The sequence below is a fragment of the Setaria viridis genome, chromosome 5 (assembly GCF_005286985.2).
Source record: "Setaria viridis chromosome 5, Setaria_viridis_v4.0, whole genome shotgun sequence".
NCBI classification, from domain to species: domain Eukaryota; kingdom Viridiplantae; phylum Streptophyta; class Magnoliopsida; order Poales; family Poaceae; genus Setaria; species Setaria viridis.
The window spans coordinates 32,139,166-32,255,409 of NC_048267.2; the positions used below are offsets into that span (position 1 = coordinate 32,139,166).

The 116,244-nt window shown below is 45.0% G+C and overlaps 11 protein-coding genes, 1 long non-coding RNA gene and 1 pseudogene across 15 annotated transcripts; 5 read left to right on the forward strand and 8 right to left on the reverse strand.

Annotated features, from left to right (window-relative positions):
• Window positions 1-4,291: 4,291 nt before the first annotated feature.
• Window positions 4,292-10,846, forward strand: LOC117855963 (uncharacterized). Its single transcript, XM_034738368.2, has 13 exons — window positions 4,292-4,859; window positions 5,685-5,797; window positions 5,871-5,927; window positions 6,710-6,805; window positions 7,576-7,646; window positions 7,763-7,805; window positions 7,945-8,025; window positions 8,140-8,199; window positions 8,471-8,539; window positions 8,817-8,914; window positions 9,332-9,380; window positions 9,472-9,516; window positions 10,048-10,846. Exons 1-13 carry the CDS (start codon window positions 4,307-4,309, stop codon window positions 10,552-10,554), a joined length of 1,842 nt encoding a protein of 613 aa, XP_034594259.1. The 5' UTR covers window positions 4,292-4,306; the 3' UTR covers window positions 10,555-10,846.
• A 539-nt stretch (window positions 10,847-11,385) lies between these two features.
• Window positions 11,386-14,241, reverse strand: LOC117855962 (uncharacterized). The gene is made up of 3 exons (XM_034738367.2): window positions 13,578-14,241; window positions 13,162-13,485; window positions 11,386-12,886 (listed from the first exon to the last, which is right to left on the reverse strand). The coding sequence occupies exons 1-3, from the start codon at window positions 14,142-14,144 to the stop codon at window positions 11,675-11,677; spliced, it is 2,103 nt and encodes a 700-aa protein (XP_034594258.1). The 5' UTR covers window positions 14,145-14,241; the 3' UTR covers window positions 11,386-11,674.
• A 106-nt stretch (window positions 14,242-14,347) lies between these two features.
• LOC117855964 (uncharacterized) lies at window positions 14,348-15,823 on the forward strand. Its single transcript, XR_004640591.2, has 2 exons — window positions 14,348-15,015; window positions 15,212-15,823. It is a non-coding gene; the product is annotated as an uncharacterized lncRNA (long non-coding RNA).
• Window positions 15,824-28,662: 12,839 nt separating this feature from the next.
• On the forward strand, window positions 28,663-34,834 carry LOC140222883 (gibberellin 2-beta-dioxygenase 3-like; annotated as a pseudogene).
• A 781-nt stretch (window positions 34,835-35,615) lies between these two features.
• On the reverse strand, window positions 35,616-42,334 carry LOC117856890 (uncharacterized). Its single transcript, XM_034739327.2, has 12 exons — window positions 42,116-42,334; window positions 41,821-42,003; window positions 41,667-41,713; window positions 40,896-40,961; window positions 40,687-40,794; window positions 39,761-39,827; window positions 39,199-39,283; window positions 38,153-38,313; window positions 37,191-37,292; window positions 36,442-36,661; window positions 35,953-36,088; window positions 35,616-35,860 (listed from the first exon to the last, which is right to left on the reverse strand). Exons 1-11 carry the CDS (start codon window positions 42,158-42,160, stop codon window positions 35,955-35,957), a joined length of 1,218 nt encoding a protein of 405 aa, XP_034595218.1. The 5' UTR covers window positions 42,161-42,334; the 3' UTR covers window positions 35,616-35,860; window positions 35,953-35,954.
• A 1,029-nt stretch (window positions 42,335-43,363) lies between these two features.
• On the reverse strand, window positions 43,364-46,047 carry LOC117856891 (ubiquitin-conjugating enzyme E2 36). Its single transcript, XM_034739328.2, has 8 exons — window positions 45,831-46,047; window positions 45,684-45,711; window positions 45,476-45,562; window positions 44,562-44,620; window positions 44,171-44,212; window positions 44,020-44,093; window positions 43,744-43,841; window positions 43,364-43,652 (listed from the first exon to the last, which is right to left on the reverse strand). The coding sequence occupies exons 1-8, from the start codon at window positions 45,864-45,866 to the stop codon at window positions 43,615-43,617; spliced, it is 462 nt and encodes a 153-aa protein (XP_034595219.1). The 5' UTR covers window positions 45,867-46,047; the 3' UTR covers window positions 43,364-43,614.
• A 3,561-nt stretch (window positions 46,048-49,608) lies between these two features.
• LOC117857697 (uncharacterized) lies at window positions 49,609-51,360 on the forward strand. Its single transcript, XM_034740516.2, has one exon. The coding sequence runs from the start codon at window positions 50,202-50,204 to the stop codon at window positions 50,706-50,708; it is 507 nt and encodes a 168-aa protein (XP_034596407.1). The 5' UTR covers window positions 49,609-50,201; the 3' UTR covers window positions 50,709-51,360.
• A 615-nt stretch (window positions 51,361-51,975) lies between these two features.
• LOC117857696 (protein CONSERVED ONLY IN THE GREEN LINEAGE 160, chloroplastic) lies at window positions 51,976-55,830 on the reverse strand. Of its 2 annotated transcripts, none has more exons than XM_034740515.2 (10): window positions 55,396-55,809; window positions 55,165-55,220; window positions 54,955-55,054; window positions 54,761-54,859; window positions 54,524-54,610; window positions 54,281-54,372; window positions 54,063-54,155; window positions 53,163-53,231; window positions 52,849-53,063; window positions 51,976-52,305 (listed from the first exon to the last, which is right to left on the reverse strand). In XM_034740515.2, the coding sequence occupies exons 1-9, from the start codon at window positions 55,744-55,746 to the stop codon at window positions 52,928-52,930; spliced, it is 1,083 nt and encodes a 360-aa protein (XP_034596406.1). In that variant the 5' UTR covers window positions 55,747-55,809; the 3' UTR covers window positions 51,976-52,305; window positions 52,849-52,927. The 2 variants fall into 2 exon arrangements, with proteins under 2 accessions (XP_034596406.1, XP_072149749.1); XM_072293648.1 differs by lacking the exon at window positions 51,976-52,305 and adding an exon at window positions 53,763-53,790 and having other exon boundaries at window positions 52,921-53,063; window positions 55,396-55,830.
• A 15,101-nt stretch (window positions 55,831-70,931) lies between these two features.
• Window positions 70,932-75,133, reverse strand: LOC117859265 (uncharacterized). Of its 2 annotated transcripts, none has more exons than XM_034742475.2 (9): window positions 74,843-75,133; window positions 73,753-74,547; window positions 73,505-73,588; window positions 72,632-72,790; window positions 72,504-72,560; window positions 72,090-72,163; window positions 71,642-71,702; window positions 71,452-71,553; window positions 70,932-71,361 (listed from the first exon to the last, which is right to left on the reverse strand). In XM_034742475.2, the coding sequence occupies exons 1-9, from the start codon at window positions 74,873-74,875 to the stop codon at window positions 71,293-71,295; spliced, it is 1,434 nt and encodes a 477-aa protein (XP_034598366.1). In that variant the 5' UTR covers window positions 74,876-75,133; the 3' UTR covers window positions 70,932-71,292. The 2 variants fall into 2 exon arrangements, with proteins under 2 accessions (XP_034598366.1, XP_034598365.1); XM_034742474.2 differs by having other exon boundaries at window positions 71,642-71,738; window positions 74,843-75,125.
• Window positions 75,134-80,197: 5,064 nt separating this feature from the next.
• Window positions 80,198-84,266, reverse strand: LOC117857973 (uncharacterized). Its single transcript, XM_034740917.2, has 2 exons — window positions 83,073-84,266; window positions 80,198-80,524 (listed from the first exon to the last, which is right to left on the reverse strand). Exon 1 carries the CDS (start codon window positions 84,062-84,064, stop codon window positions 83,090-83,092), a length of 975 nt encoding a protein of 324 aa, XP_034596808.1. The 5' UTR covers window positions 84,065-84,266; the 3' UTR covers window positions 80,198-80,524; window positions 83,073-83,089.
• A 3,558-nt stretch (window positions 84,267-87,824) lies between these two features.
• LOC117856982 (uncharacterized) lies at window positions 87,825-97,807 on the reverse strand. Its single transcript, XM_034739442.2, has 17 exons — window positions 97,403-97,807; window positions 95,669-95,968; window positions 94,890-95,093; window positions 94,414-94,602; window positions 94,040-94,299; window positions 93,239-93,322; window positions 92,989-93,081; window positions 91,936-92,043; window positions 90,828-90,923; window positions 90,455-90,572; window positions 90,078-90,348; window positions 89,633-89,756; window positions 89,499-89,518; window positions 89,206-89,362; window positions 88,631-88,919; window positions 88,317-88,389; window positions 87,825-88,173 (listed from the first exon to the last, which is right to left on the reverse strand). Exons 2-17 carry the CDS (start codon window positions 95,888-95,890, stop codon window positions 88,091-88,093), a joined length of 2,391 nt encoding a protein of 796 aa, XP_034595333.1. The 5' UTR covers window positions 95,891-95,968; window positions 97,403-97,807; the 3' UTR covers window positions 87,825-88,090.
• Window positions 97,808-108,893: 11,086 nt separating this feature from the next.
• Window positions 108,894-111,922, reverse strand: LOC117854791 (uncharacterized). 2 transcript variants are annotated; one of them, XM_034737042.2, is made up of 5 exons: window positions 110,556-111,922; window positions 110,398-110,467; window positions 109,688-109,797; window positions 109,473-109,583; window positions 108,894-109,343 (listed from the first exon to the last, which is right to left on the reverse strand). In XM_034737042.2, exons 1-5 carry the CDS (start codon window positions 110,623-110,625, stop codon window positions 109,243-109,245), a joined length of 462 nt encoding a protein of 153 aa, XP_034592933.1. In that variant the 5' UTR covers window positions 110,626-111,922; the 3' UTR covers window positions 108,894-109,242. The 2 variants fall into 2 exon arrangements, with proteins under 2 accessions (XP_034592933.1, XP_034592934.1); XM_034737043.2 differs by having other exon boundaries at window positions 109,469-109,583; window positions 110,556-111,906.
• A 3,310-nt stretch (window positions 111,923-115,232) lies between these two features.
• LOC117858035 (uncharacterized) lies at window positions 115,233-116,000 on the forward strand. The gene is made up of 2 exons (XM_034741010.2): window positions 115,233-115,497; window positions 115,756-116,000. Exons 1-2 carry the CDS (start codon window positions 115,359-115,361, stop codon window positions 115,899-115,901), a joined length of 285 nt encoding a protein of 94 aa, XP_034596901.1. The 5' UTR covers window positions 115,233-115,358; the 3' UTR covers window positions 115,902-116,000.
• The last annotated feature ends 244 nt before the right edge of the window (window positions 116,001-116,244 follow it).

Sequence of the window (116,244 nt, forward strand, 5' to 3'; positions counted from 1 at the left end):
CTCCTTGGAATTTGGATGATCGGAGGCTGGCCGCGCCCTCCCGGAGAATCTTCAATCTTCCTCCGTGACGCTAGCTAAAAATCAACAAAAGCCGGAGGGCTCAGTTGCAAGAGTCCGGTGCGCGGTGCCATGCCCCAGTTCTGCTAGAAAACAAAAGGCAGGCCGGGAACTCGGAAAATGCCGCGTCCAACGTCAGCGGACCGTTGCCCACCGCGGCGCGACGCTGCGCCAGCGGTCCAGCCAGGCGAGAGGCGACCGCCGGTCCGCCACACCGCAGCCCCCGGTGCCCCGCGAGGCCGCGGCACGCCGGCACCGACCCGAAGCCGCTCAGGTTTCTTTATTCAAAACTTCTGACACGTTTGTTTTAGCTTATAAGCAGGTTGAAATTATAAGCAGGTTGAAAAGTTAAAATGACTGATTTATTGTAAGAGAAAAATACTATTTGGTAGTTGATAAAACAGTCCGGAAACGTCGACAACGACGGACGACAGGCTGATCGCATTGGTCTCGCTAATCACCTGAACACGTCCGCGCGGAACGTTCAAACAAAACAGCACCGGATTCACAGACCTGGCTCCAGGGACGAGAAGCATCTCCGGTCAGTCCAGCCGTCCTGAAGGACGGAAGAAAAGAAAAATAGAGAAGAGAAGCATCCCTCCTGTCCAGATCCCGATCTCCGGCACGGCCGCGCTGAGTCGGGGTCCACGCTGCCATGTGAGCCAGCCACGCCTCGGTTTGTCGAGCTGCAACTGCGAGCCCCTCTTTTGTCGCCTCGCCTGCGTGAGTAGCCGGAAAGAGAAAGCGACGGTCGGCGGCAACGGCATTGGCCACCCGTCTGACGCGGGACGGTTTCTTGCTTCTGGTTCTGGGCTCGTGGCCAGTGGCCACGCAACCGTGTGCAGCTGCTATGCCCGGCAAGTCAGTCTTGTGAACAAGAAGAATCTGCTTGCACATTTGGATGTGGTGATATCGTCGTTTTACCGTCCGCAAATTTTGACTGTATCTGCTGATCTGCATGTCTAAACTACTCCGATGACCAATTGCGACAAAGACAGTTCACCGGCAGAGCTTCGTTTCGCCTCATTCTCGTAAGCAAGAAGGCGATCTTACCATCACCCCAGAGTTAGCTGAACAACCCCATCTGCTCGCATAAATTTTGCCCAAACAGGCATTAATGCGCGCACCGGCGATCGGACCCGGATGGTCATTTCAGGACGAGCGCCTTTGCTAAACAAGAACACAAAGTACAGCCACTTTATCTTGATTTCTTGATGTTCTTTTCGGAGAAAGGAGGAGCATGTGGGCTAGAAAGGGACTCATGTGATCGGTCCCGGTCCGGATCTGGTTCCAAAACAAAAACGATGTACAAACACCCTTGCCACTGCAATTTCTGCAAACAAACGAACAAGCTCATAACCAGATTGCAAGACCCTTTCAGATCTGACGAGACGGGGTCTTCACTAGATCGGACAGGTCACAAGATTCCAGATAGGAGGATTGTTAGGACCAAGTCTGCGCCAGAGATTAACGCGTAAGATGATGAACTGGTCTGATGGGCGCGCACACCAACCGTATGAAAATCTTTGTCTGCAATTCCAACCCGTGGCCACTCGGGGAAAGCGACTTCGATTCAAGTGAGGAATTTATGTAAGCTTCCGCGTTAAGATTTGGGGATGTTGACGCGCGCGACTAAATTAAAGGGTTATTTGGATACGATACGCTAAACTTTAGCAGGTCAGGTCGAATGTTTGGATGCTAATTAGAGAATTAAATATAAGCTAATTACAAAACTAATTGCACAGATGGAGTCTAATTCGCAAGATGAATCTATTAAGACTAATTAATCTATCATTAGCAAATGATTACTATAGCACCATATTATCAAATCATGGACTAATTAGTCTTAATAGATTCATCTCGCGAATTAAACTTTATCGGTGCAATTAGTTTTGTAATTAAATTATATTTCATACTTCTAATTAGTATCCAAACATTCGATATGATATATGCTAAAGTTTAGTAGGGGTATCCAAACACCCGAACGAGGATGACAACATAACGCGGCCCTCGTCGTTGTTATAGTTGTTACGACTCCATGGGACTGCGCATGCGTACGGGCATGGTACTCCCCCCGGTTTCCGTTCAATTGACCTGGAGAATATCGCATGATCCCGTCCGCGTATCACTTGGGAATACCTATGATGGTCGCCAAAGACGAGCATATCCAGTGGCCAATGAGGTGGGGGCTAGGGTATCCTCGTGAAAAAAGAACCGTGCAAGTGGCAGCATCATTGGGACAAGGCTGTGCGCCTGTGCACTTGCCGCCACCGCCCTTTTTGATTTGCCGTGCCTGCCGTGCGAGGGAAAACGAGGTGAGGAAAGGAAATTGACCGTGCAACTTCGCTCGCCGCCGGCGTGCGGATATATCATCGTGGCACTGGCACGTCGCTCTCGGGTCTCACTGGCTCGCCAAGCGGACATTGTTTTGTGAGAACGAGATCAAAAGAGCAGACGTGGACAGTACAGTTCATGATCTGTGCCCAACTGCCCAAGTGGGTGAACGCATCATGGATGCCATGCCATCTCAGATGTGTAGGGCCTTGGAGGACGGTTGGGCCTTTCCGTCGAGCGGTCGGTCCCGCTTGACAGTTCATGGAGGCCCATTACATTTATGAAGTCACCTTTTCTGTGACGAAAAAGAGCATGTGCTGTACTGTGCTACATTATGTATGGCAAACTCGGTCGCCTTGTAGTACCAACCCTTCACCTCGGCTGATTTTGATATCATTAAATATGATACCATATAGGCAAAAAGCTGAGGTGGCAAGAGAGTTAATGAAGAGAGATGTAAAAATATGAAGAAATTGGATCTCATGCAAAACATGTTGTTGACACAATCATGTTAAGGGGGAGGGAGGAGAGAAAATTGATTACAACCCCACATCAAGAAATCATAGGTTTGTGGTGTAGTTTCTAAAGCTGATGTCTCGATGATTTGGCAAGATTGACACTATTTATGAACATCGTGGGTTGGGATTGGTCTAACTGCATCTGGAAATCAAAACAAATGTAACAATGTACTATGTTTTGAATTCAATGTAATAATAAAAACCAAAGCATTTTTTTCCTTTTACAGGAATTAATTTGTATTTATACCGTTGGTTTATGAGGAAACAACAAAATCTCTCTGTAATGTAAAATATTAAAAATAAAAAGATAGAGTACACGTTAAAATAAATATCAGATGAAATTGTAGGTTTAGGGGGTGTTTGGCAGCATCACTCCAGAAAAAACACCTCCAATCCACCAACTCCAGGAAAATATGGAGTTGTTGTATGTGTTTGGCTAACTGCAGTGCTCCCGCTCCAGAAACATAAGAATATGTTGTGAATAGTCTATTTTACCCTTTGTGCATGGACTCACATGTCAATCTCATCTCTTTTCTCCCTCTCCCCCTCCCTTCTCTTTTCTCCGCATCCCTTCCTCTGTTCGCGCTGGCCTTGCTGACGATGGTGCATGCAAGCAGGGGCTTGGCCACGGCGGCGCTACCGCAGGGGGCAAAGGGCCAAATGTAGCGGGCAACGGCTTGGCCACGGAGGCGTAGGGGGCCTCGTAGGTGGCGGCGGGCGGGTGCGGCGGGGTCTAGCGGTCGGGGGCGAGCGGGCACAATGGGCAACCGTGGTGGGGGGCGGCAGGGTTCAGCGGTTAGGGACGGGCCAGCGGCGGTGGGCAACGGTGTCGGGGCGACGCGTTCTGGCGGTCGGGGGCGAGCCGGCCATGGCGGGCGACGACGGTTGGGGACGGCGCGGTCCGGCGGTTGGTGGCGACGTGGTCTGGCGGCGGCGATGGGGAGGGGATACAAAAATTAGAAACGAACCGGTATGTTGTGTAATGAGTGACAAATGTGGGTAAATAACTCCAACTTCACGAGGAAGTCTGAAACTCTCTGAGGTACTCGAGGAAAAACGTGGATTTGACTCCTAGCTTCACGCTTTTTCTGGAGTTGAAGTTTATGAAGTTGGACGTGTTTGGTAGGTAATTTTGTGAAGTTGGTGAAGTGAAGCTATTTTTTCTGGAGTGGAGTGCTGCCAACCGCATAGGAGTCTTTCTTGTTTCGGAGATGAAGGAAATTGAAGTCCGCTCTCGGTACGTTTGCTGTTCGCGGGCCGCAGATAAATCTTGCAGACCTACGATTTCATTTCCTCTTCGGGCCACCACACCACCGCCAAAACCCTGCCAGCAAACTTGCGCGGCCCGTCTCCTCCACTCCAACCAAAAAGCCCCCGCATCACCTGAAGCCCAATCCATGGCTTGCGACGCGAAGAACGCGGGGCCTACCCGGAAGCGGAAGAAGGGCAAACGAGCCGTCCCCTCCTCCCCCGCGCCGCCGAGACAACAAGCGGCCGCCACCGTAGCCCCAGCCGCCATGGAGGCCGAAGCGGACGCCACCACTACGACGAACTACGTCTACGACGCCCTCCCGGGGCTGACCCTGGACTTCTCGCCGGAGGAGGACCTCGACAACGATGGCGCCGAGCCCCGCTCGGCCCTCGCCGCCGCGGGGCAGGACGAGGATGATGCGACCGCGACCTACGCCGTCTTCCGCAACGAGATAACTGCGGCTGGGGACGCGCTGCTGGACATTCCCGCTGCGGACTTCTTCTCGCTCGACGTCTCCGCCTCTGTCTCCGTCGAGGCCGAGGCCGAGCCGGCCTCTCCGCGGGCCCCGGTGCCTGCGGCTGCGGCGGCGACGCCCTCGAGCTCCCGCGCTGCGGAGGAGCAGCCTGCGCAGGGGTCGGAGCGCGCGTGGTTCAGGGGAGGGAGGCGGTTCAGGAGCCCCATGCTGCAGCTACACAAGGGTGAGGATTTTTTCTTACTGCTCTGGGTAGTGGATTTCTGTTGCCTCATGTGAAGTGACTTGAAGGTTTTGATGAGCTTATAGAGTAAATTAAGAGAACCTACTTTACAATTTGTACCATGGTTTGGCTATGAATGTTTGATCTCAGTTTCGCATGAGAAGCATATTGCCAGTGGTGTTTTCCTTAGGGTGGTACTTTCGATTCTGGAATCATTTGAATTTTGTGGCTTACTGTGTCAAAATGAATTATGGCTTGATGTAGTTATTGATGGAATGAAGTGATCAGATATACTTACTCTGTAAGAGATGAAAGGTCACATATGTAAGGCATTTAGTGTATTGAATAGCAGAATAGGTGCTTGGGAGTTGTGGTAATGTACATGTCAGGGTTGAAGGCCTGCACATACCATACCAAGGATCATGAACATGGAATGTCTACATGATACCTTCATGAGGTTTTCTGTGGGTGTAATGGCATCCTTAACAGTTATTGAGTATAAATGATGATTAAAATTAGCCTGTAGTGGTATTCTTGTATTAATGATGGAGAAATGTTAAGAAAATATTGCGATGTTGAACAGTGCTTTTGTGGTTTCAGTAGAGTTCATTTTTTTAAGTAGAAATAGTTAAATACCATCTCAAGAATCAGTCATCAGTCTTATACTTGTGGAAAAAGTAGTGAAGCTATGTTATGGAGTTGATCCAGGCCTGCAAATCAAAATTTCTGCTACGACTTGAATTAATAGAACTTGAGATCAGTAAAACCTCATACATGTATTTATTGTTATCTGATGCGGTACTGATAGATATTAACTATCTGCTGCAGAGATTATCGACTTCTGCGATTTTATCTCACCTTCTACTGAAGAGCAATCTTCACGGACAGCTGCTGTGCAAGCTGTCTCCGATGTTGTCAAACATATATGGCCCCAGTGCAAGGCAAGCGGATTCTCTTGTGCTAGGTAGCAGATAGCTTTGAACTATTTGGATGACTCCAAGTTTTGCATGGCAGGTTGAAGTCTTTGGATCTTTCAGAACAGGGCTCTATCTACCAACAAGTGATATCGATGTAAGCATTTTCATTTCCTCCTCTTCTCTAGAACCTTGGCATTTCACTTGCTTTCCCTTGATTTGTATTAGTTGCTGGAGCATAGTGATTACTTTGTTAGAACAAATTGTTCTTCTCTACCCTACTATGGAAAAGAGCTAAAGATTTATGGCATTTCACTTGCTTTCCCTTGTTTTGTATTAGTTGCTGGAGCATAGTGCTTACTTTGTTAGAACAAATTGTTCTTCTCTATCCTACTATGGAAAAGAGCTAAAGATTTATGACATGACTTCTAATTCTGTTTTGTACTATAGCAAGGCCCGTATAGGTTATAGTTAACTATTCATTATCATATATGAAGCAATAGCAAGCACTGGTATCTGATCATAAAGAAGAATATATATGAGATAATGGAAAAAATAACGAGTGGGGAGGAATACTTATTAGAAGAATAGAGTATGCCTTCTGTTGTTCCTTTTGCAGAAAAGCAACATAATTGCCTGATAGGGAGTCTAAAAAAGTGAGATGTGACAGTTAGTACTAGCAATATTAGGTTTTGTTGGACATGTCATGTTTTCGTGGACCTGTATTCACCTTTTAATTGCACTAGCTAATTTGATATCAAGCAAACATACTTTGTTACCTTCATTCATGATAAAGGAAGTTTCTGGGGTACATCATCTATGGCTTATTATAAACTTGCACTTTCCGTCTTTCACCTGGAAACATATTTTCATATAAATTCCTTTTATGAGATGTTTACTCATTTATCTGTTTAAGTTCGCATTGGTTTATTGCTGCAGGTTGTAATATTTGATTCCAGAGTTAAGACTCCTCAAGTTGGCCTATATGCTCTTGCTAAAGCATTGTCTCAGAAAGGTGTTGCTAAAAAGATACAGGTCCCAGTTTTCGCCCTGCTTTGATCTGTTAGCATCTGTGCAAGTTCGTTTTCTGGTTTGTGAACTGCATATTACAAGATTTCTAGCGGATACAATACTCTTTTCTTGCCAACGAAGGACAGCACAATTTTTATCCAGTTGAAATGAGCACCTGAAATGATCAGTTAGCCCTTGTTTACTTCATCCCCAACCCCCAACTTTGGCACTATGCAAAAAGAAGATTCTCCATCACATCAAACTTGCGGTACATGCATGGAGTACTAAATGTAGACGAAATCAAAAACTAATTGCACAGTTTTGTTGTACTTTGCGAGACGAATCTTTTGAGCCTAATTAGTCAATATTTAGACAATAATTCACAAATACAAACGAAACGCTACAGTGTCACATTTATGGCAAAATGCCAATTTTGCCACTCCCAAATTGGCAAGTAAACAAGGCCTTATTTAGAGCCCCTTCAACATGGCTCCTATGGGCTCCGGCTCCACCTGACAAAGTACTGTAGCACAACTGTTCACTGGAGCCTTTTTTTCTATCTCCTTTCCCTCCCCCTCAAAAAACCACAAGGAGCCGCTGGAGCCACAACTCTGGCTCCTGGGGTGCTCCGGAGGCATTTGGTGCCTGGCCAAAGGGGCCCTTAACTTGGTACCCAGTAAACTCCATTTTTTGGAAGCTATCACCATTCTTTTCTACGTTTGCCACTTTTGTCAACTAATTGGATACTAAGTTGCTTATTTTGCTGATGGACCATTGCTTTTCTTATATCGCAGGTAATAGCAAAGGCACGTGTGCCAATCGTGAAGTTTGTGGAAACAAAGAGTGGAATAGCTTTTGATATCAGGTTCAATTTGTTTTCTCATCTAGTCATACGAATAATTCTTGCATTTTTTTTTATTTTTCACTTTTGTGCCAGACTGCCTCTTTGTATAATATATAATCTCCCTTTTTCTGTTCCAGCTTCGATGTGGATGGTGGGCCACAAGCTGCAGACTTCATCAAGGTACCTGTTCAAATGAACAACTAGCTACTCCATTATGAAACAGAGCATGTACTCTGTTGAAGCTAACCTATGGCAGATGATTACGTGCAGTTTGGTTCACCTGATTCTTTTGACCAATCTCTTCCATTTTGTACTGCAGGATGCTGTGAAGAAGTTGCCTGCTTTAAGACCTCTATGTATGATTCTGAAGGTTTTTCTGCATCAAAGAGAGCTTAATGAGGTACAGTTCAACTAAAAAATGGTGACTAGTTGCTCGTTTTCTTATTAAAAGGTCGTTATATAGAACTGTTAGGATGATTCAGATTTCTAATGACCACTGCACTCTTTTTGGTAGGTCTATTCAGGTGGAATTGGGTCATATGCTCTTCTCACGATGCTGATCACGCATCTACAGGTGAAATAAGATCTACTGACTTGAGCTGTCTATATTTGAAAGTTACAAATAAATCCTTAAAAATGGTTGAAAGCACAATAAGTTGTTTTTTTATGATATAGTTAAGTTCTGAACTCTCAAGAAATCTAAGGTATAAACAAATCGAAATGCATTAGATGTAAGCCCTTTTAACACAATTATCTCAACCGCATCGTACTTTTCTTGTAGTGTCATTGTTTATTTACTTGAAATCTGCAACCTGTGGATTCACCAAGTATTTATTCTCTTTTAGTTGATCTGGGGTGGGAAAGATATTCTGGGGTATCGTCAGGCCAAGGAACACAATTTGGGAATTCTTTTGGTAAGTAATACTTTTCTTATTTATTTTTTCTCGAACATGCAGGAGATCTGCGTATCATTGTATTAAGAAGAAAACTTTTCTTATTTATGGACAAGTGATATTTTTCTCTCATAATACTTTCGTATTGGTTCACTGCATACGAGAGCTTTGCAGTGTCCTACTTTTGAAAATCTTGTTTCATTCTGTCTTTGCTACTGCCTTGGAGAAACATGGTACTTCACTTTGTGATGAAGATATGGAAGTGACATCACTTATTATTTGCTCCCTTTTTGTGCAGGTCAAGTTTTTTGATTTTTATGGGCGCAAGTTGAACCATTATGATGTCGGAATATCTTGCAACTCTGCAAAGACATTCTTCTTGAAAATTGATAAAGAGTAAGTCAATGATTTGCTAGATGGTCTAATGCCAGATAGATAAACCTACCTGCTGTGACTGCCATTGGCTCATTTGCTCAATGGGAGCTCAACTGTACCTGCTTTCATGTTACCCTATTTTTAGGAAATGTTGCAGAACTAGCAACATATCTCATTTTTTAAGGAACTGACAATTTTTTAAGGAACAACATATCTCATTTTGTCTGTTACTGTTTAAAAACATTTTGCTGTTGTTTGTAGATTGGTAGCCTGATATGCAAATTTTGTTGATAACTGAAAAATTGTAAGGTGATACCGTGATAGGTTAAAATAATTGAAGTCATAAAGTTCTAACCCTATTGTTCACATCTAAGTTCCATTTGTTTTACTGGTTCATTTCTGCTGTTCACTGATCCTATCTCTAATATGTTTCTGTAGCTTTATGAATCTTGATCGGCCCCATCTTTTATCTATTCAGGATCCCATGGTAAGATCTCTGTCCAATGTCCATTTCACCTAGATTAAATAACTTGTGCATCTTCAGTTGCAAGTTTACATATTCAAATTGTGATTTCCAGGCACCAGATAATGATATTGGAAAGAATTCATTTAACTACTTCAAGGTAATACTCTTATCATGTTGGACCCATTGTTCTGTCTTCCCGTTTTGTCAATGCTATGGATATGTTACCTAGAATTTGTATGATGATTTAACTGATTTGCTCTTTCATAATGCTTACGCTTTCTTATTAGTAACTATTGATAAAAAGCTCTTTTTTTTAAAAAAAATTGGTTGGTTCCTTTGCTGGTTCATCACGGGAATATACTATGGAATAACATTTTCCTGGTGTTATCCATTAAAGAATCAATGCTACTTATCATCAGTTTGGAGCAAGCTTCCTTAACAACTGCTAGGTAGTGTACAGATAATTCACAGCAATCCAGGTCCATATACCCATATGTTGCCCTTTCCCCTTTTCTTATTACCATCCAGCCATCAGGGTTGCTTACATAAAGTCATCTTCCCTGCAATTTTCAATATATATTGATTAACTTGGTATTTGCATTTTTATACTATTTCTCTGGAATCTTTTTCATAAGAAAACTCATATGTACTGGACTTCTGATGAAGAAAATCTTTAATCATGCTTTAGGTGAAGTCAGCATTTTCGAAGGCATACTCTGTGTTAACTGATGCAAACTTGATTACAAACTTGGGACCTAAGAAGAGCATTCTGGGTACCATTGTCAGACCAGATTCGATTCTCCTTGACCGAAAAGGCTGGAACAACGAAGATCAATTGCCTGACATGTTAACGGAACCCTGGGAACCGGTAACCCGGCAGTTTGATAGTGAGAACGATGTAGTGTACAATTGGCATGTGATAGACGAGGATGAACCATTGCCCAGAAATAGTCAATCCACATCGGAGGACACTAGCTCTTCCCCATCTAAAAAAAGGAAGTCCTCCAAATCAAAACAGAAATCACGAAAGAAGTCGAAGGCTGATGTCACAGGCAGTAGTAATGCTGCAAATGGGTTCAGAGAGGATAGAGCATCCAAGCGGGAAGCAGGAAGTAGCAAAAGGAGGAAGGGGCCAAGGGAGTACGACAGATTTACAAATACACTCCCACAATACACGCACGTTAGTAGGTGGTAACTTTTTGGTGGCTGCTAATAGCATTGACAGTATGGTCTCAGAGATCCAGCACAATTTGACACCGAGAAGAGCATTGTGTTACACTTGTGTACACCTAGTGAAGTCTGAAGTTACCGATAACTATTCAGAGAGGTTATCGATGACTATTCAGAGGTCTATGGTTTGTTTGTCTATCTGTTTAACCTCTATCCTTTATGTAACGGATAGCAAACTAAGATTCAGTTATATGCTTATATTATTTGAACATGCAGCAAGTATGTTGGTAATGGTATCAAGTGATGGTGATGATGTATTAGACTTTTCTATTGCGTCAATCGGTGAAGCAAAGTCATATTCAAATATTATTACGAGGCATGCCTTGATTGATGGGTTTGATGGCCTTAATAATTGGATGGTGGTACGAGTAATTCTGTACTAAAGAATGAACATCAAAACTGCCAGCTGGCATTTAGTAGGACAAGTTGTAACGAGAAACAGATATCCAACTAGTAAATCGCACTAACAATTCACAGATTGATATGTGATATTCTCGGTCGCTATGGCAAGCGATATTTTGTTTTCACTAGCAGTGCCCATTATTACTTGTGAGCAAGTGCAGCACTTGCATTCTACGGTGACCTAATGTCCAAACTATTGCTCAAACTTAAAGAGTATAGTACTAAGCAAAGAAGATAAAACAAAGCCAATTCAAGTTTTCGGAGCACAGCTATATGTCGTTTATTCCATACACAAAACAGATTAGATCAACGGTGACTGATTCTGTGAGATGCTGTGAGAAAGCAGCAGCTGTTAAAACCAACGGTAACAGCTACCTAGCTAACATCTGACAACTTATGTAAACCCGTTATATATTCATATAAGGCATAAAAGTTCACCACCGGTTACAAGGAGATATGCCCATTAAAAGTGAGGACATATGCCGAAAATCAAACTCAACTAACCTAGCTTTTTTATTTCAGATTGACCTTCAGCTAAAAAAGACAGAAGGATCTATTTCAATCTGCTGGCTGATGAAAAAAAGGAGCCAGATGAAATACTCGTAGACCTGATGAGCTTCCGACTGCAATATGTATGGTAGTAAGTTCTGGAAGCAGTGGAATATATGATTGCCCATTATCCACTATGCTGACCATTCACGTGGGGATGTTACATTGCTGCCAGCATTAAGCTTATCAACCATGGCAGGTTGGGCTGCTGTCACCACCGGAAGTATCTCGACTTGATCCCGTGGATACCCTACTACACTGGCTGTTTCAACCATATTTCCAAACTGATGATTGTGCACGGCTTGCGGTCCCAAGTGATGAAACGCCATCGGAGCAGTAGCTTGAGGCTGAGGCAGAATAGCAACAACAGTTGCAGGGCAGTTAGAAGGGTTCTTGTACGTGGAGCTATAGGTCTGCCCATTTCCTTGAACAGCATAAGATGCAACACTACAATGGCTGGGCTGGCTTGGTTGAGGACAGGGGCCCTGGCTGTGTGGCTGCAGTGACTGTGGCTGCTGCTGCTGGATATTATGATCAGCCACTGGAAGCAAAATTGTGTTGCCTTGGCCATAAAATGAATGAGCAACTTCATGATGCTTCTGCTGCGGCGAAGAGTATGGAGGCTGCACAGCCACACTTCTTGAAATTGGCTCAGAGTTAGCATTGGCAGGCTTCTGGGAACAGTATGAAGGATACAAGGGTGTGACTTGAGGAGCACTCTGCGACTGAGGAGATGACGATTGTTGTTGAGCCATCTGTCGCGAAACATGCTGGATAATGTATTGCTGCTGTTGCACCATGTGCTGTTGGGAATGCCATGCGTGCGAATCAACCTGCTGGGTAGGCATCTGGGGCCTGTGATTCTGTGGTTGAGGGTACAACTCAGTTGCGTGACTAGATTTTTGAGGTAGCTCAACCGCAACCCTGGCTTCAGGGTTCTGGACAAGTGGCTGCACAACTTGAACCAAAGGTTCCGCCGTCTTGCTCTCGGTGGATTTGGCATGATCCTGGCTTTGCACATAGTACACAGGAGCTTGGTTCAGCTGCTGCTGATCATGCTGTGCGCTCAAAGAGACCGGCACCAAGTGCTGCAGAACAAACCCGTTGCTGCTTTGGACCTGGACAGCAGGTGATTGCATCCCATTAACTTGGTGAATCGGCAAAAGGGCAACCTCATGCTTCGGAACTTGCGTGCTGTGGTCGCTTTCCCTTGGCGCAAGCATGGAAAAACCAGTGGCTTCACTCTTGTGAGAAGGCGCCTCATGCGCTATTTGAAGTTTGCTTAGTTCGTTCGGAGTCTCAGCTAAATCTTGCCTGTCCTGAAGGATCTGCACAGATTTGTGGACCTGGCGACCAAAATGTAGATCTAATTATATATAAAAAAAGATGCTATGTAAATCCCATCTCCAGGGACAGTGGGGTTGACTCCACTGCTGATTGTACAATCTTGCGGGGGGAAAGAAACAACTTTAAGCATCGTACATCAAGCATAAGTGAGAAATCCAAATCTCACTGTTACGTCGGAATGGCATTATGAAATTATTAGTAAATCATTACTCGAGAAACAAATCGGCGCGCCATGCGTACCCGGATCCGAGACGCACGGAGAGCGCGCACGCACCTGTCTGAGATTCTTGTCGATGCACCTGAAGTTGGCGGTGCTCTCGCCGTGGTAGTCCATGACGTCGCTGCGGAGCTCCCCGATGGACCTCTCGAGCTTGTAGCAGTAGAGCTCGAGCTGCGAGAGGCGGCCCCCGATGCCGTCGAGCGAGTGGAGCAGCGCGTCGGCCTGCTTCCGCATGCACTCCTCGACGGCCGCCATGACGGCGTCCTTGGGGTAGAACCCTCCGTCCTGCTGCTGGTTCTGCTGCAGCTGCTGGTGGTGGTGCTGGTGCAGCAGCGGCTGCGCGTAGACGCCAACGAAGGTCCTGTTCGCCCGTTCGTCCTGCGAGCCAACCAAAACAGCCGTCTCTCGCTCTCGGGGACCGGGGGAATCGAAAATCACGGGGGGCGGGGCGGGGCGGGCGCGGGGCGTACCTCGCGGTGGCGCGGGTGGTCGAAGGAGCAGCGCGCGTCGGGGGGCAGGCCGAAGGCGCCGGAGACGGAGGCGGCGGCGGGGCGCGCGGGGGAGGCCATGCGTGGGCGGCGGGGGCTAGGGTTTTGGGATGGTTGGTGCAGCGGGGTGGAGTGGGGTGGGGTGGGGTGAGGGGGAGTTGGGAATCCGAAGCGAGGAGGAAGGGGCGGGGAAAGAGAGGTAGGAGTACAAGCAAAGAAGAAGGGTAATGTAAAAACGGCCAGGTAAACAGGGTGGGTGAGTGAGACTGTTAGAGCCTGAGAGTGAGAGGGGTGAAAGGAAAAAAAAAAGTGGAAACAGAAGGTCTCGGCAAGCAAAGCGGAGGTAGAGAGCCAGAGTGGGGCGTTGGAGCCGAGAGCGGTGGTGGGGCTGTGCCCTGTGGAGTTCGAGGCGCGGGGAGGAATAAAAATGGGAGCGGCGCCGAGCAAGTTGGGGGCATCAAGGGGGGGAGCGCCAGCGGGCGTGGTGGACCTCGGAGAGTGAGAGGCGCGGGCCGATGATGCCCGAGCTCGGCGGAGCCCGGTCCACATGTGGACTGAGATCTGGCGAAATCTGGTGGCGGTGGCGAGAGAGAGAGAGAGAAGCGGAGCGTGGGATTCAGCGGTGGCGGTCACCGGTCAGGTGTGGATAGAGGTGGCCGGGCCGGGAGGTGTGGACCGGGGGTCGAGGGATACCGTGCACGCGCCCGCGCCCGCGCTCTGCTGCTGCGGGTCGATGGGGATTTTGGATTTGGATGCCAGGACGATGTGATCGGTTTCCGATGACGGGTTTGTTCGGGGGGTGCTCCGTCGCGGTCCGCCTCGTGCGCCATGTGCGCGATTAACAACTGAACGGATCAGGCACAGGCACAAGCCGGAGAGGCCTTGGAGAAGGTAAGAGAGAGGATAATAAGGTCCAGTCCGCGGGCTAAATGTTTATCCACGTTATAAAAGTCCTACGTGGAGGAGGGAGAAGAGGAGAGAGAGAACGGAGGGAGGTGAACGAGTCGCCCGGCTGAAGCGGCGTAACCGAGAACGAGCGCCCGCTGCGGGCGACAGAAACCTGTGCTTGTTCCTCCCCAAGATCCCGTGCTCCGCCCCACCTCCCTCGCGCCAATCTCCATTTGCTGCTCCTTCCAAATCAATCTCCCGCGCGTCAAATCGAACTCTAGCGCGCCAAATCAGTTGCAGGCGACTCGAACGCATCTTCCACCTGCAGATCCCGTTCTCCGTCCACGAAATCCCCTCCCCCCTTCCCGCTGCGACGCCACGAAATCAGCTCTAAACCTTAGGCTTGCCAGACTTGTGGTCGGCGCCTCTGCAATGGCTCGGCAGTCCAACGGGGCCTTTGAGCCTCCTCGTCGTTCATCCCTTCCCATGTAAATTCGGGTTCTACTCCTACAGGAACCGACTGTTGCGTTCAGTAAGCCTCACATGTGTTCTTCAGCCGCATTTTAATCCCATCGTTTCTCTTTTGATGCCTGCGGTGTTCATGCATGAATCCAGGAACAATTTCTGATCAGTTATTTTTGCTGAATTAGCTCAATCGATTCACCTGTTGTGCCCTTTTATTGTGGCAAAGTCCTCATAATTCATCCCGTTTTCCCCCTTTGTTGCAGAGGAGTACTTTGTGGTGGTGAATTCTTGTCCTATATGAGCCAATTATTAACCATTAATATCGCACAGAGGAACTGGAGAATCGGAAAGAGGTCCAACATCCGTGTCAATTTGGTTGCCTAGATCAGTGTATCAGTATGATTTATGTTGTTGGATGAATGGGTACAAAGATACTGACCACACCAGATCATACGTACATGGAGGCATCAAGTACTTGTATTCCTAATTCAGCCAACCTCTCAGTCAATCCATCGAGAGGCTGTTTGGTTCCCTTTGCTTATTTTTAGCACGTGTCACATCGAATGTTTAGATACTAATTAGGAATATTAAACGTAGATTATTTACAAAACCCATTACCAGATGGAGGCTAAACGGCCAGACAAATCTATTGAGCCTAATTAATCCATCATTAGCAAATGTTTACTGTAGCAACACATTATCAAATCATGGACTAATTAGGCTTAATAGATTCATCTCACCGTTTAGCCTCCACTTATGTAATGGGTTTTGTAAATAGCCTACGTTTAATACTCCTAATTAGTATCCAAACATTCGATGTGACGGGTGCTAAAAATAAGCAAGAGTAACCAAACCAGACCTATATTTGCTGGCTATGTTATTAGCTCTAGATGACATGGCAAGAGCACACAGCCCACGGCAGGCTAAATTATTAGGCCCGCAGGGCTTCACCACCAGCTTCTTCACCAAAGGAGTAGGAGTAAAATGCTCCAAAATACTCCCAAACACTCCCAAACATGTTCTGGTGAAACTCTACCAAAGGAGTAGGAGTAAAATAGGTGGTAGGAGTAAAATGGCTCAGGTCGAAAAGCTCCACGAAATCTGCTCTCTGGAGCATTTTGGAGGAGAAACTGAAAAAATGGGCTCCCCGCGGCTTCACCCTGGGTCGCAGGGGCATCTGATCCTTTTGCCCACCATGGCCCACTGTGAAGGATGGTAGATGCAGGGGGGAAGCCAGAGGAAGACGGCACAGGGGCCTTAGGGCGCGAGGTGGAGGGAGGCGGCGGGGTGTGGCGGTGGCCTCCGACGACTCGCCGAAGCAGTTCCCGGCCGCGGCCGCCATAGCATTGGCAGCCTCGACCTGCTGCCCGATGGCGTCGACCTCCTGCTCGGTGGCCTCGACCTGCAGCGTGGTGGCGTCGAGCTCCCACGCGAGGCCACTGCAGGGGATGCCTGGGGCCGGACAGGCGCACGAGAGACGGCCGGCGGGCGCGGGGAGGCGGACGGCTGGCAGGGAGCAACGATGGCGCGACCGTAGGGAGGGAGGGCGGCGGGGGAAAAGGATGAGGAGATGGAATGGATAAGGCACACGTGAACGGGAAGAGTGAGAAAAAGAATGGGAGCGAAAAAAGAAAATAGGAATAAAAGAATGGAGAGAAAAAAGAGAAGGGTATAATGGACATTTCACATTTTTACCTATTTTAAATAATTAGGAGAAATTGTTTTGCCAAATATTTTTCCAACCAGACAAACCGGAACAAAAAGGCTGCTCTACCAAAGAAGCCGCAGCTGCAACCGTTTCAGCCACAACCACAGCCCTACCAAACAAACCTTGCTCTTGTTGTGGTTCCAAGTTACCCTTTCCCCACGGCTGGTTGGTGGTGGGTGAATGGTGACTTGGTGCCAAGCCGGCCAAGGTCAGAAACTGGTGTCGAGTTCTCGTTGGCTAAATCCACACTAGTTTTTTGTTACAATGTCGCACATTTCCCTCCCCGTCCCAGATCTGCCCTTGGCCCACTGCATGTAGTGATAGGCATTTTCCATAAGAATTTGAAGCAGTCAATGTTTTGTTGTGGCTGAGTATATAAACAATGTATTGTACGTTTAGTAATGTTATGCGTAGCAGTAGCATGGTATATTGGTATTGGTATAACATGGCAGCTGGGGCGGTAAAGGAATCACTGCAAGAAATCTTCTAATTTGTGGCTAACCAAAAAGTGTTATAAAAGTGTTTTTTCATCATAAACCGTGATTTATGATGTGGGAGTGACAAAAATCCCTCGTCATTAGTCGAGCATCATAAATCGCGACTAGTGATGTTCCTTATTTCGGTGCGTCTCTAAGATAATGATGAATGAAAATTCGTCCCACATGTCGTCATAAAACTATTTCGGAGGTTGCGCCACATTAGACAAGAACCCAACGTGGCTCCGACGTGGTACGAGTGTTATGATGATTTCGGTTCGTCACAAATTGAAGCCCAGTCCATGTAACAACCTTTATGAGCTCAATTTTGTTGAGCCATTTTTAACCTATTTTAGGTTTCCGCGCTATTTTTCGACCCAAAAATGTTTGTTGCACGCCATATTGGACCTTTTTCTGGGCCCTAGCCCATTATTGCAATTTGCAGTGCCATATATTCAATTTTGGCTACTGATCACCATCACAATCACAGACATAAAACAACTCATTTCCAACTTCCATATTGTTCACATCACAATCAATGAATAGTTAACTAGCAAAAATAATGCAACAACAAGTTAAGCATCAACAATGCAACGTACAACAAAAGTTTATCAGCAACAAACAACAAGTTCAGCAGCAACACACTTTAGTTGAGGGAAGGATTCACCTGGCTCTGACTGGTGCTGAAGTTTATCAGGCTAGAAATCAAAGAATGCAACTGCTTGGTGGTGTTCTTCAAAGCTCCAAGCTCTTCTGTCTGACACTTCAATGTTATTTTTTGTTTTTGTGTTTCAGCCCTCAATCTTAGTGCACCCATCTCAGAATCCTGTTGAGCAATCTTTTGCTGAAGTTGTGCCCCCCTTGTTTCTCACTCTCAAGATCAGCTTGTATTTCTTCCACCTGCAGCACAGTACCAACCCTAGTCCTTCTCTTGGAGGGTGGGTGAATGCCAGCAACCTCCCGGAATATCCTAGATTGGACAACTTTAGCCACTGCTTCAACAACAATCTTTGGTTGGTCGTCTCCAGGTTGGGTGACAATTTGTTCCATCCGAGCCTAATAAAAGAAAGAAAATGAAAGGTATCACAAAGTACTCACAAATATTTCTAGTGTTGTTGTTGCAAAGAAGTGCAAAGTAAACAAATACTTACAATGGCTGCATGTATTGGAGCAGTGTAGCCATTTTTGCTGCAATGGAAGTTTTTGAAAAGATCCATTGGAGTTGGGTCTCCTTCAGCATGATTATCCCTCTAATATGATGTGAAAACATGCATAAACTATTAGCCTTGAACAAGGAGCATGAGCAGGTTCATCAAATAAAGTACAAAGTAAAAACATGACTTGTTCAATTGCTTACAACAACATGAGCCTATGAAATGTAGCTTCTAGATCCTCTGCGCTGAGAAAACCTGACCAGTCCACGACTACTATGATAAAAGGTCTACATGCACATATCGGTTCATATCTTATACAACAAATGAGTTCAGATCGGATCGACTAAAGCATTAATTGATTCACTTCCTAGTCCTAGTCACTGTCAGGTGTAGAATTTTCATCTTCATCATGGTATTGCCAGATAGTTTCGTCCTCCTCCTCATTGTCCGAATTGAATCCATCCACATCAGATACAACCTGCTGGCAAATGGAAGTAACTTGATGTTGGAGGTATGCCCTAGAGGCAATCATAGAGATGATGATATTCCATTTGTATCCATGATTTGTATATTGTGTTCATTGAATATCCATTAAAGGCTACTTGAATTGATTTGCAATTATGTGAATTGTATGTGAAACTCTTTACTTGTATGGTTATTCTAAAGTTGTCCCTAGTCGGAGTTCATGTGAGGACACACATGAATATTAGACTAGCACATGTATTAGTTGATGACTATGTTTCACAAGTCATGGACATGGAGATGTTGAACTAATAATGTGGACACATGTGGAGACATGTGCTGGGACTGACCCAACACGAGAAGTAGTTCTCTCTTTAAACAACATATACGCTTTGTCCTTAGACCTGAGATTGTCGCATGTATTCTAGATGTGGATCGACCTACTTAGGGGCTATCAAACGCTACGCCGTAACAGGGTAGTTATAAAGGTAGCTTTCGGGTTTGTCAAGAAGCATGCTATGAGACATGGTGAATCAAGATGGGATTTGCCCCTCTCTGATTGAGAGTGATATCTCTGGGCCCCTCGAGTGATCGGATCCGAAAATGCATGGCCATGCTACGTACGATTAAGAGTTAACCTACAAAGGGATTCCGAATCACAGGATCGAGAAAGAGCGGTCGGCTTGAAGCTAGACCAAATATCGTGAGGCAAAGGGAATAGCATGTATATTATGTTGTGATGGTTCATCTGATATGATCTTCGTGTGCGTATAGGAGTTGGCACGTCTTGCTAGAGGCCGCTACCGACTATTGGGCCGAGTAGGAGTACTCGGGCCATGTCTATACGTATCCGAACCCATAGGGTCAGACACTTAAGGGGCTGGAAGCCCAATTCGGATCAGATCCGAATTGGATTAGGTTTAGAAGTACTAATGGGCCTCGGATCCAGAGGCCCGTCAGGAACCTCTATAAATAGAGGGGTGGGGGCGCCCTAGGATTTACACCTTTTGGCGAAACACACTTGCCGCGCCTCCCACGCCCTCGCCTGTTGCAACTCGCGGATCTAGCAGTCCGGCTTGCGACGCTTCCTCCCTGCACGTGTGGATACCTTGGAGGTGTTGCGCCTGCAACACTTGGACGAGCCGCCGACGAGCCACGACGAGCCGACGACGAGCCGCGGCACCGGAGGCGATCTTGTTGCACGTGGACGAGCTGCTGGACGTGATCGACTACGTACGACTACGTGATCGTCTTCACTGCATCGACGCATATCTACATCTTCCGCACCAGTAGTGCGTCGAGTGGTAATCCCGTGATCCTTATACGGCAGTTCTTCCTGGTTATATGCGGTAGAATTTTGAATTGCGCTAGTGTAGCATACCTCGTATCCCAACACTTGAGCCACTAGAACGATAGTCCACTCCTCCTCATCATCAGTAATAGGCACCGAAGCCTCCGAACCATAACCAATACCATCATTAAAGCTTTCTTCATTTACATCATCTTGATATGCAAGTACCATGCCACTGGGTGTTATGTCCTGCTCATTTTCCTTAAAGCTCCACAAATTCCTGTGCTCAAATTTTGTCACCACTCTCCATGGATCTTGTAGCAGGGTGTCTGGCAAGTAAAACACCTTTATTGCTTGATCCGCAAAAATGTAGGGATCACCTTTGTACCAGTACCTTGCAGTATTGATGCTTGTGAAGTACCCATCCTTTTTAATCCTTGGTTCCCTCTTGATCCCTCCCAAATCATACCAATCATAGTGGAATAGTACAACAGTTCGATTTATGCCATGCCCTAATGAGTTATACCGCAGCTCAATAATTTTTTTAGACAACCATAAAACTCAAATGACTCAATATTATGAAAGCCTGCAGCTATAATCCGACCGGTTTGTGTCTTCCTATTTTCCTCTCGGGCATGTGTGTGGTACCGGACACCGCCAACAAGACATGCTGAATATTTTCTTCCTCGCTTGTCTGGTAAAGTTGATAATGCATATAGGTCCTTGAAGACCTCTCCTTGAGGCATCTTTTCAATCTATACAACAAAACCATAGTTTTATATATAGTTTTATATATAGGTCATCGCTAGCTAATATAATTTTGTATAGAAAAAGTAGAAAACTTATATGTGATTTAAACCATTGGGCAAATTCTGTTTAAATTGTACGGTCCATAACCTGGCCTGACACACCTTCCTCTTCTAACCGATCCCTGTATATCCTTCAAAAACACATCCATCTGAAAATTAGATCAAAATAATTACTGGGATATCTGTTTTCAGTTTGCTCAAAACGTCCAACTTAAGATTTTTGCAACATAGTTGCCGAAAGAAGTTTCCTAATTCCGAAACAGCTGAGTATATCTCTTTATCCATTAAACCTCGAAGGGAAATAGGCAAAATCCTTTGGTGTAGGATATGACAATCATGAGTTTTCAGTCTTTGGAGTTTGCATTCATCAGCGGCAATCCATCTTGATAAGTTTGAAGCATATCCATATGGGAACTTCATCTAACTTATAAAATCACAGAACACCTTTTGTTTCTTTGTACTCATTGTATATGGAGCTTCTAGCATTTTGCATGACTCTCCTTCCGTAGTTGCTGCTGAAGCTTCTAGCATTGTACTCTGACCTTGAGGAGGCTTTCCTAGTTTAACGTCTTTAACCTTCTCCAGTTGTTGTTGAAGCTCCTCAGTATTAAATTGCTCTGGCCTCCTCAATAGTAAACTCTGTTTTCTTTCTTTTCCATGGATGGTCAGTTGGAATGAAACGATGATGGCCAATATAACATATCTTGTTCTTCAATCTCCTTGAACAAGGATCCTTGTCACAATGCACACTGGCATAATAACCTTTCGTGACTCGTCCTGCCAATGTGCTCAGTGTTGGATAATCATGTATGCACCAAATAACTGCAGCATGCAATTTAAAGGATTGATGACTACAAGCATCGTATGCATCGACACCCTTCCAATGGTCCAATAGCTCATCTACGAGAGGTTGCAAGAAGACATCAAAATCCTTTGATGGAGAACTCGGCCCAAGGATCAATAATGCCATCATAAAGTTTGATTCTTCCATGCATACCCATGGTAGCATGTTATACGGCAAAACAAATACTAGCCACATACTATATAAGTTGGTCATGTTGCCAAATAGATTGAAACCAATGGTTGCAAGGCCATGTCTAATGTTCCTAGCATCTTTTGCGGATTGCAACCAATTTTTATTGAAGTCTTTCCATGCCTCACCATCAGCTGGATGGCTAAGCTCATTGTCAGCCGATTTTCGCTTCAACTTGTGCCATTGTGCATCATTTGTGGTTTTTGATGAAAGAAACATCCTCTTCAACCTTAAAACCAGTGGAAAATGCCTCAATACCTTCTGAGGAACGCGCTTCTTGTTGTCTACATCTTTCTATCTTGAATTTGCTTCACAACACACTGGGCACACATCATGTTCGACTAGCGTCTTGCGAAACAATACACAATTATTCTTGCAAACACGGATAGATTTATAGCCGAGTCCCATGGCACGTATTTACTTCATTGCGTCATCGTAAAATGTCGGAACACATGCTCTTGGGAAACCAAGGGATAACACCTTCAGAAGCGCATTGAATACGACATTGCTGGTTCGATAAAAAGACTTGATATGAAGTAACTTCACAACAAATGTAAATTGTGTATATTTAGATCCCGGTGACACCTTATAGTTTATATGTTCCATTATACATTCTAACATTTTCTCTTCAAGCTCTTTTGCGTGGCACATGTCGGCTATCATTTTAGGAAGTCCATCTTTAGTGCCTTCATCCTCCTCCATACCCGATATGTGTTTGTTTTCCTAAACCATTTTCTGATCACCATCTTCCTGCAGAACTGCATTATCCACAACCCCCTCATCTGGCAGAATTGCAATTTCTCAACCCCATCATCCTGCAAAATTGCATTTTCTTGAACCTCATTATCCTGCAGATTTGCATTTTCCTGAACCCTATCCTCAAATGTTTCTCCATGATGGATCCACCTAGTGTAGGTGCTTGCCAACCCATTCGTAAGTAAGTGTAGGTTTACCACATCTACAGTACATCTAGACTGATTCAGGCATCAACGACACGGGCATAGTATTTGTTCATCGTCAGAGTATCTACTTTTAACAAATTCTATGAAATCATTAACCCCTTTCTCATGCTCGGGGTAAATAGTTAACAATCGTGTATCCAACATCTATCCATCTGGGAATTTTGGACGAATTCAACTCAAAATTACTAACTAGATTGAAAGACCTCAATGCGAAATAAAATTTTGACGAATTCAACTCAAAATTACTGACCAGATTGACGCGCCGCAGCAGGAAGCACCAGATTTGTCTTTTTTCCCTATCGCGTGAGTGCGGCAGCGGGTAAACTATTTTTTGGCTGCAGCGCGAGCTTTTCTGCCGCCAACTACCACACTCACCTGAAACTTACCTTACATGTGGGACCCAATCGCGGTAAAGACTTCCCATTCGATAGGTAACAGGTTCGACCCACGGGAGGAGCACGTTTTCCATTTTATTTTACTGTCCTATTTATCAGCTTAAACTTACATGTGGGACCCTCGTTGGTTTATGACGTTTTTGCGGACCTTATATCGTCGCAAAACCACCATGTAACATCGAGTGACGATTTCTTTTTTTTTTCTACAGTGACAACTTTTATGCTGTTCCGTAACTTTGTTACTAAATTTGCTTGGATCTGAAACGTTATGACGTTTTCAACTATAAACGTTGTAGATTTACGATGAGAATAGATATCTCATAAAATTTTTATCATAGATCAAACAATTTCTGGCAGTGAATACCAAAATTCAAAAGCCAACCTACTGCTAGTATAGGTCGTACAGTAGTACTGGGGAATGATGCGACTCAAAAGGTCCATCGGCGAATGTAGTAGGAGGCCACATCTAAAAGCAGCCCAAAAATGCAAGTTGTGTATTTTCACCAGGATGCATCTCCCCTGCCCCGCTTCCGACGTAAAGTGTAAAAGGCTGCTTTCTTTTGCTCTACTTGAAGCACGCCATCTCGAGTTGTGAAGTCGAATGTTAATTCGGTGGGTCAATATACCATGACAGGGACGTGCATCCCCTAAACTAGGGAGTAGTACAAAGGAGGAGGTGGAGGGTGGTAGTAGATCCTCCACACTACGGTCTGGTTTGGTTTCTTTGCTTATTTTTAGCACCCGTGTTTAGATACTAATTAGAAGTATTAAACGTAGACTATTTATAAAATCCATTACATAAGTGGAGGCTAAACGACGAGACGAATCTATTAAGCCTAATTAGTCCATGATTTGATAATGTGTTGCTACAGTAAATATTTGCTAATGATGGATTAATTAGGCTTAATTAGGCTTAATAGATTCGTCTTGCCGTTTAGCCTCCACTTATGTAATGAGTTTTGTAAATAGTCTACGTTTAATACTCCTAATTAGTATCTAAACATTCGATATGACACGTGCTAAAAATAAGCAAAAGTAACCAAACGGGCCCTACATCTCTCTACAATTGAGTCATTAACACGTGGATTCTGAACCTACGCATCAGTGACTTAACTGCAGCAGAAGTACTGTAGAGGAGTCGGTCGAGAAAGAGCACAACTGAATTGTCTTTGTACTAAGAGGGTTTGGTAGGAGGGGGCTAAATTTTAGCCCCCCGTCACATCGAATGTTTGACACCAATTAGGAGTATTAAATCTAGACTAATTACAAAACTAATTACACAACTCCTAGGCTAAATCGCGAGACGAATCTATTAAGCCTAATTAGTCCATGATTTCACAATGTGGTGCTACAGTAACCATTCACTAATGATGGATTAATTAGACTTAATAGATTCGTATCGCGATTTAGCCTAGGGGTTCTGCAATTAGTTTTGTAATTAGCTTATGTTTAATCCTCCTAATTAGTATCCGAACATCCAATATGACAGGGCTAAAGTTTAGCCCCCTCCTCCCAAACACCTCTTAAGTAAGGATCTTGGAATTGCACTTGGGGTTCCTTGGAAGTACTGTTGTACTTGGCTGAATTCGGTACATCATCAATCCAAGCTAAATTTCTTTTTTAAAAAAATCATAAGAAGTTTGCAAACCTACACTCAGTTTTGCGACGCAATTAAAAAAAACAAAACAGAGATAGTACTATAGCAAATTTGTTAAACACATGTTAGGGAGGGCACCCACTCTCTGTATATTGCCCCGATACTACTCCAGTTCTCAGGGAAGTGTAAGATGGCGCTATGCCGGTGTGCCATTGGCCCTCTTCACCTGCCGAAAGTCGAGTCGGTGCCCAGTGGATAATGAACTAACTGCCTATAACCGAAGGCTGAAAACTTTTAAATCGAAGGGATCCGGGACGGCCAACCATATGCTATCTGGGTAGTGCGTTTCAACCTGCCATCCTTCCAAGTGCATGCAAAGTCGGCATCAGACACTGATCGAGCGCCCATGATGGAACACTGCATCAACCAACAAAAACCTTTTTGCATTGGCAGTTGAGGCGGTTGGGAACGAATCGCATCGTATGATATCCCCAGTTGCCTAGTGGCCAGGGAGTCAGCGATCGAGATACTATAGCTCTATAGGTGCCTACACGCATGAGCCGGCGAATGGGTAGATGACGTACAGATCGGACGCCTTTTGGACCGACCGATGCGAGGCGCGCAGCAAACGGTCTTCGCCTTCGGTTGTTGGCTGCGGCAAATGGCCGACAAATTCTTTGCTTTGCCCATACTTGAACACTTCCCGGCAGCCACAACTTGGCGCCTCACGCGGGCGCCGACCCACTGTTCCATCTCGATCCATCCTATGGCTACTTGGCTAGGCAGAGAAAAAGCAAAAGATTCTTGCGCCAGTTTTTTATGTCTCGAGTTCGTGCCCCGGACGGCTGCTTGACGCCTTTAATCAGTTGTTTATATGAAAGATCTGCTATACCGTAGACAATAATTTGGGATGCACATAGGTATCCAATATGTATTCCTCGCAAAAAAAAGTATCGAATATGTAGTTCTGTATTGCTACCTTAAGTTCATTTTCGTTTAGTTCTTCATGCTTCGAAATCCAAATCAGTTTAGTTGGATGATGTTTTGGTTGGATCCATGATCTGAAAAAAAAAACATAACTTGCATATGTAATAACCATAATGATAGCTTCAACACATACTGATCATGTAAGTGTTGATGCCTATTATTGATTAGATGATCTAAAAGGAGCCTCCACATTAATCCTCACGAGACACCTTAAAAAAATTATAGACATTCTCAAAAAAGCATAAATGTGCTGCCACTAATCCAGTAAACTTTAACTATAATATCATATCAATTAGATCTATTATGTTTTCTAAAAATTCACCTACTACTACTATTATTACAAAAGTAGTGTAAAATAAGCCTCATAATCTATATCTAAGTTACCTTGATTTGCCATTAAGAAAATAACATAAAGTAACCCTCTAATTTTTCAATCTAAATTACCCACTTATGCTATTATAAAAAACTAAAGTAACATTAAAATCTGCATATAAATTGTGATATCACTACTATTTAGAATAATCTAAGATAACTCCAAATTTACATCCGAATTACCCCCTCTATCATTACAAAAATATACCCCAAAGTCCATCTACATATGATTCTAAACTACATATTTATTCAAGTGTTAATATAGAAAATATTAACTTAACAAATACATGCATGATATGTGTTAATATGTAGACCGTGCATACATGTATGGAGGAAGTGATGAGATACCGATTTCCATGTTAAACACACTCCCTCTGTCATGAAATACAAGGCATCCTATAAATTTTAGGACATATTAACATGAGTAGCAAAATACGCATGTACCCCTAAGTTATACGTGAGGAGTTGTGTAATTTGACTCTTTTAAAGGCTGTTGTATATAGTAAGGAAAATTTTTTAGTAATAATCCGCAGTCATCCATCCTTGTCAGTTTTGGGATGAATTAAATGAGCAATCATTCGAATGTGTCTACTATGTCTTATAGTTGAGGAAAATTTTTGAATGTTTGGATGCCTTGTATTACAGGACGGAGGGAGTAGTTCAAACTAAGAGTTGAATTAAACACGTATAAACAACATACGGAGGTATGATGCAAAGTAAAAAAAACTATGAATGTCCCGTATGATGCAAAGTAAAAAAAAACTATGAATGTGGGATCGAAAAGAGTACAGAGTAAATTCTAACTAAAGTCTATCATAACCCAATAAACATGTCTCCCATATGAGTACTATGTTAAAATATTTAACAAATAAGATAGAGAGCAAGATATGTAATTTTAATTATTAGTTATGGGCTAAAAAAAATTCATGAATTACTGACACTTTATGCGTTGTGTTAGAGCACGAGTTGATGGACTTATATACACTAATAGAGTTCTCTTGCACAGTATATAAATAAATAAAACGATAACCACACCAGTAGAGAAGAGACCTTCCATCATCCAACATTTTTAAGTCCCAGTCATTTTTGGACCCGAGACTAAAGAGCTTTTAGTCTCGGGTCAAATAGCCACCACTGACAGCCACCAGCGACCGGAGCTTTAGTCCCGATTGTAACAGCTTGTGGACGAGGGAATCTGGTGAGATGTTTAATCCTGGTTGAAAATACCAACCGGGACTAAAGACCCTCCCATAGTCCCGGTTGGGGGGCCTTTAGTCCCCCCTCTCTCCACCTTATTTGAATCGAAGAGGGTTAGTACTTAGTAGTCACCGCCTCACGGACACCAAGTCGCCCATATGGCATGCATTATGGTTTTCAAATGACACAAGCCACTCAAAATGGCACATGATCACGGGACTGGGGCATTACATTTTTCTCAAAAATGAAATTTTATTGATTTTCAAGAACATTACAACTACATCGACTCAAAAAAAAACACTCATATCCGTACAGGACCAAATTAAATAAGCTTTGTAAAAAAACACATACAAGCCAATTACAAATATAAATCCGTAGACTTAACCATATACTCACGTGTTAGTTGGTAAAGAACTCCTTTTGACCACGTGCGATAACCTTTACTATGTTATCAGACGTGTGATCCGATGCAGGACGAAGCAGCAGGGATCAGTGATGCTGAGGGTCCGGCCCTCCGGGGCTCAGCCTCTTGGACGCGGCTACGCTGCCGTCTCCCCCAGCGGCAGCAGCCTCGTCGCCTGGCACCTGCAGTGCCGGCATTTCCACTTGAACCTGCAGAGGGCCCGTCGCCGCCAATGATGCCGCCACGGCCACGGCCGTCTCTCGCCCGGTCCCCAGCAGCTGCCGCGCCGCGCCGGCGCCCGGTGAGCACAGGGACACGACGGCCGCCGCCAGCAGCAATGCGCTCGTGACAACAACGCTGAATTGCTTCGCCATTTGGATCGGTGCAGGGAGCTGGCAAGGTTGAGCTCAATAAAACTTGCTTGGTTTTATTGCGTGAGGTTATGCTTGTGTACGAGTGTGCGTGGTACGGACAATGCAGATCGAGCTCGAGCGGCATTATATAGCTAGGCGCCATGGCCGGTCGCGCCGTCGTCGATCGTTTACATGAGGCCGATCGACGTGGACACGACTCACGAGGACATGTTGCCGTCGCGTCATCGTCGACGTAACGTGGGTCTCAGTGTGGTGCTCGATCGTGCCGCTCGATCGAGTCTGCGTATGATGCACATAACAGATGGCCGATTGGTCGCACGGCGCGGCCGGAGATTGATCGGAGCACACAGAGAAACTATGCCTATATGGAGCAGGAGTAAGGAGTTCATGTCGTGTTTTGCCTGCATGTAGATAATCAAGCTCGCCCTCTGATTGAATGAACTGGAGTGGAGCCTGACTGCCAAGTTGGGTCTGGAAAACGCGGGGATTCGATGATGCCTGATACGATAGTTGAAGATGAATCTCCAGAACGAAGCAGCTTGAATAATGGTATTAGTGCGATCTCCCGTGGTATACCAAACGGGGAGTTAGAGGCTGGACCACTGTTTGGGTCTGTGCGTGTATTCTCCATAGTGGTTGTCATACACGCACACACCGTACCCCAACAGTGCGCTGCTTAGGTTTAAAGTTAACAATGTTCTGTCCCATTTGGAACACACGAATTCATGTCCAACCTGCGTAAAATTGAGCTGTTTCTCTTCCCCATCACCGGCCGTCCCTCACCTTACTCCCCCTCAGTCCCACTTAACTTGCTAAATTTCAGTACTGTCCGTTATTGGATTTATTCACAATTGCTCTAACATATAGCAGCTTAATTTGTCTACGTCGAGTCACACAACACACGATCAAATGACATGAAAGTGAAAGTCCCTTAAATGGTGCTGATGCAGCCATCACTAGCGAGGAAATGCTGAAGCCTATAATTAGTTATGGGTCGAGCCATCCCAAGCCACTTCACCTAGATCAAACAAGTTGTGTATAGAAATTAGCTGGCTGATGGACACTCAAGTTGCCTCGACGGGCCTAGCATTAGGCCCACCGCCTACCACGTCATAGGCTCATAGCAAAAACAAGTGTACATCGGGGAGTCTCCTGCTGCACCCAAGAAGCAGGTTTCTTTAAGCAGTTGTTTTTTAGAAAGGCCCCGTTTGGATACACAATGCTAAATTTTAGCATAGTACTAAACTTTAGCACCCTCAAATGGAGTGCTAAAGTTTAGCACTTGAGGTTGTTTGGATACAGTGCTAAAGTTTAGCACATTGAGTGAGAAATGACTACATTGCCCTCATTTATGATTAGCTTGGAGAAAAGTGGAGAGGAGAGAGAGGAGGGCAGCAAGGGAAAAAATGGACCTGGGACCACTTTTAGCACCCATTAGCACCTTTTAGCACCCCTTGGGTGTACTAAAGAAAATGGGGGTGCTAAACTTTAGCACATCCCTTTTAGCACTTCTGTTTGGGAACCCAAGTGCTAAAATGTGCTTAAAAAGTGAGGTGCTAAAGTTTAGCACCCCCTCTCCAAACGGGGCCAAAGGGCTTTAAGAATTTGTTGATTGTTGATGTAGGCAGTAACGAGATAGAAGAGACGAGGGCAGTAACCAAGTAACCAACCTAGAGTGGTTGATGGTGCCAGAATAACAATACAGTGCGTAATTTCAGTTCCGTACTGATTTACGGTAAAGCAAACTCTTTGAGCTCTTTTGTGGTATTTTACTAACTGGTCGTCAAGGTGCTGTAGAAACAAACTATAAGTAAAATTTCTTGATTCTCTATATATATGACAAAAAATAGAAGTCGATGCTGTGTTTTTAGTACAAAATGGAACATCTTTGGGACTCGAGAACACGTGAGTTATTATAAACTCCATACGTTCAACTATAGATGTTTTTTCTTAAAAAAAGACATACCGATTATCATAAATGTAGGAAGATGATGTACGAGTTGTTATTATGTACTTCTGTTTCTATTTTTAAAATGTTCTGAAGCAGATGATATAAAAAAAATCTAGTAAGTTCACAAATATCTAATAATATATCGACTAGCATGTGCGAATGCGTGGGTTAGCGACTAGTAAGACTAAGTTCTTGTATAGCAAATATAGTTAGTCTCATAGGTTAGTGTTACCATACAACCATCAAAATCACTAATGATCTTGGTGTATCCAAAATCACTAAGAAAGTTGCGCAACCCATGAGATCCTAGGATCGAATAATTTTTTTTTACCACCATTTTATATTTTTTATTCTATGTTTTCATGGCTGTCACCGCAAGTTTGTGGCTCCAACCTGTAATAACGATCGCTATCATTGTCGACTAAAATCCAATGACTCTCCAGACCGATGGTGATGGGGGTTTATTAACAGGGAGTGATAAGGTTTTGTGCGGTACTTGGGCCAGCTGGAGCAACTCCAAGAGTATCCTAAAAAATTCTTCCCCAAAACTATGTATTGGGGGTTCTTCTAAAAAAATTTTTCCCCAAAAACATATCAATCCACAGCAGATCGCTAATAAATTTCCCCCAATATTTCAAAACAGGCCACATCATCGTATTGGGTCCATCAAAAGGGATGCGCGGGCGTGCGGGAATCAGGATTGGGGGAGCAATACCAACGCTAAAATATACGCAGTGGCAGGCTGTTTTTTAGCGTCGCTAAAAAATTGGGGAAGGTTTGGGTGAACTGTTGGAGTTCGTTTTTTCTCCTTTTCTTCCTAAAATAGATATTGGGGGTAAGATTAGCAACCTTTTGAAGTTGCTCAAGGGAGCTTGCTAACTAGCGCGGTAGTGTTGCCAACCATCGACCCCTCACAGCCCACTCACTCCCTCCGAACTTCAGAAAGTTTTGATTCCCGCAACTTTTCTTTTTTAAAATATCATAACTTATACACGTAACTTTGACACATATTTCGTACTAACAATTTCTTATGACTTTGATACGATGTAGAACTTAAGCGTACAATTTTTACGTACAATTTTTAAATGACACCTTCAAAAATTTTATTTATAGAAATTTATAACTTATGCATATGATTTGTACATATAACTCTTTCCTAACAATAACTTATGTGATAAATTTATAGTACATCTTTTATGATATACACAAAATTGTACAACGTTTGCCACAATTTTACGAGAATATTCTTAAATAATTTATACACATAACTTATACGCAAAATAATATTTACTTGAATACAAAATGGTACGGAAAAATAATTAAATAGGAAAAAATTGAAAAGGTAAAAAAAACGGCCGCGCAGCACCGGCGGGGATAAGAGCAGGCGCGCAGCACGGTCAGCGGACCCCACCATGGCCGCTGGGCGCTGGCTGCCTGCCCGCCCCAGCTCGCGCGCCAGGAAGCAAGCTGGCGCGCGAGGGTCGAATCAGCATTGCGCCAAGCCGCCAACAGCCACGGTCCACCTGCCCAACATCATTGTGTCCTATTCATCTTCCTCGCTCGTTCCTTCATGCGCGCAATGCCACCACACGCCACAACGCTAGGTAGTGAAGAGCAGAGAGCGGACGAAGGGAGGAGCGGGTCCTCTGCGCCGTGGGTAATTGGGGCAGCTGTCCTACCCTGCCGTAGGGCGTTCTGCTTCTGAGCTGGCCATGGCTAAGGCCTGTTTGGATCCGGCGTCCTAAACTTAGGACATGTCCCATCGGATATTTAGATACTAATTAGAAGTATTAAATATAATCTAATTACAAAACTAATTGCACAGATGGAGTCTAATTCGCGAGACGAATCTATTAAGCCTAATTAGTCCATGATTTGGTAATGTGGTGCTACAGTAACCATTTGCTAATGATGGATTAATTAGGCTTAATAGATTCGTCTCGCGAATTAGTATAGGGGTTCTGCAGTTAGTTTTATAATTAGCTCATGTTTAGTCCTCCTAATTAGCGTCCGAACATTCGATATGGCCCTCCTAAAGTTTAGTACCTTGTATCCAAACATCCCATAAGGCTAATTCTTAACCATGCTTAGACAGTTAGACTGAACCTAGCAACCAAAGTACACATTCTGACTGCAGTAGCATTTTTCTTTTCTTTTGGGTCCATTCTCCCTTCATAGTTTAAAAAATAAAACTAGCCGGAATATTCGGAGCTATCTCATATTCTAATAGTACTCATATGAGATACAAATTTATCTACATGCCAAATATTCTGTTTATACCCCCTTTGTCTATTTGTCAGCCCATCCCATGGTTAATTGGTTAGCATACAGCAGGCCGCAGCTTGCAGGGGCAAGCCCAACTTGCAATTGCTGCCCAACGACGGCCAACGCACACGTACGTAATCAGGTTAAGCGAAGTGCTAAAGTGCTCGCCCGACGCCCTGACGCTTGCGACGTGACGCCCAGACCTCGCCCGCCGCGCGTGGACTCTGGCTCGGCGAGGGCGCGAGGCCGAGGCCGATGCCTGACGGCGCCATTGCGACATCAACGGGCGATGGGCCGACGGAGGGCAAGCAGGTGACCGTGGCGGCGTGGCCGCGAGCTCCCGATGGAGGGAAACATCAACGACGGCGGGCTGGGAGGCATCACGAGCCGACTCTACTGCTTTTGATGTTCCTTCTCCAACTCAAATCAATATAAACCTTATTGCCCTAATCCATAATGGCATATCCCTAAACTATTTACAATTTTATTTCTTGTCTCGTAATAGCATAGGATGTTTTGATGAAATTAGACCAAATTCTTGTAGGAAACCAAGGCAAAATGTAAAAGAAAAGACACTTTTGCAAACTATTGATCACTTTTGCAAACTATTTGTTTTTTTACTGCCGTTGCATAATTAATTACTATAGTTATGGCTAGCTGCTGGAAAAATTAGGGTACAAATTGCTAAATTATTGAACCGGCAAATGTTTGTCTAACCCCTTTAATTTTCTCTCTAGTTCCGCCACTGTTTATACCAAGCAACATGTACAAGTCGCCATGGCAACTTCACTGCGTGCATGCACGCACGATCAGCCGGCTGGCGATGCTAACGAGTAACGACCAATGCCAAACCACCGAGACAAAAAAAATGGCAATGCCGAACCGTGGCCACGTGTACCTACATAGTATACACGAGCTTTCTTGGTATCTAGGATGAGTTCAGGGACGTGGTTCCTACACGACAGAGCATGCTATACAGGGACAATGCATATGCGAGTATTCTATTGGCTCGCACGGCTTCCACGACATAGCGATTCCTTAATCAGGGACAGACAGCATTGCTGCATAACCAGCTATGGTTTTTCCACACACAATTACATATACGACTACTTGCCACTGGTAGGAAAAACGAAAAGAAAAGGACCTGCCATATTGTCCCCTGCGTGGCTGCGTATAGGACTGACGGTTCACGAGCGACAACCATATGCATCAACGGACGCACGCATATCCACGCTGGTGATGTGTATTTATAGGCTAGCGCCCGATCGTTACTTGACCATCCCATGGTCGCTCACACCTTCACTAAGGTCTCCGTCCTCAGTTGTGAGCGAGCCATGATCGACTGCATTGGCGACAGCCACCACGAGCCCCAACGTTTCCGTCGAGACGGCCATCTCGGCGAAAGCCGCCGTCCCGGTCGTGGACCTGTCCTTGCCGGGCTCCGCGGGTGCCGTGGCCAGCGCCTGCAACAGGCTCGGCTTCTTCAAGGCCGTCAACCACGGCATCCCCGCCGGCCTCGTGGAGAAGCTCGAGGCCGAGGCGCTGGCCTTCTTCTCCCTGCCCCAGAACGACAAGCTGCTCACCTCCTCCTCCGGTGCGCCGCTCGGCTACGGCCACCGGAAGATCGGGCCCAACCGCGACATGGGGCTGCTCGAGTTCCTCATGCTCTCCGTCGGCTCCAACTCCGTCACCACCTTATTGGCGCTGCCCACCGTGCTCTGGTACACATACGCGTGAAATACCCACGAACGTACGGAGGGCGGCGTGCATTCTTTTGGTTGGCTCGCTTAGACTGATCTGTTTGATCGGTTTTCAGCTACATGCTGGCGGAGTACATGAGCCGGGTGCAGAAGGTGGCCCTGAGGGTGCTGGAGCTGATGGCAGAAGGGTTGGGGATGGAGGACACCAACGTGTTCAGCCGCATGGTGCAGCGGGACGGCAGCGACGTGCTCCTGCATGGTTCGGCGAGCACACGGACCCGCAGATCATCTCGGTGCTGCGCTCCAACTCGGCGTCCGGCCTGCAGATCGCGCTGCGCGACGTCAACGTCGGCGACTCCATGCAGGTGCTGACCAACGGGAGGTTTCGGAGCGTCAGGCACAGGGTACGGTGGTGGAGGCGGACGCCGGGGAGCGGGCGCGGCTGTCGATGAGATACTTCGGCGCGCCGGCGCCGTCGGAGAGGATTGTGTCGGTGCCGGAGATGATCGGGGGAAGGGGAGGCCAGCCGCTACCGGAGCTTCATGTGGAGGGAGTACAAGGCGGCCGCATACAAGAGCAGGCTTGCCGACCGCCGGCTGGATGGCTTCCAGCTCGATGCCCAAGGATCGCCCTCGCCCAACGATGAGGCATGATGAGGATGAGCCGAGCCACCAGCAGATGCGATTACCAATACATATACTCCGCGATTGTTTTCCAAGCGACGTCGAGTAGGTTCCATGATCTGTTACATGAACGGGGGATGTGTGCATTCGTAACATGAACCTCGTATTAATTTGCACGACGACAAGTGCAAACCGTTGCTTGCGGATTATGGACTCCGGCGGCAGCGGAGCTCGTCGCCCTGGATTTTTCAGCATACACTGGGGGCGATCCATGCTTTAATTTGCACATGCGTGATGCCGAGAATAAACTGAAGAGCTAACTCGCGTTAAGTTGTGGCCAGCAAGCGCGACCGATTCGGCATAGAGGTTCAGTGGGACGAAAGGTAAAAGGAAGGAGCTCAAAGATTCCTTGAAGGTTGTGAGCCACAGCCACTATATGCATATGCTAATCAGTTGAGATTGATAAAGCAATAACACCAGTATCTACCACGCATTGGCTGGTTGATGCATATATCCTACTCCCACCGTCCCAAATTACTATTCGCTTTGACTTTTCTAGCTAAAAAAATATCTAGGTGCACATCAAAATATCTAGAAAATATCTAGGTGCACATCAAAATATATGTATCTAGAAAAGCCAAAACAAATAGTAATTTAGGACGGAGGGAGTACTATATAATTCATACTACTATATAATTCTACTGTGCTTCTGGTAATTTGAACAGAGCAGTGTATGCATGGAAGTAATATGAATTACAGAAGGCAACCTTGCCCTCGATATTCTGTGTTTCCTCTGGCACCGCTGCTATAAAGGGTCATGAAAGAGATTAATGGATTGACTTTCTCAATAGGAAGGGGTGCAATCTGCCCAGTGGAAGAAACTCAAGAAATGGATCATGAAACAGGAATTAAGAGTAACGCCAGAGAAATAGGTAAATCGAGCCAAATGTAGGCATAGAGTCCTAGTTTCTGCTTATTCCAGGGACTAAATTACCCAAGAGCTTATTACTCATCAAATGAATGATAATGTACAGCATACAAGGATAAGCATAGTGTTTACAAGGATACCTTCATTCCATCGATGGAAATTCCACATTATCTATCAGCCCATGCACGAGTTCCGTACTGAATACAAATATCTTACAACAGTCTCCTGCACAGAAAGGAACGCTACATATGCTTAGGGAGTAGTTCAAAGAACACCTAAGAAATCTTGACACAAATACTTCTGGTCGTACAGCTCACCTTCAGCCATGGACATGACTGCCATAATCTTGGTTGAACTTCTCATATCTATGTGCATGAAGATGAGCAGACGGCCTTGTATTCCTCAAAGCAAGTTCAATATCTTCTGTCGTTACTGGACCAACTTCAGGCAACTCTGCAACATTTCCCCCCAAAGAAGTGCTAAATTCCACTGAGTTTACAATAGAAAGAGTAGCAGTATACTGATAATTTACTTTTTAATTGGTATGCATTAGGGCACTATCACAATACCAATTCATATGTTTGTGATCTTGCCACTGCTTATTTTCCATTCTGCAAGCACTACCCATACAGGTAAAATTTCCCTATAATTTTTTTTGAACAAATTTTCCTAGAAATTGAAGAGAAGTAGGCAACAAAGATCAACAAGTCTTCAGTTGAAGTGGTGAGTAGAGTCATTTGTTCTTGTTAACACACCAAGTTGCTTAAAAGAAGTAAGAAATCACTAGTTACAGACAGGTCACATACCATCTTCAGGAACCTCTTGATTGCGTTCGAGAACTGTCATTAACCGTCTTAGGGGCTGCATTGCTGCCTCCTTGCATACAAGGCGAATATCAGAGCCAGAATATCCTTCAGTTTTCTCCACAAGAACATCGTAGGGAATCTCCATTGTGCCAGTAGTAGATGGCAGGAGCTCTTCAAACATAGCATGTCTAGCATCTGGCTCTGGCAATGGTACAAGAATCTGATTGACAAGTTATGGAAAAAAGTTCCTTCAGATTTGTCATGTAACTTGAACTTTGACATAAGCATTCTGGTGGCAGCTAAGTATTACAGGTTCTACAGATCTCAACCAAACAAACATTGTTTAGAATGTTGCCGAAAAAATTGGTTGCATCAGAAGTTGTAAATATAACTGAATAATTGGAAAGGAGTATAAGCATTCCATTATTCAAGACTGCTGATTTTGGATAGCAATACAATTTAAGAGGGTACTATACAATTACGCCAGTGGTCATTTGTCTATTGTACACTCGTAAAAGTTCATGATGAGCCATGAAGGCCTGTCAGACAAGGCAAAGCTTAAAAAAACGAGAGGCTTGCTAGTGTAGTGCACCTGACCTCCTGCAGTTCAGTGTATATTTATACTCCCAAATAAGAAATCAAATAGCTATCACACATTCAAAAAACTATAGAAAAATAATATGGAAATATGTATGCACATTTGCAAATCAACTAATATCTGAAATACAAGATTATTTAGAAAAGGATACACGCTTCTCCAGCCGACGCAGCATTGCTGCATCCAGCTCCCATGGTAAATTTGTGGCCGCTAGAACAAAAACAAGCTCATCTGTCTTAGTCAACCCGTCCATCTGCAGAAATAAAATCAAAATGTAATGAAACAGCTTGTTCTCAAAATTAAAGACCATTTTATCATCAGTTCAAAGTTAAGAAAGCCAAGGATATTTCAGCATGTAAACTTTAGAAAGTTTATAGATGCTAGCTGATCCTAATGTGTTTAGGTATAATGTCTCTGTTTTCCAGATACTGTAGCTTCCATAAAAGTTATAGGTCTGCCCAGCGTCTACTCCGAATTTGTGTTCTGTGGACTGTGGACACACGATTTTTGTGGCCACTAGATCTTAATCCAATGGTGCACGGCCGTCTTCTACTCCCAGATTTTCTTTTTTCAACTGATTTCTCCATGGTGCTGAGCTGAGCTCACAACCGTGCACATCATGCCCCCATCCTACCCACCACCTCCTGTCTCCAGCAGCTCGCCACTGACAGCACAGCGCTAACATGGCTTGCTGTGATGCCCCCACCCAGGTACTTCCCAACTGGCGTTCCTCCACTGCACACGGCCGGTGGTGGCCGCTGCCCTTGCCTGTGACCACTACCATGGCCTTCCTCTAAGCTCGCATCTACAGTGAAAATCTCACCCCTAAAACCCCAAATCCCTAAGCCCTAACCTTGACGGACAATTGCCAGAGTTGAGGAAGATGACTGCAGCTTCAATGGCAGTGCGAATCAGACGGCCATGGCTTGAATCAAGCACAAATAGGACGGCCCAAAATTCTGGTCTTGAGGAGCCCCAAAACACTCGGTTGTTATTTAGCTTTCCTTTAAAGTTATTGCTTGTAACTAATTCATGGTTGAGAAGATCGCACATTTCTCAATGGAAGATAATTGATTATACTTTAGACCATGTCAAAATATCCAATAAAGCTACCTGTATTAACAGCTCAGTTTTCAATCGTCGGCTAGCTTCATGTTCACTACGAGCTTCACCACGTTGACTAATTATAGCATCAATCTCATCAAGGAAAATGGTAGATGGTGCATGATGCCTTGCAAGCTCAAATAAGACTTTCACTAGTTTCTCCGAGTCACCTGCATCACTATTCGAATGAGCAAAATTTTTCTGGCAGTGAGGTTAGAAAGAATACTAAACGTATATTCTTCCATAATGTGGATGAAAAGCATGGAAGTAATAATATCATAAAGATTAAGGGGTGTGTGCGTGTTGCACTTCTTGCAATAATTTGTAAGCACTTCGCAAACAGCTGTGGAAGAAATTATTAACACCAGAGGCTGGACGGGGCATTAGCACAGTAGGATGCAATGCAAAGAGGATGTCTGTGACAACAATGTCAATAGAAGACCTAAAGTGCCACATAGTGCAACAATTAAGAACCAATAGGTGGCAGAAGATGATGTAAATACATGCCAGGGATTATAAAGTGTTGTTATTGGAAGGCAGAGGGCTACAGGTTAGCAGCTTTGGAGAAAGTTACTGGAACACTATGATAATTAAGAACAGCTCTCAAGTGGGAAGCATACGAGCTCTAAGCATTGCTGCATTGGCATGCAAATACAGGCATATAGCAGCAGGCGAATATACAAACAAGAAAGAAAGGGAAATGTAATAAAGTTATCCGTATCCTGGTCCTCTTGGTTGCATATTGAACTACTGTCGAGGTAAATCGAACCCAGTTACAATTTATGTTCAAGTTTCAGCTCCATAATTATGCACAGAACAAGTATTAAATTTCATGGAAGGATTAAATATGTAACTCTGAGTAGACCTAACTATTTCTGTGAAAGAAATGTCCATAACAGGGAAAAAGGTGACAGCTTATAGTAAATTTGCAGCAGCAGTACGGAGCAATAGCAGAAATACATAAGCTAATGCCGCCAACAAGGAACACATAAATCGATGCATGCTCATGGACCAGTAAAAACATGTCAAGAAATAAACAAAAGACAGTGACATACCACGCCACTTGCTCACAATTGATGAGGCAGAAATATTGAAAAAGGTAGTTTTGCATTCAGTAGCCACAGCTTTTGCTAGCATCGTCTGAAATGGAATAAGTTGAGGAGGTTATAACAATTGGACTTGACAATGATCCGCAATTGGCAGAGCTTGGGTATAGCATCATAGAAAACATACATAATGGCAGAAATAGCACAGAGGATGAGGAAACAACTGAAGCAAACCATGAAATCAGTGTATAGGCAATTGACATTAATAAGTGATATTGTCCTTTTGTTTTCAATAATTCAGTATAACTAAAGACAAAAGCAATACCAAGAAAAAAAGAAACAGATGCTTGATATTTGGATTGTTTACTCAGGTACTACAGTTCCATGGTGAAAAGTTAATTGTGCTATTCATTTTAAAAGGGGAGAGATTAACTTGAGAGCAACACGGGCCGCAAGATATCGCTAAACATAGCAAGTGTAGCAACTTATAAATGTATAAAAAAAACTAAACAGCAATAGGAATATCATATATTTGTGAAAAAAGAGAGAAAATACACAGATAAGTACAAACCTTTCCTGTCCCAGGTGGACCAAATAGTAGTATACCTTTCCAAGGTGATAATAGGCCTGTGAAGTACCTGGGATTGAAATGCAAGTTAGAAGACAAGAAGTGTTTCACTAGTACATCAGGAAATGAGCTAACTTGGATGACATCAATTGAATCTGATTAATAATGGAGAAGAAAATACTCCCTCCGTTCCAAATTGTAGGTCGTTTTGACTTTTCTAGGTTCATAGATATTATTATGCACCTAGACATACACTATATCTAGATGCATAATAATATCTATGAACCTAAAAAAGCTAAAACGACCTACAATTTGGAATGGAGCGAGTATCCGATAGGACAACACATGATTGAAAAAAGTTGGACATACAAAAGAAACCCTCAAGACCATGACTCATACAAATTTTACATCTTTCCTCCAGACCTTCAGGGTGATAAAACACTTCTTTGAAAAGCAAACAGAATGAATATTACTGTTGGATTATTTAAACAGGTTCTCTAATAAAGATGAATACAGCTTATAAATCATCACTTACTTTGTATCCACTAATTAAACTGTTCAAAAAGGAAAATAAATTAACCAATTACCCAATTGTGATACATTGTGTGACAGAGTTGACCTTTTGAATCAGTAGAAATGGAAAGCCAATGTGGAAAGTCATGCATCACAAATTTATTAAATAATCCTTCTGAGACATGAATATCACAAAATATACAAATATAAATACTGTGTAATGAATATGTTAAGAAAGCATCTTTACAAAAGTGATTTGCTTAACTTTGCTGCTAAAGTATAGTCAAACAAATGCTCAAATGAAAAAAAAACATCTACTTGGTACTGCAGGACATATGAGTCTTTCATTCCGTTAAATATCTTCTAGGTTCTACGCTTAGAACGTACAATAGATTTCATTGAGAAAGCAAGCCTACTTGGGATATTTGATGGGCATGACAACTGCTTCTTTGAGAAGCCGCTTTGCATTCTCCAGACCTTTTATGCTTTCCCATTTGACATCTGGGCTCCCACGAATTATATCCCTATAGGCATTGGATAAGGAAGCTATAGTAACAACAGTCTAAAATACATTACAATGCCACATGAATAATGTTCTGTACAGCCTTTTTTGGCTCGATGTTACCTCAACAATGTCTCGGCTAAGTTGCGCGTTTCTGCGGATTCAAATGAAGGAAGCAGAGGTTTCTGCCTGCAACCACCATATATCCCGTTATCACAAGTGTATAACAAAAAAAAGGAAAATACATATGCATGGCAAGAGAAAACAGTCCTGGGAGCTTTATGTTTCCAGACAACAAACACAGCAATGCTTAAAGATTAACAATTGGCTCATGGAAAAAAATTCAGCTCAAATTTTTTTCTGCATGTGGCAAATAAATAAGGTATTGTTTTGAAATAATCAAACAACTACTTTCCAACTAAGCTCTAACCATTTCCAAATAGTTGTTTATCAACTACGTAGTAGCATAACTTAAAGGAACAAATGATTAGTTCTTGTTACAGTTTGAGGTTCAAAATCAGGCACGTGGTTCATCAGAGGCACAGAGCATCCAGAACCATATTATTTTCACCATGTAAGCCACACGGAAAATGCTGGTCAACATGCAAAGCATATAAGTCTACGAGCACCTCTATCTTACTGGAAACCCGTTATTTCTGGAATTCAGTCAACTGAAGTAGAATGCAGAATTTCAACGCCACCTTAGCTGCCTCTAAATCAAGCAAATAATATAATACAGTTTCGAGCGAATTTGGCCACACTAACTGGATATTAATTGCTGAACAGAGTAACAGATGGAAACTAGCTAACTTTAGAACATCATTTCAGTATTTCAGATGAAAAATTGTGTAGAAAAACTCTGTACTGTATTCCCAAGCAAGCAGCAGGACTTACGGCGGCCCGTCCTCTATAGCCCCATTGCGCATCTCCACCTTCCTCTCCTGCGAATCAAAACCAGGGAAGCTAATAATTGCATAATTCTCCAAGAGGACGAACCGAAACCATCATCAGCAAATGCAGCAACGCGTAGGTACAGAAGCCGACGCACCATCCGCTCGAACTGCTCGAAGACAGCGAGGTCCGCGCCCCCGTTGGCGCGTGACACGGCGGGTCGGCCGGACAGTTGGTCGGATCCGCGCAGCGGGGGGCGGCCATCGTCGCGGTCGTCACCGTCGCCCTCCGCGGGCTCGCGGCGGATGCCGAGGCGCACCTCGTAGTAGACCTCGAAGTCCTGCGGGGGTGGAGCCAACCGATCACGCCACGGGATCTCCCAGCTACGCAACCGGGGGGGTAGGGAGTGATACGGGAAGGAAAGGGAGAGCGCGCAGAGGTCAGCGAGTCACCTCGAAGGTCCAGCGCGTGATGGAAGGCTCGCCGTCGTCGGCCATCGAGACGCGCGCGCGCGCGTGACGGCGTGAGGGGGTGGTGCGGTGCTGCGCTGCTTCGCCGGCCGCACGCACGCACGCACCCACCCACCCACGCACGCGCGACGCGAGCTCTCTGGAAGCAGCAAGCGGGGTGGAGGAAGAGCCGAAGAGGGGGTGCGGTTGGGCTGCTGACCGGCTGAGGGGAATAAACAACAGACAAGCGGCCGGGAGCCCGGGACAGCGGGGCGGCGATGGAATCTGCGCTGCCACGCTGGTGGCTGGTCTTTCTTTCCCCCGGACGCACGGGCACGGGACGGGACGACGCGTCCACGGAAAACGGGGGCTCCGTTTCGCTGTTTCCCCGGGCTCTGACTGACAGCGGGTGGCCGGTGTGCGAACTCGCGGTTGTGGCCCATGTGTCAGTGGTAATTAAGCAGGTTTTTGTCTTGTGGTTGGCCGCTTTTCACCGCAGACGCTATACCGAAGCTTTCCCTTTCCATTCCCGTTTTCAACGTGGCGTCCAACATTCGTCTCTGACCTGACCGCTCAGCAACAGTGTTTCCGTCAGCTGTTAACCCCAGCAATCGGAGCGTATCAGCGAGACAATGACAGCGAGGCAACGGAACTGATGCTGTTGGAGTGGTGGTTTTCGAAGCCCCATACTATACTGTTGCTGCCCAGGGCCGCAAGCAATTGCGGAGCCGGGCATCTGATCGGGAGCGTTCATGGCCTGTCAACTGATAAATGATAACCGCGTGCTATATTTTATACTACCGTGCAGTCTCCGTATCATGACTGTGACACTGCTGCAAATGAGCCTTCGAAAAAAATCGACAGGAAACCTGTCATCGGTGACCATTCACTTGAAGCTTCAGAGCGGGCGGCGCCACGAAGAGAAACAAGAACGGTGACATGTCATGGGCAAAGCTGCGCCCCCGTCGCACGACCGGTGACTTCCCGGCGGCGACGTTCGGCACATCCGAGCCGAGAAAGCGTGGCTTTATTAATTGAGCTCCGCTTATCGCTTGCTCCCACAGTCCCACGAGCAAAGTGCCAACCGCAACCGGGTGGGCAAACGGCATAACATGAGCGGCATACACCCGGTTGGACCAACAAAAGTGCAGCCAAGTGCAACTCTAGTTTCACAGATGACCAGCACAAAAACGAGTGGACCAACAAAGGTGCAGCCAAGGTAACAAGCCTCAGTTTCAACAATATGGACAATTGAGAAACTCTCCTACATGAAGTAATAAATATATTGGAGTAGAGAAAGTTCTACCACAGATACTGATTAGTCAAAGGTGCCCAAAGGTAAAGGGAACCGACCACAGGTGTACAACCAAACAATTCGACTGGTAAGTCATTTAGAGACTTCCTTCCATGGCAAATATCTCCAGTCTGTTCTCATCAAGCAAATGGCAATAGATTAGGACTGAAGTATGACGGGTTATTACATCAAGAATAGCACTGGGTTGTCATGCACCGCTCGCATACAGGCGAGTCCATTCCTTCGCTGCAAATCCCACAAAATATCTTGTTATCAAGAAGGCAACCACAGGGCAACAGAAACACTACTATAGGCTGATTTGTCAACTTCAATTTACCTGTTTCAACAGCTTCAGCCTCATTGGCTTTCCAGTGTTTTGCAATGTTATCAGACAGAGGGTCATCTGGATTTGGTGCACTCAAGAGAGCCTGGATACTGAAAGCTAGAAAAATGTCAAGAACTAGCTAGCATGCCAATGAATATGAAAGGTATAGGGACTGAACAAGAACAAATGAGATACAGCTCCACTAGGTAGGCTAAAAGTAAAAACTATGTTTTTTGAGGCAAAAACGTATGCAATTGTACAATGACACACAGTGACAGATATAGAGACCTCAAAAGAACTGTTCGGATCTGAAGTGCTGGGCTCCATTTGTCCTTGAGAATGTCGAGGCATATCCTACCAAGCTGCAACACAGTAAAGCCCTGCTCAATAACCATTCATAGAAAGTAGACTGGCACTGCAAAGCAAACTGCATGCCTACCTTGTCAATGTTGGGATGGTAAATCTTGGTCAGAAACCTAACCTGCAACAGCACACAAGCAAAAATAAGTGCTCACTGAGATTATGAACACTAAAAGTGTTTTGAGTAGTTCTAACACTTCAATGGACACTGAAGAGAAGGGGGCAGAAAATAGCTCGTCCTTCCAAACAGAAAGACATTCTTAATCCAAATACCTACTAAGTCAGAATCAGCTAAGATATGTTTGTCAATGTTCAAACAAGGAAATCAATCTGACTTGTAGTTAAACCTATCACCACATATCATATCAAAGCTTAAGGGTATAAACAAAATAAAGTTATAGACAAGCATGATTAGCTTAAGGGTATAGAACACAATAATTTTATAGGCATTAAGAAAATTGTGTAGTTACCTTTGGGGCAGCCATTGGATATTCCTCAGGTAAAAAGAGCTCAAGCTTAAAAACTCCACCTGACAAATTGATAAGCAAAGAAATGTAATCAGGAAAGTAATTGAATATGAATATAAGGAAACCAATTAAGTACAAATTAATATGCTAACGTAAACAGAAAATGTTGTTCCAGTTACAAATATCACTAGCACAGAAAGGTATTATGGTGATTACTATAAAAGACCATGAGCTAAAGTCAAAGAGTCTGCTAAGGAAGATAAAAAGTTAGTTCCCACTGCCACATTTCAGTCATTCCCTGCAATTTAAGAATGGAGTGGAAACCAACTAGCCCCTTCTCCTTGTTACATACAAGTAAGCTCCTTACCTCCTAGAGAGCTCAGGGAGTAAATACGTTGTGTTACAATTTACACAAATCAGAGGGCAAGGGGATCATGACAGCATATATTGATAGAGTAACGAGATCATGAATGGAACTAAGTCTATTATTGCATATTCATCATAACAAAAAATAGCTCAATGGACAAGTTACAATCTAGGAAGCCAAAAATGACTTTTGTTTCCCACAAACATTGAGCAACTGCCCACATAAAACACAAGCTAGCAGTAACCGTCACATATTATATAGGCATAAACGTTACTAAAACTGCCAGCCCTTTAACATCAGTAATAGAAAATACTAAAAGAGATGATGATACTCATCGACAACAATACTGCCTGAGAAACTAAAAGTTGAAGGGCCAAAGTCACCGACCGACCAAAGAATACAGGGTTACTATGTGTTCATAAACTAAAGCAAATATTTCCGAATTCACCCCATTTCTAGTGGCATCTTTTGAACAGAATCGTCTGGATAATACCAATCTACGCCACGCAACACAAAAAGGGCGTCAAAATTCCGGATTAGAAGCTCGCACCTTCATAGGGCGACTGCGCCGGGCCAAGGATCATGACGTTGAAGTAGCGCATGTTCTCCTCCGAGGGCGACGCGCTGATCCCCGGCGCTGCACGCACGAACAAACCAAACCAAGCCAAACCATTCAACAAACAGTATCCCAACCCTTCCTCAAATAACGAAAACCTTGCCGAAATCCGCCGAAACCGCGTGACAGAAAGCACCCGCACCTGGCTCGCTGAGCAGCCGCTGCGTCTCCTGCACAGATCCAACCACATGGCAGGCAAAAAGTGGTCAGCCAAAACAAGCGAGAGCACGACGAATCGGATCGGAGGCGGCGAGAGATCTGCGCCGGGGCGATCAGATCGGGCGCGCACCTTGATGATCCGGCGCGGGAGGTTGCTGTTGGCCATCGGATCGGGGCCGGGGCGCGGACTTCCTCCTCTGCGAAGTTGCGGCGCCGCTGATGCCTTAAGGATCGCGCGGTGGAGGAGGAGGAAGCAGTCGGTCGAGGGTGGGGAACGGGGGGAGAGGCGGGTTGGGGCGTTGGGCGCTCGCTATTGTACGCGGACGCGGTTTTTGCTGTAGTGGTCTACCTGTGCTGCCTGCCGCTGAGTACAGACAGACGCACTACAGTAGTAGTGCTTGGGTTTTACCTCAGGCCTGTGATAGGATCTTTAACGGTTGTGATTAATCGCAGTGCCTTTTTCATAAATGTCATTACTTTTTGACAAAGCCGAACATCGTATCTCAAACTCACCTAGAATTGAATATTTCAACATTTATTGTTCTTATAGTAGCAAAGAAATATTGACATTTTTATCGTAAGTCAATAATTTGGTGAAACTTGAGATTGATACAATATAAGTTAATATAACAGCCGTAATTAATTGTAGTGCTTTTTCCTTAAGTGTTGTTACTTTATATAAAGCAGGGCATCGTATTTTAAACCCACGTGATTAGAACTGGATATTTCAAAAATATTTGTTATTTTTAGAGTAACAAACAAATATTAACATTTTATCTCAATAGTAGGATGGAACTTGAGCTTAATATAAATTCATAACATCATAAATCACTTATGCTAGGTTGTTAAAAGATTTAATGCATTTATGCTCCCACCCCACTCTTTCTCCTGTTTGTTGATTAATAGGTGAAATCTCTAGACGTAAATTTATTTATTTCTTATTTGGTTTCTTACTTGAATGATAATATATTTTTGTTCACATGATGGCGTTCCACTATGTCCAAAATATATCTCTTTACAACCAAAATGTAAATTTGCATAGTCTGTTTAACTTGTGCCATGGCTTTTTACCTGATTATTTGTTTAAGCTATTTTCTTATTATTTTTTGGGCGATAACAAAGACTGCCTGCCTCTAAGCTTGAACATTGAAACTTTGAAAGGTATGCAAATTTAGGATAATGGTCAATATGACTCAAACACAAAATATCATGTGGAGCCATACCGGCTAATGATTAATACAAATAATTATCTGGAGCATAGCAATTTCACATATAGAAACACAGAAAATTTCCATAAAATTTTCTTTATTTGAACTGAAGCTTGCATCTGCAATCATATTTCTTTCAAATTGTATATTTATTCAAAATACACGCACCTAAGGAATAAAGACGAGACGATGTTCGGATGGCAAGAGCGCGATGCAAGTCTGTAACCTTTCGTTAAGCGACGGAGGAATCAATCGTATTGTTTGATTAGCTACCACCCCATGGAAAGTTCGTGTACACGCGGGCAGGAATATGACGGGAAATAAAAGTAGAAATATTCATGATTCTTTTCCAAGCCGAGAACGAGGAGGACCCAGCTAGCCTCGATCCTACGCAACCCCACTCCCTCCTGCACCATGTGACGTCAACCGCTGCGTCACCCGATCCCTTCCCTTATCACAATTCACGATCACAATCACAGGGGGACGGACGCTTACGCTGTGCAATGGCCGCGACAGCAGCGGAGATTAACTCTTAATTACTGATGATGACGATCCGTCCAAAGGGGAGGAGAGGAGACGGGATTCGCCGTTCTTTTCGTTCCTGCTGCTCTCGCATCGTATGTCATCTCGACCCCATTATCCAGGTACTGTTTCCACGGAAAGCAGCGTAGTTTATTAGGCCGGCAGCTTACGTGGGAACAGGGTTATTGATTAGCTGTGTGCCTTTCCGAGATTGGAGAGCAAGTTAGCCTGACTAGCTGATTCGTAGTTCACCAACCGATAGGCGCTTTTACTTTATATATATTTGGCACGCAAGAAACTGGTCCCTCTATATATCACAAAATATAAGCAATTTTACTTTTATTTAAGTCAAATTATATTAAGTTTGATAAAATTTATAAAAGAGTATCAACATCTACTGTACATAAAAAAGTTTAATATGCAAATATATTTTTGTGACTGAACCAATACTATTTTAATGCCCGAAACATTATTATTATTCCTTTTATAAACTTAATTGTCAGATTGAAGGAAGTTTGTATTATGATAAAATTAAAAATTCTTATATTTTAAGACATACTCCCTCCGTCCCAAATTGTAGATCGTTTTGGTTTTTCTAAGTGCATAGATGTTTGTATGCACCTAAATATAGTGTATGTCTAGATGCATATAAACATCTATGAATCGGGTCTGTTCGCTTCAGCTTATTCAGCCGGCTTATCAGCCACCAAACAGTGTTTTTCTCTCACAATAAATCAGCCGTTTCGGCTTTTCAGCCGGCTTATAAGCTGAAGCGAACATGCCCCTAGAAAAGTCAAAACGACTTACAATTTGAAACGGAGGGAGTAGGAAGCAATAAGCAGGTGGATGAAAGTAGGAAGAAATAAGCAGGTGATTCTTCATCCAGAGTTCTTCGCCGTTGTTGGAGCACAGGCTAATTCATGGAATCTCATTGCCTCTAAAAACCAAGACATTTTGATACTAGAAATCCTTAGAAATCATAAAAAAAATCAAGAATTTTCTCCTTTGGTACTAATTGTAGAATAAGAGGTTTATTTTCTCATCAAAATTATTTGTAACTTTCTTTAAAAAGCTAGTTGTAACAATACATACTATTGACTACACGCCCTTGAATGAGCTAGCAACGAGACAAACGACAGGTTTGCGCTTTTCATAAAATGGACCGGGTCTGATGATCCATAGGCCAAAGGGTGTCCCTTGCTGGCAAGCTAGACTCGATGTTGACTTCAAATATATCATAATACAAACATTATACTACTCCATGCTGGTTTGACAAAGAAGGCCCACGTACTTGTTCGTGCGCACAAAAGCTCCACACGTCACTTCGAGTTTACTTACTGCATAAATCAAGAGATTTCACATCCTAGAGGTCACGTACGTGCTGCGATCAGAGACAGCCTCCCAAAGCACGGTGGCATGATTGGACAAGACGGATGGAGAGCTGATGCATGCATGGCGGAAAAAATCAGGCCTCGGCCTAACTTGGACTGGCCGGCGCGTCACCTCGAGCGCATTAGCTTTACATTCCCGGATAGGGCCACACGTACGTACGCTGCATCACGTATTCGTTGCATCTGTTCAAGGTTTCTTTTTTTTTCTTTTATTTCTTCTTTTGGCGAAGAACGTGAACATCCTGGCATGCATTTTATAGTACACGTTTTTCTCACTGGTTTTGGCGATTTGGTCACCACCAAGAAGGAATTGTATGCTTTTGAAAGGTCAGTCGGTCAGTGTAGAATTATCTCCCTTGTCCCATCTCAGTTGGAAGCAAAAACAAAACAAAAAAACAAAAAAAAACAAAAACGAAGAGGATTATCTTGTGGTCAGGCTCACGGGGATCGCCCGTATCCGCGCGGCAGCGCAAGTTGAGCAAGCCCCGGCGCTTTTTGCAGCTGGGTAGACGTCACTTACACACAACACAAAAACCAGAAGAGAGCGACAATGTCAACGCCCAGCCAAAAAGATAAGCACACACCACACAGCCCCGCAAGTTCACCGCCCTCTGGCTGGCACATGTCGGCCTCCGAGCCAGATACTACCAGCACCAATCTCCCTCCCCCCGCCCCCCCTCACCTAGTACTTTCCGTGTTGCTTAGCGACTAAACAAGGCGCTTTGCCCCCCCTGCTTGAGTCCGCTCCACACAAGAATCATATCACTCCCCCACATGAGACCAATCCGTTTTATTCCAAGAAAAAGCTGCGACCCCGAAAGTCAACCGATTATGATAACCGGAGAAAATCACCAAGGTCAACACGACGAGATGCTGGCTGGCGCCAGGCGGCAACCAAAAAGTTGCAGCCGGAGCGGAGCAGCCACTGTTTCCGGGGGAGGGATCTCTCGCTCGCGCCCGGAAACCCTGGTGCGGCCAAATCCCCGGGCCACATGACGGGCACATTTCTCAGCGTTTCCGCGTGATATTTTTTTTTCCCGGGCGCGCCATGCCACGGTCCATGCTTCCACTCCAGGCTCCAGCCTACCAGCCAGACCTTCCAATCCGATCTTTAAAAAGGTTGCGGGGGCCGGGGGGTGGTGAAGTGAGGGAGGAGCCCATATCCGCGCATGATCCATCCGCCCACATGCCGTATTAGTAGTAGCGAGCGGCCAGCGGGCGGTCACGCAAAGAAGTCAGGCGTGTGAAGCAAAGTGAGAGGGCGCGGAGAGGCGATGACCGTCTCCACCCCCGCTCCCCGTGTATAAAAGGCGGCGGCGCCGTCCCCTACCCACCCGCGGCCCCGCTAGCTGCTCGAGCTCAACCCATCCACCACCCCCCATGGCCAACCTCCCCGACGCGGACGCCGCGGGGTTCAAGCTCTTCGGCAAGGTCATCCAGCCCCCCGACGCGCACCGCGCCGCGGAGGAGGGCGCGGGCGCGCCTCCTCCTCCTCCTCCGCCGCCGCAGCCGCCAACCCCGACGCCGACGATGGCGGTTCTGCCTCCCGCTCCGCCCCAGTCCCCGCCGCCGCCGCCGCCGCCTCTTCAGCTGCAGGCGGCCGGCGCCGGCGCGGCGGCCGGGGGCACGGGCGACCCGCTGCCGTGCCCGCGGTGCGGGAGCCGGGAGACCAAGTTCTGCTACTTCAACAACTACAACGTGCGGCAGCCGCGCCACCTCTGCCGCTCGTGCCGCCGCTACTGGACGGCCGGCGGCGCGCTCCGCCGCGTGGCCTCCGCGTCCCCGGGCCGCCGCCGGCCGCGCCCCACCGCCCGATCGGCCGCCGCAATCGCGACCGCGTCCTCCGCCTCCGCCGCCGCCGCCGAGGAGGGGGGCGGGGAGCGTTGACCCGGCTGTCGTAAGGGGGCACCGTACCGGGCTTGCCCCGCTCGCTCGAGGCTTCCTCCCCGCGTGACGCCGTGGCGTGATGCCGCGCGCCCGGGCCCACGCCTCAGTGACGGGCCGGCCGGCCGGCGCGCGGCCGCCTGCGTGGGGACCCCGCGCCTCGTCGTCGCCCTTTTCACACGTAGCCCCCTCCTCGCCTTTTGGTTTTATTAGATTCTATTTTTTATACCAATTTTAGGATTCTTTTGGTGGCCAAAAGGATGCGGCCGGCCAGCTGCGAGAGAGAGTTACTGTAGTAGGCAGTTAAAAAGTGAGTTATGAATGTACACTAGTGTACTGCTGCTGGTGCTACTGTAAAATTCGGCAACGGTTGAAATGGTGACTCGGAGGTGTGGCAGATTCAGCCATGGAACTGGAAGGATCATCATCTTGTTGGGTTCACGTGTTTTTACCCTGTGCGGCGCAGTCAGTTATTGCTAGTATGTGCAGGTGACATTCAATGAATGGATCATGTGAAATCTGTGACGACATTCAGCTGCAGGTTGATGTAGATCTGGAAACTTGAATGGAATCGGAAGGAAGTAGGTAGAAGGCTATAAGCTGTTGTTATCAGGCTCTTTTTGGAATAAATGATCTTGTGTGGAGTTCTGAGAAATGGTCGTTGGTTCTAATTTTCTGAACAAGCCTCGAGTTGTGCGAATGGAATTGTTCCAAGAAAAGGTAAGCCTTGTATTTCCTCTCTCAGCCCAAAACCTTGATGACAGTGCTGCCACAGTTCAGATGCCCTTTCCTGGTAGTGGAGGTGAACGCTTTACGGTCAGCCAGTCATTGCCGTTTAGTTGTTCTTGTCAACGTTAAGCATTGCTTACATTAGGACCGGTCTACCAGATCCTCCATGATTTGTAAAATAGCAGCCCCAAAGTTCAGGTGTCATTTCCAAACAAGTTATGTCTTGTGCAAGTCCAAGTGTGAATACTCCTACTAAATAGTGCATTTTGTCTGTAAGGTGCGCAATGTCAAGATTTAACTATCAATTTTTTTATTTTTATAATGTAAATTTTATATGGTTGGATTCATAATCAAAATATACTATACAATGATCATAAATTTATAATCATAAACAATATAGTATAAAATAAATGAATTGTCAAAGTATGGTTTGAAAGACCGTGTAAACAAAAAAGGAGGGAGTACTTACCTAGCTCGCAAGTGACAGGTACACATACCACAGTCCGGACAGTATATGGACATTTGCCATGAACACGAGGAGTTTCTCAATGGTTTTTGCATTTGTAAGGCCCGATTTTCTTTAAACAAGTATACTGGCAGACTGCATTATTTACATTCAGTTGTGGTGTATACTGTATACCATTTAATTTGTTCGTCCTGCTATCTGCTGTCATTGTGATAAAGTTTCCATGTTGTAAATTTGTACATTGATGATCTACGTGTTAACAACATGGAATGAATGTGGTACCACCTTAATAGTAGAATATTTGTGTAAAATATGTGGTTAAGCGCTAAAAGTTTTCAGATGGCATCCTCAATGAGCATCTCATCTACTTGGTGTCGACGTCAGATCAGATTCTTCCAAACCAACCTGTAAAATAGAACATTTGGATCAGGGTAAACAGAAGAGGTTGTACTTCTTTTTCATTTCATATGGTGCAAAATCACGCATGCCTACAGCAATGCTGCTTCAAGGACGGCTACGAGAATAAATCTTTACAGTTCTTCCGTGGTCAGAGTCACATGCATCAGCTGGGTGTACAGCTCGTTGAAATTTAAAACCACTGTCAGACAGCAAAATTGAGATTCTGAATAGGTGTCTGCTGCTTCAAGTCTAGGGTCATGCACTTTCAAGGGCATCATGAGGTGAGGACACAATAAATGAACATCCTTTAATGGTCAGAATCACATGCATTAGCAGCAATCATACTAGAAACAACTTAAAAGAAAAACTGTTTGGTGTTTCCCTTTTTGGGGTCAATTTATTATCTGTCTGGGTTTGACTCTTTTTTATATATAATGTAAAGATATCCTGCTTCCTGTTTTAAAAAAATAAAGGAAAAAAGAAGAGAAACTGTTGTTGACATGAACATAGGAAATATTGCTATCATGCTGAATAAAGGAAGATTGGTACCTTACTATCTGATTGACCAATGGCCAATCTTCCCTCAGTGCGTAGGGTAAGACCTTTATTTTCTATTCACCAGGACTGTTCAAACTTCACGTTTTTCAACTGCAGGTATCGAATCTTGAATTGCTTGAGCGAATGTAGCAATCTTGTAGGTAAAAAATCCAACAAGCATTGGTATCAACTCCAGGTGCATGAAGCCATAGTCTGGAACTAATATCCTGAACCAGAATAGAAAGAACATACATAATTATAGAAAACACTTCCTTTCCCATAATCTGAATCAATAATAAAATTTACTGAGAATTTTATCTGCTTACCCATTCCATCTGTTATACATCATCACAAGTACCACTGGAATAAGCAATCTTGGTTGTGCAGCAGCACTCCTGCATGCATGCCATAACAAATTGAAGGGTTGACTCTATCACAAATATGATTTAGAAGCTGCATAGCATTTAGTGTAGATCTGCAGCATCCTCTTGTACATATGCAGGATAAAGAATACAGCAGCCATAATGTGATAAACAAATAATCATTTTATAAGGGAATTGACTTCAGATGGATATTCAGATGATGAGAACCATCAGTTTTTTTTTCACGATCTTTGGTTAAACCCTACAAGATGACATATTTCTAACTTAAAAGCATCGCATTCTGTTTTGTCTGCATGAAAATAAGCTGCTGAAACCTTATGGATCAAGCAAAAACAGGTCCTTGATTCATCAACCAAAATGTGGTGTGTTGGGTCACAACTAGAAGGTATTATCTGGACTGCATCTCCAGGATCTATCTCGAGATTGAAGCATGGATCTACAAAAGATCTCAAATGAAAAAAGATCTTTTGCTTGTATGTTCATTTAAGTGTCCAAGGTTATCGAATACATTAGTTCTATCTGAAGAAGTTGAACATGAATAACCTTCAACTTTGAAAAAGGAACGGAAGACCTGTAGAATGGTATCAGAAAGTACATTTAGCATAGAGTAGCAGCCACAAACTAAACCTAATTCAGAGTAAATTTTATTTGAGCACCTATCTGCAGAACCAATTGGTGAAATAAGTAAACTAAACCTAAGTTTGAGTAAATTTTATCTGAGCACCTGTCTGCAAACACAATTTGTGAAATAAGTAGACTAAACCTAAGTCTGAGTAGAATTTATTCGAGCACCTATCTGCAAACACAATTTGTGAAATAAGTAAATAACAAAAGAGAACATACTTGACAGTTTCTCCAGTCCCACCAGCTAGGGAATCTACGCTGGTTCCAAGCATGCGGAGGTACACCAATGATCCAATCAACCCTGCACCAAAGCTGAAGAGTAACTGCTGTCAGTTGAAGCAAATGATAAAATCAATCCTAGACTGGAAGTGGTAAAGCAAAAAAAGCCACTTTCCGACTTTATCTCTACATAAGCAAGAAAGTTAAAAAACTAATACCTAACAGCAATTTCAGGAGAGTATGAAACATAAGCAGAGACTACACCAACACCACCAATGCCTAAAGTGAGCAGCTGCAATCTTTGTTTCAACTGCGAAACATCAAAATTATCAGTAAAAAAGACCAATAGATAATCTATGCATATTTCAAGATCTCATAATACCAATATGAGCTATAAAAGATTTGCACATGCAACTCCCTAATGTAGATCATGTGGAGGAAAATGACTTAAGGATATATACCTTTAGGTAGTCCTCTCTGGCCCTAGCTGCCAATTCCTTAGGGTCCCCTTGCTGCACTCTTGACTTGGACTCCCTTAGTATAACATCCTAAATTGGGCCAAAAGAACGAATACCAATACTTATGAAAGAAGTAAACAAAATAATACCATAGCAACTAATAGTTGTAAGTCGTTACATCACGCATCCTGAAGGATCTAGAGCAACCAACAAATCAGTTCAGGGATTGTAGCGACTTACGCTGCCACCAGTAGCTGCCTTGGCTGCTCTGTCCCACTTAGCCTGCTCCCGGCGAGTCGGGACTAGCCTCCATCTTGCAGAGGTGGCACCATTCACAGCCTACCAGATTCCACAAACTTAACTTATCACTATCCCCAGTAGACAAAAGGAGGTTCACAACTAAAGGAATTGATTCAAGCAAAGTGAAATCTCACCTCAGCACCAATGGCCCGGCCTCTCCTGGCAGCCTCAACCTGCGTTTGAAGGATTGGCCTGGTCGGCGCTTGAAGCTCCTTGCTCAGGTCAACCTCCACACTACAAAACATACTCCTCGATCATTCATCCTTGCAGAACAATTGTCGAACACCAAAGGATGGGGACAGAGAATTGATTGATAACCAGGCAAGTCGAGATAAGACAAGAACCTGTCAAGGCTCATGGCACGGTTGATGCTCAGAAATCCTGACTCCTCCTCGTCCACCTGCTCAACCGAATTACTTTTTAGAAGCCTAATATCTGAGCTCGAGCTCGAGCTCGATAAAATAAATTGAAACAAATGAGACCACGCAGGCCGGTCTAGTCGCTGAATGGAACTGCAATTAGCCACAAACAAACTATAGTCTATGGGCGCGAGGGGGATGACGCGGGGTACACACCGGGGAACGGCGGGTGATTGTGGGTTCCGCGGCAGCGCCGCCGTTGGCGATGACGCGCTCCATGTGGGGGAGGAAGTCCTTGTTCCAGATGAAGTCGTCGGTGTTGCCCACGGGGTCGCGGTCCTCCTTCCCCCACCAGTACTTGCGCGGCTTGATGGTGGCCGGCCCGCCGCCGTACTCCCCGGGCTCCATTCCCGTCGACCACTTCTGCGGCTTCTTCTTCGGCAGGATCACCTTCACAGGCCTCCGCCCCGCGGCCTCCGACGCTGCCGCCTCGCCCGAGGCCGCCGAGGCGCGCGGCGGCCGCACCGCCGCGGCGCGGGTGGAGGAGGCGACGGCGAGCAGCGGCATGGCCGGGGGGAGGGGCTCGCAGGAAAATATCTCGGCGGGGGAACGGGGGAGAGCGGAGTGGGGTGGAAGCGGCAGAGCGGAGCGGACCAGTGGCAGCCGAGAGAGTGATCCTGAACGCGGACGGGTGAACGGGAGACTGGCGTCGTGGCGTTGGCGGGCGCTGTGGGGGTGGGGCCGCGTCCTCGGGTATTTCCCCTTTTCATATTCGCCCCTCGTTTTTTTTAAACGCATTCGCCCCAAGTGAATTCTTCCTTCGTGTTGTTTATGTGGCGAATGAAGGATCTCATGCGTATTGGTGCCTAGAGATGGAGGACCTCCCCCGCACATACAAAATGGTTTGTTTTTTAGATATAAAAAGAGAGTTGAAGTTTCGCTTGGAACACGAGATTTCCCGTCAATTTCGTACAAGTGATCTGCAGAAACGCAGTTCAATTCCAACAGGAAGAAGAGATTTTTCTGGTCTGGTTTTAGAATGTGCAAGCCTCGCTTAGAATATAGAAATTTCCATCGATCCCATATCGGTAATTTACATGACGGAACTCTATTCAATCTCAAAGAACTCGACACCAACAGATATATATGAATGTAAAGAGATAGTCTCACACCAACATATGCATGAATGAAAGAGATAAAAACAATGAGTTTGGCTTCTCTTTTACCCGTGAGCCACTTTGCATTTCGAAAATATTCCTTCTCAACTACTACATTTCTAGGATATACTATACATAAAGGTCATTGGGGTAACGTGTATAAATTGAATTCCTCTACGCAGTCAGGTTTCTCACGCCTTCATGTAGTCACACTTCTCACACCTCATCTTCTTAACTTCGGGATTTCACCTTTGTGCTAGATCCAGCTTCCAGCTTTGCGTCATCACCCTCGCGCTATGTAAAACCTCCAACTTCGTGGTGCTTGGTCTGTTCGTGGTACTTCAAGAGCTTGTAACCTTACGACGTCTTCACTTAGGTTCCATCCCTGAGTAAAGAGAAGAAAAGGTGATAGTTTGGTGCTCTAAACTAGCTCGGAGCGCTCAAGAGTTAGCTCAATTGGAGTTCGGTCATCAGCCAATAGTTGTCAGCTTTAAATCCCCAAAGTAACAAGGAATATGCGAGGGTACAAGTTTTATTACCAGAATAGCCTCCATAAGAAGTTGCGAGGTTAACCGATTTTTGTTTCTTGGTCCAGAAGTTGCGAGGTTAGAGGGTTTCTGACTACGACCGACGCTCGAGGTTGCTTAGTTTTTGGGCGATCCCCAACAATAGCCTCTCGTGGGCGAGGATCAACTCCGACAATCCGAACCCACGACAAAGGATCGCTCTATCAAAAAATATCACACTCGAGCGTCGGAGGAGATATGAGCCAACGGTTACTTTTTGCTTTTGACGTGTCGATTTCTGATTGGTTGACGCTTCGGCTTCGGTTCGAGTTTCGAGGCATTTCGCGCCCGTAAGCGTGCTTATAAAAGGTGGGGGTGTGAGTCGCTTGGGATTACCCTCGCGTCTTGTTGTGAGTTTGCGCGCTGTTTGTTGGTGCTTTAAGATTCGTGCTTCCTCTGCTGTTGTTGTTGATCTTGTAGCTTCGAAGGTATTGTCCTTGTCCGTATTTTTCATTCTTGCTTACCTCTCGCTGTATTGTTAGGTTCTAATTTACTGTTTATGTGTTGTTTTAGCTGGCTCAGATTATGCAAATGGCAAGGTTGATGACTTCCGAAGAACAAGTAGAACAAATGAGGCTTCATGGTGGCGCTGCCGAAGGACAAGAGGCTGACGAGGCTGGCGAGGTTTTGGTTTCTTGCATTAGTGACAGCGGAGAAGATCTTTCTAACATCGAGGCCAACCCTTCAGAGCTAATGGGTGGCAAGGATGATTTCCCTCCAACCCTGCGCTTTGGGCGGTCTTTGGTTTCAAAGAACACGATCGACTTCTACGTTAGCAAAGGGTATTTTCCCGAGGGTATTGCTAGGCCTTCCGGTGATGACCTCATGACGAAACCAAATATTGGCGAAGCTGTGGATAGATACGGTGCTAAACTTCATCATCTAACTCCTAACTCCTTCGTGGCACTTTCTAAGTTTTACTGGATTGAGCGCACGTTTGGAGGTGTCATCAACGTTGATGGTTTTGCAAGGTTGTTTGAGCTTCATGTGCAAAAGAAGAGGATCGAGTTTGATGATGAAGATGGTGTTTTTGGGACACAGTTTGGTTGTTGCACATTCACGACCCGAAGGAAGAACAAGAGAAATAAAATTTCCAGGGTCGAGCTCTCCATGGCGCAAAAGAATAGATGTGACGATGATTGGCTCAGATATTGGTTCTACATTAAGATGGACATGTCCGAGACTTCTGGCTATGGTCAGCCATTCTATCCCTTTTTAGCTCAATGTCCCCCTTGAATATTACAACTACTCCTCCATTCCAAAGGACAAAGGCTTTCCGAGTTTGCGAGGATGCCTTTGTTCTTGCTTGCTCGTCTATAGCTGGGCGAGATTTGGTTGAGGAATTTCTGGCAGCGGACATCTAGCCCCTTTCTAGTGGATGGGCACCAAAGGAAATTGTGATGAAGTCGGTATCGTGGTACCCTAGGCCAGTTCCTTTTCCTATATTTGTATTAAGCTTGCCAGAGGGAGCAAATGCCGGTATTTTTGTTGACAAGGTTGAGAGGCGGGCTGTGCATATTCTTGGGCCCTGCCATGAGAGCATTTTTTTGTCTGCTCGCAAGTTCGTTACGCACGGTCTCTGAGTGAACTGTGTTTTTTCATATATGGGTATAGAGGTCGAACCTTGTGTCAAACCTCACAAGGCCTCCAAGCGGATGCACGAGGTTGGTGTGACTGGTTCCATTGAGATCGGTGGGAATGTAGGTAAAGGGAAGAAGAAGAAACCTCAGGATTCAGCCTCTTTACCTATGGTTGAGGTCGGCAAGAGTCCAAGACCTCCAGCCTGGAAGCCCTTAAGAAGAAAAGCCTACTTGGTTAGGGCTCCTCTGCTGACCAGTAGCTAAATATTTTTGGCAAGAAACCTAGGGTTGCCAAGAGCTTTGCACCTTCAACACATGTGCCCGAAGCCACGAAACCAGAGCTCGAAGCTGCCGGAGCTCTTACTAGGTTAAAGTTGAAGAAATCTGGCAAAAAGACTGGGGCTAGAATTATCAGTGTCTTAGATGAGGATGGTGATGAAGGATTTTTGGATGAGGACTTGTCTTTGGCCTCGTCTTTGCCCCCTAGGGCTAAGGAGAGGTCTCCTCAAAAGGAGCTACACCTCGAGGCTGCTGTTGAGCCAGGTAAGAATATTATCAAATTTTCGCCTAAATTATGCCTTGTTGATTCCAGCGGTGCCCCTGTTAAGTTTTTGATTGAATTGCAAAATACTGTTGGTGCAACTGGAGAGGCGTATAGCGAGCCCTCGCTGCTTCTGAGAGTAGATCCTTTACCCGAGGGTTCTGCTTTGCCTCCGTCTATTGCCGACTACAACAAGGCTTTTGGCACCGCTCATAGGGAGAAATTATTGTGTGTTCATATGCCTGGGTCAGGTGAGGATGGTGACCCTTACAATCCACCGCTATTGTGGGGTTCTACGAACTCACTCTGTGCTGTAGATGAAACAGCAAAAGCAGCTTTGGGGAAGGCTCAGGCTGATATTGATGAGGTTCCTGAGGAGGGCGAGCTTGCCATGGAAAAAGATAAAGTTACTTAGGTCCCTACAATGTCTAAGCTTTCTGTTGAAGATGATGCTCGAGGCAGCGCATTTGACCTTGAGAGTTAGCATTTTGATTATTTCTTGATTTGTTTATTCTTTGTTTGCTTGCTTGCTTATATGTTGTTCTTCGTTTTGATAGAGTATCAGAAGTCTTTGCGGTGTTTTGATCCCGATCACTTGGCTAGGATAACAACTACCCTTGGATATAAGGTATTGTTTTGCAACTAACGAGGTTTCGGTGGTTTTATCATTTCATTCTTTTTCTCAGTTTTTATTTGTTTTTCGTTGTTCCTCTTTTTCTTGCTATAACTGCTAGAAAGGTAGCTGTTGAGAGGCTTTAAGAGAAGGAGAAAGACACACTTAGCCGTAGCACTAAGGTTCTGGAACTCGAGGTTGAAGTTGCGAGGCTAAAAAAGGAAAACAGTGCTTTAAATGATCTCAAGACTTCGTTTTCTGAGGGCAACGCTGATTTGAAAAAGAATAAGGAATTGCTTGTGAAAACATGCAGCGACCTTTTTTAGAGGGTGGAGAGCTTGGAGAAAGATTCACAAGATAATCTTGGCATTTTGGAGAAGTTGCGAAGTACCATAGAGAAGGATTCAACAACTATCTGATCTTTAAAGAAAGTTTGTGCTGAAAAAGACACGATGATTCTACGCTCGGCAAGAGCTTCGAGGACCAGAAAGTATTTTTTGATGCAACAGATTAGGCGCTGAAGACCAAATCTACACAAATTTACAATGGATACAAAGCTGCTTTAGCAGAGTTTGGTGCTAAGTCTCTTCCTTTCCACACCGAAAAGGGCACAAAGGAAATGTTCGATTGGATGGAGCAGGAGTTCGAGTATTTGCCTGGGGTTATTACCGGAGCTAGCGACTATGCTGCCTCTTTTTGCTGCGAGGGCATGCTCAAACTGCTGGAGAATGAGGGCTATTCTGACTTTCTTAAGTTTGGGGCGCATAGTTATCAGTTTCCCTTAGCCTCGGAGCTTGACATCCAAGAATATTAAAATTGTGAAGAAAAATTTATTAAGACAACTCCGAGCAGCTTCTGGGCGTGATCATGCAAGGCTAGTTGCCTAGGATCGACTTGTGAAGGTTTAAACTCTTACTTTTCTTGTTTTGGGCTGGCATCTTTTCTGGTTGTTTTCTAACTGGTACTGCTTTGAACAGGTCAAGGGAGAGGGCTCGAAGGAGGAAGGTGAAGCTAGTGGCTATTGGCAACACGAAGCATAGGCTTGAGGCTGGACTTAGGGTGTTGTAACATTTAGGACCATGAAATGAAACATTTGATGCCTGTAATATTTGGTGGTTGTAAACTTTTGGTGTAAATGATGGATGTTCGACCTTGGTTGTTTAAGTGTAGTTATTAGCTATTCATGCTTGTTATCTTTTCGTGCTTTTTGTTCATGCTCTACTCCGAGGTTGGTTCTATGTTTGGTTGTTGTGCTAGATGCGTTTCCTGAGGCTTCGAAGCCTTTGGCCGTTTGAGCCGTGAGATTTCGAGGCTCGAGTCTTGGTTATGCGGTAAAAACTCTTTTCAGATTTGTAACAAAACTCGTAGCAGCAAGGAATAAACACCGTTTTTCTTTTCAAAACGTCACCCCCCTATTCCTTTGTGCGAGGGTTTTGTTTTAGGTTACTAAATATTTATGATGCTTGTGTTTGTTAGACTTGTGTTATTTTGATTCATTGCCTTAGTGTATTCTTCACACAAAGGGATGAAGGGCCTTTTTGGTAAAAGACGTCACCCCACTTTCATTCCTTTGCGTGAAAGATGTTGGTTGGTGCCTTTCTAATTAGAAAACTTGTTGTGCTAAAGTTTGTGTTTCGAGTATTCTAGAGATAAGTTGACAAAAACTTATTCTCGAGTTTTGTTGACTTAAAAATTTAACGTAAAGTTGGGTCAAAATCGTAACTATTGGTTGCTTTGACCGTAAAGCTTATGAATCTGCGAGGTTGGGTAGAATTTTTATAAAAGCTGATTGCGTGAAACTTGAGAACCTGCAAGGTTGGAAAGAAATTCTTCGTCACATATGAGTGAGAGGCTCAAATGCTGCAACTTTTTGTTGCTTTTGCCCCATTCTTGCGTAGAAACGCAAGTTCTCGTTGCACAAAAATGCGAGGTTTCGCAACTTGTTGTTACTTTAGGGTAAATCTTGCATCGAAATGCAAGTCTTTGCACAGAAATGGAATTTTTCGTCGCACAGAAATGGGAGGTCTCGCAACTTGTTGTTGCTTTAGTGTGGATCTTGCGCAGAAATGCAAGTCCTTGCGCATAAATGCAATTTTTCATCGCACAGAAATGCGAGGTCTCACAACTTGTTGTTGCTTTAGTGTGGATCTTGCGCAGAAACGTATGTCCTTGCGCAGAAATGCAAGTTAGTAGCCTCTTTGAGAAATTGTTTTTTATCATAATGTAAAAAGTTTACATGGATCCGCCTCGTTAAAAACCTTGCCTCCAGTGTAGAGCCACCCTAGCAAGGAGAAGAGTATGATCCGCTCATGGAAAAGTAAATACGATAAAGTAAATTTAGTGCCCTCGACGTTGTTTATACATTCACAAGTCGAAGGCTTTTATAAGTGTAGCGACTATGGGTAATATTTGCATAGGTTGTCCACAGTCCAAGAGTGTGGCACCTCTGCTCCAAGCTGATCTGCGAGATAAAAGGATCCTAACCTGTTGCTTCGAGTGACAACATATATCCCTTCCCAAGTTTCTTGCAACTTCCCGAGGTTCTCCCAGCTTTTTCTTTTTTTGATAACCATGTCTCCCACCTTGATTTCTTTTTTGACTACCTTCTTATCCCTCCATTTTCTTGTTTCTTGTTGGTACTTGGCAAGGTTTTCTGCTGCTTGTAGTATGTCAAGCTCTATCATATCTTTGTTGATCTTTTCATTATCTGAGTTAGCCTTGATCTTTAGCACTCTCAAGCTTTTGTTCTTGATTTCCTCAAGTGTCATTGCATCAGAGCCATATAAGAGCCGAAAAGGTGTGAAACCTGTTGCTCTTGACGCTGTGGTGTTGTGGGACCATATTATTCTTGAGAGCTCATCTACCCATTTTCCTTTCTTTTGATCGAACATACATTTTTTTATGCTTGAAAAGATTATGCCATTTTCTCTTTCTACAACTCCATTGGATTGAGGATGATATACTGAAATAAATTTTACTTTGGTTCCTATACTTGCACAAAACTCCTTGAAATCGTAACAATCAAATTGCTTGTCGTTGTCCACGATTAGCTCTCTGGGAACCCTGAATCTGCAGATGATATTCTACCAAAAGAACTTTTGCACAGAGCTTGAGGTTATATTTGCTAATGGCTTAGCCTCAATCCATTTGGTAAAGTAGTCGACTGCCACCATTGTGAACTTGCAGTTGCCTTGAGCGGTTAGCAGCTGTCCTACCAGGTCCGCCCATCTTTTGCAGTGGCCAAGTTGGCGGTATGAGTTGTATTGGAAGTGGAGGTGCCTTTTGTTGATTGGCTATTTTCTGGCAAGCCTCACAACTTCTTACCAAGCTTCGAGCATCAAGTATTGCGGTCGGCCAATAGAACCCTTGCCTTATGGCTTTACCCACCAAGGTTTTGGTTCTGATATGAGAACCACAAAACCCGCTGTGGATTTTAGCTAGTAATTCTTTTCCATTCTCCGAGGTTATGCACCTTAACCAAGGAGTCGATATTTCAGATTTGTACAATCCTCCATCCACAATGGCATAGCCCCTAGCTCTTTGCTTCATTCTGCTTAGGTCAGCGTCATCATGGGGCTCGAAGTGTCCCGTTAGATAGGCCATGATTGGAGCTCTCCAGTCAAATCTGGTGATTGCATTAATAACCTTCAAGGCTAGCTCTTTTGTTGAAGGCGAATGGATGACTTCGTAGAACACATTAGGAGGCATAGGCTGAATTTGTGCCGTTGCTTTTGCTAGTCTATCTGCTTCATCATTTTCTACCCTTGGATGTGATGTATGATGAATCCCTTGAAATATTTTTCCATTGATCTCACCGTAGCTAGGTACTTTACGAGCTCTAGCTCTCTAGCGTTGCTGTTTTTCTCAATGTTCTCTTGAATTACTTTTGAGTTTGTCTTTACAATAAACACTTGTTGGCCCAAGGTCTTCATTTTTCTTAGCCCCAAGAGTAATGCTTCATATTCAGTAGTATTGTTGGTGGACCTTGCTTCGTTTGTGAAAATCAAGCCTTGCGGCATATATGATTTTGACGCCCGATGGTGAGGTGATGATGGCGAACACTCTAGCCCCCTTGTCACACCAAGCCCCGACACAGTGTATGATCCATGGGATCTCAATTTCAGTTTGGCTAATACATGAAGATGTCCAGTCTACTATGAAATTGGCTAGAACTTGAGATTTGATTGCGCATCTCTTTTCGAAGTCCACCACATATTCAGACAATTCTGATGCCCATTTTGTTATTCTTCCCGAGGCTTCTCTGTTTGTGAAGAGATTGTGAAGCGGCTGATTGGTCACTACCACTATTCTGTGACCCTTGAATTAATGTCTTAGCTTGCGTGCTGCCATGATTATGGCATAGGCAATTTTTTCTAACTCCGAGTAGAACAGCTTTGAGCCTGAGAGTGCTTCTGATGCGAAATAAAATGGTGTGTGTCTTGACTTGCCATCGATCTCTTTTTCTTGCACCAAGACGGCGCTAACTGTGGAGCTCGAGGCTGACAAGTATAGCAGCAAGGAGGACTTTGGCTCGGGCGGGCATAGCTTTGTCATGTTTGTTAGGTAGTCTTTTAGCTTCGCGAAAGCTTTGCTCTGATGTTCCCCCATTCAAATTTCTTGGAGCTTCGCAACACTTGGAAAAGAGGCAAGATTCGTTCAGCAGCTTTTGGGATGAACCTGTTGAGGGCTTCTATTCTTCCTATTAACTTTTGCACATCTTTCATCGAGGTTGGTTCTTTCATGTCAACGAGGGCTTGAATTTTATCTGGATCAGCCTCGATGCCTTTTGTTGAGACCAGGCATCCCAATACCTTGCTTTGCTGAAATCCAAATACACATTTTTAAGGATTCAGCTTTAGGTTTGCTACCCTCAGGTTGGCAAAGGTTTTTGAGAGGTCATGAATCTTTTTACAACAATATCATCTATGTAGGCTAGAATGTTTCTTCGAAGTTCTTGCACAGGACTATTGCTATCATTATTGAAAAGGTTTGCCCTGCATTCTTGAGCCCCTCGGGCATTCTTAGCAAGCATTATGTCCCAAATGGAGTTATGAAACTTGTTTTTTTCCTTATATTCCTTTTTCATTCGAACCTGGTCGTAGCCTTGAAAGTGCATCTAAGCCCCTAAGTGGGTTTTGGTGAATTGAATGACAAAATGATTAAAGGACTAACTTATTTTACTTAAGATTGTGTGCAGAATTTTATTCTCATATTTATGATATGATATTGTCTCTTAAGATAAATGTGTATTATATGGCTCACAACAAATAATAGCAAGTAAGTGTGTGATCCCGTGATGAAAGTGTATGATCAATGACAAGCAAAGGTGAAGTAAAACTTGGGGATATGCTTGATGGTTGATCTATTAGTCTCCAAATCATGTGATAGCTTGATTGACAAGTAAAAGGATCATCAAGAAAAGAATAGTGATATTCACAAATGGATATTGCAACACTTCATGAGTATATGAGAAAAAGACATGAGTTTATGTGCTACATATTGGTCTTGCTATTAGAACTTGCAAATCATGAGATATTCTTTATCAATCAAGAACAAGCATTTGAAGAGGATTTCAAATAGGATTTCATTGTTGATGTCAAAGCAAAGCTAAACTCAAAGTGGCAAGAATAGGTGAAGAAATTAAGCGAGATACTGGAGCGAGGGACTAAGCAAGCTTTGGACAAGCGACGGCTTGGGCCATGTGCGTTTTGCTAAGGTGAAGTGGCTAGTATCCGGGAGGTTTCGAAATATCATATCTAGGCCTTACGGAGGGAAGCAAGGCAATGCATTCAATCTAGTGTGATTGGTAAAATAGAGTGACTTAAGGAGGATTCAAGTATATCTTATCATGAACAAGGGAGAATCCTAAGTCACTAGCTCAAGATGGATGTGCTCAAGATGATATCTATGTTAAGAGCCCTCAAATGATTATTGATCAATGTATGGCATGGATGAAAACTTTCAAGCTCAAGTGGAGGATCTTGAGTTTATATTTATTCTTGAGTATAGGTATGCCGTATTATCAAGAGGGATGCAACATTAGCTAATTGACAACACCAGAAGTGCTCTTAGTTGACCTGTGAGATTGGCCTTAAGAAAACCCTTGAGTGAGCTAACTGTCCCTACTCAACTAATAATGGTTGTTTCAACCAGTAGATGAACTATAAGTGAGTATTTGAGTGTTTTGGGGCTAACTCGGCCAAACTAACCTAACTGGTTTGGCAGACCGATCTGACCGGGCTGGGGATTAGATAGCAAATAGCTAACTCAGTCGGCGGTTTGGCAGACCAGTCTAAGGGCAACGGCTAGTTTTTCAAACTAGACCAGTCTAATCAGTCTAGAAACCGGTCTGACCGGTCTGACCTGCCCCAACAGCTAATTTCTGGTTTGTGGGGTTATATATACCCCTTAGCCTCCTCCTTGAAAGGCTACTAGTTCCACACGACTTGAACACCATCTATTAACCAGAAGAGCTCTCCCCAACCTCTGTTTGTGAGACTTGAGTGATTCTTGAGAAATCTTTGAGTTGGGTTGAGAGAGTGATCTTGTGTGAGTATTAGTGAGTTGAAAAGAGCAATCCATAGCTTGAGCACTTGTGGTAGCTGTTGAGAAATCCTTTGAAGCATTTATTACTCTTGGAGGTGGGCCTCCTAGATGGCTAGGTGTCGCTAGCTAGCTCCCAAGGTGTGGTGAGTAGCGGCAAGTTTGTGAGGGTTGCGATCTTGCCTCCGCAAGGAAAAAGATCAACTAGTGGAGATGAGGAAAGTGGTTGAAAGATACCCGACTTGTTGGAAGGGAGTTGAAATAGACTCGTATTCTAATAGGCTCCTCAACGGAGACGTAGGATTCGTTGGGTTGAATCTGAGTTTCGGATAAACAAATCCTTGTGTCTTCATTTTGGTTTGCTCCACTTGTTGATTTCTAGCAATTTACTTGTGCTTCCACTTTGATCTATTTGGGTGTGCTTGTCTTGTGTGTAGGAACTATTTTTCCCTGTTGGAAATCATCTACAGAAGCCACCCTCCAAGTTTTGTTGGTGCTAGAAGTCAAGGAGAGACTCGAGCAGCACTTGAGTATCACCCTGCCTGGACCGGTCTGGTAAACCGGTTTGACCGGTTTAGCTTGGACAGTGCTGCTGAGTGGGTTGAAGTTTTATAAATTGATCATCTCACCTATGCACCCCCACTCTAGGGGACATCTCGGTCCTTTCAAGCCTGAGAATATGTAGTGACAACATTTCACTGTTTATAGCATCATCTACCACCTTGTGAACCTTCTCTAGTGGGAAGGCATCTTTTGGATAGGCCTTGTTTAGGTCGGTGATGTCTATATACATTCTCCATTTGCCTTTCTTCTTCTTGACTGGGACTGTGTTTGCCAACCACACAGGGTACATGACTGGGCGTATCACATTTGCATCAATTAGTCTTTGAACCTCTGATTTAATAGCTTGTATGTTGTCCTCCGATATTTTTCGAAGTTGTTGTTTTTTGGATCTCATGGTTGTTTTTATTTCTAGCTTGTGTTCTATTATATCTCTGTCGACCCCTTGCGGATCACTTGTGGACCATGCGAAGACATCTTTGTTTTTGTTTAAGAACTCAATTAGCTTTTTTTCTTCGTCGAGCTCGAGGTTAGCGCCAATTATTACAGCTCTGTCTAGAATGCAATCATCTAGTAGCACTCTTTTGGTTTCACCATTGGCGCTTCCTTTCACCTTTTCTTTGTCTCTTTTAAGCTCGACTTATGGTTTTTTTTTCTCTAATAGCTCAGGCTCGTCGGGGCTTGTTAAGTGGTGTACATTTTTTTTGGCCCGAGGTTGCGCCTTTTTTAATGTTCCTGGCTGTTTGTTGGTCGCCATAGACTGTGATGACTCCTTTCATGGCTGGGATCTTCATACACTGAAATAGTTGCCTTATTGCTGCGTCAAATTTGTTGATGAACCCTCTGCCAAGGATAGTGAAATATGGATAGCACATCTCGACAATGTCAAACGTTATGTGTTCTGTTCTGGTGTTGTCTAGGTTTCCAAATGACACCGAAGTGATATTTTCCCCAAGGCTCTAAATGGCCTTCCCTCGAAGCCAAGCAATGGCACTTCTGCCGGCTGTAGTAGATGAGGATCAATTTTCATTTCTCTAAACGTATTTGCAAAAATGATATCCGCTGAGCTTCCATTATTGATTAATAGTTTTCCAATTTTCCACCCTGCTACAATGGCCTTGATCACCATCGCATCATTATGTGAGGTTGTCATTAGTTTGAAGTCCTCTTCTATGAAGGAGATAGGCATGTGTGCCCATTCTAGCTTGGCTGGTGGTCCATCGGGGATGATGGAACTTACTTGTCTGAAGTAATTTTGTTTCTGCCTTTTGTTCTCGAACTCAAGAGAAGATCCCCTTGCAATTGACATGATCATGCCGTAGGTGGGCATAGTGTCTGAATCGGTTTCTATGTTTTCGAGTTGCGAGGATCCTTCTGATATTGGCATTATCATGCCGTAGGTGGGTAAGGTTTTGGGGTTGTTGTTTTGGGTGTTGTTGGGCTCTGCGTTAGGTATTTGGTTGGGTAGGTTTGGTGGGGGTAGTGCTATTTCGTGTAAAGGCTAGAAAGGTGTGAAGCTTGCAGTTTGCGAGGCTTGCTAACTTTAGGGTTGAAATTGTGGCGAATGTTGCCACATCATGGCAGGTTTAAAGTTTGTGAGGTTAGTATTTGGGTTTGTATGTGGATAAGCTTGGAAGTATGGTTGTTGTGGCCAGAAAGAGGTATGGTGGATAGTTTTGGGTGCTGCGGCAACTCTTTTTTCTTCAGCTATTCTTTCGAAGGTCTTTTTTGTTTCTGGGCAAAAGTCGGTTGTATGATCTAGTTGGTTTCCATGAAAAGTGCAATAAAATATTCGAGGTTGATTGTTTTGGTTGTGCGGCCTGGGAGGTCCTCTACCTCGGCCTCTTCCTCTTCCGGCGTGACCGCCTCTCTGGCCATTGCTATAATTTGCTTGCTATTGTTGCTGAGGTTGTCTACTATTATCTTGGTTTTGTTGTTGCGAGGATTGAGCACCCTCGATTGGTAGGACATGTTGAGCTAGATTGGTAGGACATGTTGAGCTAGGCATGATTGTTGATGTTGAGCAAAATTGTAACTTGAAGCTTGCCAATTTTGGTCTTTTTGAGATTGCCTTTGGCGATTTCTTTCCATCACTCTTTTTCTATGATCCTCATCCGACCTGCAATACTTTTCCAACTCGGCGAACAAAGCTTCCATGGCTTTTGGCTTTTCTCTTGTTAGGTGCGAAGCTGTTGGGCCTGGGGCTAGCCCTCTGATGCAATCTGCTATGGTTACACTCTCATCCACATCTGGAGTTTGCGATTTTAGCTGCACAAATCTTCTAATTGGCCAGGGGCTCTTTGTCTTTCTGGATGCAATGAAACAAGTCACTTGGGTTTGATGTTGCTCGATGGAACCTTGCAAGTTTTGTATTAGCTTGGTTTTGAGGTCTATCCAACTGTAAATTGACTACGGTGGAAGTAGCGAGTACCAGTTTAGTGCTACTCCTTCGCAGGCTATAATTAGAGACTTGGCTAAAACCATATCATCTCCTCTAGCAGATGCTACTGTAGCTTCGTAGCTCATGAGGAACTGGTGAGTGTCATTTTGCCCATCGAATTTTGGCAGTGTGACCACATTGTAGGTTGTGGGCCATGGAGCCGTTTGCAAGCCCAAAGACAATGGAGAGTTTCTAACAACTATTACGTAAGCATTTGTCATTGTTGGGGCGTTGTGCCTAACGAGGTTGGGATTTGCATGCGTGATAGGTGTGTCGTTCATGACATGCTGCTGTCTCGAAAGCAGTGGTTGTGGTGGCGTGGTTTGCAGGTATTGCAGCTCATCCAACTCCTCTTGCAATTCCGCTAGCTGTTTTTTTTGCTTTATTTAATTTCGCTATTTTGTTGACCGCTAGCCATTGTGCTTCCAATTCTTGGGCAAATCTTTCATGTTCTTTTTTAGTGCTTCGAGCTGCTTTAAATCGAGGCCAATTCTTTTTTTGCCTCCCCGAGTAGATCGTTTCTTGTGCTTGTTTCTGTTTTGTGTTTGTTTTGAAGTCTCCGAGTCAGCACTTTTCTTCTCCCTCCTTGTTCCTAAACTAGCCTCAATTCTTTTCAATTTCTCCAGAGTGTCTGTATTGTCTTGATCAATATGAACGAGCCCTCTCTCTTGCTCTCTTTCACCCTCGGTGCTTTCCTACGGTGCAGTCTTCTTCTTCTTTGGTGATGGCATCGCGGGTTGTTTTGTAGCTGAGAACACGGTGGGCACCCTGTTGGTCTCAAAGGAACTCAACACCAACAGATGTATGAATGGAAAGAGATAACACTTGTAAGTTCTAAAAAACAATAAGTCTCTATTTACAACGGGGTAGGGCTCCCCTGACCCGTGAGCCACTTTACATTCCGGAAATGTCCCTTCTCAACTACTAAATTCCTAGAATATGTCGTACATAAAATCATTGGGGTAAAGTGTACAAATTGAATTCCTCTATGCAGTCACGCTTCTCATGCCTTCATCTTCTTAACCTCGGGATTTCACCTTTGTGCTAGATCCAGCTTCCAGCCTTGCATCATCACCCTCGCGCTAGGTAAAACCTCCAACCTCGTGGTGCTTGGTCCGTTCGTGGTGCTTGGTCCGTTCGTGGTGCTTCAAGAGCTTGTAACCTCACGACATCTTCACTTAGGTTCCATCCCTGAGTAAAGAGAAGAAAAGGTGATAGTTTGGTGCTCTTTGAACGCTCGAGGGTTACATCCCTGAGTGAAGAGAAGAAAAGGTGATAGTTTGGTGCTCTTTGAACGCTCGAGGGTTAGCTCGATTGGAGTTCGATCATCAGCCAATAGTTGTCAGCTTCGAATCCCAAAGTAACGAGGAATATGGGAGGATCCGAGTTTTATTACAGAATAGCCTCCATAAGAAGTTGTGAGGTTAATCAAGTTTTGTTCCTTGATCCAGAAGTTGCGAGGTTCGAGAGTTTCTAACTGAAGTTGCGAGGTTCGAGGGTTTCTAACTACTAACGGCGCTCGAGGTTGCTTAGTTTTTGGGTGATACCAACAAACAGGAACAAGAGCTCAGTCAAATCCAACATGGCAACACGAGAACAATCACCCGAGAAAAATTCAACAAACAGCGTATCAGGCAAGACGACCTGATAATAACCTTTTCCCAACGTGGCTCAGTCAAATTCAACACGCAGTATAACTGAAGAAAATCAACAGATATCATACTGGAACAGACGAACTGCATAAAAACAGATTGCAAAAACAAAAGCTTTAGATCTCCAAAAATTAAGTAACCTCATTTGTAACTGGAAGTTGGAACTCCAATTACAGAGCGCAATGTCAGCCCTTCACACCCATGTCAGCAAGCCTCTATGCATGTCATGCCACCTAAAAAAGGGTATACAACAACTGGAAATAGGAGCTTTGCAGTGCCGTCTTTCACAGCAATAAAACGCTCCACACCATTTAAATGCTCCCTCCTCAGATAACCACACAGGTCAGAAGAGAGCACAAGTCAACAGCAGAATGTACAGATTGCAGCAGTACCAATCCCACCTATTGGTCAGCTAATCTACATTTCATGCTACCGCAAAAAGCATGGCGGATGATACAGCCTACTGTGAGAATACAGTTGACTTGCAAACAGGGCACGAGATCCTCATCCCGAGCCACCTGTCGATGCACTGCAGAAGACAAGATGGATCCAGTAAAGATGTTAACCAGAACATTAGGACAGGAAACGGTTCTAATCAATTCTGAGTGTTCGCCTGTACCTCTTTGTGAAACTTGTGCATGCATGGCAGATGCCGGAGGCAGTCACCAGCAGCAGGACAGTCCAAGCATATAGGACAGGGTTCATCGGAGCAACTATCACCCTGACAAAAGGAAAAGAATGGAGTCAAATAGGGCTGCAAAACAAGGGAAAAGGAATGCGGATCATCATGAGTAAGACTGAATCCGAACCTCAACTAGTGACAGTGGCAGGCTGTTTATTTGATCATCAGAAGCACCTCTGTGATAGTTGCTGGAATCAAGTGCTATGAGGTTCTCATAGTCATCACTAACAAACAGTATACAAAACTAATCAATCAGAATGGACATGCAACAACCCATGCAAGGAAGAAACACATCAAGAGGGTCTCAATTCATACTGCAGGATCCATGGGACAAGCAATTTAAGCAACCTACAAGCTATTGCACTCCCCACATGAGCTGATTGGAGTATTAGCACTTTAGTAATATGAAACTTTGCAGAATGTGTTACCAGATAAACAACATTCGATACAATACAAATCAACCAAACATGATAGCAAAGCATGGAATTCTGAAAATAAGAGAATGTATGGTTGCAGAAATTTCCACCAAACAACAATGTTTGAAAAGAAAATGCCACAGAACAGAAAATACTTACTCATCAGAATCTGGAGAAAATGTATCCCCACAGTTATCAAATGCTTCAGCAAGTGAGTCCAGTACAGCCATTCTCTACATGTTACCAAACAAAAAACACAGCATGCTTACTATGACTTTAATATTGAAATTGTATTAGAGCAGTATCCTTCTTTAGATCTAGTGAGGGATGTGAAAGGAGACTTTTGCTTTGGTACTATCCCTCCATATCAAAATTAACCTATTGACATATTGAGTGGCACTTTATATACTTTTACTGTAACTATCACCACAAGCCAAGCGTTGTGGGTATTTAGGTGTATACAAGCTGCTTGTAGTACACACTCTGTATTCGTAAAGCAGACGAGAAAACTAGGTAAATGCTCTCAAAATTCCGAAGTAGAATGATTTTCTAGAATATAAAGTATGTTCTAACCGTTTCTAGATCCATGTCTTCTCTGAAGCATCCCCTGGTCAACTGAGAGATAAGCATCTGAGAATGAGAAAATGTCAGGGCACAGGACAGAGGTAGAGGTTCAAGAAATTAGTTTATAAGCATCTCACATCGCGTTGTGCCGCTTGCGGGCAGTTAGTGTTTCTTGGCAAACTTCTTCTGCTTGACACTGGAATTGGAGTACGATTGGGTGCCCAAGAAGCAGAACTTTGAACAGGTGAGTGCCGGCCAAATGAATACAAGTGTGCCATTGATCTGTCCCTCTGGCTCTGGGGAGAACAAGAGTACACTTTTTTAGAAAAAAAAAAAGGATGCTACTGAAAGCCAGATAAATAGTAACTGAGAAATGGAATGCCATAGTAAAAAGGAGAGAACATGGACATAGGTCAAGGAGAGGATTCATATAAATGAGAATAGGAATAGACATGAAATGTCACATAGCCAATACATGGTAATACATAGGTACAAATTTAAAATGTAAGTCAAGAATGGAGCAATAAGAGATACTCCCTCCGTCTCAAATTACTATTTGTTTTAACTTTTTTCTATATACATAGCTTTTGATATGTACCTAGATATATACTATGTCTAGATACATAGCAAAAGTTATGTATCTTGAAAAGCTAAAACGAATTGTAATTTGGGACGGAGGGAGTACTTGTTAAGCTATAATAGTATATTACTTCTACTGAGACTTGGTTTCTATTTAATGGACCCACCAAGTGCTGAATTTTATACGGTTACAGTTACAGGAATACAGGCAAACATCATGATATGCATCCTCTTGCAGTTCCAATACTTGATAGGATGCAATCGACAAACTTGACTAAGTTGTTCCATAACTTTCGAACAGAACTATCAGGATCAACATATCAGTTCATAATTAAAGCAATTGGTTATGCATAAACATGTCTACATGACTTTCACAATCCAGAAAACAACACCTTGTACTGTACTATGCATCAAGCCATGCAACAACTTACAGAACTAGACTGCCCTTCTCTTGCAGCAAATCTGGCATGCTCAGCATCTTGCTCATGTAATGTCCAGGCTATTGTCATATCAACCTGCAAGAGTGCAAGATGTCAGAAATAAGTGAGCTATTTGTGGTATAGACAGAAAATCATCAGAAGCAGACACACGAACAGAAAAATCAACTAAGAAACATAAATTAGTTGAAAAGACACCAAAACACGGAAATATTAAGATTTGAGTAGTCCAGTATAACAACCGATTCAGAATGCTGAGAGCCTGGCTGTTCCTGATTGAGCTGCTCCTGAAGCTTGCGGGCAAACACCTCATCATCCTCAATTTGCCTGGTTCTCAACTGATGCTCATCAGGAAGAGGAAAGTTCAGCCCTTTGATCCTCGAAAGCCATGTTGAGCTACTATCTTCCATAATAAAATCATCACATGCAGAAACTTCACGATTAGCTAGAGAGCCTTCAGTGAACATCCCAACCCCATTTTCTCTCTTGCCAGCATCCCACGGGTACCCCAGTGTGTTGGAAGGATCAGCAGGTCTTGCACCAAGAATACCCTTCCAGCGATCACCTGCTGCAGCAGAACCATTGTGATACTCCTTGCTCTCTGATCCTTGTGGCAGCAAAGTGACCGAGTTGCGAAGCTGATCACCCCAATCACCCCAACCACCCCAACACCCAGCTCCAACATCTCCATCGTCTCCAGCCTTGCGCTTGCTCACCAGTTCACTCCAAGGATCCGTCCCAGCTCCCACGACGCCACGAACATCACGGAGCGATTCTCCACGGAGCTTAGGAGGCCCCGCCGCCCACGCGCTCTCCCCGTCGCCAACCTTCTCCTTCCCTTTCTTCGCCACGTCGCTGGGCTGACGCAGCGACCTCGCCGCACCCTCTTGCCTGGAGAGGCTGTCCACGCCGCCGCCTCCACCCTCGCGATCAGCACCTGTCCACGCCTGACGCGCGGGACGCTTGTGCTGAGGCGAGTGCGCCGACACCTCGTCCTCGGAGTCCGATGACAAGTCCACCACCTGCACCTCCATCCCCTGCAAAAAAGTGGGGAAATGCCATGAGGATCAAGGGCAAGCCCGACGCGAAATTTTTGGAAAATAAGCTCCACAGACACAAGGGAAATTTGGGGAAATGCCAAGAGGATCAGAGGCGCGCTCTATGCAAAAAATTTGGAAAATAAGCTTCACAACTACAAGGGAAAAAATCGCAAAAGGCGGACGGATTGGAGGATCCAATCCCTCCCAGAAACCGAGACGTGGAACCGATTGCTCGCAGAAATGGAAATGGAAAAATAAGAACCGAAATGAACCCCCAACGAGTACTCCTTACCAGCGAGGGAAAATACAAATCCCGAATCCGCATAAATCCTCCCCGCCCGCACCAGTCGAGGAGAGATGGGGAAGGGCAGCGAGCTACGGGAGAAGAATTCGAGGTGAGATGTTCCCGTGGGCGGGGGCTTGGCGAAGCGCCCGGCGGTGCAGTGAGGCTTCGAGGGTTCGTCTGGTGATCGGGGGAGCTGGGGAGGTCGCGAGGACCCGGCCGCCGGTGAGGGGATCTCGAAAAGTTTGAGGCGCAGGAGAGAGTGAATTTTGGGCCAACGGGGACACGTGTAAAAGGCTTTCTTTAGGAAACTGTAAAGACCACCTGTGTAAGTACTAAGAGCATTTCTAGTAGATTGAGGGAATCCACCCTCGCAATTTTTGGATTTTGGACATGCATTCTTCAGGAGATCCCTTTCTTTCCATCTGACATGTGGGATCCACCTGTCAGTGACCAAATCAACCTTCTTCCCTCTTCTCCTCCTCCCTCCCTCTCCTCTCCCTTGCCTCTCCACCCATAGCAGGGCGGCGGCGGCGCCCGACCTTGCGTTGAAGACTGGCAGCAGGTGGATCGGCTCGGGGATGGCCGGCGGGGTGGATCGCTCATGGAGGGTGAGGGCAGCCAGTGGCGCACATGGCAGTGCGTCCAGCAACGAGCGCAGAGGGCGAGGGCGGCCGGTACCCAGCGGCGCGTGCGGAGGGCGACGGTGGCTGGCGACAAGTGGCGCGCACGGAAGGCGAGGGCCCCAGCACCGGCGACCATGGCGTGGGTGGCCAGCTTTCTTGTATCGGGCGCCCAGGTGGCCGGTGGACGGCGAGGTTGCCGACGGTGGTGTTGGTGGGGACGGCGAGGCGACCAGAGGGTGGATCGAACGACCACCATTTCTGACATGCCTGTAGATCGGACGGTTGTAGAGAAAAGGGGTGAGGGCGGCCAGTGGCGCACATGGCAGGGCGTCCGACGGCGAGCGCAGACGGCGAGGGCGGCCGATGCCCATCGGCGCGCATGGAGGGCAAGGATTGCCCCAGCACTGCAACCATGGTGCGGGTGGCCGGCAGCGAACGAGGAGGGCGTGGGTGGTCGACGACCGGTGGCGCGCACGAAAGGCGAGGGCCCCAGCACCGGCGACCATGGCGTTGGTGGTTGGCTTTCTTGTGTCGGACGCCCAGGTGGCCGGTGGAGGCGAGGTTGCCAACGGTGGCGCTGGTAGGGACGGCGAGGCAACCAGATGGTGGATCGAACAACCACCATTTCTCACACGCCTGTAGATCTGATGGTTGCAGAGAAAAAGGGTGAGGGCGGCCAGTGGCGCACATGGTAGGGCGTCCGACGGCGATGCAGAGGGCGAGGGCGGCCGGTGCCCAGCGGTGTGCGCGAAGGGCGAGGTCCGCCCCAACACCACGACCATGGTGCGGGTGGTTGGCGACGAGCGCGGAGGGCGAGGGTGGCCGGCGACCAGTGGCGCGCACGGAAGGCGAGGGCCCTAGAACCGGCGACCATGGCGTGGGTTACCGGCTTTCTTATATCGAGCGCACAGGTGGCTGGTGGACGGCGAGGTTGCCGACGGTGGCGCTGGTGGGGACAGCGAGGCGACCAGAGGGTGGATCGAACGGCCACCTTTTCTGACACGCCTATAGATCGGACGGTTGTAGAGAAAAGGGGTGAGGGCGGCCAGTGGCGCACATGGCAGGGCGTCCGGCGGCGAGCGCAGAGGGCGAGGGTGGCCGGTGCCCAGCGGCGCGCGTGGAGGGCGAGGGCCGCCCCAGCACCGCGACCATGGTGCGGGTGGCCGGCGGCGAGCGCGGAGGGCGAGGGTGTCCGACGACCGCTGGCGTGCACGGAAGGCGAGGGTCGCAGCACCGACGACCATGGCGTGGGTGGCCGGCTTTCTTGTATCGGGCGCCCAGGTGGCCGGTGGACGGAGAGGTTGCCGATGGTGGCGTTGGTGGGGACGGCGAGGTGACCAGAGGGTGGATCGAACAGCCACCATTTCTGACACGCCTGTAGATCGGACGGTTCCAGATAGAAGGGGTGAGGGCGGCCAGTGGCGCACATGGTAAGGCGTCTGGTGACGAGCGCAAAGGGCGAGGGCGGCCGGTGCCCAGCGGCGTGCGCGAAGGGCGAGGGCCGTCCCAACACCATGACCATGGCGCGGGTGGCCGGCGGCGTGCACGGAGGGCGAGGGTGGCCGGCGACCGGTGGCGCGCACGGAAGGCGAGGGCCCCAGCACCGGCAACCATGGCGTGGGTGGCCGGCTTTCTTGTATCGGGCGCCTAGGTGGTTGGTGGATGACGAGGTTGCCGACGGTGGCACTGATGGGGACGGCGAGGCGACCAGAGGGTGGATCGAACGGCCACTATTTCTCACACGCCTGTGGATCGGACGGTTGTAGAGAGAAGGGGTGAGGGCACCCAGTGGCGCACATGGCAGGGTGTCCGGTGGCGAGCGTAGAGGGCAAGGGCGGCCGGTGCCCAGCGGCACGCGCGGAGGGCGAGGGCCGCCCCAGCACCGCGACCATGGCGCGGGTGGTCGGCGGCGAGCGCGGAGGGCGAGGGTGGCCGGCGATCGGTGGCGCGCACAGAAGGCGAGGGCCCCTACACCGGCGGCCATGGCGTGGGTGGCCGACTTTCTTGTATCGGGCGCCTAGGTGGCCGGTGGACGGCGAGGTTATCGATGGTGGCGCTGGTGGGGACGGCGAGGCGACCAGAGGGTGGATCGAACGGCTACCGTTTCTCACACGCCTATAGATCGGACGGTTGCAGAGAAAAGGAAGAAAGGGAGAAGGGAAGGGAGATAGGTGAATTCCCACGAAGAGGGAAGGGAGGGGGAAGAAAGGGGATTAAAAAAAATAAAGGAGAAAGGGGAATAGAAAGTGAATCTTGCTCGAGCAAGATTTCTCCCCTAAATCCCAATAAGGTAAGGGGAAAGGGGACTACAGAGATGCTCTAAGTTTGGTCGAAAAACTACTCAAATATGCATATAGTTAAGCCATTTCAACACATTTTTATAAATTACATAGCTTTACAAATATTAGATACTTCTAAAAGTAAACTGTTAGCACTTTTAGAGATTCCATAAAAAATCATTGATGGGAGTTTAAAGTGAGTTCACTATTTGTAAAATAAAAGAAAAAAAATCGATGCAGCGTAATGAATACGCTTAATGCAAGTACTTGAATAAATTTGACTCAGCTAGCTTGCCATATAATATATCGTTGAAAATGGATTCATTCGGTTAAGCATGTGCAAACTCGGTGCTTTTTACAATAAAACTAAGAAAAAAAACTAAAATGAGGGAGCTTTCATTTTAAACCTAAATCAAAGAGCCCCTCGATTTAGAAATGAAATGCAAGATGGGGGAGAAGATTGCCGGGCGTGATTTTTGCAGAGAAGGGAAAGATCCAAATGGATTAAGAAAGTGACAACTCAGACTCTAGCGATGGTGGCGCTCCGGTGAAGTTAGGGTTCGGATTCGTTCGTGATTTCGGGATTTAGGGTTACCTGTCGTGCCGAGGATAGAGGGAGCTCCTGAGTAGGCTGTCGGCCGGCGGTAGAGGCATGTTGCGGGTGGGACCGTGAGGCGATGGGGATGCCACTCGTCGCGGTGGTGGGAGACAACCAATGGGCGGTGAAGACAGTGGGGGTGCCACCTGAGCCGGGTGGGAAGCGCTTGTAGTAGGGGTGTTGGCTCATTCGCGACGGTTGTGGTTGTGGGCGCAGGCTCCGGTGGTAGTGGCGCTGCCAGATCTGGCTGGGAGGCGGGGGGTGGTAAGGGCTCATCCAAGGAATTGGCGTGGATTGAGAATGAGAGGAGAAGTAGGGGAGATGTGCAAGGGAGCCAAGAAGAAGATAGACGGATGAGTTAACCTTTAATGGAGAGTGAGAAATCCTATCCAACGTTTGATAGTTTTTCTTATATAACTTGCAATGTTTGAGATTCGTGCGAATAACATCAGCGGTTAGATTGTCACACCCATCCTCCTCAACCCTAGCAACTCGTCCACCCCACGCGCCGCCACCTTCTCATTTTGCTCCATGCACCACCGTCGCCTCCCTGCGCCGGTGCTGCCTGCCTCCACCGTGTTGCCTGCCTGCGCCGCCATCGCCGTTGACCCCGTCGTGCTGCTCGGCTCCACCGCGACTACCGCCCTACACCATTGCACCATTGCGGCTCGCCTTGCCAACCCTGCCGCGACTGCAGTCCTCCCCGACCCCACAACAACCTATCTCCATCGACTCTGCCGCGCCTGCTGGGCTACGCCGCCCCCATCATGCTGTTGTACGCCATCCCATTGAAGAAGAAGATGGTCAATTTTATTTTTAAAACGTTGGTCTTTCTTTCGAAGAAGTTTGAACATTATTGAAAATGTTGAAACAGATTGTGTAAAATGTTGAATGTGGAATATTTTTTTCAAAATGTTGATGTATGTATTAGAAAATTTTGAATTTAATACTATTAAATATTGGACTAACTTTTTGAAAATATTGAATCTATTATGATGATATGTTAATTTATATTTCTAATTGACCCTGAAGTTTAATCAGCTTGCGCAAGTACCATAGGAGCCCCGTTGAGAGCACCCTCCATGTAGTTGTTTCTTGAAAATAAATAGGGCCTGAGCATTTGCAACAAAATGCTTACATGGAAGATATCAACTAACACTTTGACCACTACTTATATAGTAATTTTTTCTACATTTTCTCAATTTTCACCGAAAGTAACATTCAAGGAGTAAAATATTTTGAAAAATGCATTTATATTGTCGCTATAACAAGGAGGGAGCGTGCAATCTCTTCTACCCTTCCATCCTTAATATCAGCAAAAAAAATAAACCTGCTGAATATAAACTGAATTGTTTTTGCACTTCAAAGCTTGTAAAAAAAGACTCTCCCCTTCATTACTTTTCTACCCAAGGGTAAGAAGAATCAATTATTACAGCGATGTGCATGCACCGGATGCCGTTCGGCTGTGGTGCATTCATTGCGTGCGCCTTGGCGGTCCACCTTTTTCCCGAAAAGAGGCATAAAGCAACAGTGAAGACTGAACTGGAGGACTTGATGTCGAACCTCACTGGTGAAAAACCTCGCGGAGCAGCAGCGGGCAGCGGCTTGCAGCTACATTCACTGTTCACATGCCCCGATGCACGTGACCACTGACGAGGGCCGGGGACAAGTGAGCATACTGCATACCTGCTCTCTGATGGCTGATACTGCATACCTGCACTGCATACGAATGCTGGTTCTCTTTAAGCTCTAGTTCAATTGTGGTGTATGAATATGATGAAATATTGAAATCAGTGATAGATGAATGGAAATGCATTGGTCAAAGCCGTATGCCAATAATTCAATCAGTGAATCCATGACATGGGGTAAAATTTAGAATTGAACTGCTCCATTTAAAGTTTAGTTACAAAACTCATGAGAACCGCAAAAGAAACCAAAAGATAAAAGGGCTTAGTTTACATGACTCCGTTCAGCGACTCATCAAAACTATAAAAGGCAAGGGAAAGGAATTAGATCTGTCGTCCACACTTCGGGATGGATTGGCGAGAACAGGGTATCGCGCTATTAGCAAGCTTGCTCTGTTTCGCACTACCAACTTCAGGCCGTCTATATACCAAACTGCTACCAATGAACCTAGTGGATCTTCATCGAAGGACGATATCATCTCGTTAGCTTGGCTCCTAACAATCTGAAAAGAATAGAAATCAATAATGTATCAGTACATCATACTGCCGCCCGACAGAAGTAAAAGATCTTTTTCTAGCCACAGGTCTGATGATGATGTGCAAACTACAAATCTGATCATAAAGTACAAACTACAAATCTGACATTGAAGCTAAAATTACAAAGCTGATCATCAGAAATGGCTTAAGCATGGTGTGAAGTAAATTTCAACTGTAATATCTGAACAACGCTTGCAAGATCAATAGAGGGAAATACAGTAACAGGTACAGAAATGATGCAACAAGACAGCTCTGCGCGCACATATTTTCTTATGATACTTCCTAGGAGTGATTGGCATGCAACCAAAGTACTAATTCTTGTTACAATCTAACCAATCAAATGATCTTTTTTCTTTGGTATCATCACATCTCTGGAAGAACTGACTAGAATAGAAGAGAATGCAACATTGGGGAAAAACCATTAGGTAAAGCAGTAAATGATACCAGGGGTTGTATAAAAATTTAACTAAAAAAGTTCAATAAATATCAGTAGACACCAAAAGTCACACAGCATACCAAGGGCATTTAAAGGCTACAAGCTCAGTATTTGAAATTGAAGGGGGTACTCCTCAGGCTTTGATTTGGGCGAAAAAGTGTTTGCCAATATCAAAACAACGCCAATTTTGCACATCAAAACAGACTGCAGCCTATGCACAGCAGGCAAGAACTGCACTTAACAGCACAAGTAAAAATTTCTCATGTTACTTCTATGATACATTGGTTATTAATGGTTAGATACTTAGATGAGCTAAGTTTAGTTTAATCTATGGTCAGAGGTGGCTAATGACCAATGCAGTTAACAGTTTTGCCCTGCTCCTGTCTACCAAAAAAGAAAAATAATATTTTAAAAAGCAATCTGATACCATAAGATAACCAGGCATGTACAATTATGCACACTAATGAACTAACAAGAAATACCCGCAGATCAGCCTGGCAACAGTCAGGTAAACTGCAGAAACGGGTGAGTGGGGGTGGGGGGGCGACAACTTGCAGAGAATGGCTAGGCTGGGAGAGAGGTTGGGGGCATGGGTAGTTTTGTCCATTAGAAATGCAAGGGGATAAGTTGGTGTGTAACTGAAAGAATTTTGGAATAGTGATGGTATGGATCAATGTATTCACTTCCTGATGGTATAGATGCAAATATGCCAAAAACAATGCACCACCACCACCTCAAGCAAGTTGGAATAAGCAGTGAAATTACATCATACTTCCTCCAATCCCAAATATAAGTCCATTTGGACTTGCTCTAATTCAACTTTTTTAGCTTTGACCATCAGTAACTAAAATGTTACATACAGATTGGTAACATGACGTCGATGTTACTAGGTTCACCGTAGAAATACTTAAATAATGTGTAACTCTTTTTATTTAAAATAATACATTTTTTATAGATACTGTTAGTCAAATGCAATATGGAGACCGTGTCAATGTCCTAGTGGACTTACATTCGGTATTGGAGGGAATATATCACAATGAATATGAACAGCAGATTCTGAGTATCATCATTCATGCATATTAATTTCATTTGTGTAAGGACAGACGCGAGCTTCTTTCTATTTTAAAAAGAATGGAAACAATTGTGAGGATCTAAACTTGAAATATCTGAAGAACAAGCCGTATACACAATCAGGAAATCAGAAAAAAGCATACCATTCTACAAAGCCAAACTAGAGAACAATTTTAATTTCATGCCAGTTCATGAAAACCTAGTTCAAGGGCAGGTCTTATAACTTACAAGTTAAAAATGCCTTCCATCAAGACAGAACTACCTAAAACCAGAAAAAGTACAGAACCCTCAAATTCTCAAAACAGGGACAACAAAGGATCACCATCATCCATATTGAACAAAACTTTCAGCATTCACAAGTACAACAGAAAAGCTAAAACTAAAAGCTAAGAAACCCCATAGTCTTGTACACCAAACACTAAACTTTGGCAGTTGCCAAGGCTCACATACACCATTAGAAAAAAAAACTATTAGACTTCCCGACCACAACTGGAAAGGAAAGCACAATTGCCCTATATCATCTTGGGACCACTGCATGTGTCAAATGAGAGAAACTGGGAAGTCAAAATTTGACACAGCAGAGGACCACATACACTAACAAAAACTACTAGGCTTCCCTTCCGAAAAGCCGGTGACAATGAAAAACATAACAAAGTCAGACAATACTGCAATGTCATAAATGAAGCTAAGGTCTCTCATCATGCAAGTTGCAACCAATCATGTATAAACAGAATTGGCCAAATAAATCAGAAGTGATATTGAACAAAGGTAGTAGAAATTGAATTCCTAAATTACATTGCTTACATGTCCTAAACCAGTAAATTTCCATCTCATCTAAGAAAAACTAAGCATAGTGTATTGCAAGGCATGTTTAAACACCTGCAGTACCTCCATGGTTTGTATCAAACAATGGCATGGACTTAGCAAACATACAAACAATCCACTACAAGTCTATCGCAGCAACCAACTGACTGAATCCTAATTTAAGCAGTGAAATCTTCCTTTACCTAACTCTTTCTTCAATTCAGAGGTAAGAAGGGCTGCTGAGGAACGGCAGTGCCGCTAGAGACATTAGCATCTCCGATGAAGCGTCACCCTTCCTGGCGTGCTTTGCCCTTGCAAGCTGCAGCTGCATGTCCACAAAAGCCTGCATACGCTTGAGCTCCAGATCCTTGAGGAACTTGATCCGCTGCCTCTCCATCTCCTCCGCATGCCTCTGCTTCGCGGCCTCCATGCGCTCGTACATATCCGCAAATGTCTCAATTGCCCTCGCTAGCTCCCCGAACCCACCACTCCCGCTGCTCATCTTCCTCTTGCTGCCGACAGCAGGAGCGGCGGCAGTGGCACCACCACCGGAGCGTGAAGATACAGAGCGCGACGGCGACTGCTGATAGCCGTCATCATCGTCGTAGTCGTTGTTGTAGCCGTCTTCTGATTCAGACTCCGTGGCAGCGGCGGCGGCTGCCGCGGCCGCCTTGTGGATGAGGTTCGCCGAGGGGAGATTGGAGCCGCGGTGGTAATTGGTGAGGGGGAGCGCCATGGGAAGCGGCGGTGGCGATTGCGGCGACGGGGAGCGCGACGGCGACCGGCGCCTCCTGAACACGGGCAGCGCGGCGCGCGGCGGGGACGGCTTCTTGCCGCCGCCGCCGCCGGCGGCGGCGCCGGAGAGCGTTGGCCCGACGAGGAGGTCGAGTTGGCCGTAGAAGGCCCACGGCGAGGACCCGCCGCGGGCGCGCTCGGCCTTGTACTTCTTCTTGAGCGTGTCGACGCGGTTCTTGCACTGGATGTCGGTGCGCGGCGGTCGGCGGCGCGCGGAGGCCCCCGGGCGGGAGTTGACGGCCTCGGCGACCTCCCGCCACTGCGGCTGGCGGAGGCTGCCGCGGTTGAGGTCGAGGTAGCGCGAGCCCCAGGCGTCGACGAGCGCCGCCGTCTCGCCCTCGCTCCAGCAGTCCTCCCGGTACGGCAGGTTCGGGTTCGGCGGCGGCAGCTTCCCGTCCATCGCTCCTCCTCCTGCTCCTCCTCCCAGATCTCTACGCCTCACGACGACGACCTAGCCCTCTCTCTCTCTGTCTCTCTCTCGCGGTTGCGCGTGGAGACGGACGGACGGACGGGTGGATAGATGTGGGGCGGCGGGCGAGGCAAGGGCGAGGAGAGGAGGCCGGGTGGGGAATAAAAGAAGGCGAGAGGGGCGGACGGGCGGCGAGGGGAGGAGCGCCGGCCCGTGGGCCGTGACGAACGCGACGCGGCACGTGGAGGAGCGGAGCGGATGCATGGGGGGTGCCGTGTGGGCGAGCGGCCGCCGTTGGATCGGCACCGTCGGTGGGGGCGGGTTTGACCGGGACACCGAGCCGGCGAGGGATTAGCTGTTGGCTGGCGCTGGGGACGGAGCTGGATTAAAGTCGGAGAGAGAGAGAGCGGCCTCGGCGTGGTTCGGTTGGCCGGCCGGCCGGCACGGCGCGGGATAAGGTGGTGGGGTGGGACGGACGACGTGGGGTGGGCGGACGGACGTGCGGGTGCGAACCGGGGAAGTTACGCGGCTGGCGCCGCTCCGCGCGCCGTGCCGTGCCGTGCCGGTGGAGGACTCGTGAACCGATCGCGATTTCTTCGTGGCCTCGTGGTGGGCGGACGGACGGCTCGGCCTCGGCCTCGGCTGGCCGCCGTTCGGTCGGCGTGCGTTTCGGTTGGGGCGGGCGCCCGCGCCGAAAGAGATAGGTACGGCTGCAGCTAGCTGTTGGGCGGCGGCGTGGGAAACTCCGGAGGGGTATGCGCGCAAAGACCGCGCCGGAGGCTAGATAAGCCATTATGACTTTGAAGCCTATTACATTCGATTAGAGATCTGAATTCAACCTTTGAAAGATAAGATTTCAACATTTTTTCAATAATAAATCAACATATCGAAAATTGCAGATTCAACAATTTAGAAAAGGTAAATTAACATTTAACAAAATACTACCTTCAACATTTTTTTCAAAAATATTTCAATATTTTTAGCGGATTGATTCAACATTTGTCAAATATGAGATCAACATTTTGAAAAAAAAAATGGATTGCATCCAGCAACGGCATCCGGCGGCACCTGACGGTTGGCCCAGCAGCGCCCGACGGCAGCAGTGGTGGCACACGGCAGCCGGTCAGGCAGCAGCGTCCCAACCAAGATCGGCGCGCGGGTGCCGGCAGGGCGAACGGCGCGGTGAACACGGTGCTTGTGGGCAGCGGTACCGGGCGAGAGAGGGGGGTAGGGGTAGGGGTAGGAAGAGGAGGCACATCCAACAGATAAAAATATTTGCACAAACATTATACACGGGAAGGCACGTAACATATGAGCTTCCGGAAGTCGGATAGGATTGGCGATGGGTTACCCGCTATCGACGGTTGCGGCTTTGTTTACGGCGGCTCCTTTGGCATGCCGAGGTACGCGGGGAACGAGTCACGCTGCCGCTAGTCATTAGCACTCGGTCATGGCTGCGGTTGCTTCTCGCTGTTTTGGCTTCTCACCCTCATTTTCACTATGCTAGTGAGTTGTGAGTCAAACTAGCATTATTGCCAAGAACCGAAGAACCTTGCTTACACTATTGGATGACTTGGCATGCTGCCATGAAATCGGACCAAAATAAAAAAAAATTGAGGACTAAAGTTGACAATGTGACAGTTGAAGAGCGAATTCGAGTTTTGGAGAAAAGTTGAGGGATGAAATGACCATTCCACTTCTTCTGATGTTTTTGTGGTCAGTGATTCCTACTTGAATAAGAGGGTCATGAACAGGAATTGGCTTTGAAGAGCACGGATCAAGGTTGACTTTTGTTCAACGGAGGCGAAATAAGCTTGAACTTGTACGGTTATGCAAGTATAAAAAACATGATGTGGTGTGGCAGTGCAGACTCTGATGTTTCATTCCAATTGGGAGTTTCTTTTCATGATTCCTAACAGTACCATGTCATCTAATATGAAATTAGATTGTTGAATGAAGCATACGCAATTTCATTTCATGATTTCATATGTTAGACATTAGACATAGAGTTTAATTGTAATACACGTGATTAGATATAGTTGGATCTAACAGTTTTAGTATTTAATAGTCTTGAAAACACTGTGGCATTTCATTTAATTGAATTAAAAATCTTACAAAACCTCCACTAATCGTAAATCAAAAATGTATATCCTATTTCTTTGGAGTAACATATGAGGCTATTTTTTTTTTTTGAAAAGTTTGTATGTATGGGATGTATAATTAGATAAAAAAGAATTCCAGTTCGGTCAACGGTAGGCGACTATATTACGACTTCGTCTACCGATTCGAAAAGCTCGTAGAAGTGATTTCTATAGCCGTTTTCTCTTTTGAAATATAAACGTTCCAATCCGCAAGGAAGCCGACGAATACAAGTGTTCCTGTCCGGCTGTCCATGATTTTCTCTGATCCACCCGGTCCTGGAGCATCTCGCCCGGCTGCTTGCCCTGGCCCTGGGGCCTCGGGGGATCCGTCAACCATCCCTTCTCTATGTGTTTGGTTACGTTGCAGTGGGTCGGAACGAGTTTGATCCACATCGTCCCGCGTTTGGTTGGAAACGTTGTGAATTGGGTTCGTCCCTGATGGGGAATAGACCACACCGACCCGCATTGCTCCCCGTCACACCTTCTCGCTCCGTCGGGTGCAGGAGAAGGAGGGCGCGCGGGCGGCGGGCGGCAGCCGACGGCCGGCGTAGGAGAGAGGAAGGGAGGGGCGGCAGCGGAGGCTGGCGTTGGGGGAAGGGAGGGAGGGCCGACGGCCAGCGGCTGGTGCAGGAGCAAGGTGGCGCAAGAGAGAGGGAGGAGCGTCGGGCAGCATAGGAGTGAGGGAGGGGCGGAGGCGGCCGGGGAGGTTGGGGTGGGGAGGAGGGAGCGGGCAGGGAGGAGGCGGGGGCCAGCGTGGGGAGCGGGACGGCAGGGAGCAGGTCGGCCGGGGAGCGGCCTAGCGGGGAGGAACATGACGACGCGGGGAGCAGTGTCCAACGCGGGGTTGAGGAAGAAGATAGAGGAATAAAAGAGGATGACAAGTGGAACCCACAACTGACAGGTGGGCCCATTGCTAACGGTGTTGAATGGCATCCATCCCATCCCTCTCAATCCCTTCTACCAAATAAAAAACTAGAACGAATTCATCCCTCTCATCCAAACATAAGATATAGATCGGTTCCAACCCAAACCACATCGTCCCAAAACAAAACACATGCTGTGTTTGCACGGGTCAGAAACTCAGACAGAAGACGGCCCCTTTTGCCTGCTTGTGCGCATCCGTGCTTGTCCACTCCTTTGAAGTTCATGCAAAACTTTTGTGGTTCTATCCTAAGTTACGATCATAAAGATGCCATTCGGATCGGCTGTGATGTTTTCTATACACCAGCGTTTGAGGATTACGCGAACTGATGAGGATCAAAGAACTGCCACCGCAAACTGATGCCAGTGATGCTTCTGTTCAATACCCTCCACCCGTCTTTGACCGACAACTGGACCTGCTGCTCGCTGCTCGCTGCTCGCAAGAATAAGGTATGTGCCGGCTCTGCCGCTCAGCGAAATATTCAAAGTTCAGACCATACCAAAAGCCGCCAAACACAGATATAATAAGATGATCACATCACCTAGTCCGCTGGTCTCATCGCAAAAAAGAACTCCCCAGTTGCTTGTCATTTTCACCAGAATCCTGGACATATTCTTGGAAACTACCGAATGGTTGACCCAGACTCCCGAGGACGTGCAATTATCCAGATTCCAGAACAGGTACGGCATAACAGCAACCAGGCTTGTCCCCGCGACACGCGAGGTGCATTTCTTGGCCAGACATGTTCTTATATAACCGGGGAAACATTTTTTACATTTTGGGAGAAAGGATCGCCGTCATAAAGCAGGAATATAAGACTTCAGTATGAGTAACCTCGCCGGCCCGCAGAGTCGACTGGCTAATTTTTGCAGGTTTTATACAAGAAAACGTGTCCACCTCTGCAGGAATCGGGTGGCGTGTGAGCAAAGCAACTTCAGCGGGACAGCTTCCACTTCAGCTGACAGCGTATTCGCAGTCCAGCAAGCGGGTGAGGATCTCCTGGCAGCTCGGCCGATTATCAGGCTCTGCCCAGCAATCTGCAGCAAACAAAAAACATTAGCTGGAATTAAAGGCACGATGGAAGCTTGCCGAGTCAACACAGGCTTCTGATTAATCTGATCTCCACTCAAATCAAAGAAAAAAATATCTAATATCTCTACCATATAGAAAACCATATTACCTGCAATTAACCTGCCGAGAGGTCCTTCAGGAATCTCGAGACGTGATCCTTCATTAGCTACCGCGTAAACTACCTACAATTGCCAATTTCACCTATATCAGTTCACAGCTTTCCCACTAGGATATGTTAACATATAGGAACAAGAATGCATAAGAGGCACTTTATAAGTGGCTTGCAGCTTCGAACCACAAGAACATTGAGGAAAAGCCAATTTGGGGAGAGATCAAAATGCACCGCATGCTTAGTCAACATAAACCTTTAGGAAATTCATTCATGCTGCAACTGTTTCGAGAAAATGGTAAATGAATGCTTACTTGAACTGGAGAGATGCCCTCCCACGGGCGACTCAATGTGCACAGCTCCCACATGATAACACCAAGGCTAAATATATCACATTTCTCTGTGAAAGGTTCATTCCGGATAAGCTCAGGGGCCATCCATTCTGGGGTGCCAGCAGAGGAGTTATCAGTCATAGGACTATCAATCATCACTCGAGATAGACCGAAGTCACATATCTTGACAGTCCAATGCTTGTTCACCAGGCAGTTTGCACTTTTGAGATCCCTGTGAACTATCTTCATGCGGTGTATGCACATCAATCCCCTAAAAAGACACCATTTCTTTCAGATCAGCAATTCATATAAAAAGGAACTGCAAAAGATTAAAATCCAAGAGACAAAAGAATTGCATCAAATACAGTTCTGTTAAAAGACTCAGAATATTTTTTAAAGGTCAAATTGCTCAGGAACATTGGTCACTGGAGAGTTGTGTCAATTGAAAAAACAGCATGCATCGTGTTGTAAAAATGTTGCCCCAGGCCCAATATATCATCCTCATATTGGATGTTATTTACCAATTCGTACATGTCAGCAGTGGTAACTGAGCTTACCTGCATATATCTCGAATAATTTTCAACCTCCTACGCCAACTGAGCTTCTTTTTCTGACCACTCATATGGATGAGATAGTACAGTGATCCCATCTCCATATATTCAGTAACCATTGACAGGTGTGGAGGCGTAATGCATGCACCAAGAAACAATATAACTACATAGCAAAAAAGGAAATATATATTGGTTAGAATGCAACCTTACAAAACATATGACAGTTTTTGGTATCTAGTTCAGAGCATATGAGAATTGTTCCTGAAACTGTAGTTCACATAAACCAAAAGGGTTATTACCATTCGGGTGTCGTAGCCGACTGAAAGGAAAGAATAAGGTTACCACAGTTAGTGTAAATATAATGAAAAAAAAGAAGGCTACCACAGAAAAAATAGGAAAAGAAAACAAACGAAACAAAGAGTACTTCTGGTACCTCAGGATGTATATCTCATTGCAAAAATCTTCCATATTTTCAGTTGTTAGATCTTGTTCTAGAAACACTTTGATGGCAACATCGGTTCCGTTCCATATACCACGGAAAACCTCTCCAAAGAATCCTGATGAATCATTTCCGTAAAAAGTTAGCTCGGAAAGCTATAAATCAGGACCAAAAAATGCCAAAAGAAATCAGAAAAAGAATAGTATCATTTCCATAATGCAAGCAGAAGAATGCAATACGAAATAACATCAAATATGCAAGCATAGTGAAGGACATAGTAAAAAGAGAGTACACCATAACAGAAGCAGCAAACATGCTTTACAGCATAGTGAAGAACTCAGCAACACAAGAATATGAGAGTTGCATTTTAGTGAGCATGTATGCTATAAGGGTACTGTGACTTCAGTAATTATGCCCGAGGAAATTCAAGATTACTTACCTATTCCAACCCGTGTGCCAATGGTTATCTCGGAGAAATCTATGTTCCATTCCTCAAAAGGCAATAACGGCTTATTAAGAAATGGAGAGCTCTGGAATACTTTGTTCCATGCCAGTGCCATCTTCTCTTTACTCATAAAATCGTCATTCTTTTCAGTAACTTGACCCCTATATTCATGTGGCGACGAAGGTAATGACATGGCCTTCTGAGTAGAACCAGTTCGGTTTCTTGAGCCATTGTCAGTAGCACCGACTCTTCGAGACGCATCATCCTAAAAATGAAAATAAATTTTGAGCCCAAACTGCCGAGATTCTATGCACAAGATATAAAGGACAAATATGGAGAAAATAAAAACAATGCAACTTGTAGAGGTGTACATCATTTGGGCAGTCATTTGCATTGTTTTGGTCCTCCGTAACATATGAGCATGAACCTTCAACATGATCCCTTTGGAGGCGATTTTGCTTTAGTGTTTCATTCATAGCCCGAACTGCCCTGTTAAAGAGTTTAACATATTAAAGATAATGCTTCATGCTCAATAAGGTTATCTAGCCTATCTGCATGTCTCTGTATCAATTAAAACATAATATAATAATCAATGAGGATATCTAGCATCTAGGCTCAGCCATGAGCAAAACATGCCATGAACATTGACATACTTTGAGTGAAAGCAACACATGCCCTAAGCAAATTATGAAAAAGCAGAAAGACATCCCCATTCTCATCAGACAGTTAAAAATGAGAATTTACCTCACAATGTCATCTCCAATCTCAGGTGTGATGCTAATGCTTCTTCGTCTTATTCTTCGAGCATTAGATGTTGAAGTGCCACTAAGACCATCTGATCTACAAGTGCATTCAGTGATTTGTTTAAGAACAAATTTGCAGGCTATTTCACATTTACGAAATGAGTTTTGGCAAAGCAAAGAGACTGCAATAAATTTTGCCATTAACAAGGCTAGAAAAAGAATAAAAATTAGTAGACACCTCAGTAAATGCTAAATCATAAAAAAACAACCAGCCCATTTTACGTACATTTTTACTGCAAACTGTGCTCCGCTGTTAAAGTACTCACATAATCAAGTGTCGTATTTGATTGGCAAATAGGTGAGACTGGAGGTTTCATGTATTCTATAAAGCATGAAACATTCTCACAAAAAACAGGAAGAAGGCTTACTCATCCATCTGATCAATGCTACTAGCTACAAATGCCAGAACTTCTTGCTATGGCATTCTTAGCTGCAGTAATAGTTGAGAAAAGGATGAAAGGAAACACACCAAAACTGGTTTATGAACAATTCATCTATCAATATTTCTGAATTAATGTAGATGGTTTTCTTGACCAAAACCTAAAGAGTGATTCAAAATGTAGTCCAGATGGCTCAAACTTTATTACGTAATCCAAGTGCAAACCAAGAACTTCTACACTTGTCAAGCTACGAGTTTACACAGATCAGTCTTCTGATTGTTAGAATAGAGAAAACAAACCACATGCTTAGAGCCATTCGAACATTAATTTACATTATAACTTCAAATATACCAAGTCTTGTCATCTAAGCATATGAAGTACAAAGTGAAATATGTTATATTGTAACAGTTTTTAAATTGCTGTGAGCTAGAAATATGACAAACGAGCAGGTCGCACGATTCGAGCATATTCCAGCCAACGAAATAGAATAGGAAAAGTAATTTGGCTTCCCAACACAATTTTGTGCAGCTCAGTTGTCAAAATAGTACAGTTACCAATAGCTAGGGAATAAAACAAAAATGAACAAATGATTCACACCAGACCACTAAACCGACCTAAAGAATCAACAACGTAAAACTTCAGCTTGCCAAAATAGCACAAGTAGCAAACCTTGATGCAGATCCACTTTCTGTGTATTCTTGAAATGGTTGCTTCTCACCGCCAAGTATAGATCTTCCCCTTGCTCTCATTAATGGATGCTCCGGACTGGAAAAGGAACTGAAAAGGAAAAACTAATAAAAACACAGGTACCTCTGGTTTCAAGACAACGAAACAAAAGTGTTATAAATATCATGCAAGTCACCACTCAGAGTAATAGATCAAAATAGGTGTAAATGGAGAAAAAGATGCAAACCACAGTCACGAAACAACCACAATTTATTTCACAATACTCCCCCTAATAACAGAACGGTGGCATTCTGGTCCTCCTAGATATGGGCATGGCATCCAAAACGCAACTTTGACTAGCATATTATATTGCGATATATCTTTGAAACTTAATAAAATTAGGGATGCAAGTGGATTGGCCCAGACCAACATATTGACTGACTTTTCATTCCATAGTGGTGTCTGTGTGTGTGTGTGTGTTGTAAGGGTTCTTATCCCTTTTTTCTTCTTAATATAATGCTACGCAGCTCTCCTGCGTGTTCGAGAGAAAAAAAAAACATAGACCGACTTCATTTGGTCTGTTGCAACATGCACAAAACAAACTAGAAATAGCGTAAAAGTGCATTCCTAAATCCTAACCTAATGGCATGGGTTTTGAGAGTTGCGTATCATTGCATTAATATATAAGGAAACGAAAGCGTACAATACACATAGTAATTTTCATGTGAAGATCATGTATGTCAAAGTTCCAACAGTTTTGATGGCACAAGTTCTTGGACTGCTAATGTTAAGTTTGATGATATCAATAGTGACATTTTCATGAAGGACAAAATCAGATATTTGAAGATCAACCAAGAAAAAAACATGTCGCGCACTTCCGCCTCCATAAGGAATCTTGCGCACCTATAATAAGGGATACTACCTAGAACTGTACTTCCAACCATAATTTACCATGCTGTTCTCAGATCTCAGAAACAAAGGCTTCACAATAAGAAATAACAACACCACAAAGATAAAAAGAACTGGGACAAAGCGAGTTTAGTGGAAAGTGAAAACCTTGAACTAGCACCACGGGATTCTTCAGCAACTCCTTTCCTTTGGCTGCGCCTCCAAAAGGCATTTGCTATATTTGGCTCACTGCATGACGTGCTGGTTTAAAGAACAGACAACTTCTTAACAAATGTAATGAACAAGGAAGTCCAAATTATAGACGCAGGCACCATATCGTAGGATAAATTTCATCTAATTATGATAAAACAAACAAGCTTTTCAATAAGCTAGCTGTGAAATTATGTTTTATTGTTACCTTAATTTTCCCTCTGAAAATGTTCTTGATCTCAACATCATATTACGCAATGAGCGTCCAGATAGATTTGATGAAGATTCAATTCTGCACTGAGATGGAGAAGAAATGTTCTTATCGTGCACATAATCAAGACAGTGTCTAAGTTTAAATAAATTTGCATAAGGATTGTAAATTGAACTGAAAAGGTATGAATAACTACAGCTGCCAGGGACCACCTTGCAACAATAACATGCTCTATATTATATTCCCTTCACGCCACTAAAAATCTCATGTTCCAGTGTAAGATTCACTTCAATGATGTTTCTTCCGGACGCTAAACTAGTGTTTGAGAACTTAAGTACCTATGTATATTAGTTATAGTACCTTTTGTTCCAAAAAATATGGTGCAATAATTCTCAGTTTATTCTCATTTCCTCATTATTATGTTTATAATTGCCCATAATAAATTATGTGTTAAGAGACACTACCCAACAATACAAGCCATGATGAAAACCACTCTAAAGTATAACCAATGTTCTGTATAGCGAAACCCTATGTTCCTGGGTTTTTTTTTTTTTGCAGGTTCAAGATAGGAGTTCGACCTTATTTGACCTTTTCCTTTAAATTATTGAAATATGTTTAACACACAATAAATCAATATGCAAGTTAATATCATAAAGGACCAGCAGAATTATATCCAAAAAAATTTCTAACAAGTAACTATTAGATATCCCAATGAACAGCAACACATATATTACAGTATAGGAATAGACAGTGCCAGAATCACATAAATGAGAGGACATATTTAATACATAAGCATACCCTTCAGCTTCAACTTTATCAGACAATCCATAAAGAGGGCTGTTAGGCTCAAGAGGAGAATCACACGAATCATTTTCAGCTGAGTCGCTTTCACCCGCAGCAGAGATATGTGATATAAAGATAGCCTTAGCTGAAAAAGGAATCAACTGGCCTGGAAATCGCATAAGATCAACTAGCAGCTCCATAGAGTTCAGTGAAACTACCACAGACATATGTTTGTAAGAGTCCACAAATCCAACAGCACCATCATCAGGTAGACCCTATGAGAGACATATTTAAGTATTTTGAACTTATATTTTATCACAAAAACATATGGAAAATGAAGCACAAATTAGCAAAAAGAAATGAAAACGAAGACTAACTTGTAGACATACCACTACAAGTTTACTCTCAAGGCCAACAGCATCTGCAAGAACTTTAAATAGAATAGCTCGGGGTCGGCATGACCCATGTCTTATCTGCCCTAGAAGTTGTGGTCCTTTATTTCCAAAGAAATGGGTATCTTCAGTCGAGCCTCTTGCTGGACTAGAATCAACATTTTGTCTCTTGAAGCAGTCAAAAACCTATTATGGGAACAGTAAGCTAAGTGTCACACATGAAACGAATTTACACTGATGCTTACTAACTCTAACATCATTTCGGTACGGATGCACTTGATGATGCAAGGACTTGCCCATGGAAAAAATTTTATAACTTTTAACACGATTACACCATTCAGTTCTAAATGCCCTTAGGCATCAAAGGTACCTAAAGTTGTTATGATGAACTCATAATCATGAAACTGAGCTCCAAAAATAAGGAATTACACACGGGAAGACAGAATTGCATGCAACACTCTGCAAAAACTTACCAAACCTGCTATTTTCTTTATCACCAATGCTGGGCTAGAGTTTAACCCTTTCACAAGTGCAGCACTAAGCTGCTTCAACATGAAAACCTTCTTATCCCTCTCGGTGTCTACAATAATTATGTCAGCCTTAAGCCCATCCGCTTCAAGAGCTTGCAGGTCATCTAGTGACGGAATGTTTGGGAAAGTCTCCTTCAACTTTTTATCCTGCATGAATGGACAAGTCAACAGCATAACAATGGAGAAATTGAAAATACCACACTCATAAAGAATTGAAACAAAGGAAACTTCCACTAAAAAGTTGTCTTTTTCTTTAGAGTAACTAAAAATCATTGTATTGATCAAATTGTAAAGAGAACTAAACCAAAATATTATGCAGGTCAACCACCTCCAGGAAACTTTTTTGTGAGCATGATGCCCATTAGTTGCTAAGCCTTGGATGCTTTCTGTTCAGTGATCTGTGTATCGGTTGCTTAAGCTTTTAGGCATGTTCAGTTTATGCTTGCGTTGTTTTGTCAGATGGTAACCCCTGCTTAAAACTGGTGTCTCTATGAACCTTTATATGCTTTCTATGAAAGTTTTGAAAAAATATATATATTAAGCACTGAAATCTAGGTTCTATTACTACCTGATGTGCAGGAACTTAAGTTTCGTTTTCTTATTGAATAAAGACATGGATAAAGAGTGATTGGCATAATGTTGCAAACAGCTATAAAGAAAACTAGCATGACTACTGAAATTGTCTCCAGAAAAAAAAAACTTAGCTAAAGAGTAATCCTCACCGGGATGATTGAGTAGAAACCATTCGGGATTAACCCTGAGTAAGATCCTTGGGACCACAGTAATTGAGAAGCCTTCCAGGATGAGGTCCTTAGATTACCCAAAACATCCTGTTTCCTCGATATGGAAGCAGACTCTATTTTCTCCAAAAAGTCTGGGGGCCACCAACTAGGTTCACTTGAACTAGCTTCAGATTGCCCGGAACTAGTTGGTGTTTCATCCATTTCTCAGACAGTGAAGCTCCTTAAACCCAACCTATGGGAACCATATTCAATAGGACCACTGACCAATTTAGCTCATATCTGTGCAAGAGGAAGATGTTAATTAGAAAATAAGAAACAACACTAAAAAACTTCACATAAAGAAGTTTCTGTGGAGTCCAAAGCTTTTGTTACAACAATATTTGCATCGATAATGTTCCATTCTCTTTAAGATACTAAAATTTTATAGACAATGCAACTACAACAAAAAAAAGTAAGGGATTTAATGTAATTCAATTCAGGATTGACATAACACAATTCTAAATTCGTCTACTAATGAAGCTAATAATGCAAAGCAAAGAAAAAAATCTCTAAAGTGTGATAGACTTTTTGAAAGTTCAGTGTTACATGCAAACTTCATAATCTGATTCAACTGCTTTTAACCTTTTTTTCTCAAAACCCACAACCACTTGATTGTAACATCTAACTGAAAAGCGTTAGAACATGTGACTACTTGAGCACTCCCAAGAGAGAGGGAAACTTTTTATCATTGACTAAAGCTTATTTAGCAGCCTACAGTGAAGGGTTAGCAAGTTGGATCACATTGTTTCTTCATCAGCTGATGTGCATCCTGATGTCATTTAGATCCAAAACGGACACCCAACTAGAAATTTCATCACATGAAAGTTTGCCATATGGACTCTTTTCTTCGCTATACAACAAAATTCCACTGTAATAAAAGCCTGCAGGACGAATAGCTGATTTGCAACAGGATATCACCAACAAATCCATTCAGTCACTGTTATCCCATAGATTCCTAGTACACTATAAGGGAATTGGGCACTGTTCATTTTGTCAAAACATGGAGTCAATTTTAAGGCATCTTTGACCGGGGACTATCTGTGGAATGTGTGCAATTGGTGCATAACGCCATGCATTCTGCGATCTAGATCCAGCCTCGTATTTACCTGAATTCAGCACCACAATAAAAACTCCAACAAACAAACAAACAAAAGTCTCACTGTGACTCACCAGTCACCACCTCGACATGACATACATTAACCACTATATGGTCCAGAATTTCAAAGACTACGATGCAATGGAGCAAAAGTGCAAAACACTACAATTACATCAGCAACTTCGCTTCCGAAGGCATTTCTGGCCAGAATGGGCAGAATCGGGCCAGATGCACCCAGGGCCAGGGGCGGACTTAGCGTGGAGCGAGCAATTTAAATTGAACACGCAAAAGTTCTCGAAAACAAACTGCACCCGCACCTTAATTGGGTATGGTATCTAGAACTAGAAGTCCTATCTCCTACGGTAGCAACCAATGTCGATCTCGCAAGCTGAAGGAGACGAAGAGACTGGCTGAATCACGAGAGGATGGATAAGAGACTAGCAGCGTGCCGCGCACCACGCCGCACGCAAATTCACAGCCGACCGAACCGAGAGAACGAGAGATTTGGATCAGAATTGAGAGCGGAACCTGCTCCCAGAGAGACAGGGCAACACACCAAGCAAGCCAGGATCACTCACCAACAGCGAGCAGAAACCCCAGTTCAGGTCCGGACGGATCTCCGCTCCGCTAGCCGCAGCACGAGAGCGGAAGCGGCGGACTGCGGAGCGGGCGGGCGGAGGATCCGGCGGCGGCCGTGCTCGGCCGCGGCGCTCCGCGCGCGGAGGAGGAGGAGCGGGTACTGGGAGGCCGGTCGCAGGAGCCACGCTTCGCCGGGAGAGGAAGGTGACAGCGGGAGGAGAACAGCGAAGCGAGAGCGGGCGAGGTGGGGAGGAGGCGCCGAGGCGGGTGGGAAGATTACTGCCAGTAAAGTACGGTTCCAGCTGTGGGGAGGCGTCGGTACGCGCTGGGGCTGCAGCCTGCAGGACGGAGGGAGGGAGAGGGAGGAGCAGTGAGGCGGAGGAACCGTGGTGGCCTGGTGCTGGTGGGTCCGTCGTCTCCTCTGGGTCTATCCGTTCTCGTCTCCTCTACCACGAGCACGAGGTGTTTTTAGGATAGCTTGTTGTGCGCGTCTTGTGTTTTTTTCTTTTTTAAAAAAGAAACTATTGTGCTTTTCAGCACAAGCAAAGTTGCCGAAAAATGATTTTATTAATTAAAATGTTTCATGGAATAGCATATAACGTGTTAATCGTTTGTATTTGTGCATAAATATTTTGACGTTAAGTTCATTAGAGAAGTCAAATTCATAAGAGCTATCGATGAGAGCCGATCTTATTTTGTATTACTAGAAAAATGATCTTCAATTTATTATTTTATATTGTTGCTTTTGAAGTTGGTCTATGCAGACCCTATATTAAATATCTTTGTTTATGACATAAAGTTCAAATATCGTGCTTGAATTTTTAGTTAACTATTCTTTTCTCGGTAGAATGGCGGGTCACGTGCTCATATGGTGACTTTGTTAATCTATGTATCTCTAAAAATGTTAGTAGAAAGTAGGATATGCTTGCATATAGTCATGGCAGTGAGTATGTGTATGTATGTGCGAGCGTCTACGCCTATATTTTACAAAAATTAAATAGCTCTTTGCCTTTTTTATAAAAAATACTATATTTTACAAAAATTAAATAGCTCCTTGTCTTTTTTATAAAAAAAATACTATACAGATGCTGACGTTATCTTGGATAAGCTAAATGATCTTTAAGATATATAGATTTAATGATCTTTAAGATATATAGATTTTCATATTTTTAGACCTGTTTGGCATGGCTCCAACTCTAGGTGGAGCTGCTCCACTCCAGAACTCCAGGTGGAGCTAGCTCTGGGTGGAGTTGGAACTGTTTGATGGAGGTGTTTGGATGGGAGGGTACCTTCAGCTCCAAAAAAACAACTTTTAGGATGAATTGCCATTGTTACCCCCAACTCACGTCCCCACGTGTCATCATCTCCACCCTATCTTCTTCTTCATCAGAATGCCGATTGCGCTTGAACCCAGTGTAGCTTCGCACGGGACGTGGCGGTGCTAGCCGGTTGCGAGTAGGATGGGGCTGTGGCGGCGCGGGTCAACGGCACGGCGGCGGCCGGCATGGGTCGCACCTCGCTCCCAGCGGTTGTAGGTGACCAAGCGGTGGCGCATGGTCGGGTCTCGAGGCCAGTGCTTGGCCATCGCGGGGAGGATGGAGAGGGGCGAGAGCACGGCAAGGTGAGCTCTCGTTTGGACCCGGTGGAACTTCATCGACGAAGTGGAGGGAGCGAGCTCAGGGCAGCGCACCAACGAGCTTGGGGCGGGAGGCGTCGGGCGGCGGAGCGACGAGCTTGGGGCGAGTGGCGTCGGGTTGGGGCACGATGAGCCCGGCGCGGGCGGCGTCAGGCAGCTGGATCTGGGTGGCGTCATGGGTCCGGCTAGGGCCGGGGAAGAGGTGGCGGGGGTGGCCGATCTTATTTTGTATTACTAGAAAAATGATCTTCAATTTATTATTTTATATTGTTGCTTTTGAAGTTGGTCTATGTATCTTAAATGTTGTTTATGACATAAAGTTCAAATATCTCTACATAGTGCTTGAATTTTTAGTAACTATTTTTTTCTTTTCTTGGTAGAATGGCGGGTGACATGTCCATTGATAACGAATCGTCTATGGTGACTTTGTTAATCTATGCATCATTGAAAAATGTTCGTAGAAAGTAGGATATGCTTGCATATAGTCATTGGAGTGAGTATGTGTATGTGTATACGAGCATCTATGCCTATGTTTTACAAAAATTAAATAGCTCTTTGCTTTTTTATAAAAAAAATACTATACAGATGCAGACGTTATGTTGGATAAGCTAAATGATTTTTAAGATATATAGATTTTCATATTTTTATTGTAGGACATGCCGGGCGCTACATGTTATATTGAATATGTTAAATGCCCTTTATGACATATATGATGGTTCGGCATTTCTTTATCGTTGCTTTTACAGATAATTCATTCATGTCTAGTATGGATGTGTGCTATATTGGATATGCTAAATGTCATCCAGCATATATGAATGTTTAAACATGTCTTTACTTTTATTATTGTTGCTTTCAAATACGTTATATTTTATATGCTAAATGTCCTTTAAGATGTACTAGATAGTTAGACATTTATTTATCATCATTATCATTATTGCTTTTATAGACAATCTATTCATACCTATTGCTGATGTATACATGGCTACCTAGTGCCTTGAGGAGGCTTAGAATTCGTAATCCTTGTGTCTAACTCACAAAACCATGTGCAGTATCATACTTCACCACATTTTCGTTCCACCAGGCTTACAACCTAGCATTGCATAGTTACAATCTACCATGCACCTAACCTCATCTAAAATGGTCACTAAGTCCCATATTCATATGGCATGTGTTCTTTTATCATAAAAAATTTGGAAAAAAAAATCCTATTCAATCACAATATTGGGTGACACAAGGTAAGGATAGGTATAAGACTTCCAAGATACCGTAGTACTGAATTTTTGACAAATTTTAAAAACCATGAACGTATTAACAAGCATATCTTATTTTGATTAAAAATTATTAAATCGTTATCATAACTAAAACAAAGGAGATGCAATATGCAATTATGCAAATGTACTGATAAATGAGAACACGGAGTGGATTTTCCACATGTATCTCATAAAGAAGATGAGAATTCAAAGCTGGGCTGATTACCATATCAATTCCATTTATTTTTACGGATGTACGGGAGAAACAAGGGATTCACTATATCATTGTTAGTTTAGTGTTAATACAATAGCAGTAGGGGTTTTCAAAAATATATTAGCGGTTGATCTAGTTAGCCTATTAGTACTCTCTCCACTTAAACTATAAGTTATTTTTTCATTTCGATACGACAAACATTTCACCAACAATTACTTTATTGATATATAGTTTTATGACACAAAAATGATATCATTATATTCATATTAAAAAATACTTATGGCTAATCAATTTTATGACATAAATAAAAACTTGTATTGGAGTAATTGTTGGTCATAATCTTATCTTAGAAAAATAACGCCTTACAATAAAAACAGAGGGTACATCTAGATTAACTACAAGGCCTAATTGGGTTATTTAAAAAAGTAATGGTTTAGTTTAACGTGCTATTTTGACATGTCCATAGTCGGATCAAACACGGCCGCCGAATTTAGGAGTGTTTGGTTCCACGGACTAAAGTTTAGTCCGTGTTACATCGAATATTCGGATGCTAATTAGGAGGACTAAATATGAGTTAATTATAAAACTAATTACACAAATGGAGGAGGCTAATTCGTGATACGAATGTATTAAGCCTAATTAATCCATGATTAGCACATGTTTACTATAGCATCACATTGTCAAATCATTGACTAATTAGGTTTAATAGATTCGTCTCGTGAATTAGACTCCATCTGTGCAATTGATTTATAATTAGTTTATATTTAATACTTCTAATTGACAGGACTAAACTTCAGTGGAACCAAACGGGGCTTACATGATCTCGCTTTGCTCTTTGTCGGTGGCGAGTGGCGACGATCATTTGCCTACGTGTTCACCTAGCTATAGCCTAGAGCTAGCTCGGGTGGAAGCCACTTGAACACGAACTTTTGGCGCGGGTCGCTGAGTCATCTGTCATCTTTTCTTTTTTTTTTTTGAATAGGAGTCATCTGTCATCTGACCCGATGCATGGGAGCCATCATGCCAGCCTCCGTCAAGCATGCAAATGGTCAGCATCCACCAGTAGCACGATCGTACCATCTCTCACACCGTACCAATTCACGAAGAATTCATTGCGCGGAAACGAGCGTGCGTGTCCGTTTGACAAGCAAGGTGCATGGCGCTGCTGCCACCCAACACCAACAGGCAACATCAGCAGCAATATACTACTAGTACAGCCCTCCCGTGTTGACTGACCCGATCGGCGATCGATCCGTGAATTCATCGGTCACGGACAGGCAGACAGACAGCTCGCCCGATCCCGCAGACGCGTCGGTCTCACATGCGCCCTCTGCCACCCTCGGCCCGCCATTTGTGGCCGGACAGACAGGGCGAACAGATCGAGCTCGCCCCGGCCACCGTGGCGTCCGGACACCGAAGCGATTTAGCTGGGGTCATGGCGTCGGCGTGTCGTGTCGAGCCCCGCTTCGCTCGGGGCGCACGGGCAAGCGCGTGGATCGCGGGTCCCCCGGGTTGAAGTCCAGGCGGGGCGGGCCTTGACGGGGCGCGGGCCGCGCGGCGTTGTTACCAGCTTTGCGCCGCGCGGCCGCGGTGCCCCCGCGCCGCGCGCTCGCGCGTGTGGTGGTCTGCCGGATCGGATGATGATGGAACAGAAAGCGGAGCAGCGAGCACGGGGGATCTGAGAGTATCTGACCCATGACTCCATGAGGCCATGACCCGTCCTCATCTATACGGGATACGGCGGCCATATCCTCGCTCTTCCTCCTTGTGAGTTGTGATCCATCGCTCGCTGGTCTTTCGCTGGTTCCCTCGCTTTCGTCCGGCTTCCTCACCGGCGGTCACGTGCGGACTGACGCGGACGCGGGGTCGCTCGGGGTGGCCGGGTGGGTGATGCCGTGCGGTGCGGGACTCCGGGGCCGGGGGTGCAAGGCGTGCGGGCGCGGTCTCCGGTTGCGTCGGGTGGGAGTGGAACTGTCGGTGTGACTTCTGAGGTGGAAAGGGTGGACGCGCTGCGTGCCCGCCTGCCCGGGGTGTGGGCGCGAGCCGAGCTGCCGAACAGCCGAAGGCCACGCCCCACGTGCGCGCGCGGTCGTTCCTTTCCTTTGATCCTTTCCCTTTCCGTTTGGACGAGCCGGCCGGCGGCAAATGGTGCGCAGCGACTTATTCCGTGATTCGCAACTCGCAAGGCTAGCTCAGGATTGGGAGATACTTGGACTGACCGAATATGATATGATCTGTCTCAACTGAAAGCTGGCTGGCTGACTGGGAAAATCAGCTTTTTCCGGAAAAAATTGTGGCTCGGAGCCTGTGAACTAGTAGGAGACTGGGACCTACTCCGTACGCAAGATCCGTGGTTCCCTCCCTCCAGAGATCATGTTCGCGCTCCAGTGTCCAGAGGTCACCAAAGAGGCAAAAGAGTCTGGTTTGCAAGTTGTGAGTCCTTTCGAACACCAACCATTGAATTGCAATCGCAATAAACAGACAAATCACCTGCTTCTGGGGTTGCCAACTGTAAATCTTGTACCTCCCCTCATCATCTTAAATTAAGGAATCATACGGACCATCTTGTCTTGTACGTTCAGTACTTCGCGTACCTCACACTAAATTAAGGGAACGATGAGCCATGTGTTTTTTTTCAAGGCGCAACGATGAGAGCCTCTGATACTAGTAAGGTCTCACACTCTTTTGCAGTGACTCCAATCATGTAATCGCGATGTGGCGTAGGACCCGGGGCCCTCGTGACTCTCGTGAGGAGACACCGTGTTTAAGCTGGCATTCATTCCGTTCAACGCCCCGGGATGCCTGCCAGTGCCGAGGTATATACTCGGCTCGATCGGTTGGCCTTGGCCCTGCCACTTTTGTTGTATAAAAATAAATCCTAGTAGTTGAGGTCTTGAGGCATGTCACACCAAATACAAATGTCTCGTGTTGTTGCCTTGTTGGCATCGAACGTTGAACAAACAATCAAGCATGGGCACCGTGCGCCTGTCTTCATTTCTTTCTCTCTCCTTTTCTGATCGAATGGCTCCACGCATCTTGGGCTGAGTTCGATCACCCGGACAGCTGGATCTTAACGTGTCGACCCATATATGCCAACATGCTCCTGTTGTCTCGCTACCTCAAGGACATTTGATCCGCCTTATCTAATTGCAAATTGTAGCACCAGGCCGGTTGGTTTCACCTTGCAAGGTGACGTCGCGGTAGGTAACCAACGCGATGCTTCCCAACAAGCATGAGCAGTAATTTCCTGATCGGAGCTTTTGATTTTTGATGAATAAGGAAGAGTAACTCGAGAAAGAAGTGACAGAGGACGATCGAGTATGCTTTGCTGGTTGCATGGCCAGTCCGCCACGGAGACTCTCTTCAGATAGCACCAGCAACCGGGGCGTTCTCCCTGTCTCCGATCGACACGTGCCCAGTGGATCCCGGGATCCTCGTCGGCGCGTTGCGCGTCCCGCGTGCGGTACCATCCGGCGGGACAACCTGCCGGCTGCCGGCAACGAGGGCCGGCGGGTCCTCGCGCAAAGCTGGCAGCAACAGGATTGTTCGCGCGGCAGCAGCCGTGCCGTGGCGTACGTGCTGCGGTGACGCGAACGGGGATCCGTGGTCGGTCCGCCGTGCCGTGCGCTAGCTAAAACCCACCGCTCCACCAGCCTGTTTGGACTTCGGAGACCACGGGGATGGCAGCATGGCCGGCACGCCCGTTCTCGTGCAGTTGCCGTGGCCGCGGGAGTGTCGCGCGTAACGTGTTTGTTTCATGTCACATCGTATATCTGATTTTAATTAGAATTATTAAATATAGGTTAATTATAAAACTAATTGCAGAAGCTCTTCTAATTAATAGATTAGCTTAGAATTTCTACAATTAGTTTTATAATTAGCTCCTATTTAGTTTTTCTAATTAGTATCCGAACATTCGATGTGGCAAGAGCTAAACTTTAGCTAAGGATGCAAACACGTCCTAATGTCAGCGCCACCTTTCTTCCTCTAACGGCAGGGCGATGCGAATGCGGTTTTGTGATGACCGTGCCCGGTTCGGCAGATAGACGTTGTTGGCGAATTTAGCAGAAAGTACGTATCGGCCTACTGTAGTACTGCTACTGCTGCTACTATGCCAGGTGTTATTGCAGATGCAGGCCGAATTGGACCAGCTCTCAGCTGCACCACAACGATGATGGTGGACCAACAACGATGCACGCGCCTTGATCGATTTAGTTTAGTGGTCTCTTCTGCGGCCCAGTACGGTCCAGCTAGCTCCACGCCTGCTCTACGTAGTTCTTGTCTGTGGTCTCTCTGCGTGGAAGCCAGCACGTCGCTTCTCCTCGCAACCACTGATTTCACTAGAGTCTGCCGCGCCTCCGGCGCGCTAATGGTGTGATTAGTTGTAATAAAATATATTAGCGTCAAGAGTGTGGTATGTTTTAGGAAAAAATAAAAATTGTGGTACTAATTAGGCAGTTGCATGCACTTATGTTATGTTTAGATCTTTATGTCTCGATGTGACGGAAGAAATTATGATTTTAATAATAACGATTAATACCTGCATGCGATAGTATAAGCATTAACTTTAAAGAAGTTGCGTAATTCTACCAATATATTCATCAATGTGAAGGTAGGAAATTGGAATGGAAATCGAATAGCATAACCGTATAGTAATCACAATCACGTTGCATTTGCTCGTATGGAAAAGTAAATCAGTTGTTATTGAAATAAGTGCTATGATAACATAGTATATAATTACATAGTAGTGATAGAAGGTGAGCATTAAAGTAAATAAATATATCTAACAGCAATGTTTATTGACCAAGTAGACAAACTGGTCGGTAAACGTCTCAAGAGTAGACTGCGGAGGAGTATTTCTTATGTATGTAAGTGTGACGACGTTCGAAGCAGTAGCATTGCCTATATTTGGAAAAATTGCAAGAGGAAGTGAGTTGCTGTAGTCGGCGAATAGCTCTGCGATCTCAGCGATAAAGTTGCGATGTTGATTTTCTATCTTTTTCAAGTGTTTCATCTGAGCGACACATGCGTCTTCAAAAATCCATGCCCAAGACATAGTTGATTCCTTCTCTTTCTGAATCTTCAATAGGTTGGCGTGGTTGTGATCGACCAAAGTCAATTTCCTTTTGCTTGTGATACTGTGAATGGCATTGTCGTAGGCTGACTCGATTGCTCCGTCTATAGTATCTACGAAATCATTGTAGTAAGTTGCTTCCTTATTATGCGGAGGAGGTGTTCGTTGCGTTGACATAATAGTAATGGAAGCAGTGAAGATAGAATGACTCATATCTCACATCTGTTCTAGACACATAAAGACCTAGTTCTTACGCAATTTGATAAAAAAATATAACATAGTTATGGGGCATTTAGAGTAATTCTTTAGCTTTCATATTGGAGTAGTAGAGATTTGATGTGTTGTATGACGGAAGAAATGATTTGAACAATGGAAAATTCACTACGCATTTGGTTGCCTACTCCTGTGTAAGGTGGTTACCATTTGGAAAGGTCGTAGTTTGAAGAGATGGAAGTGCATTGCATCTTGGATAGCTATTTATATAAGATAGTCCTAGTTACGAACATCTGTAGGCAAAGGTGGACACGTATGAAGTGCCGTGGTGGCTAATCTTCTTGTCGTGTCATGCAAGTACTGTGCATGGAAGTTGTGTTTATCTGTATGTCTGTCTTGTAGCTGAGTGATATCCTTCTATCGATAACATGGTATGTGTTAAATTAATTAATTGTAATTATTTATCCTCGGTAGTACGAATTTTTTATTTGAGATCATCGTGAAGATTAATTAATTGAAGAAAGAATATTGTTATTTGATACGTAACCATGAAGCAATGTTCAAGGGAAATAGGTAATGTTAAATTTTAAATGAAGGTTAAGGTTTAATTAAAAAAAGATTATTTTGCGACAATACATGGAACTCGGGCCGTGTTGAATTCGACCCAACTATTTTTTTAGTGAAAGTCTCTACATGTTCAAGTTTTATTCATTGGCCCAACTATGAAGTCGCAATAAAAGACTATACATATGTGAGTTTTATTCATATTTTTTCCCCGCTCTATCTCTAACTTCTGAATTGATCGTCACGAAGGACCTAAGCAAAGTTGGGACGCAGCAATCTTGAGGTGTCTAGTTGAAGCAGCGGCGGAACTACCATGATGTGTCTGTATAGAGCCTGGGGCGCGCCTTTTTCGGGTCAGTTCAGAAGCTACCGAGCGGGACAAGATCCTCACTGCTCTCTTCGCGGCGGAAGCGGCGACGCGCCCATATTCGTGTTTGGTTCCCACCTCTTAAAGTTTAACACCCGTCACATCAAATGTTTGGATGCTAATTAGAAGTATTAAACATAGAGTAATTACAAAACTAATTGCACAATTAGAGTGTAATTCGTGAGAGGAATCTATTAAGCCTAATTAGTCCATGATTTGACAATGTGGTGCTACAATAACTATTTGCTAATGGTGGATTAATTAGGCTTAATACATTCGTCTCGCGAATTAGCACAGGATTCTGCAATTAATTTTATAATTATCTTATATTTAGTTCTCCTAATTAGCATCCGAATATATGACGTGACACTGTTAAAGTTTAGCACCTCGTATCAAACACCCCATCAGGTTGCAGATTTCATGGACTCGGAGAACGATAACATCAGTTCAGAACCTACCGAGCGGAGCTACCGGAGGCATAGAAACAACCGCTAAGCTAGCGCAGTCAGACATGCTCAAAATCCTAGCAGACAGGCCTGCAAACTGACATGACAGTGTTTGGCAGTAACGGAAATTATTTTTCAATTACAACACACAGGAATAAACATTTCTAAAAAACCCATCAGTTACATCATAAATCCCAAGAATGATAACATCTTTTTTATTTTGACCGAATGAAGAATGGTAACATCGATTTTGATTTGATAGTTATTTTATGAAACGACAACCTTTAGCCATCAGAACTGAATCTTCGCGGCTCTTGTGCTTAAATTCTGTATGTTTTCACGAACTGATTTGCACCAGTTTGGAGACTTCTGCGAATAGCCTACCCCTTTTTAGATGGCTTTGTTGTTGCAAGCAATATACTCAGCATGATATCAGGACTTGAAAATGACCGTCACAGTTGATGAAAAAGGAGAAAAGCACTTAAGCTGAAGCCCAAAAGGTGCCCTCTATCCCAGGATGTTATCAGTTATGACTCACGAGGGATGCAAGTGCGTTGACCCAGACTGACAAATTGACATATTGCCACTTTCTAGTTTATTTGGTTTATAACTTTGTTCACAAAATGAGATGCCAAAAAATGCAAAGGTAACAAACTTACATTCATGTGTATCCTATGACAGAAAATTCCCCGTAGGTCAATGAGGACAAGGCCACATATACCTCCATCGCCACTCGATTTGCCGCACCACTGCTCGTGTGCCCCTTCACCAAATGATTTGCTCATGTTGCTTTGTTAGATCTAATTGAAATATAATCAAGTTGGATAGTTTCCCTAGTAGACTACTAAACGTTTTAGATGGATTTGCTGGTGCAAGAAGCATGCTCTACATATGACACCACGACTTCGAAAATGGCTGTCACAACTGGGAAAACTAATATTCCTGTAGTTGAAGTCGAAAGGTGATTGCTCAGCCAAGACGCTGCTAGTTTCATGGCCCCGGACAGACCCATCAACCCTGTTTGGCTCTTTCAGCGTACTGCAAGTTGAACCAAGTGGTTCCTAAGCAATAACACCTAGAATATATATTCACATGGAAGGCTAAGATTGTACAAAGTTCTAATCATAACCTCGAAAGTCTGAAACAGCACTAAGACGCACGGCGACACGGCGTGCAAGACCATGGGGACTCGCTCTCATTGACGTGCGGGCCATGTCACAGTGGGGTGAACATGTCAGTGGGACGAGTCCCTCTACAGTTACCTTGATTTTTTTTCTTGGCTAAATGTGCTCATTGTTTTTCTTAGTTGAAGGTTGCCAAATTTTAACAGAAAGCATAGACGAAGTTTTGAGTTGACAATTAAATTGCACAAAGGTCAGCAGGAAGAAGGACCAACCCCCTCTGACTACTCGATTTGCCGCATTACTCTTGTGCCCCTTCATCAAAAATTAATTTGGGCCTGTTGCTTTGTTCAACCATTTTCATTTGAAATCAAGTTGGATACTTCCCCTAATAGCCTAACCTTTATAGATGGATTTGCTGTCAACAAACATGGCTCGAATGATGTTGTACTGCCACATGATTCCAGATAATGAGTCATAATGTAAAGTGGACGCCGGATGGTACTCAGTGAAAGATAGCCTACAAGCTACAGCTTATTGGCTCAGTCAAGGAGGCCCATTGGTCGCGAATCTGGAACATAAATGCATGATCTTCATAGAGCTACTGCAACAAGAAAAACAAGTCCAAGACTAACTTCATGTTTTATGTCTGTGTGTAGCATGGGTCATCTTCATAGAGCTCCCATGTTTTATGAACCTCACAAGATTTGGAATCTTCTATGGTTTTACACGAGCTCAGATAGAAATAGGCTGCACCACACATGCCCCTATTAACATGAGCTTGTTCAACTTCACACTAGAAACATCAGTATCACAGCCAGTTTTGACTATTACATTAGCGTACCTACTGACCCAAGGAAATGGTAACATTAGGAATTGCATAAGGTCATTTAATGCATTTTAGCACTATGATCCCTAATAATACCAAATCGCAGGCCAACATCACTCATCAAACTATACTAAGAGGAAATTAGTGATTTCTCCGGTTAAACTGCATTGCAAACTGATCAGCAGCCACCATTGCTTGTGAAGCTGAAGCAAGAGAACCATCATACCTATACATTAAGATACCAGTGTGAATTAAATAGTTTTTTTGGCAGAACGCTGATTAATATCAAATATATGTTAGACAATATGTCAACCGGTTTCAACGAATCGAAGTTGGAAAGAAGGTACATACATACAGACTAATAAGTAAGCTCCAATCTGCATAACTATAGCTCCTTCGCCTACTGACTTTGTGCTGTTAACGCAGCGGGCACAATACCAGTTATCATGGATTGAGGTGACCAAATCTACAAAACATAACTATCAATCACAAATTGCTGGCCACAACGAAGACATTATAAGTTTAAAAAATTCACTAAAAGCAGCGAAAATTCGCCGTGTGGATACTCACATTGGTTTGGCCTAATAGAGAAGAATTCGGTCTGCAGATTACCCCTCTTAACAAAGTCAAGGAATGGTCGCATATCAATAGCTGTAAGTTGTGTTCCCTCTTGCTCTGCTCTGCACAGAGAAAAAAAGAGTGCCTGAAGTTTTCAGCAACAACATCAACTTATCTTTCATGGGTCATAACAAAAAGGATATTTCCTTTCTTCCAAAGCAAGGACATGGCATAGAGGTATCCTTCAAATATCTGATTCATTCGTTGCAAAACTCAACGTCCAACAAAAATATGCCTTCAGTTACAGGGGATTTTGTCCAAATTCTATGTCAAATCTTCCCATGTGAAGATATGGCCATTACGTATCTACAACCATAAAAATGTGCAATTGCTAGCGATAACCAACTATTTCTTATCCCCCATAACTTCTCCTAGTGAGATTTAAAAAGCATTCAGTTCAACCTATAACTTCTCCTAGTGAGATTTAAAAAGCATTCAGTTCAACCTAGTGATACCTAACTATCCAAGAACTGAAATACACATCCCAATCCACTATTTTAACCACCAGTATCACAGATTATACATGTCCAACAAATCCTTACTGGAAACAACATACTGACAGAGGTAAAAATGACGACAGTAAGGTATTGGACTGGACTATTGGTAGGTATACCACGAAAACTGTAAAGTAAAAATAACCTGGGGAATGGTAAAGGACTCACATGACCGGAAGGAGCCTAGACGGCCCGGACGGGTCGTAGTTGAGCAGCAGCGCGGCCTGGACCTGCTTCCCTGCGAGAGCACGGCGGTCGGTTACAAATCAAATCGGGCGATACAGGGAGCTTGAAGAAGCGCAAAGCGGAGAGGCACGAGGGAAGACCGGAGGGGCCGACGTGCTTCGTGGTCCACTTCTCCCACGCCCGGCGCGCCGACAACCAGTCCGCCGCCATTGGGGGCCGGCGCCGCCTGCCGCTGCAGGGCGGAGAGGGAGAGGGGGAGCGAGGAGGGGGAAGCGGCGACGGGCGGCGAGGCGCCGGGAGAGGGCGTCGGGGAGAGGAGAGATGGGAGAGGGAGGGAGAGAGAGGAATGAGAGGAGGGTCGGGCTCGGGCGCGCGGCACGGGGGTGCGGCGTGGGGTTCCTTGCAAATGTAGCGGCGGGCGTTTTTCTGCAAAATTACCTCACTGTTATCCCATAGATTCCTAGTACACTATAAGGGAATTGGGCACTGTTCATTTTGTCAAAACATGGAGTCAATTTTAAGGCATCTTTGACCGGGGACTATCTGTGGAATGTGTGCAATTGGTGCATAACGCCATGCATTCTGCGATCTAGATCCAGCCTCGTATTTACCTGAATTCAGCACCACAATAAAAACTCCAACAAACAAACAAACAAAAGTCTCACTGTGACTCACCAGTCACCACCTCGACATGACATACATTAACCACTATATGGTACAGAATTTCAAAGACTACGATGCAATGGAGCAAAAGTGCAAAACACTACAATTACATCAGCAACTTCGCTTCCGAAGGCATTTCTGGCCAGAATGGGCAGAATCGGGCCAGATGCACCCAGGGCCAGGGGCGGACTTAGCGTGGAGCGAGCAATTTAAATTGAACACGCAAAAGTTCCCGAAAACAAGCTGCACCCGCACCTTAATTGGGTATGGTATCTAGAAACTAGAAGTCCTATCTCCTACGGTATCGACCAATGTCGATCTCGCAAGCTGAAGGAGACGAAGAGACTGGCTGAATCACGAGAGGATGGATAAGACACTAGCAGCGTGCCGCGCACCACGCCGCACGCAAATTCACAGCCGACCGAACCGAGAGAAGGAGAGTTTTGGATCCGAATTGAGAGCGGAACCTGCTCCCGGAGAGACAGGGCAACACACCAAGCAAGCCAGGATCACTCATCAACAGCGAGCAGAAACCCCAGTTCAGGTCCGGACGGATCTCCGCTCCGCTAGCCGCAGCACGAGAGCGGAAGCGGCGGACTGCGGAGCGGGCGGGCGGAGGATCCGGCGGCGGCCGTGCTCGGCCGCGGCGCTCCGCGCGCGGAGGAGGAGGAGCGGGTACTGAGAGGCCGGTCGCGGGAGCCACGCTTCGCCGGGAGAGGAAGGTGACAGCGGGAGGAGAACAGCGGAGCGAGAGCGGGCGAGGTGGGGAGGAGGCGCCGAGGCGGGTGGGAAGATTACTGCCAGTAAAGTACGGTTCCAGCTGTGGGGAGGCGTCGGTACGCGCTGGGACTGCAGCCTGCAGGATGGACGGAGGGAGAGGGAGGTGCTAGAATTCCAGCTAGATCAAATATTTAGTTCGAAGAAGTATTAAATATAGACTAATTATAAAATCAATTATACAGATGAAGATTAATTTGCGAGATGAATCTATAAAGTCTAATTAATCCATAATTTGACAATGTGATGCTACCATAACCATTTGATAATGATTGATTAATTAGGTTTAATAGATTCATCTTGTGAATTAGCCTTCATCTGTGTAATTAGTTTTATAATTAGCTTATATTTAGTCCTCATAATTAGCATCCGAATATTCGATGTGACACGAACTAGACTTTAGTCCATGAAACCAAACACCCCTATTATGCCCCCTCTTGTCTCCTCCATCGAGGTGTTTTTAGGATCACTTGTTGTGCGTTGTCTTATGTTTTTTCCTTTTTTAAAAAAGAAAATCTTGTGCTTTTTAGCACAAGAAAAGTTGCCGAAAAATAATTTTATTAATTAAAATGTTTCATGGAATAGCATATAACGTGTTAATCGTTTGAATTTGTGCATAAATATTTTGACGTTAAGTTCATTAGATAAGTCAAATTCATAAGAGCCATCGATAAGAGCCGATCTTATTTTGTATTACTAGAAAAATATTTTTCAATTTATTATTTTATATTGTTGCTTTTGAAGTTGGTCTATGCAGACGCTATATTGGATATCTTAAATGTTGTTTATGACATAAAGTTTAAGTATCTCTGGTGCTTGAATTTTTAGTTAACTGTTCTTTTCTTAGTGGAATGGCTGGTGGCGTGCCCGTTGATAATAAATCGTCTATGGTGACTTTGTTAATCTATATATCTCTGAAAAATGTTCGTAGAAAGTAGGATGTGCTTGCATATAGTCGTGGGAGTGAGTATGTGTATGTATATGCGAGCGTCTACGCCTATATTTTACAAAAATTAAATAGCTCTTTGCCTTTTTTATAAAAAAAATACTATACAGATGCAAACGTTATGTCGGATAAGCTAAATGATCTTTAAGATATATAGATTTTTCATATTTTTATTGTAGGACATGCCGGGCGCTACATGTTATATTGAATATGTTAAATGCCTTTTATGACATATATGATGGTTCGGCATTTCTTTATCATTGCTTTTATAGATAATTTATTCATGTCTAGTATGGATGTGTGCTATATTGGATATGCTAAATGTCATTCAGGATATATGAATGTTTAAACATGTCTTTACTTTTATTATTGTTGCTTTCAAATACGTTATATTTTATATGCTAAATGCCCTTTAAGATGTACTAGATAGTTAGACATTTATTTATCATCATCATTATCATTATTATCATTCATTATTATCATTATTACCATTATTGCTCTTCCTCTTAAACGGCAGGGCGATGCGAATGCGGTTTTGTGGTGGCCGTGTCCGGTTCGGCAGACAGACGTTGTTGGCGAATTCAGCAGAAAGTACGTACCGGCCTACTGCAGTACTGCTACTGCTGCTACTACGCCGGGTGTTATTGTAGATGCAGGCCGAATTGGACCAGCGCTCAGCTGCACCACAATGATGATGGTGGACCAACAAAAACTATGCATGCGCCTTGATCGATTTAGCTATCTTCTGCGGCCCAGTACGGTCCAGCTAGCTCCGCGCCCGCTCTACGTAGTGCTTGTCCGTGGTCTTTCTGCGTGGAAGCCAGCACGTGGCTTCTCCTCGCATTCACTGATTTCATTTCATAACCGTAGACGCGACGACGCGAGTCAGCAGCGCGCGGCCGGCGCGGCGTACGCGGCCGATGTACCATGTACGTGGGTACCGACACGCGGGCCCCGCAGCATTACGTTGCGACCTGCGACTGCGAGGGCCCTGCTCGCTGCAGCATGCACGGCTGCACTTGGCGCCAATATATAAAGTTATAAACTCGGGGGGTCAACGCGAGCACGAGGTCATCGCAGGGAGCCCATGCGCAAGCAATGACGCAACGGGCCCTGAGCCGAGGCAGGTACGATGGATGCAGAGGATGCATGCACGCACATCTACCTCACGGCTCACGTTAAGGGACACGACAGCATGCATCGCCATCTATGATCTATCCCGGATCCCAAATAAAATACTGCCCAGCTGAATTCGCATGAACCATGAAGCATGATGATAGATCGAGAGATCTCTCGGATCTCGCACGGCTTGGTTACGTTGAATCATCATCAATGCTGAACTCGAGGTCGATCTCCCCGTGCTTGGCTCGCTCTCTGCCGGTGCGGTCCATCATCAGCTTGCCGCGGTAGCGTTTGGTTAGATTTAGACAGCGTTTGGTTTGTGCTAGGATAATGTAAACATAAAGTGAATCAGATTACAGTGTATCTGGCGGTAGAATTGGTAATTACTTTTTTTATTTGGTTGCACTCTGATAATGTAATCAGATTACGGTGGGAGTGTTGTATCTGATTACGGTGGGGGAGGAGAGGTAACAAGCTTGTATAGATATTATTTAAGGGATTCGATTACAGTGCCAACCCTAATCAAATGTAATAGGATTCGTTACCTTCAGGAATCAGATTACGTTGCATTTGAGCCAACCAGCAAACTAAACACTAACGTGACCACGTTTGTTTGTTTTAGCTGCTCCGTAATCGGGTCACACTGTTAAGCGATACAGGATAGTACAACCATGATACGTCGCTCACACCTGGGCGTAATCAGATTTCCATTACCGCTGTAATTGATTCCCTTTACGTTTATGCTCGAACCAAACAGCACCTTTGATTGCGTTCAGCAACCTGTTACGAACCAGTAAGCAGGCCAAACGGAGCGCAACCATATATGTATCGATCTATGTGAAAATGAAGGTCCGTACGTGCAGGTCGATCGTCGACCGACCTTCTTGAGTCATGAATCTATGCACGATACAGCTGATTCGTTCGTGGTGGAGCAACGTATATACGATATTGATACCCCATCCCGTCCGACGTCGCTTTTCGACGGTGCAGAGTGAATGCAGGCAGAAACTAACCACAGGTCAACCGTGTCTTTTCGAAAAAAAGGTGGTCAACCTTTAATTTGAAACGGTAGGTAGTTTCCGGTTGTTTAATTTCTCGGAGGGAATCTTTTGATCTTTCCGCGGGCACCCACGTACGTGACGTGGGTTACAGATCATCGTGACGGCCAGCGCTTCGGCGAGCTTCGCCGTCCGTCTTCCGTTGGGTGTCCAGGACTCCAGGTCGGCCGACCGGGTCGGGCTCCGGCGCGGCCCAAGCCCAACCCCTTCTCCAAGTTCCTGTCCCCCCGCGCGCGCGTGTATAAAGCGTCGTCCCAGTTGAGCTGACACGTTTCTTCCAGAGTTCCAGGTTCCAATTAACTAACTGGCCACTACTCTCTCGGCCATCGTCATTGCCTGGGAGGCTGGGAGCAAGACAACTACGGCGAACTGACGCCATGCTTGGGCGGGCGACGAGAGGAGGGCCATCGTTGTCGACCAAGCCGCCGCCCCGCGCGGAGGGTGCCGCCCGCAGCACCACCGTCGTCACCGACGCTGGGCAGGAGGTCACCGTCTCCCAGTTCGTCGCGCAGCTAGGTTCGTATACGCACATACGCAACCCGATCGAGAGATCGCGACCGATAAACGCATCCCTACTCTAATCCTTAGCGTTGAGCAGACGATCGAGTTCGTGACCACTGATAGATGGCGGGTCCTAGCTGCTAGCTTAATTATTAGCAAGTCGATCAGGCAGCGGATTTCAGTGGCAGCTCCCTGATCGGGGACGTTATCAGGCCGTGGAAATGGATGCGGAAAATTGGTTGATCTCAGTAGTTGTGTTGTATGTTTTGGCAGATGAGGCGGCGCGGCGGAGGCTGGACGGCTTGCACCAGAGGCTGAGGCTGCTGGAGCAGCAGATGGAGACGCTGGAGGCCGAGGTCGGCAAAGCCAGCGGCGGCACTACCATGGGCACCTACTATACGCCTAGTTCTAGCGGCTAGCGCCTAGCTACCGGCCTGTGCCAGATCGATCCTCCTTTTAGTTTCTTAGCACTCTCTCGTGTACATGGACGATTAGCAATACTATACGATGATCGATTATGCATGGTGTGTTCCTGAAATTCTCGCCACAATTTTGGAGGTTCGGGCTGAACTCAATTATAGATCCATGGCGTCGTGGTCTTGAATCTGCAGGCGATTTAGAAAAGTATGACAGTTCGTTTTGCCTTGTCACTCTCGTGTCTCGTGTGTGGAAATCAGCAGATGGATGCCGTTCCAAGCATGCATGCTGGACTTCTGACTTCTGGAGGAACAGTGCCAGTAACAGACAAAGTCACTTGACTAG

Excerpts from the sequence above, each read along its gene's own strand:
- LOC117855963 (XM_034738368.2), top strand. The coding sequence starts at position 4,307 with ATGGCTTGCGACGCGAAGAACGCGGGGCCTACCCGGAAGCGGAAGAAG. Across the intron at positions 8,026-8,139 it reads ATCAAAGAGAGCTTAATGAG|GTCTATTCAGGTGGAATTGG; the intron begins GTACAGTTCAAC and ends TCTTTTTGGTAG. Across the intron at positions 9,517-10,047 it reads ATTCATTTAACTACTTCAAG|GTGAAGTCAGCATTTTCGAA; the intron begins GTAATACTCTTA and ends ATCATGCTTTAG.
- LOC117855962 (XM_034738367.2), bottom strand. The coding sequence starts at position 14,144 with ATGTGGACCGGGCTCCGCCGAGCTCGGGCATCATCGGCCCGCGCCTCT. Across the intron at positions 13,486-13,577 it reads ACCACCCGCGCCACCGCGAG|GACGAACGGGCGAACAGGAC; the intron begins GTACGCCCCGCG and ends GTTGGCTCGCAG. Across the intron at positions 12,887-13,161 it reads TCGACAAGAATCTCAGACAG|GTCCACAAATCTGTGCAGAT; the intron begins GTGCGTGCGCGC and ends TTTGGTCGCCAG.
- LOC117856890 (XM_034739327.2), bottom strand. The coding sequence starts at position 42,160 with ATGGCCGACGACGGCGAGCCTTCCATCACGCGCTGGACCTTCGAG. Across the intron at positions 41,714-41,820 it reads TCGAGCAGTTCGAGCGGATG|GAGAGGAAGGTGGAGATGCG; the intron begins GTGCGTCGGCTT and ends TTTGATTCGCAG. Across the intron at positions 40,962-41,666 it reads GCTATAGAGGACGGGCCGCC|GCAGAAACCTCTGCTTCCTT; the intron begins GTAAGTCCTGCT and ends TGGTGGTTGCAG.
- LOC117856891 (XM_034739328.2), bottom strand. The coding sequence starts at position 45,866 with ATGGCCAACAGCAACCTCCCGCGCCGGATCATCAAG. Across the intron at positions 45,563-45,683 it reads GCGGCTGCTCAGCGAGCCAG|CGCCGGGGATCAGCGCGTCG; the intron begins GTGCGGGTGCTT and ends TCGTGCGTGCAG. Across the intron at positions 44,621-45,475 it reads GGCGCAGTCGCCCTATGAAG|GTGGAGTTTTTAAGCTTGAG; the intron begins GTGCGAGCTTCT and ends TCAATTTGTCAG.
- LOC117857697 (XM_034740516.2), top strand. The coding sequence starts at position 50,202 with ATGGCCAACCTCCCCGACGCGGACGCCGCGGGGTTCAAGCTCTTCGGC.
- LOC117857696 (XM_034740515.2), bottom strand. The coding sequence starts at position 55,746 with ATGCCGCTGCTCGCCGTCGCCTCCTCCACCCGCGCCGCGGCGGTGCGG. Across the intron at positions 54,156-54,280 it reads TCTCCTGAAATTGCTGTTAG|CTTTGGTGCAGGGTTGATTG; the intron begins GTATTAGTTTTT and ends GTTACTCTTCAG. Across the intron at positions 53,064-53,162 it reads ATGTATAACAGATGGAATGG|GATATTAGTTCCAGACTATG; the intron begins GTAAGCAGATAA and ends ATTCTGGTTCAG.
- LOC117859265 (XM_034742474.2), bottom strand. The coding sequence starts at position 74,875 with ATGCGGATTCGGGATTTGTATTTTCCCTCGCTG. Across the intron at positions 73,589-73,752 it reads GCTCTCAGCATTCTGAATCG|GTTGATATGACAATAGCCTG; the intron begins GTTGTTATACTG and ends GCACTCTTGCAG. Across the intron at positions 72,791-73,504 it reads GAGAAGGGCAGTCTAGTTCT|AGCCAGAGGGACAGATCAAT; the intron begins GTAAGTTGTTGC and ends TGTTCTCCCCAG.
- LOC117857973 (XM_034740917.2), bottom strand. The coding sequence starts at position 84,064 with ATGGACGGGAAGCTGCCGCCGCCGAACCCGAACCTGCCGTACCGGGAG.
- LOC117856982 (XM_034739442.2), bottom strand. The coding sequence starts at position 95,890 with ATGGATGAAACACCAACTAGTTCCGGGCAATCTGAAGCTAGTTCAAGT. Across the intron at positions 94,603-94,889 it reads TAAAGAAAATAGCAGGTTTG|GTTTTTGACTGCTTCAAGAG; the intron begins GTAAGTTTTTGC and ends TTCCCATAATAG. Across the intron at positions 88,920-89,205 it reads ATTATTCGAGATATATGCAG|GGGATTGATGTGCATACACC; the intron begins GTAAGCTCAGTT and ends GTGTCTTTTTAG.
- LOC117854791 (XM_034737042.2), bottom strand. The coding sequence starts at position 110,625 with ATGGCGGCGGACTGGTTGTCGGCGCGCCGGGCGTGGGAGAAGTGGACC. Across the intron at positions 110,468-110,555 it reads GAAGCACGTCGGCCCCTCCG|GGAAGCAGGTCCAGGCCGCG; the intron begins GTCTTCCCTCGT and ends GTGCTCTCGCAG. Across the intron at positions 109,798-110,397 it reads TCTAGGCTCCTTCCGGTCAT|AGCAGAGCAAGAGGGAACAC; the intron begins GTGAGTCCTTTA and ends TTCTCTGTGCAG.
- LOC117858035 (XM_034741010.2), top strand. The coding sequence starts at position 115,359 with ATGCTTGGGCGGGCGACGAGAGGAGGGCCATCGTTGTCGACCAAGCCG. Across the intron at positions 115,498-115,755 it reads CCAGTTCGTCGCGCAGCTAG|ATGAGGCGGCGCGGCGGAGG; the intron begins GTTCGTATACGC and ends ATGTTTTGGCAG.